The sequence below is a fragment of the Perna viridis genome, chromosome 14 (genome assembly GCF_037379345.1).
Source record: "Perna viridis isolate PV_CMFRI_1.1 ecotype Kerala chromosome 14, ASM3737934v1, whole genome shotgun sequence".
NCBI classification, from domain to species: domain Eukaryota; kingdom Metazoa; phylum Mollusca; class Bivalvia; order Mytilida; family Mytilidae; genus Perna; species Perna viridis.
Window position 1 is genome coordinate 27,955,737 of NC_142458.1, and position 121,896 is coordinate 28,077,632.

A 121,896-nucleotide genomic window follows, 5' to 3' on the forward strand; every position below is an offset into this window, starting at 1 on the left:
ATTTCAAAGAATACGTCAATATTGTACATGATATGACAGTGTAGTAAATAAACACAAGGAATCGGAAACAAGCCATTTGGCTTATGCTAATCCGCCTCCAAATATAGGACAAAATACATCTCAATACATTCAGAAGCATGCTCTTGAATTTTTACAAATACATGTACTATATGTGTGTATTTATATAATTGTTTTCAATTTAATAGATAACCACTCAGCCGTTAAATCATCGCGTAAATGTTTTAAAATGAGTGTTTTGTCTCGAAACGACAGCGAAAAAAAAAAGACAGAGCGCAGGTCCTAAAGATGGGGGTTTTACCGACGTATACTGTTTGACGATACGAAGACGTCATATTGGACACATACACAATCATTTCGAGTATAGTAAATGAAAACTTTTATTACTTTGTTATGAACAACTTGTGTGTTATAACAACACAGTTGATATCTTTATCCAATATTCATAGCTTAATGCCTCTACATTCAATAATGCATGACCTTATGCAAATCATTTTGATTCAAATACACCGACTTATCTTTTTTCTGACTTATCGGTTCACACTAAAATAATTATATTAAATTTTATGGACAGATTATCAATACAATGGAGAATAATCACTTTAATATTTTAATTATATAATTAAATGAAAAATGAACGTGTCTTCAATGCTACATACAGTTGCGATCACTTTTAACCTGTCTTAAATTCTGTCACAATCTGTCAGGATTTCTGTTCTACGACAGCAGATAGAACAGAAATCCTGACAGGGTCTGACAGAGGCTGTCCTGGATCAGGACACATGTTGCCCAATTCCATGACAGATCCTGTCCTGGGTTGTGACAGAAAATACGAAAAGCTGTTCTAAAATGTGATACCCCTGGACAGTTCCTGAAACCAAATCTATTCTGTGTGACGTAATTTAGAACAGGAAGTCCACGATTAATAAATGAAACGGTTTGACTGATGTGAATTAGCAAATCCGATTAGGAAACAAATCTTGATTTCAAAATTTACACAGAGAGCTCGTCGTGACCATCATCCCACAATCACTCGATCGTTGTTCATATTCCAATTTTCGTCGATCACGGTGCAGTCACTCATCGTTCAAAATTATCATTGTTCACATGTTTACTTTTTAACACTCTGTCATACACCTGTGATATTAATTAAATCAAATTCTTTAATTATAAAATTTAAGGTCTATGTTTCTGTTCTAAGAGTAAAAGTGGTAACCGATAACTTCCAAATGTTTGGTAATTCTCAGTATTTAAGTAAAATTTCTAAAAACTGCAAAATGTTTGAGTGCTACATTGTAGCAGTTCTATTTTTCATAATGGTCTAAAACTATTGACTAACTAAATGCTTATTTTTCAATGTAACTACCATGTGGGTAACTGTGACACATATATTTCTGTCAATTTTTTTTCAAAAAATGTCATATTCCAGCATATGTATGAGTGCCCACTCTTTTCATTTCCATGAGGGTCTAAAATTAATGACTAAAATGCTAATTTTTTCAATATAACTATCATATAGTGGCTCTGACACTTTAATTTGAGTCAAAATTCTTTAAAAATGTCATATTCTTGCAAAATGTATGAGTGCGATGACTTTTAATTTGTTTGTGGGTATAAAACTAATGACTGAAATGCTATTTTTTTTCAATATAAATATCATGTGGTGGCTGTGACACATTAATATGACTAGAAATTCTTTAAAAAATGTCATATTCTTACAAAACGTATGTGTTCGAGCACTGTTGATTTCCATGAGGGTTTAAGATTAATGACTTAAATGCTAATTGAGAGTCAAAATTCTTTTAAAAATGTCATATTCTTGCAAAATGTATGAGTGCAAGCACTTTTAGTTTTCATGAGGTTCTGAAATTAATGACTGAAATGCTTAATTTTTCAATATAAATATCATGTGATGGCTGTGACACCTTAATTTGAGTCAAAATTCCTTAAAAATATCATATTCTTGCAAAATGTACGAGTGCGCATACTTTTAATTTGTCTGAGAGTATAAAACTATTGACTAAAATGCCATTTGTTTTTCAATATAACTATCATATAGGGGCTGTGACACATTAATTTGAGTCAAAATTATTTAAAAATGGCATGTTCTTGCAAAATGTATGAGTGCGAGCACTTTTAATTTCCATGAGGGTCTAAAATCAATGACTGAAATGCTAAATTTGTCAATATAACTATCATGTGGGTGATTGGGACACATTTATTTGAGTCAAAATCTTTAAAAAATATCTTATTCTTGCAATATGTATGAGTGCCAGCACTTTTGATTTCCATGAGTGTCTGAAATTATTGACTAAAAAGCTATTTTTTGGTAATTTAACTACCATGTGGATGACTGCTACTTTTGTATTTCGGACAAACTTTTTCAAAGATGTATACTTACATCAGTCAAAATTCCTCAAAAATGTCATATTCTTTCAAAGTATACGAGTGTGAACATTTTAAAATTCCATAAGGTCTAAAATTTCTGTATAAACTGTTTAAAATTGTCAATATATTTATAGGTACTCTGTATCTGCCTCCAAAGAACGAATTCAGTCCAAATTCTTTAAAGTCTGGTGCGTAGCAAGTGCAGCAGGCAATATTTTTTGTTGGTACCGCATGCCATACATAAAAGTCGGGTAAAAAATGGGGAAAAATCAAGTTTAAACATAGCAAGGCGTCCTTCCCGTTGTACGAATCGGGATTCGGGTGCTACGACTTTTTATTTTTGAATCGCGTACATGTACTGTATGTAATTCAGTCAGAGAAGTATTCTCGAACACTTCTAGTCCACATATCTGTTTTACCTAGAACAGTTCCTGACAGGAGAGTGTCAGGACCCATGACAGATTATGACAGAGCTTGTCCAAAGTCCTGACAGGCCCTGACAAGGTGTGTCGCGGGTCAGAACAGTGTCTGACAGTTTCTAGTTCTGTGACAGCAAATCCTGACAGGATAGAAGAGAGGTTAGAAGTGATCGCAACTGTAACCACAATCATGTTTTTGATATGCTGATTGCTGGACACACTCTTTTAGGTCAGTTCCAAATGTGTCGATTGTTCCAACAATGACGAAGAAAGTACAGGCTGATAGCCATAGGTTACATCACTGCTAAGGACTGCCTCCTGAGCTAGGCTTTGATCGTCTTCAATAAGACCAACATGGTGACTGTACTGCTGCTCTTTCATTTCCATCCACCCCCAATGCTGCATAAAATGGAAAACATCCATGAATCTAAATAGTAAAATTATATGCTGCCAGACCGTTAATTATAAACGGATTTAACACATTCTTTCCAGCAAATATTCTGGTAACTAGCAGTATAGTGTTTAACCATTATATACATATTACAGTCATACATGTATAGATCTCCTGAAATATCTACATGTACATGTTTACAAAAGTTCTCTAGCTGTTTTTGGCCACTACAGGAAAACTTCTTAAATTATTTGTATTTTCTTAGACCTCTGTTTTGCTATAATGTAAATCACGAAAGCTTCATTGTAATGTTATACAAACTATGGGGAGGGGGTACTATTGTATCAATTTTGATCAATTAGAAAATTGGACGATAGGTATGGACAAATTTAGTAGCACACCAGCTAAGGATCAAACAAAATGTGATTCATGGGTAAAAAGCCTACATATTTTTATTTTTGATATTTTGTTTGAAATGTCATAGTAAGCAGAAATTAAAATATGGCTTTTCATATAACCCGTGCTCTTAGGAGATAAAAATTGTATAGAATGCACTGTAGATTTTAAAATTAAGGGAGATAACTCTGTAAATGACACTCAAATACAATAGAATTTATTAGATTTTCAATGTTAATTATCTTCTAAGAGCAGGAAGATTTGAATGAATAATTACACATTTCATAGTATAGACCCATAAAACAACTTAATTACAAAAATAAAAATATGTAGCCTTTTTAAGGGTGTATCACATTTTTCAGATTTTGCATGATTCTTACAAAGACAGTTACTTAAATTCTCAATGCAAACAAATAATATTTTTCTCGTATGAAAAAACGGAACAAAATGCATGTTGGTATTTTCTAAAAGTCGTCTTTAAACAAAGAAGTTCAAGTGTTGTATATATATTATTTCAAAATGTCTTTATCAGTGTAGAGATAAAAAATAGGAGTCTTCTTATCTTGTCGGCAATTACTTCTATGATCTGAAAATGAGAAGTAGTCTCCCTTGTTTCCTCGACATTATCCTATTAAGTCTCTTTATATTCACTGAAAAGACAATTTCCAGCTGATGATTTTTTAACTATTAACTTTAGTAGAATAGAAACTTCTGTTATATTTATTATTTTTATATTTTATTAAGTTAATTATAAATGCAGAATGAAATATCCATTAAATTATACTTACATGTTGACATTTCATCTTACAGTCTACATGTACATGTATTTCATTTCGCTAAAGAAATATCAATGTTCTCAATAATCTATGTAGTTACTAAGTAGCGGTACATGTGGTAACGACATCAGGGCGGATCAAGAAATTGACGAAGGAGAATTCCAATTAAAAAAAAACGATGTATCAGCTTTAATTAGCTCATTTTTGTCCATTTTCCCTCAAAATCAACAAAAGTACCCAACAAAAGAAGGAGGATGATCTAACCCCGATACACAAACTTCAACAATATCCAACCAACTCATCCAATATTTTAGATAGAAAAAGTTGTTAAGGGTGAGTGTCAACAAATCAGCAAATATTCCTCATGTCCTTTAACAGTTCGGTCCACTGTATTACATGTATGTATGATTCCTCGTGTCCTTTAACAGTTCGGTCCACTGTATTACATGTATGTATGATTCCTCTTGTCCTTTAACAGTTCGGTCCACTGTATTACATGTATGTATGATTCCTCTTGTCCTTTAACAGTTCGGTCCACTGTATTACATGTATGTATGATTCCTCGTTAAACTAATTGTACACTGTAGGAATTCTGTCAGGGGGAGTTTCTGATTGTCCCATCTGGGTGGTTACATTTCCAAAATTCTTGTTTTCATTTTAGTCATGAAAAATTAACTGGTATACAGCCGAGGTAAGAAAAAATAAAATGATACACAGCAGAGGTAAGAAAAAACCAAACTGTACACAGCAAAATGTTAAAAAAAAAGAAATGGTAAACAGCAGAGATAAGAAAAAAAAACTGAAATGGAGTAAACAGCAGAGGCAAGAACAATGAACAGGCATTGCAGAATTAAAGCGAATACATTTTTGCTAGGACAAATGACCACACAAAGCGATTGTTCTTAAGAGTTATATTTTGTTTGTTTAATTTTGTTATTTTGTTTTGGATTTTTTATTGGTAAGTATTTCTCCAGTAATGACGCAATACTCTTGCACATACAAATTTTCCTTTTTGTTCAGACAGAGCAATTCGCCAAAGAACAGCTGAATTATACATGTCTTGTTCGATGAATGTAAACTCAAAAATAATTATACATGCACACCTGGTACAATTCACGAAATAGTTTTAGTCTTGATATTCTAACATGAAGTCATTAGCAGAGACGGGGTGCGGAGAAATCGAAATTTTTTTATTTTATTTTATTTTATTTTTTTTTATTTATTTTTTTTTTATATAGTTTTCCTGTATAGGCCATGGTGCTAAACTTGCATAACCAGAGAAAAATAATGTCTCTAATTTTCTAATAAAAATGGCTGCGGCTTTACAAGGAAGTATGTTATTCTTTGTAAATGAATTATTTTTTTTCGTTTATTCCATCTGGAGAAGTTGTTAGTAATTTCTTCATCCAAAAGCTTTCCCGAGATAATCTTTTACATTTTGACCAGTTTTTATTATGTTCTATGATCGTAACAACAATGTTGTGGAGATCCTCCTGGGTGTGTCCAGCGGATCTAAGATGGCGATGACCATTGATACGCCTGTTGAAAGGTTGTTCTGTTTCGCCAACTTACTTCATACCACATCGGCACTGGAGAAGATATATGGTATTTTCGTTTTTGCAAGTCACGTCGCTAAAAGTGGCAAATTTCTTTCCAGTGCAGTAGCTTTTAAATTTGTTGGTGTGCAGTATCTGGGTGCAGGTCACATCTTTTATCTCAACATGGTCGACACTGGTCCGTTGTATTTTGTTTGGGCTGAAATGAAATCTCTGCTCTTACTAGGGCATCCCTTAGGCTCCTAGGTCTACGGAATGCCAGGACCGGGGCCCCAGGAAAGAGCTTGGAGAGCTTAGGATGTTTTTGAATGTCTTTCCAATTTGAATGCAGTAACTGCGAGAGTTTCCCAAAGGCTGGATGGTATGTAAGCGCAAAGGAATCCTTTTGTTCTTTTTCTTAGGTTTGGACTCGAGGAGATCTTTAAGGCTAATGTTGTTAGCATGTTCAAATCCGCGATCTAAATCTGTTGATTTACAACCACGCGATAACAAATATATCCCTGGACGGCCCATAGTTTCTGCTAATAGTCACCCAACCGAAACCTACACAAAGTGGTCTAGGGCGCTGGACTTAGTGCAGGCGGTGTTGCCATAGATATCTCAGCGGTACGAGTTCGAGTCCCGCGGGGGGAACGACCAAAAATTTGCATCGCAAATTTGACAGTTCTAACATCGTTGGGAATTTTTCAGACCTTAACAAAGCCAATATATCAAAAGCGAGGTCAAAATAATAGTCCTTGCGTAGCTAATAAAATTTATAAATAAATAAAAGGTTAAAATTACCTCCTTTTGGCACCCCTCCTTTTCAATGGTCTGGACCCGGCCCCGCATTTACGCTTAACAGTGAATTTGACTGAATGTTTTCTATGAATCATGGAATTATTATTCTTAACGTTTATACAATTGATTTTACTAACTAAAGGATTTTATTTTATGGTATTTATTTTTAACTGACACGACATACATTTTCAACCGGGCGCATTAATCAGCTCAGTTTTTAACGTCAATCATTCATGTTTTTTTAGTTTATTCAAACGAAAGAAATAGATACTTATACTCGTGAATAGTGAAGACCTAGGATATCTTCCACTCGTGGGAGAAATTCTACGTCTTTCTCTCATTCTGCTAAGCTGCACTCGGGAAAAGACAAAATTTCTCACACTTGTGGTAGATATCCCAGATCTTCACTACTCTTTAATAACCAACAAAATGTTTTCCTGTTAGGTAGTGGACATACACCTTATTTTCTCGGTACTAGAGACGACTCGTGTAAAAGTGAATTCTTCTTTGTCTGGGAGAAAAAGTACGTTAGTTTGTAATTAGTAACGGATCCGGCGAATGGCGATTTTTTTAAGCACCCGGATCTGCCTCTGGTTATGTTACAGGAAGTTTATTTGCGTTGTGTAAAGATTAAAATGCATGGTATTTCATAACCCATTATCAAGATCAAATTGCATTTATTCATCATTTTTTAAATTCAAATGACCCCATCACCTTATTAGATCCAAATTTCATAAAAGAAATACATGTAGCAGAAAGAAATCACATCAAAAGGAAAGTAATTATTGTCTGTTTTTTTTTTCAGTGGATCTGGTGGACAGGGTGGCCAAGCCGCTATTCCAATTATAGGATAATTAAATGCTTTTATTATTGTACCTTTATTTCTCATCATCACCATATCACATAGGTACAGAGATATTATCCATAGTAGGTACAATATTTACAGTATTTACAACATAGTGTATGTGTTTAACCAGGAGGGCACACATTCTTAACAATAACAAGTATAAATTTATATATTTGGACCAATTGATTTTTGTAATGTGAAAACATCAATTCATTAAGCAACAAAACATTTGGTCTAGTATAACATTTTCTATGAAAAAACTTTTTTCGATACTCTAGAAAAAAAAAACATGTCATCATATAATGAAATTCATCACCTCCATCATTAGCATCACATAGTGCACATGACCTGTTTTCTCTTAAAATATTGTTGTTCCATCGACCTTGTTCTATTGGCAGTCTGTGATTAGTGGTCCGAAATTTGCAAAATAAAAAATAATCTTTATCTTCCAAAATATCAAAGTATTTCTAAAATACAAGATTTCTCTTAAATATTCTATAATTTATAGCTTTAGCACTTTTATGAACCATATCATTCCACTCTTGTTTAAATTGATCTGATTACATGTACAATGTTTTATCCACCGCATTAGATCAAGTATCACTAAGAAACGTCTGAGCTAACCATACATACGAAAGACCACACTCATCAAGTACCGTTTTAACATAAAGAAGCCTGAATACCACGGTTTGATTGTATCTTGTACAATAATTTATACATTACATACGAATAGTTTGTTTGCGTTCCAAGTTTTGTCCAGTATGGATGACGACCCAATTCACCATAAACCATAACACTTAGAGTTGGTTGAAGACTTTGCAAAATTATAGTGGAACCTTTTCTATTGGTTCAGTATATTTGAAGCCCACATTTCTGAACCATATAGTATTATAGTTTTTACAACCTTATCAAACAGATCTAGTTGACAAGAAATCGATAGGTTATGGTATCGACCTCTCTTGAGTATCTCATACATAGCCTTCAGTTCCTTTTTTGTCTGTGATTGTATTGCTCTCACAAATTTTCCACTCTTTGAAAGGAGAACACCTAAGTAATTGAAATTTTTGACAATATCGATATTTTGGTTATTGAAATTAAATGTTAGATTGTTGGGAAATCTACCATTACAAAAACAAAGAATCTTAGTCTTGTTAACATTAACTTAAAGTCTCCAAGTGTCACACTACTGGTGAAAAATATCGAATTGAGTTTGTAGGTCCTATGGCGTATCAGCCATCAGAGCTGAGTCATCTGCATATAATAAAATAATTTTTTTAATATAAATTTAGCTAATTTTCTATCTCATCATATATCGTTGACAACCCCGGTGCACCATATCTACCAATAAAATCCTTTACATCACTGAGAAAAAGAGCAAGCAAAAAAAATCATAATGAGATAGATTTTCACCCTGTCTGACTCGCATTTCAGACGGGAAATATTCAGATGCACATTTGTTACAAATATTATTGGATTTATATTCTTATACAATGTACATATTTTGAATAACATCTTATATTTTACCATTTACACTATTAAGAATACATTTATACCTAAGACCTTTTCTCCAAACTTTATCGATCGCCTTCAGTGTTCAGTCGTTCGCTTAGTATAGCCGTAAAAAGTTTACCCAAGCTGCATACAATCGTAATGAGTCTTAAGTTTTTAGGGCCATTGCTATCTCCCTTATTCTTATATATTGGTATAATATAACCAATTAACCACGTCTCTGGCATAGTACCTGTATAAAAAATCAGGTTAAATAACTTTTCTTCATTTCGACCATTTGCAAACAAGAGAGAGGAATCCTCATTATTTTCAGAGTATCACTATTTAAATCTTTAAAATATTCATAGAGGGATTCAATACTGATATTTGGTTGTCTCTTTCTCCTTCCCTGAATAATTAATATTCAATATTCCTTAGGTTTTCTGGTCATGTCAGCTCTACATGTATATTGCTTCTGACAGGTATCAAGAGACTTTTCGACATTTCTTTAACTGTTCCTTGTTTGCCAATGATCTTGACGTTTTAAATCTACGTCTAAATGTTCTATAAATTGTTCTTGCAAATTTGCTGTCTATATTGAACGAATGCTTATCATTCACGATACATCTATGGTTTGTCCTTTTAGTATGTCGAGGTATACAAGTTCCAAAAGTGTGCTCTGCACTGCTTATAAATACATAGCATATTTTTCCTACAAGATCATTTATAATATTCGAGTTAATATTCACTCTCGGTAATTCTAAAATTTGGATGATTTCATTCAGCTTGGCCTGCATATTACATATGAAATAATTTTCTTTATTTTCATTCCTTTTCTTAGCTTTCTCTGTTCCATGTGACAGATCTTGTACATTTGTAACATTCACTACGTTAACGTTCTTACTATTATACATACACATCGAAGTACTCAAAGGGCAATGTAATTTGAAAATAGTTTCGAAAATTCTAGAACTTTTCAACTATTTTTTTTTATTTATTAACCAAATCTAAAAATTCAGGACAGTACAACCGTTTTATTTTACCCGCACGAATTCAACATTAGAATATTTAATTTGTTATTAGAAGTTTGATCATGTGGACTGGAAATTGATATATTTACATCAGTATCACTGTTGCTATCATTTTCGAAATCAATCTTGTAAGCCATAATTACAATCGACATTATCATTCAAGCTACATGTAACCTTTTGTTTATCTGCGACCATTTTTCTATTCCTACAAATATTAGAAGTTATCTCCCTTTTACTATTCAAAGTTACATTTGTACATAGAACCAATATTTACAAATGTTAGTTATAACATTTTCTAGAGTTGAGAATTTCCTTATTACAATTTAGAATCCTAATCTTATCAATACCGAAGTTTGGAAACTTATTACATGTTATTAGTTCCGAGAAATGATTTTGCTTCCTTCTGTTTCATTACATATACATTTTCCACAAATTGTTCTGGGATTTGTATTTTTTAGTTTTATGAATATGACAATGTTTTCAATTTAGTGATTTCTCCATGGCAGGATATTTTCCATACTAAAATGGGGCGTCATTTCGAAAAGATCGTAAACTTTTAATGTTTAAGAAAATGTGTCGTGATAACATGTACATGGATGTGTAAATGACTCGTATTTACAAGAAATCATTATTAAATTTCAAATTTCAAATATTTTTAACATAATAATGTTTGTGACAAACAAAAGGCTACAACAAAATTAATTTTAAAACGCTCACAAAATTCATTCGCCAAATCGTAAAGATCCGTAAGCTAGAAATCGTTAAAAAAATCCCTATACGTGCAGTGCACATAAAGAGGCAACCACTTGACTTAAAGGGCCGGATTTCGATTTGGAAATAAAAATTCCACGCCTAGACAATTGGTCAAACTGCAAAAAGGACGGTTTCTACATGATAACTTGAGAACGGATCAAGCGGGATATTTTTTGAAACTTAATTTGCACAGTTGTTAAGTACCATAAAATGCAGGTTAAGCTCGATTTTCAGGAAAATCCAAAATGTCATTTTTGGAATACTTCATTTTGAACATTTTGCCATCCCCTTTTTCACTATTACATGGCAGCTAGGGTACCACTTATTGTTCCATTAATGCCCTAGTTTTGTTTTTTTATTATGCGTCTGCGCGCTTCTTATCTTTTCGTTGTTTATATAATATACCAGTACTTTCTCTTTATAACATAGTCAGTCATTGGTTCTATCTCACGAAACCTTCTTATCTAGGATAACTTTACATTAATGTACATGTGTACATAAAAACTTCATTGCGGCCATAGTATACAAAGAACATTTTAGAATGGAAAATAAGGTCAGCCAACTGTTTAAATTATATATTTTCATTGGTAAGTAATGTAAGTCTTATAGTTTAGAAGTGAAAGGTCTATGAAATATAACTAATAAATCAATTGTGTAACACTAAAATTTTGTCATATCTTTTAGGACTCTTTTCCGGAATTACTGCTGAATGTCCAGTTGGATGGTTTCATTACGGAAATTCCTGCTTCTTCTTTAGTCATGAAAAACTTAATTGGTACCTTGCAGAGGTAATACGTATGAATACAAAGGACTCATCAAGGGATACAGCCAATGATGTTCACGACTCGAAATACACGAATAAACAAAAATGATAATTGAAATAACCTCTTGGATTGTCCTCGAGTTATATTGAACGTCTAGAGTATATCAGTCCTTGTATAATTTATGATTACATGTGTATCAGGGTTAATGTAGCAATTGAATATCAGAATCATTCGGACATAATTTCAGCAGTCCTGAAGATCATATTAATCTTGTTAATGCAATGTAGGTGGCATTGCTTAGGATACACTGCTTCAATGTAGGTGGCATTGCTTAGGATACACTGCTTCAATGTAGGTGGCGTTGCTTAGGATACACTGCTTCAATGTAGGTGGCATTGCTTAATAATAACTACAAAACTACATCGTACATTGATTTTGCTCAATTATGATTCATAACAAGTCGAACATTGCGTTGCTTTACCTTTATGTTTTGTGACGAACATACTTTAAAGCGTGGTCTAAAACATGTTTATTTGTCACGAAATGAGTTTTTTTTATATTCAACCTCTTTGTGTACGATCCGCTGCGCTCTTGACACTCTGAAAGACGTGATTTAAAAAAAATCGAAGCTCTTTCTAGAACCTATTGAAGTAATTCAAACGAGACTTATTCATTTCAAGGAATCGTTTTAACATTTTGTATACATTAATATTGATAAGTAACGTAGAAATGTGGTTTTATAGAGCTCATGCAGGGGTCATAACGCCAGACTAGCAGAACCGGAGTCAAAAGATGTATCAGATTTTCTAATTAGCACGGTAAAGACTATACAGGGAAGTGAGTATGCTGCAAATGAAATATATATTCAAAGTAAATAATAAAAAAAACAACTACAATAATGATATGTTCTCTTTAAAATAAAGATAGGTGACAGTTTTCGAACGCTATTAAGTTATCAGTATTTGGACAATCGGGATACAGAATTGCGATCAGGTGACTTGCGTTTCCATAAAAGGGCATCCGTCAGGTCAAATGGTAAAAAAGCGAAACTATATTTGAAGATATTGTAGAAAAACAAATAATATAGAAAAATATAAGAAAACAAAATAAAAAAACTAGAATTGCTCTCAAATCTTCCAATTTAAAATAAAATACAACAAGGGATATCTGTCATCCTTAAACATTACATATCACATAATTCATTTCGAAGTAAAAGTAACGCTATTTAACAGCAAAAATTTAAGAACCTCTCTGAAAACTGAAATTAACTCAAATGTGCTTAGGAAATATGGGAAGGTTTTGGAAGGTTTCTACTTCTTACATAACTTCCATCCTGCTTCGCTTGGATGGTCCAATTATGTGAAGGAGAATTATTAGAAATTAAACAAAACTTTGGACAACTCTTACGCTGTTTTCTTTTAATAGATTCTGGTAGCACTCCCTACTACCTTGGAGGTAGGGATGATGTCATAGAGGGTACATGGGTTTGGGCATCCACAGATAATATAATGAAATACACTGCATGGGGTCCAGGAGAACCCAATGGACAAACAGGATCTAACTGCCTTACAATGTATCACACATTACAATGGAAATGGAGCGATGATCCATGTAAAGCTGAATTCTTTTTTGTTTGTGAGAAAATGTTAGTTATTTTATTATTTAACATTCTTAAAATCTGGAATTTCTAAATTTGTATTGAAATCTTGTATCTCAGTATGTCATTAAGTCTAAAACTTATGTTTATTGATATTTACCGATGTGATTGGTGCCAACAACAATGAAAACAACAATGCAAACAGTGACAACATCAACAACTTGACAACAAAAATAATGAAAACCATGACAACATCTTCAACACAACAACAACTTGACAACAACAATAATGAAAACCGCGACAAAATCATCAACACAACAACAACTTGACAACAAAAAATAATGAAAACCATGACAACATCTTCAACACAACAACAACTTGACAACAACAATAATGAAAACCATGACAACATCAACGACACAACAACTTGACAACAACAATAATGAAAACCATGACAAAATCATCAACACAACAACAACTTGACAACAAAAATAATGAAAACCATGACATCATCATCAAAACAACATCTTGATCAGTATCTGCTATGTTGCATTAATGCTTGAAAAGTACAAGACTTCAAAGTCAATTTCGGAATGCATCGTTGAGACTATTGAAAATACAAGGGTGTATTCAGCTGTCATTTATTAAAATGAATAAGCAAATATTAATTGATACACTATAAAGTAATAAACCTACGACCAAAGTTACAAAGACGATAGTATACTCTATCATAGGATAAAATACTTGGTCAATTGAACAGGTCTTAATATACAAAAAAAATCCATTAATATAAAAAATAATTCGAATCATATATATTGCAAATTTCGATATGTTTACATGTGTTTCGTGGAGTAAGCTCTCATTAGCAACATTAAAATCACATATACAGGACGATCTTAATCCAAAATTTTGTTGAAAAAAATATTTGTATTTCTGTTTTTTTATAATAGTTACTTCGATGAAATTTATTTCAGATTTCATGAGCCTGGAACTGGTACTGAGATCATAGGATAAATACAAATTAAATTCTATTTCGATGTTGTTTGTCACTTTGAATTAATTTCCAAAGGCAGAAATCTGCATTTTTTGACAAATTAAATTGATAAATATAGTTTTAACGTGTATATGTTGAGCTGTCCCGTACTACAATACATATTAAAGTAAGGTAACGGCACTATATTAATGCTACGAAGAGGAATGACCCGGCCAATGAAAGCTATATTTTTATATAGCCTAGCTGGCCGAGTGGTCTAGGGCGCTGGACTTTGTGCTGGCGGCCTTGCCATAGATGTCATAGCGGTACGAGTACGAGTCCTGCGGAGGGAACAACACAAAAATGTTCTTTGCAAATTTTGACAGTTCCAACATCGTCGGGAATTTTTCAGACCCTTCCATCATTGTTGACAATTAAAATCATTTGTAACCAAAAGGAAGACAAAGAAGTTTAAAGTTATATAGAGGCCTTATTGGTATATATATATATATATCGTAGTAGACTCGGAACAACTTGTCTACAGCCATGTTTTTCCATGATAACAATCTTAATGAGTATTTTGTGTAGGATATCCTAAGGAACAATCATATCAACTGTCATTGAATTCTTTTCAGTAGTTTCTGAGCAGAAGATTTTTTAAATAATAACTTTAAAAAATAACAACAAAATCCAAAAAAGGCAATAACTCCAATATGGGTCAACAGATTTTCATGAAACTTTTAGCTCCAACAGACAGATCTTACCATTATGAACACTTTTACCAATGTAGAGATATTTGCGAAAAACTGTTTTCTGAAACCTATGTTCTATTTAAAGGCCATTTTAAGGCCATGTTTTTCAACGGTTCAAAAATCGAAGCATAAACGTTGTAGAGAATATTCTTAGAAAGAATTATACCAACTTTCATTGAGTTCTGTTCAGTAGTTTCAGATAAGAAGATGTTTGAAGAAAATGTTAACGACGACGACGGACGCCAAGTTATGGCAATAGCTATGACCAGATGAACTACAAAAAGGAATAGACTTACGACTTCCTTTGTTCTAAATAATATATATTAGCAGAGTAACTTTCTCCACGAAAACAAGAAGGCCTTACTTCTGGATTGATTGGCTTTAAAAGTATATCAAATGTAATAGACTGGTATATAAAGTTTCCAGCTTTTATTACACATTTTATATTATTTCACTTATTCAATAGTAAAAAAGTTCGAACACAGTGATAAAAGAAATTCCTATTGTGTGTATCACTAAAAGCAAATTTTGTTTATGGTTTATTCACTTGTATGATTATCAAAAGAAAACGGTGTTTAAGACCATAAAATCAAACTAAATTTTATTTGATTTTTGTGGGACAAAATGAAAATAGTCTAAAAAATATTTAAATCATGTAGTGCAGTGCTGGATCCGACCCTAAGATTTCCACTTATGTTGGAAAATGCTGCTAATCTTGTGCATAACTTTGACAAAAAATGCGGAAATGATTTATTGGAACCCCTCTGGACCCTCCTCTAAAAATTTTACGATCATATTTCATTAAGATGTATTTAAAAAAATCGTAATAAAATATTAATGCAAGTAAAATTGTGATTTTTCTTTATTTTACTGAAGAAAAATTAATCTTCAAAACGCATTAACTAATAGGTGTAAACCAGAAGTTGGAATGTGTCCAATTTGAAAAATATGGAGTGAGTTGTATTAAAAGTATTGAACAAGAATGTGTGTTCAATATGTTATCATATTCTTTGATTCTTGTCCCGTCTTTTCCGTAGAATATTTTGAATTTGCCTCTTTTTTTTCGTACTGAGATCGAACCCGGTACAAAACTATACCTGAACATAGAAAAATGCATTTAGCACCAACATCAGAGAATGGAATGAGACAAAACATTATTATTGTATAATAATTTTTGTTCAATTCAATACAAATCTAATGCGCACTTTGCGTCGACATTTTACTCCTTTCTCGCTTCTTTTTTTAATATATATATATATATTCCAGGAAAATACTAGTATGGAGACGCTCCGAATGTTGATTTTAATATTGCACACTTATCGTCCGGTAAACAAAAAACCACATTGTCTATCTTTTTGAGCAGAGGAGAACTAGTCGAACCTCTAGAAAAAGAGAAGTCCATTTTATATGTGATAACAATTTATAGATCAGCAGAAAAAGAAAACAACCGTCAACTGTAAAAATGGACTTTGAACATGGTATACAAATGATGGTATTACATCAACCTTTGTCGATGGATCCGTATTAAATATCTGTACATTTGATATAACTAGGACATTGATTTATAGAACGTTCAAATTTATAGTAAATGTACAGATATTAAATACGGATCCATCTACAAAGGTTGATACACTACCATCATTTGTATACAATGTTCAAAATCCATTTTTACCAACTGAGAAAGTATATGGAATTTTGCCAATCAACTCAGCTAATAGTTTACACTGAAAATCAAAGTATTAATCATGTTTCAGTTAAAAGAATAGAATTAAATGATAAAACATTTGTTCATAAATATTTATTGAAAATTAACAGTGTTAAGGGAAGGTTACAGTCATATTGGGTCTAGCCCAGTGTGTAAAACCAAACCTCAGCTAAAAAATTATACTTCAGGAACACTAGAAAAGTATTACCATGTAATATAAAAAATATTTCAAAAGTGCTCTCAAAGCTAATTTTGTTAATTCATATCAAAACCCGCCATCATATTATTTTTGGGAAATCGTTTTTTGAACATAATTCACACAAGTCTTCGACATCGATTAAGTTCTTTAAATGCAGATCTGTTCCGACTTAATTTCGTTAATGACCATTGTTGTGCTTGGTGGTAGGTAAATGCAGATCTGTTCCGACTTAATTTCGTTAATGACCATTGTTGTGCTTGGTAGTGGGTAAATGCAGATCTGTTCCGAGTTAATTTCGTTAATGACCATTGTTGTGCTTGGTGGTGGGTAAATGAAAAACACCCTTCATTATTTGTTCGATTGCTGTAGAAACAGCGAGACCAGGAATAGATTAAAAATACTCTTAACTTTCTAAATGATCTAAATATTGAAGCATTTTTAGCTGAAGACGCTTCCTAACCCGATGATCAAAAGGTAAAGAAAATAATTATCTCCATATCATATTTTTTATCTTTCTTACACTTGCCCCCATCTCTTCTACATCTTTCTTACACTTTTCCCCCATTTCTTCTTTATCTCTCTCACATTTATCCCCTATCTCTTCTTTATCTCTCTCACACTTATCCCCTATCTCTTCTTTATCTCTCTCACACTTATTCCATATCTCTTCTTTATCTTTCTTTTCCCTTCTTTATTACTGTGTCTTTGATTTACTTTGTTTAACGTCTAAAATGTCCACGTCCGATATGTTCATATAGCGCATATTAACTTTATATTGTAAACAATGTATTTTTTTGTATTTATGTTATATCTTCATTAGTTTTATAGTAAATCATATTGTATGTGCATATTCATATTGCAGGTGTATGTAAATTGTATTTCATAATGTAATTTTTGAAGACGACCGTTGTAAGTTTTGATACAATTCAACTGCTGAATTTTAGCAATAAAATATGTTTATTCTATTCTAAAGATTTCATTTCTCAAAAAAAAAAAAAAAATGTGAAATGAGAAGACTTAAGTCTATTACGATTGTCTCCCTTATATCAATATTGCAAAATTTACCTTGTGTTTCATTTATAAGATTTAATCGTAAAATATGACAAAAGAATCGTATCGCCAAGCATATTTACACTCTCTGACAAATCATGGCCGGTTAAAATATGATAACGGTTTGCGTAATCTTAATTCAAACAAATGATAATTGTGATTTTGATAACAATTGGCGTGTCTTAACCCCCGAGGTATATAAGTTTCAGATTGTTATCACCCATAATCACAATGACTCACACTTATAAATGTTAATTATAATTCCTAAGATATGTTTTTGATACGGTATCAGTTTTTATAATTTAAGGTCAATTTAGCGAAATATCGGACAACCCAGTGTTATGTTTTGTTGTAGACTTTTCGTATGTAATCAGTATCTTTAATTGCATATTAGTAAAAATATAGTTCACAAGCAAACTGTTAATTTGTAGCTTTTTTGCGTTTTAACTGAGATGTAAAATGAGTCTGTTTTGTTTTTGTAAATATAATTAAGTAAAGATTGAGAGGCGAGAAAGATGAATGTGAAAAGAATAACAATAAAAGGCAAACAGAATGAACGCATACATTAACACACCAAACGATCAAATCATACAAAATAAAATAAGACAAAAACTCTCACAAGCAAATAAAACTAAACACAAAACAGCAAGAAAACAAAACACACAAAATAAAAAAAAAACAACAAAAAAACAAAACAACAAAAAACAAAGAACAAAAAACAAAAACAAAAACAAACAAAAAAAAACAAACAAAAACAAAAAAACAAAAACATCGTGGCATTAATTATCAAAACCACATTATTTCTTTTTTATTTTTAGACGAAAATCAGCAAATATATACCGAAGCGTCAGATGAAAAAGATAAAATGGAATAAATCAATAAATAAAACATATATAAAAATAATGATAATATAAATGTTCACCTCTTATAGTGATACGATGGAATACTCATTTTAATTCCACTTTCTTAAAAATATATTTTCTTATCTGTTTCCATATATGGCGTTTACATTAAGAATCACATGGTATTTCACACGCTTACATGTATCAATCGAAATCACGACCAGCAGTCATATTTCACTCCATTGAATAAACTTTTATAACCAGCAGCATGAATTTGTATTTGTGACGTAATAGGTCCGCACAGTTGCTGATGGATTCCGATTCATGTATTTAACTTTTCCATGAACATCCTTGAACGACCCTTTTAGTCGTTGTCTCCATAATATATTCTTCATGGTTTGAATTATTGAACTTACTGTTGTTTTTTTTTAATTCACACTGTCGTTATTTTTCGATCAAATAAATCACGTACGTATTGATTTTACCCGAATATATGTACCCATATTAGTTTTATATTTCTTCATTTAAGGTCAGATACGCTTTATTCCCTCGATTGCATTTTTATAACGGCAAAAACTCTTTGTTAGCAGGTATTGTTCTTGAACTGGAAAGCAGATGTACGGACGACGTCCATGCACGCGCTGCGTTCAACTTCAAATTTCTAATTTCATATTGTTCCCCGGTTATCGAAATCTTTGACCAATCCCATCCTTCTATGCTTTCAATCTCAGTTGATATCAATTATGTTAACTAATATTTGACCATTATTCTGTTTCCTAGACGCACCGAAAAAGATCAGACATAGCACGTGCATGTTTGCGATATGCACGCGACAGTTCGTCATCATAATTCGTGTCCTACATTAAGACGCTGAAGACAATCATTCTCAAAACTGACATTAAAGGTTTTTCTACAAAAATCTAAAAATCAGAAACAATTAATAACTTTAAATTCACAGAAAATTATAATTAGTTATAGTGTTAATGTGTACGTCTCTTAAGACACGTGACCAACACGCGACTGACGTCATGTCGTCCGACAATTGCCTTCTAACGGGACAATTAGTTCTTTCTTTGTAACAATCAACGACGTATTTGATAAAACTCCATTTCGCTGTTTCATTGTTTGAGGGGACATCTGGGATTTTAAATTATTTTTGTGATCATGTCTTATATTTCTATTTATTTTCTCTAATATTTCTTTAGATCACCGTTCAGTGTCGTAAAATACGTAAACACACTTTACGGGATGCAACAAAGCGTTATATCATTTTCATCCTTTTATTTAATCAATTTCACTTTTATTTATGACAGTTTACAATAGAAAACTTCGTCATTTTGCAAAACACATGAATTGCATAAACACACAAAAAGAGCGAAATGGTGCAAAGATAAAACTGGTCACTAAAATAAAATAATCAGCGTAGATGAAAAATACTAAATTATTCATATCGTATTTCAAATTCATCTCATTAATTAAAGCACGTATAGTTACAAAAGCGTAACATATCCTCTTTTATTTAAATTTTAAAATGACTTATTTTAAATTATGGAAATGTTTGTTTAAAGATATGAATCCAAATTGCACGAAGATCATAATGAGATACTTTTGAATTCATGATAACAAAATTGAGATGTTTTAGACTAATTATGATTTAAAATATCTGAAATCCGGTGTTTATTTTGAGAATTCTAATCATATGAGCACAAAACCATGCATTTTATGCCATTACTACATTCACGATGAAATGTTTTCAATTGTATGAACGTTACATGATGCCAATAAAAAGCGAATAATATCAATGTTACAGCAGTCTGTACCTTTGTTATACAGAATTCAGAATATGTTAACAAATTAACAGTGATAAGAACACCGCAGATTAACTTGTTTTCATTTGATCTGAAATAATTTTTGTATTGTATTCGGTGGTTAAGCTCCACAAACAATATGGTTAAAGTGCTAAAATTCATTCACAGTGAAACATGCCTGAACAAAACCATGAACAACCAGAACAATCGTCTAAACAGGCACATTATACTGGCAGGTTCCAGTGATTTTCTCTATAATTAACATACATAATCGATCATAAGAAGTATGGTAGACCCCTTAGATCCTTATTTGACGTATGATCAACGCTAGGAGAACCAAACAGGGAAAAAGACTAATGTTGTCTGTGTATTACTTCGACTTTTGTATGGTTGTAGTTTATTCGATCTTCGTTTTTTTACTTTGGTTCTTTAAATTTCAGTTAAAAATATCGCTAAAATCATTATTAAACACGCATTTACGCACAATAATAAGCTGATTATATTGTTTTAATCTCTGATTCTAATCCTAATCTAAACCCACAAAAAAAATTAAAAAATCAAATCAAACAAATATAAAAACAAACAACAAAAACAACAAACAAATGCAAAAAAAAATCAATTATTTATCATATGAGAATCATATATACTCGATTTTTATTGGAAGGTGGCTAACATTACTGGTTCGGGTGGATATCTTTCAATAAAATATTGCAATATTGTTTAATTCCTTTCTTGCCATAAAAATGTCCGTCATTGGAAATTGAGAAAAAAAACTTTAAATACATATATTAATCTTAGCTTAGACTAAAGACATTAACGTTCATAATGGTGTTACAAAAGAAAATACAAATCCTTATGATTAATTTTAAACATCCGTTTATTTGAATATATATTTTTGTTCTTAAAAACCAAATAAGTTTTTTTTATCAATTCGTAATATATAAGTTCAATAAACAAATCACATAGTAGACTTTTTTTATGTGCATACGCAGCCAAATGTGTCACATATGGTTTGGAAGAGTAATCAAGCGAACCAAGGTTATAGGGTAATCAAAAGAATGTAATCCAAAGACAAAAACCAGACATGGAAAAAGTAACTAAAATCATACATACAAAGTAACAAAATCAAATGAGCAACTCGGACTCCACTAAAAACTGGGGGCATGGACCAGGTGCACCGGTAGGGTAAGCGTCCTCTGTTTTTTTCTAGAAACACCCGCCGAATTGCACATAAAAAGTCAAGTAAGGGGTAGACAAACGAAGAAAGGAAAACTATGACCCGTTGAATAAATCAGTTTTCATGGTGCTGATGGATACACCATAACGATCCACGAGTTCATGATGACGACCATAAAACTTCTGTAGTGATGACTTCAATCTTGTAGCAACATAACCCTAATCCAGAAGCCTATTTGTTAGAGTTCTGCGTAGTTTCGGCAAGCTCTGGCATAACGTATGAGTTGTAATATGAACAGACCATACGCAGGTGTTGAAGGGATGTTGCCGAAGATAAAAGGAAAGTTGACAATTCTGAATGAAAAGCCATTACGTTTGTCGTAAAGTTTGGTCAACAATTTGTATGGGTGTGGGGAATAGAAGTATACAGTGTTGAAGAATCATACGTTTTAATGCTATTATATTCAGATAATAGTCTTGAATTGATAGTCTCCAAAAGAGCTTTCGACTTTTTCAGGATCCACAATGAATTAATACCACTACGGGAGTAACAAGTGTTGTGGTAGGACTGCAGACCCGCTTTGACAGGTGTGAGTATAGAAGTTAAAAGTTGTGAAAGAGGTTTGGTGGTACATTTTGCAGATCCAGCTATGAAACGTTGTTTGTATGGATTCTTGTGGAGTTTAGGAATCCAGTACATAGACGGTAAATCACAATCATCGTCCTTGGTAGAGAGACCAAAAGAGGATAGCACAGATTTATGGTTTTCCACAATCTCTTCTTTGGAGAGAGTGGTAGCAGTATAGGTCTTATCATCTGAAAATAAACATTGGATGTAAAACGTTTCGCAGACAAAAACAATGTTGTTTTGGGCTTTGTCTGCTAGAACGACAACATACTTTTCATGTAGAGTAGACAATTTTTTTTTCTACATCGGGGTCTTTGAAAACTGATGTACCCTTGGCACTCATGGACCTACTTAAAACTTTCCTTCGTTTCAAAATTAAAGACCACAAGGCCTTTAACCACTCTGACAGTGAATCAATGTCTTCTTGTTCTCGTTTTATCCATTTTCTTGCATAGTCCTCGACGGCATCCATAAGAACTTTAAAGTTATAATTCCAATTTATGGAACGTGGTTCACAGTACATGGGACTATTAGAAAGGATATTACACAGAGATTCGTTTTCGATGATGGTTAAATCTCCCGTAACGACCAGAAGGACCATATTTGAATGGAGAACTTTTGCAAGAACAGTCAGGTGGTTTAGCCTTGAAGTCCTCAATCTCGAGGTTTTGCACTAGTCTTTTATAATTGATAATTTTGGATGCAATGGGTGAAGTATAGGAATATGAAATAATTGGTATGGATTTGTCTTTGAAATGTGGGTGAATTTTGTTGGTAACGTTTTTGTGATGTAGGATGTTAGCCAAATTAATTGCATCTATGCCTTTGTTGACAAACGGTAGTGGAAGAAATGATCGTTTTTCTTCATCTTGACTTTTCGCTTGTCGTCTGATAACCAATCAAAGATGGTGGAACGAGACATCGCTTTTCTGAATCTGAAGCAAATGGATTTATCGTCAATAAAAACAAGGTGAAAGATTACATTGATCAACAAAGGAAACAGTCAACCATTATTTGCACAAAAAACGACTTGAACATTTTCTACAAGTGGCTCGTTGCAGAAAATGAATTGAGATCGACTGAAAATATACCAGTAAAAACGAATAACAACAAAAACAAAAACAAAAACAAAAACAAAAAAGTTTCCTCCGGAAATTTCCAAAAAAATATTGCACTAATTCAAATATGCAAATAATAGACCAAGTGCAATATTAGAAGAATACATAATACTTTATAATAAAAGGATTATTGTAGAATATTAGATTGAGCCGTGTATCTTATTGCAAAAACCCTAAAATATATGTTCCAATAACAGGTAGCTATTTATATTCAGTTATCAACCGAACGATCATTACTATTTTTGAGTTGCGCAGGATTCAAGGATCATCCTTGTTATATCCTTGTGTCCGTAGCAGAAGGAGCAGCATTTTGGATGAGACAAATTCTGATGACACAGAGGGAAGACGCTTAATATAAAAAGTAGGAACTTGGCCCATTTAAAGAAGATTAAATCGGTAAGTTCATTGAATGACAACATCTGTGTAATTTCTAGGTAGGTGCTGATTATCACATGAATTGAGTATCATATATACTGATCACATTTGGCTGTGTGACATCGGTAAAAGGCATAAAACTTCAGTCAATAGTATGACTCTTTTGAAAACCAAATGTTAATTCTTCTGTTAGTGCCCATATAAAACAGTCTCCCTTCCCCTCAATTGGTATTTTCACTCTCTAAAGTTCTACATTGCTACTGTTCTCCCCACAGAGCTCGAGGTTTTAAAAATTCGAAAATTGTAGAGAAAAAAATTCCAAAGAAGAAAAGGGTTTTATTTCTATTTTTGTTTCATTTTGTCTACATTATGCGCAATATTAATTCTATAATTCTATAAATATTACATAAAAAATAGCCAAAGAGAAACCAATAATCGTACTACTCCCGTCAATGATCTTCTGATCTTATACACCACATTATACCTAAAATAAACAGATAAAAGATACCGCTGTAACATGTGTCGTCGGGCAGCAAATGTTATTAGTATTTTAATTGTTTAAATGCCACTTTATCAAATAGCTGTAAAATGATTTACAATTAGATATATCAAAAACCACAAGTTAGTGATCAAAGACAAACAGGCGATTTTACGGATAATTTATTTCTTAGATACAATGTTAAGTGATCAAGCTTCACATACGCTTACACAAACATCGGTTTTCATGGAAGTTCGCATTTATTTAAGCAGGTGTGGTGCGCGTGCAGTACACGTGCATCGGATCGCGGGCTAATAGTACAGAATAGATGAAATACAAATAGTAATTCGTCTCTATGTTACTTGACACTCCATGTGGTGAGTGAGACAAGAGCTTAACTTTGAGATCGATATTTTATTACAAATCTAAAGGGAGATGTGGTCTGGTCTAACAAGTAATGAACAAAACAAATAACATTAACATTTGACGCGATAACGGGGTAACAAGTACGTATTTTACCATACACCAAATTCGATTTAAGTACACAATAATAAATTTCAGGTGATGCTGATTTCATTTATATTGATACATGTATTCATACAAGTCTCGGGATATGCTGTTGATTACCTTCATAGACTAACCAATATCTATTTAAATGGGTACTATGAAGAAGTGAGGAATTATAAGAGGTAATCCTAAATAGCCTGAAAAAAAAATAACTGTGAAAGAAGTAACGAAAGAGGTATGAAAAATTTTGCTATAAAGAATGCATCTAACTTATGTGTTCTCAATATTTACCGGTAAATATTGTAATTGGGTATAGAAGTGTCGTAAAAATTTTATCATTGTAAAAGCGCATTGAAAACATTTCAGTCATTAAATGTTCTGAAAAGTTGTTTTTATGCAAAAATAAAATGAAAAACTTGCATGATTCTTGAATAAATCTTAACCTTAAATATCAAATCATTTAGTAAAATATTATAGAATAAACAGCATATAAGGGTAAGTTTAAAAGAGTAATCAAGGGAATCAAGATAATAGCCGAAATCAGAAGAATGTAATCCAGTCGAGTGAAGACAAAAAGTTTCGAAGTATAACAACACACAGGAAATTTCCTAGTCTTTTGTAGTAAAAATCAGCAGTTGACTTAACATTAACCCGGGCTATCTTTTATGAAATATTAAAGAAGCATGACCAATCAAATGAATGAAAGTGGAAGTGCCACGTTATTAAGATTGGAACATAAATATGACGGGGTTAATTTTCGGTGACACTGTAGAACTAGTGGGAAAAGGAGGTTAAAGTGAATCATTGATCTAATCACATACCAATACCACCAATTAGATGACCCGTTGTAAAGGGATACAGCAAATTTGACGGTAAAATTATCTCCTTAAACTTACATTAATATGGTTATAAGGCGATTATTATTCGTAGCAAGATCATGGATCTGTCTTGTAAAAATCAATTCTGAAATATGTCTAACCGACAAAGATTGAAATCGGGTCGTAAATGGTTTGACGACTAAAACAAATTCAGTTTCAATGTTTTGGAATCTTATTTTAACAAAACGTCCACAGAAAGTGTGTAGCAAATGTGTTAACAGTAGTTAAACTTCAAAATGTTTAATAAGGATACTGTCGTCCAGAAGTTTAAATAGATATGTATTTTCATTTTAAAGTGGAACTTCCCATTACAGTAAATCGTACAAAATATAAGTACAATTATATTACATACAATATTAACCTGTCAGCATATTGAGGCTTATGATACACTATCAAATTGTTTATATTTAACAATGTATTGTAAATTTCATATCTTCTGTCCACAGTTGAATATTTTTACTTTCTGCTGATGACACCATTAAGAAAACATGTACTCCAATAAACACTAAACTTTAATTCCCGGTTTGTTCAGTTTGTCACATTTACTTGTTACCAAGATAGCCACATATTCCTAAAATAAAACAATTACGTTTGGAAACACTAAAGGTTATAACTACACAAGGTATATAACATTTTTACCGATAAGTGCATAAAGGTAAAGATCTCAGTCTTGTATTTTTTACCCAATTGAATTCTATAGTAAATATTAAATTTGTACGCTTAATGGACTATGAGTTTTAATCAAACTTTAAAACATGTTTTTTCATTAACAGGTCTAACTTAAGTATTTTTTTTAACTTTCACTTTCATATTGAGTTCATAATATAGGCCCTTTGCTGAAGCATTATTTAAAAAAATGTAGTGTCATAGCTAGATATTTCCCATGTACTTTGGATACAAAAAGATGATCATTTGCAAAACAAAGACAAAAACAAAAAAAAGACAAAAAGGATCCACACTATACTTCTAGTCTCCTCTCATGCATGCAATGCAAGACTGCAGCCCTTTTCACAAAAAATCATAAGTATAAAATTAGTCGTAATTTATGATGTCATAATAGAGTTAAGTATTGTGACGTCACAACTTACGACTTTTTACTCTTACGTTTTTTTGTGAAAAGGGCTGCTGGAACCTATATCTCGCTACCGACGTTATCCTTTATACTAACAGAATGATTATGATCACCATGGGACATTGACACGAACATCAATTTAAAAGTATGTTCATATATGTAGTACTTTGAATCATTATATATTAAAATATTTCATTTGGCATATCAACAAGCAAACAAAGAAATAAATAAAACAGTTTCACAAAAAATATTGTCATACATTCTTACATTTCATTATAACAATAATTCCAAAATAGTAATCAAGTGTAAGTATTTGTGAGAATCAGGCAAAATGAAAAGAAAAGAGAAACATGCATGTCAAACCCACCTATCTGACAGTAAAATATCACTCAAGGACGCTTTCTCTATTTTAAAAGACCATTATTTGATCATTGCATCAGTGGATTTTGCTAAAAAATTTTCCAATATAATTTTAGAAAAAATGAGATTTTTTTATAGAGTTATGTGCCCTTGAAATGTTCATTTTCAGTGCATTTCGATGAAATTGTAATGGTCCAGCATATGAAAAATTTTCTGTTTTCCTTGATTGGTTGTGCAAATAGTCAAATTACACTATCAAAATGATGTTTTTTTTTCAGACCATGTTTTACCTAATGCCTGATTCTTATAGGGACTGACACTTAATATACAAATCCCCTCATCAATTAAAAATGTACATGTTTCAAAACTATAATCCACAACATCAAACAAAATGTTAAATTACAATAATGATTTAGTTATTATCTATCATTTTGTATTATGATTTCAACACTGATATGGTACAAAGATAGCACGTGTTAAAGTTAACGAATTTAACAATATATTTTGTATGTGTGATTCAATTTGAATTTATTCTAGATAATATTATTGCATCATGAGGTTTCCTGTCAAATGGGCGTATAAGCAGCATTATTCTACAGAGAAGGGGTTTTATTTCTTCTTAAATATTTTTGTTGTGAAAGTTTTAAAGTTACAGTTTTACTTCACACAGAGAGTAATTTAAGACGCGCATATAAATATTCGTACTGAAAATTAACTTTACAAAGACGATACCAATTAGAACTTGGACAATATATCGCAAAACAACTATAAGTAGTTGTATAAGTGGTAGTGGAAGTTATCAAGCTCCGAACAGCGTCTGACGTTCGGAATTCACTTTAGACGCTGCAGCCAGACCTCTTCAGAAAATGCAAGAATTTTGCAAAGTCGGGAGAAATTGAATGATTTTACACGACTTTATTTGATGGTCAAACGACGTTTGATTTGTATAATGTCCGAGAATTTCGAAAGGCTTATCTGTAGCGGTTAGTTAGAGAGGGAACTAACGTGTGCGGTTGTGTAAAGCTTGGGTAGTTATTACAATGAAATTTGTTTAAACCGAACCCTGGATAATCCGAAAAAAGGTCAAAACCAAACGTCCCGTTATATCAATTTAAATGTATTTTGAACCTTTGTAAATCGAACGACTGTCTAAATCGAACCAATTTTAATGTCCAAATGGGTTCTGTTAAACTAGTTTAACTGTTTCATAATGAGTGAAAGAAAAAAATGTCAACTTAAATTATTCAATATCAATATCAAATTTCCACTACGATATTTGACCTTGAGACATTCGGCATTCACCTTGACAGAAAGATGATCGCTACCAGTTCTAGTGAACAACGTACTAACGACCATTCAATGAGGTTTTATAGATAACGCTACAAAATGACACAACCAACCAATTACAACAGATAATTTTTAATATCATATCATCAATGTTGTGATATCACATACATCTAGCCGTATGGTAATGGAATAATAAAAATAATGATAATAATAATCATTATTGAATATCAGTAATAAATAATAACATTCTATTGATTTAACGTTGATCGGATGATGTGTATACATCCGTAGTCCAATTATCTGGTACTGATGGTCAATACCAAATTTCGGACCGCTACTTACTTGCGAGTTATTCCTCTTATAAAACGAATTTGATTCGTTTATGTCTAACCTCTCTTTATATAAAGGATGTTATTGATGCTTCGTACTTTTTATTTCATTAAGCTAAGAAATGAAAACAAGATCAGACATAAATCGCGGAAACTCAATTTTATCATTGTTTTACCATGGGCTGTCCATTTATGTCGCATTAAGATGGAGTTTCCATGGTTTATTTCATTCTAATAGGACTATTTTTTCATTTTTTAATAGACGCAGGCTACGTGTTGCACACACCATTGGTCATGAGTTTATCACTTTTTTTACCATGGCTATGGTCTAAACAGCTTTAAAGCACGTCATAAGAGAATAAATAAATACAATTACTGCATTGTATATAAATCATAATAAAAAGATAATATGTCTGAGATAGTCAAAATGAAGTTAAAAGGTTAGCTATTTAAAAGCTGTGGACAGAAGCCTAAACAACATCGTTATATCAATATCATTCATGGCATCACTATGCAGAGAAAATTACATATTCCGTGTCAGAAATATGTCATGATTACAACGTTAACTCATAGAAAAGATCATTTTTCTAACCCTAAGGCGTTTGCATACGATAAGAGGACAATTACTATTCACACCTTTATTGTTGGGTAACTTGACCTTCGACCCAGCCTCCCTGTTTAACATACTGCACAATTGTTATTATTATTATTTTAAAAACTACAAAAGCAAGTTTGCATTCCAAATTATACATCGTTTTCTCTGTTATTATAAACAATTCATACTTAAAGAGTGCCAATGAGAAAGTAATTACATGTACTGCAAAAGTTTGGCGATTTAAATTAAAAAAAAGGTGAAATATTTTACGCAATATGTTTGTTAAATGCAATGAACACCATTGATTGAATAAAAGCTTTATAACAATATTAAAATCAGTAATAAAATAGTACTCATTTTCAAAAGATTCAGCAGCTGTCCAAGAGAGACGGGCTATCAAAATGGGCTATTCTGTATGATATTCAACTCCAGAACAAATGGTCCAAAATAGGTTTTGCATGAGAAATGGATATGGAAAATGAGAGCAAAACGAAGTAGCAAATTATTATTTAATTGCAAGTTTGATCACTTTGATGACTAAACACATCACTTGTTTTGAAGAAATTTTAGCAAAGAGCCAAATAAGGCTGTCTGATTTACTACTTTTGGGACGTTTATTGCTTTTATATTAAACTTAATTATTGTTTCAAATTCAAAAAATGATATTTGACGGTAATGAAGATGATGTCAACTCGTCTTTTGTAAAGTTTTATAATCCTTTTTGAAGAACAAACCTATGAAATGTGATCAAAGATATAAAAGACAACTATTACACTTTTAACGCGGGAAAATTTGTTAAAGAAGAAGAAAGACTCCTCTTAAATGATTGATTCATAATCATAATTAATTTGTAATAAAGAATAAAGAATAATCTCTTTTTATATTATACTTATTAGTAAAAGTTGCTAAATAGGGTTTCCTTGGAGCATATTATTATTTTACGATGTAGAAAAGCATATGTCAGGAAAAGGTTACAAATGTATACGATCTGGCAATTAAAGCGGCCTTTGCCTCCCATTTAAAACCTGTATTGTTTTAGGTATTCGCACGATTCTGTATTTCTGATGTGTGTTATTGACTTAGTTGATGTCCCTTACAATTTGAAGGAGGAAGGAAGGGAAAGTGTTTAGAGCGCTGGACTAACATCACGATGTTGCGAAAACGATGGACGGGACCAACATTTTTCAAAGTTTTAGGGTCTCCTATCGCAAATTATTGGTATTCAAAGATTATCAAATATAGGGTTTTAGGCGTCCTTCCTATTCAAACTTTCGAGGTCTTGGGGAAATTGGACAAAACAATCTATGTCGTTAACCAATTCCTTTGTTTTTTTGTAAAATCAAGACGTTATGTATTTGTATATCTCGATACAAATTTTCGAAAATTATACGTACGAAAAAAAAATTGAATGAAATTCGTGTTAATTTGTCCACACAAAAAGTTTGCACGAATTTAATAACGAAACATGTTAATTTCAGAAGAAATTCTCTTAATATTAATTTACGTATATATTTCACATGACTTTCTCGTGAAGTCGGTCACAAATATAAATATATATATTTTTTAATTTAGATGAAAATTCATGTGAAAATATTTTGTCTGTATTACTAATATATGAAGCCATGTTCGACGACAATTCTATGTGATGATGGGATATTTGTTAAACAAGATCGCGTGCTTTATTGTTCATTCGATACAGTGATAAAATTAAGTTATGTGAAATGGAGACAAATTCAATTTCCTTAAATTGAAGCAGATACAATTTGCTTTCAGATAATTATGGGAATATTTGGTACACAAGATTTCCCATGCAACCCTTACTGTGATAATCGGTCATCAAATTCAATTAACAAAGTTCTTTGGCACCTCTTAGAGTTGACCCTTGCAAATTTGAACATTGTAACAAGTTGAACAACAAAATTACTACTACATAACATTGTATATGGTAAAATGAACCATTATGAAGGTACTCTGTCGCGTTCACTAAATTATTCATTTCTAGATTTAAACATATAACTTAAATGGGAAATGGCGCAATGTAGAAAAACAGATTTTGATAAGTTTGAAATTACTTATTAATTGATTCTATTATATGTTGAAGCAAATGCTGCCAATGCACGTGAGTTGGGATATTTTGACGTCGGGTTATTTTGGTGGTTTTCTCCCAAATTACGAGTGTTTTATATTGATATGTTTACATTTGGTTGCAAAACATAGCAAAATTATAGCAGTCGCTATTTTAGGATGTTTAAATTTGGCGCTTTTGAGATAGGCGCAAAATAGCCAATATACATATACATCCAAAATTTCTCAATGTACGATACTATAATATTATACCAAAGTACCTATTATATTATTATAGTAAATTGAGTCAACAAACAAGAAGACAAAAGATAACGATAACGATAACAAAGCAAGAGAAGACCAAATTTTATACGAATGTTTGCATTATTCAGAATTGACATGTTTACATTTAGTGAAGCAGTTATAGTGTAGTATACATGTGACATGAAGCTAACACAGCAAATCATTTTTTTTTTCCAAATGTTCGAAAGAAGTCAAAACAAATAATTAAAATTCGTAAAATACTGTACTTCATATCAAATAATGTGTCACTCACTACCTTCATTTGTATTCATTTTTAAAGCGTTGAATACAGGTCAACATAGTAGTACATAATACAAATGTCGAATTTTGCTAGATTATTTAGAATTTGTCATACTGAGTTGACACCGAGTGATTAAGCAAGTTACACTGAATTAATGAATAAGTGTTCGAATAAATTATATCTTTTAAAATTTCTGAGTGGACGGACACATTAGAAAAGCCATATGCATTGTATAAACAATGTAGTTTATTAACTTCATTATATATCTCCTTTCCAAAAACAACATAGAAAAAGTATTGAGACTCGGGAAATAAGACAAATTGACGTATCAGGGACTAAATAAGAAATGCTAGTAGAGAAAGTTTTATTCTTATCTAATCATAACGGGGTTCTTATGGAAACTCGTATCTGCGGTTAAAATATTAGACTTTTTCAGTTCTGACAACGATGTGCATTAATACAACCAATCATTTTCATATTAAAAAAGTAAAAAAAATCATTAGATTTGAAAGATTAAATACAATAACATATTTTTCTTATAAAGAGGGTATTACGACTGGTTGTAACGAACCAGCAGGTTTTATACACTGTGCAATATGTCATTGATCTCATCTTTATATTTGATTCTATATTTAATATAATTGAAAAGCACATTTCTATTTAAAACGACTAAATTGACAGCTAGGTAAAAGACAGCCGTATTTAAGCCGCTTAGAAAATAAATGCATTTCAAATTATGTTACGGGTATTTCTGATTACACGTTGCTGGAATTAAAAGAACAATTAATTGAAAGTTCCAACAAGCATATAGTTTTTATTTTATAATTGTATTAAATCGGAAGAATACTGCGCTTATGTTGTTTATCTCCACTTTCAATCAAAAATAATTACCACAAAGATTAATTTCTAAATGTGGCTGTACTGTTTTTATGCATAGAAAGACAATATGGGTAAGGATTGGAGTCACGTTTTTTCATAAAATCCAACAGTCTAACCGACTTTACTTATAAATGTATTTTTAATTCTATTAAAACCTAAGTCTGCATAAAAATATAGCATTTTACACATCGGCAGATAAAACGTTATCAGTGGACAAAGGAATACATTTTTCTACAAATTGAAATGGATACGGAAAAATGAAATTCTTATAAAATACAGGAAACACAAGCACCACTTCACATGTTCAACTGAAATATATTTTAATCTTGGAGAAAATAATCTGAAAAGGCATACTGTAAACCTGAAATTTATACGTCGTTATCGTATTATTTAAAGCATTACGACAAAAAAAAAAGATACATACGTGTGCAAAATTACGCATGTACAAATTTATCTGACATTAGCATACATATGTAGAAGTAAATTTTGCTTAGCGTTCACATGTCCATTAGAAACGCGTGCATCAACTGATTAAGTATTAAATGTTTGAATATTTCGGGTGGTTATTTTAGTAATAATTTATGAAAGAGTAATCAAGGGAACCAAGGTTATAGCGGTAATCAAAAGAATGTAATCCAGGGACAAAGACCAGACATGGAAAACAGACATTCACAACAAAGAACATAAAGTAACTAAAGTCATACATACAAAGTAACAAAAGTAAATGAGCAACTCGAACTCCACTGAAATATGCTATGAAAGGTAATAACAAATTACCGAACTGGTCTCGTCTCGTCATGTGACTATGTGACTACGTGAATTCGTGAGAATAGTACCTTATCTACAATTCAAATGGGTTGATATTTTAGAGAGAGATTAGTTTAATATTCGAAGTAAAATATCTTTTTGTTTCAAGATATTGATAAAAAAAAATTGACAAATATTTGTTTAATATCGATAATATCGTTACGAAAAGCATCACACAGAAAAACAATGTATTGTTTTGAAGTAAACAATAAAATGCATATCAATTATACAATTTTAAATGGATCTTCATATGGATACCTAAAAATTCTCCAAATGTCTCATAAAAGTGTAACAGTTTACAGATATATATACTCTGCTCTATGCCCGACACAGTTCGGGGAGTCCTCGCTGTGATAACTCGGAATGGCGTGGGGGGAAATTCCCTTGTATTGTCCCTAGCTTAACTCAGGCAGCCATCTGAAGTGGTAACATATTAAACTACCATATTTAAAAAAATATCTGGCATGAGAAAGAACATATAAGATATTTGAAACAAAAATGGTTTTAAATTAAAAAAAAATACGAAATTGGTAACCTTGAGCACATCGTATAATCTATAAAAGTGAAAGTTGGACTTGTCAATGAGTTATTCAACACATCATCTGTGGTTCTTGTCACAAGGTAAATTTATGACGTCACAATAATTAATAGGATTGTTTGATTTTATAGGCGCTCAATTTATTTGTCGAAAAACAGGGTTGTAGAAATCTATCTATGTACATATTAATTAATTTAGAAAAATACTCACCCAATTACATATTCACATATTCAGAATTAAGTTTGCTTTTGGTCCCGCCAAATGCATATTTACATATGGTTCAAATATACACGTGGGTTAATATACAAATTTGCTCCGTTGTGAAGATTTTCATATATTCAAATTTAGTCATGTAAACATCTTGCCTTTTGTTAACATTCAATTTCTGAATTTCGTTTTTGGTACACACAAATTCATGACTTTTTTGTTCACTCAATCCAATTACTTTATATTTACATAAATTCAACACATTTAATCGGTTATTAGTATTTGTAATTCTTTCATCGAATCAAAACAAAGGAAAAATTTTCATGATCACATTATTTACCCCGATCATTCAATATTTAGGTTTTTTTAGTACCATAAATGAAAAACAAAAAGTAGGAAGACATTTTTTGACTGTCTTTCACTATGACAAATGCATGTTAAACCGTTATCCAATTTCTATTTACCGTTTTTGAGTCATTATTGACATGAATTAAGATTTTAGATATAACACATTGGCAGTGTCTGAGTTCTATATTGACCAGTACTTAAATTAATCCTTGTAGTAAGTATATGTGTATTCCATTATTCTAATATTGACATTTCCATTTTTCTTACATTATATGCAGAATATTTAGGTGAACCCCATTCTCCTTATTCTAAACTGAACACCGAAAGAAATATATAATAAAAATTTTATAGCAAGCATACATTGTTTCATGTTCTTTTTATAGAGTAATCAAGGGAACCAAGGTTATAGCGGTAATCAAAAGAATGTAATACAGGGACAAAGACCAGACATGGAAAACAGACATACACAACAAAGAACATAAAGTAACTAAAATCATACATACAAAGTAACAAAAATAAATGAGCAACTCGGACTCCACTAAAAACTGGGAGCATGGACCAGGTGCACCGGTAGGGTGAGCGTCCTCTGCTTTTCTAGAAACACCCGCCGAGTTGCTGATAAAAAGTCAAGTCTGGGGTAGACAAACGAGGAAAGGCAAACTATAACCCGTTGAATAAATCAGTTTTCATGGTGCTGATGGATACACCATAACGATCTTCGAGTTCATGATGACGACCATAAAACTTCTGTAGTGATGACTTCAATCTTGTAGCCACATATATTATACACCGCCCAAAACAGATATTTCCATAAAAAACAAACAAACAAAAAACAAAAACGCACAAATCAAGCAAAGCATAATAAACAAAACTATAAACAAAACTTTTCATTAATTATTTCATACTATTGAGCTATAAATAAATTAGATGATATGAAATCCAGAAGATAATAGTACATATCGATATGCATTTTCCCTTATACTTGGAAAGAGTTAAAGAGACTGAGAAGCTGTTAAAATCAATTCATGTTTTTTTAATTGTAAAGTTGTAAAAACTTGTTCTGATATATCTATACACACACACACACACACACACACACACACACATATATATATATATATATATATATATGTCTCAGAATGTGACGACTCTATTCGCTACACTGCTCCATCGGGTCAAATTGATACAGGGAAGATATTTAAACGTATAGAAAAGTCTGCAAACTTCACAACAATGATAGAACTGTCAAATATTTGGTCGTTCCCTCCGCGGGACTCGAACTCGTACTGCTGTGACATTTATGGCAACACCGCCTTCACAAAGTCCAGCGCACTCGACCACTCGGCCATGTAGGATATATATATAAAACACTTCAAATTTAATCGATCAACCTAATCATTCTATTTTCATCAACGGGTATTTTTGAACATTTTGAAACAAATTACCCTACCGGTGCACTTGTTCCATGCGCCCAGTTTTTAGTCGCGTCCTGTCCTGATGGCTCTTTTTCATTTGTTTCTTTGAATGAGTTATTTTGGTTATTTCATGTGTTTAGTTTTGTGTGTTTATTTACCCTGTCTATTATTTATCCATGAATTATATTATGAGGTTCTTTTCTAATACTGGTTCACTTGATATCCCTTAGACAGAAAATTTTTTATGAAAATCTGACTATTTAAGATCTGTTCGATTACGCGCAAATATAGTGAAATAGTATATTAAGATTTGGGAGTTTTGCCTAACATGAACTTTTCGTATAACATTTCTTCATTCTTTTTTTAAAAGTGTTTCAATTTAATATATTCTTATACTTTATACTAATATGTATATTAAATCTGAAAGAGTGTTATTTAGAGTGATATCTTAGTCTCAAATACCCTCTCCACTTTCCAAATTAGAAAGAGGGAATGGCAGCGAAATAGGAAATAACGTTGAATTAGCTTTACAAGTTATTACAGTAATATTCTGGTAAGCGATCTATAAAAGCCACTTTTGAAGATATTCAGAAGATTAATTGATAACCCGCCAGTGTCACTTGCCAAAAAAACAGAATAAATATTAACAATTTATAACAATCCTTAATATTAGATCCAGAAACATAAAAATGTGCGTCCGAACACCACAAGTGACACTTACCGTTTGTGTAGTGACACGCTGTTGACATCCTATATTTTTAAACAGGTGACGTCACAAAGAGCAGGTGCGAGTTGTATTTCAATAATACCCATGAATGGAGAATCAATGAAGCGACATATCATTTAAGCGATACAGAGCATTGAAGTATGCATTGATCGATAAACCTCCCATTGAAAGGTTATAGGTAACTTGTCGCGTGCCACACAGTGGCGCGTGACACGAGGGCATATTTATAAAATAAATAGAAATTGACATCTCGCTGTCACTAGTCGGCCAGATGTTTAAATGACAGAAATTGACCGTTAGATGTTGTCACATGACTTTAATATAACGGTACAGCACATCCGATACACACTAGTAAGCCGTGTCAATCGATAATGAAGACACTTCCTAATTAGAAAATGCAGGTGATATTCGTATTGACACTTTTATAGATAATTAATATGGTCATATTCATTTGCTTGATTCGTTCAATTTTTACAAATAAGGATTTAGTCGAAATATTTCCTATCATTTTAGGAAAAAGAAATTAAACAGCTTTCTTAAACTCTTATCAATCAAATACATTCTTGATTTGAACGTAGTAAGATAACATTTGGTCCAAACAAAAATTAAGTTAATGAGTATTCATCATTGAATGAAGTATAATTCAATTTTACTTTTTACTTTTTACATTTGATATTTTTACTACATTTAAGACCACTTATTTTGTATTTTACAAAAAAAAAAAAACCCCAAAAAAAAAACCAAAAAAACATGACGACGACGTAAAAAGGCAACAACAAAAGCTCGATCGCTACCCGCTTTCATGCAATAATAATTCTAAGCCACAAATACTTCTAAGTTCATGTTTAAAACATACACTAAAGATGTGTTCTCCTTTAATTCAACTTACTGTTTTGCACGTTAATGACTTAACTGATGTCTTTTTTCTTGAGTCTTAAACGGTGTATATAAAATAGCAACACACTGAAAATTTTGCAAAATATATTTATAATTTCTTTGCACTGAATTCCATTATTATAAAAAAATCTGAACACTTTTAGGACATTTTTAGTCAATAGTCGTATTATCTCGTAACACTTCTATTTGCCAAACCTATTGTAACTTTCTTCTTGTAAATTCGTTCGAAGTCTTAATGAATAATAGGCGCAGGGACTTTCTTTAGACGTTTACATATTTGATAACATTTACTTTCTTGTTAACCATAGAAACGTTATATTAAACTAGCCTTTCTCGTGTACTTATCAGACAAAAATTACCATAGAACGCTCTAAACTAGATACAAATAAGGACTAAATTAAACTTAAGTTTGTTTCCACTTACACTACCTACCCATAAAAATTGGCCATATCATAATTTCATTGCCATTCTCTAAAAAGATTTTTTTTTTAATTTTCAATGCAACATTGTCCATTTCTGTGATGATGATGGATTTTATAGAACAGGATGAACTTTCGGGAGCCAAATATTTACCCCACCTACCTACCTACCCAAATCAAGGAGGTAGGGTCGGGTAAGAGGAAATACAGTGTGGCGTAAGTGTTTGGTGAAAGTTTAAGAAAAAAATGTTTTACAGTTACTGTATACTTCATGACAACGGTTGGTATTTCTAATAATAATACATATAGTGATTTGTCAAAATTACAATTTATAAAAATAATAATTAGCAAAACACACATTTCCTACATATACTGTCTCGATATTCATTTCTGTCATTTAGTGGCGTTTGTACTACTCGTCTGTCTGTCGGTTTATGGGTTCTCGGATGTGTTTCACCTCTATATACTCTCTTTATACTGACACGTCTTCGGTAGTTTCTACTTTTAAAGATTGTTTTAATTGCAGTACTTTGATTTGTTGTTACTTTTACTTGACAAACAAACTTCAACCTGTTCTGTTACTTTTAGGGTTTCCTCTTGGTTGTATGTTTTAGATAAAGTTTGAGCCAAACATAATTTTAGTAGTTTTAAATATTTTGAGCCAAACCTCGTTAGCGTTATTCATGTAGGAGGGTAGTTTTCTTACCAAATGTGAGTTTGAATAACAAACAAACATATGAACTAGATCAAATCTTACAAGAAGGTATATTTTTTTAAATACCCTTAAACTGAGCTATACATTTTGTTATTCTCGTGAAAAGAAGAGGCAGAACATACGCTCAATTGAGTCTGAAACGAATATACAAACAGTTTCGCGATTGTTGATAAATATGTAGATTTCCTACTAATACATATTTTATTGTACATTGCAATTTGATAACACCTTAGAAAGAAATGATTTGATAAATACCTTAAAGGTGAACATCAAAGGAGATAGTTTACCTGTGGCACGCGCAGGTACGGTGTCAATCGATACACAGCACAACAGGTGATCACATTATTTGACACCTTCACAGCTTATTATAAGTGATTTAAAAGTTTTACAAATAACAGTTTTAGTATCTTTTATTGTATCAGATCTTAAAATTGTGAAAACAATGCCTTAAGCAAACTATATTGTCATTTTTATATGGTGAATGTTATAACACAGTTACGGCTGTCGTAAACAAAGTAACACATTGTTTAAGTGTTTTTATTTTTAACAATGACATTTGCATTTTTTTTTAAAATTTATTACCAAATGTACATGTATTAATTAACTTGTTATTTTTGATCAGAAATCAATTATTGCATAAAGTGCTGTTTTGTTTCCATTGCTACAAACAAATAACTGCAGATAACTACTCGTAGTATTCAATGTAATATTTTGTTAGCGTATCATCCCGGAGAAAAAAAAATATCTATACGTGTCTGAGAATGGGAAAGTGAAATAATTTCCTACTTGAAATTGCAACGATTTGTTTTATTAGGATAAAGTTTACATGAACTTTTATCTAATAAGTATAGTCGAACTCATGCCTAGTGTTGTATATGATTGTATGGGAAATCTAACAAATTTCAACTTAAATGAGTTTTTATTTCTATTTATTAATTTATATTGTATTTCAGATTTATGAACTCAGCAGTGTTCTAGTTACAGTTTGTCTTTTTTTTGTTGAACCGGCATTATACATAATTTCATAACTATTCTCCAAGGATAAAACTTGGCCATCAATTGTGTAAAGTTATCAACAATTCTCAATGGTATACGATTTTCCGTAGCCAAGATTTTGTGATTTTATTTAGTAATGTAAAAAGGAATTTGAAGCACTTAAACGGTTTCATAAGTTTGAATAAAATAAGTTGTGGAGGTGAAATAAATGTGACTTATCTCCTTTGGTATTTTGTAATATTCCAAATAAAATTAGTAAATTGAGTACTTGACTTTTTTGCATTTTCATGTTTTTTTATTTGTTTGTTTTCTATTTGTTTTGGTTATTTTTTTGCAATGATCCATTTTATCGAAAATGAAATTATGTTGAAAATTGGTACCCGCAATGTTTTTTAATTAGCACTAAACAGATCAGAATAAAATTTAAAGTGTGGTTGCTGTTTTGTACGTGTGTGCTCTTGTTTCTATGTCAGATTGTTAAAGAATTTAAAAAGTGTTAAAAACATTTTAATATCACTATGTCTCTTTCAAAGGAATGTGAAAGTAACCTCGACAATTTGAATTTGAATTTACAACACATGCACAAACCGGTTGAATTCATAAGAAAACTATAAGTATAAACTTTATTCTCTAAAACCAAATAGGTAGAGAGAAACAAAAACAGTAAATATAATGATACAATATTACACGAATGTACTGTACAGAGGTAAATTATATTTTACCAGACGGTGCCCCATGAAGTTCATTAGTGTTCTGATTTAATCATACGTTAATCCATAATTCTACATATACAATCCCGGAACAGTTATGTGCTCAACACAAATATACACAAGCAGATATTCTATGTGTTATCATATCATGCCTTTAGAATATTTTCCAAGCTTTATGCCTTGTATTCAAAATGTATTCTTTACATATACAAACCAAACACTACACAGGCAAAATTATTTCACATGATTTTCACACGAATTTCACATGATTTTCAGCTGAAATGAGCAAATAAACTAAGTGACAGAGTTCACGTGAAATTCGGGTGAATAGAGCCTTCACGTGAAATTCACACGAAATGTTCACATGAAATTCGTATTTATCGAATTTCACATGAAAATCATGTTAATTTCATGTGAATTTCACATGAATTTCGTGTGAAGCTCGATTAACATTAATTTCACGTGAAAAATATTTGCCTGTGTATTGATTGACTATTTCATTTTTACATACGGTTCTTTCCTTAAAGGTTTGTGAATATTAAAACTTCTTTTTCAAAGTTAAGTTTGGTATGCATTCGATCAGTTTTAGTCAATTTGAATTTAGTAATTTGAACTCAAGTAAGAAGTATTTTAAAGTGCTCATAAGTGGAGACATTATAGCTTAATTAGGGTTACTCCTGTGTTACAACTTGGACAGTTACCAATAATATAACTGAAATATAAATAAAGGTCATCAATAAAATTTATGAATGAAAAGTACTGGTATATTCTTAGTTACTTCATTTCCAAAATAAATTGTTTTTGCCCCCAATCTCGTCGGCTACTTGAGTAGTTTCGTTCCTATGTTCGAGATTGCAGCAATGCATTGCATTTAGAATGGAAATACTGGTATAATTTTAATTAACTTCATTTGTTATTGAGTAATGGCGTCTATACATGTATTTATTGTTGCAATACCTGAATAAAATAAATAATTGTTTGTTAATGTAACACAATTCTTATGTTTCACTTAAAATCAATTTCATTTTGATTGCACATAATAATAGTTAATAAGATATTATGCGCATGACCTTTGAAATATGTATTTTTTTCTCTGTGAGATTAATGCTGACAAACTACACCAAAGTATCAGGCGATATGGTATGATACCGATATAGTTATCTATTTATCATATTTTCCAAACCATAAACGTCACATTGATGAAGGTATCCGTTATATTGGCCGATTTCGATTTCAAGGTTGTTGTAATAAATTTGTTTTAAATTGTCCGATTTTTACACCTATATATAAAAGCAAAATATAATCCACGTTAAAAATTTGCACGAATAGGGTATTAGAACTAAAAAAGCAATCTATTTCTTGTAAGGAATAAAACTGAAGCGATAAAACACTAACAACTTCATTATACTACATAATGTAAATTCTCTGTACGTTTGTTTTTAATCATTCCGTCAAATATTTTGAATACACCTATGTATAAAGGATATTAGGTTTCGTGATCTTTACAGAAATGTAATACTTCTTCACTTATATCTAAAACAGAAGCTATACTTGTATGGTTTTTAACACTTTCTAATATGACTTTTACATTATATTACAAATTACATGTATGTAGAAAAAGGAAACACATCTAGGGGTCGTAAAACATACATACATTGATTTTTTTTCAGATGTGATTACCAAAAACCTTTTCCTGTTTTTTAGACTGACATTGTTGGCAATAACGCCCCAAAATCCTTCCAAAATACGTCCATGGTAACTCCAATCTAAGTCTTTTATATACGGCAATTATTTTTTGTTTTAATTGCATTTTTTTCTTTATATATATATATATATATATATATATATATATATATATATATATATATATATATATATATATATATATTTATATATATATATATATATTTCTTTATTAATGATTTGTTTGTCTGTTTTGTATTGTATTGTTGTTTTTGTTTAGTTATACATTTATTTTACTGAACTAGACTCCTGTCGGGGTCCTTATGACGTGTACAAACTCTAATTTGTTTTACTGAACTAGACTCCTGTCGGGGTCCTTATAACATGTAAAAACTCTAATTTGTTTTACTGAACTAGACCCCTGTCGGGGTCCTTACGACGTGTAAAAACTCTAATTCGTTTTACTGAACTAGACTTCTGTCGGGGTCCTTATAACGTGTAAAAACTCTAATTTGTTTTACTGAACTAGACTCCTGTCGGGGTCTCTATGACGTGTAAAAACTCCAATTAAAATCTGTAGGTGGTATATGAGTTAATATCATTATGTTTTCTCTTTTAAGTTCATAAAGGTCAAAAGGTTCTCTCAGTTAAACATTGCAAAAATGAAAATACATGTACTATCATATATTATTATAACTTCATGGAGGGACTACATAATACTATCAGTAATAGTAAGTCCTTGCTTTATGTAGTTCGATATATAGTACTAGATTTGATTTAATGTAAGACCCAACCACGATGGTACATAAGGATTGTGCTATGAGATGATCTTTCGCATTGAAGCATTTTGTTTGCAGAAAGCAATCACTATCCTTTAATATTATTACAACTTATATGTCACGACCTTCAGATATATATTTGGTAAATGTGTCGAAAAAATTGATCTATATGAATGTAATAAACGTCTTAATGGTTTATTAAAAATATTGTTTCAATGTTTTGCTCACATTATACGAATATTGCTTCTTTGGTTTGAAACTAAACTTTTTTTATATATGTAGGAAAGAGTACAAATGTTCTTCTGTCATGTTGTTTTTTTTTAATAAATCCACTCATAGAAATAAATTTTCAATGAAAATATCTCGTGTACGTAGGATTGTAATTAAAACTTCAGATAATAAAAAAGTAAATAAAAACATCATGTAACAGTAATTATTAAATAACAAATAAACCAAATTCTAGTATTTACTTAAAATTCCTTTAAACATATTTTCCAATAAGAACTAACAAATTGTTTAAACACTTGCCCACTCTTTACTAATTCAAACAAAATACATAATAGGCATTTTAAAGTACTTGAAGTAATTTTATACTAACTTAAAACATTTTCACACGGGACTAACGGGCATCAGTCAATTAGAAAGTAATAGTTATTAACGATGGAGGGACTGTTAGGGTTATCACACTGCTCTCTGATACGCGTTCCTCGCCGCTGCAGGTCAACCATTTCTAAAAAAAATATCAAAAGATATTACTTGAATTCTCTGCTAGTGATTGTTAAGGTTATAAGTTACTATAAACATTGTTTAAATTGATCATTAATTTACTATTTCTCCTTCCCTGTAGCCTCTTTTCTTCAAATTTTCGTTAATCTGGAAGCTTGGTGCCGGTGATTTTCTCACGACCTGCGCGTGTGTGCCGTATGTCGCTTTAAAATGTTGTTATTGAGGGCCGTGCCATGGATATTTTGAAAATTTTGCATAAACGTGGTATTGTTTTGAAAATTAAAAAGAACCGTTATTCTACAAAATAAGCTTGTAACATCGTTCATACTATTCTTATTGTGATACAGGTTTAAATCCTCACCTGGCGATTTACTTTGATCAATAATTTTGACTCGTGGCACTAATCGCATCTATATTGGCAAACACATTAACGGTGTCAAAGCACATGTCATACTTGTTTACGAATTAAATATGCATGACACGGGGCCTCACATCTGACGAATGCATGACAGACGACAGCCAATCGTAACGCGTGTGAGCGGTGGAGAAGCTGAATCTACGCATGTCCGACGGGTGTTTTTCTGTCAATCAATAGTCCCAAACAAACGATGGGCGTTGTGCAAATATATCTCAGGACGAAGTTTTAATGAGATCAGTCGTGGGAAACACGAGTTCAGTTGTGTCCGACCAGCGTTCAGGAAGGACCTACATCCGATTGCTTCTGAAGTTTTTTTATATTAAGTTTTCCGTTTGAGCATAATGAAAAGGAGTTTAAGTGACAGCGAGAGCGAGGATATTTATGATGACATCAAAGCGAGGTAAGTTGTGTATTGCAGTAAATTGAAGTAAATTTCAGATATTTTACCGTTAATTTGGTACACGTGACTGCGATAGGTCGACACGGGTGCATACTTTCTGACAACTGTCTTGACGTGGTGCTTCTTCGTATGCAAATTGTCTTTAGAACAATTGGACCCATTAACTTATAATTTTCTTATCGAATTAAAATATTTATGATATGTATATTTGACTGACGAATCGGAAATTAGAAAATTGGCGGGTTACGACCTTCTGTCACGGAGGAGCTATCCATACTGATTTTATCTTGGACAAGATTTAATTGTATTGTTTTAAAATCATAGAAACAAAGAAGGGATTATTTGATGGGCCTATGATAAACCATTCTGTGCTGTAGATTTATTTAAATTGAGATTTTCCCATACGATTTTATAAATGTATTTTATTTTAATTTTCGTCATACTGACGAAGCAATTATAATTTGACAAAATAAACAAATGAATTGTAATTAGTTTGGTAAGCGTAGATCCCTGAGAATTTTTATGATAAAGAACTTAATTTGTTTGATGCAAAAAATATATTTTATCTGGTTAAAATTCCCATCAATTAAATAAAACAAATTAAATAATCTAAAACAGATGCAGATATTGCTTCAGTAAACACATTTTTCTCATGCATTTCGACTTGTTGACTTAACAAGCTATCATTTATGTATGGTCAATGCCCATAAAAATTACTTCTTCAATTGTAATTCATTATATTAATTTCACTTTTGAAGAAATCACTTTAAAAGGTGCACCGTCAAAAATGACAATTGTGCCATTCATCTAAATTACAAGATGTAATACAAATAAAATTAAAAGGGGTTAGCCTGTAATGTGTGTAATTCATTTCACTTAATTCCTTGTCTCTTTTAAAGACGGAGAAATTTCCCACGATAATTTTGTAATGAGAAACATGAAGAATTTTTTCGCGCTTGATTTCACAGATGTTAAAATTAGTTGCACATTCTGCATAGTTTCACACGGTCCGTTTACAGGATCGTGACTCGGGTCTTATCACACTATACAGTCAGAGAACACATCCTTCTTTTTTATTCGTTTCTATTTTTTTTCATTTCAATTTTATTTGGTTATCAATATGTAATCGATCATTTCGGAAAGCAAACGAAGAAACTTAAGCATCACGGCCACATCCTGCTCTTGAAAAAACAGTTAAATATGAAATCAATACTTTTAAGTGCAATTTTCTAATTATGTCTTTGTACATGCAAAGTATGTTTTGTATGAATTTGATATTCATTCAATATATTGTGTAATTTCTACCATAATCTACATGTATCTTCATTTTATTGGTTTCTTTACTATACTTTCGTTTTATTTTAAGAATAAGAAAATTCTTTCTGTTTCTTACGTCTTTGTTTTTTTTGTAATTCACAGCTCTCCGTCACAGAGCTGTCAGATCACAGACAGGAAGAAAAGACGTGGAGTAAGTAGCCATTATTTGACTGAATTCCGTTTTCAATTATTATAATGGAGTTTCAGAATTAAGTAAAAGTGATAGAAAAGTACAGTTTTCTTTCGTCGATCATACACTTACGCTTGGTTGGTAAAATAAAGTTTTACTTGTATGTTCGGAGAGGTAGTTGAAATACAAATGTACCACTGAATAACCTAATTCAGGACGTCAAACGTGTCAGTTTATTCAGGTATCTAGAGTAGAAGAAATCGCTAGACAACTGATGTGTCCTTAATGCATTAGTCCCCTGTTAATGTCTTTTCATAATGGTCATTTTGTCTATTTTACAGGTTATCGAGAAAAGGAGAAGAGATAGAATTAATAACAGTCTATCGGAGCTGAGAAGACTGGTTCCTTCAGCTTTTGAAAAACAGGTACATATGTAATACATTTCTGTAGTTCACCGACTACTGTACTTCTAGCAGTCATGTCAGTGAATCTACTAGTATGTGGTTTGTATCTTTCTATCGATAGGGGACACTTTTATTGGATACAAAGAGTAATCAAGGGAACCAAGGTTATAGCGGTAATCAAGAGAATGTAATGCAGGGACAAAGACCAGACATGGAAAACAGACATACACAACAAAGAACATAAAGTAACTAAAATCATACGTACAAAGTAACAAAAGCAAATGAGCAACTCGGACTCCACTAGAAACTGGGAGCATGGACCAGGTGTACCGGTAGGGTAAGCGTCCTCTGCTAACAAACTAATAAACGAAAAGCTATACGACAAATTTCACCTTATATAATGTTTTTACACAAACAAGTAAACAACAAACAATGTACGTCTGATACCGGCAGGTAAAAAGCTCTACCTCAATTCTATCCCGAAATCGGAACAGACCCCGATGTATAGAGTTCGGAAAAATAGAGAATAATAGTCATCAAGGAAAATCTGTTCGTATAGTGTGGTGACAGTTATCAATTTGCCTGCATACACAGTTTACTTGAACGTTTGAAGAAACCATTAATTTGGTAGGAAAAGAGAATAATGCAACCAAATAATGCCAAAACAAAGCAGGTTTTTCAAATATAAATCTCCACTTGTGTTAATTAAACGTGTTTACTGTGTTGTTAAAATATGCTAAACTCCTGTTTAAACTTCTTAGAAACAACAATCCTTTGAACAATCAACATTATACGTAAGTCTTGTTTGTAGGGTTCTGCTAAATTAGAAAAGGCTGAGATTTTACAGATGACAGTAGATCACTTGAAAATGCTCCACCAGAAAGGTAAGATATGGAAGTTTTATATTTTAAAAAAATGTTTTCCTTTCGAGTTTGATCTTTTGGTCAATGCAAAGATAGGGAAGATATGGAAGTTTTATATTTAAAAAAAAAATGTTTTCCTTGCGAGTTTGATTTTTTGGTCAATGCAAAGATACAAAAATAAACCTTCAAGTACTTTCTAGAAGTTTTTCATTAAATTATATTTGTAGTCTGCAAACTGGGATTTTATTTTTTATCATTAGTACCGTCAATGCAAGATACATTTGTCTTTGAAGCTTAAAATGTTGAAAAGGTAAAACGATCGTAAAACCTTTTCTGATTGATTTGTAGTTGTCAATTAACATTTTGTCTTTGTTGCTCACTATTTTTCTCTTTTTCTATTTAGGTTTGAATAGCTATAACTATCCAGACCCTCATTCATTTGCAACAGACTACAGGTCCGTGGGGTTCCGAGAATGTGCAGCCGAAGTCGCGCGTTATCTTGTTGCTGTTGAGGGCATGGATTTGCAAGATCCCTTAAGGTTGCGTTTATTAGGACATTTACAGTGTTACTCAACGCAAAGAGAAATCGTTACTAAATCAACATTCCAGAATTCTTGGAACCCCGTCTCGCCACACCCATCAATAAATTCCCAATACAGTAGCAGCACGGTGTCGGCGATGGGGTCAATGGTGGGATCAACTCAGCAAAACAACCAATCAGAATTGGCGATGACACCACAAACGTCACATCACGGACTTTCAAATAGTGCCTTTACAGACTCGAGACTTTCACATAGTGAAATTCAATCAACATCGATTCAAGGAAACATGACGAGGTTATCCGGAAGTGGAAATATCCCATCGCATCACCAGATGACCTCAATGAACTCTACCAATCAGCAATCGTCATCATCACTTATTCCCTCCATTCCGCAGTTACATCGACAGTTGCCTATGACCTTCAATATGAATCCAATGCAGTCTATGATGTCACAAAATGGCGGTAGTGGATATGATCCAAATTCATCCAAACCATATAGACCCTGGGGTAGTGAACTTGCCTACTAGATCGTTCCATGTACTAGACATTTTAATTCAACGATTGATATATTTATATTATATTACCGGACACTATGTTTTTTCTTTTTGGTTCCATGTTGAACATTGCAATTTTTTACCGAACTCAAGGATATTTTCTTGCTTAACAACGAGGTCTTCCATTTTCTAAAGTTATATTTTATCCATTAAGTCACAGACCTGTTGATGGGGTGCTATTACATGTAAGTCATTGTTATGGGTTAATTTCGACTACAAAAAGCGTTAAGGCCACCCTAATACGCAAACGGGTCTGTGTTACATATTTGTATTCTTTTATTTAATCAAAGTGCCATTCGGGATATATGCAATATTTTTTTTTATACATGATCAATGATTTTATACATATCTTGTATATATTTGATGTTGTTATTTTTTTACATTTTTATACTGTGCTGGGTATTATTAAGTGCTATGCAACATTAACTGTGAACAGTTTGACGGACTATGCATATTGATGTTGTGAATTGACATTTTTATGGAGCTCAAGTGACCATTTTACTTCTAAAGTGTTTTGAAATTTGTTTCTTTTGTTGAAATATTTTTTTCAGACGATACATTTTTATGCACTTCGTCGTAATATACAGAGAAATGATCGTAAATTGGATGTAGTAATTTGGTCACTTGCGCTTTTCAGATATTTTGCTTGAGTTTTACCAATGAGTAGATTTTAGTCAGTTTTTTTTTCAATTTATATTTATTTGTTATGTTATATTAATTTTGAATTGCCATTTTTTAATGACCATTTTGTTTTTATTTTAAGTTTTCCACATCTAGAATTCCTCCATTCTGAATTCGGCCTTAATTTTGCCCGTTACTGTAGTGCAAATTCGGGTTACTGAACACCAATACTAATATGGATCCCATTTCTGTTGGTGTGACATGTTCAAGATGCAGCCAAGATAAAAGAATGTGCGTTGAATTATTTATGCATCAATTTGTGCTTATTTTTTCTGTTTTACATTTTAATTTATGGTGTGGACAATTTGTTTTTATTTGTTAATTACAGGGCTTGGCTTTCCTTTAACTGTTTGACCAGAAGTGCATAATAAAAATGTTACAAGTTTATAAAGTGTGTCTCTGTATGTCTTATAGGATTTAATTCCTGATTGCGAAATGTTTACTGAAGTTATAAGGTTAACCGGAACCTGGAGAATGATGAACTGAATCACAAACAAATAAGTTGAAACACTAAATGACATTTGTGAAAGTTCGTCTGCTCAGATTCATGATCTAATAAATAAGTCCAAATTTCCTCTGATCCAGAAACTCTCCTCTATCTTATTTAGATATAGACATGTCGAGTTCCACGTAAAAAAAGAGGAGAGTTACTGGGTCAAGGGATCTTCGGACTACCCCTACTTCATGATCTACGTGAAGAAAAGCGAAGCATTAAACTATTGAAACACACGGACGGACAAGACATTACAATGGAGAGAATCATCAACATACATGTTTATAGATACACAAAATATATCTTTCCAGAACGCCCATGATAATACTACTAGCTATATAACCATCAACTACAGTGTCAAATATTTTTGTTCCTAAAACAGAAAGACGGAAACGCATGCACTTGCACTCCTCTGAATATAAAACAAAATATGTTCTATCACAGACCGACAGGCTCCTCTTCCTCACAGTTTCTCTCTGAGAGATGTTTTTCTTCTGTGATTTACCATACAGTCATTTTATATTGATGGCTTTTAACGCATCTTTGATAGGTACATTGTAGGCAAGTGGGGTCACATGTACTTGCAATTCTCTATCCCTATATATGTACTATATCACAGGCCCTTGAGACCAGGATTTTTTTTTAATCACAAAAAAATAATAAATCATTTTGTTTCCATATTTGAGTTATTATTATTTAATGTTTATACTATGCCCAGTTTTTCGTCTCTCTAGATAGATGAAAAACTGGGCATAGTATAAACAACATTAAATAGCAAGTGGATATATCTGAGAAAACACATAATAACTCAAATATAGAACCAAAATGATTTAATATTTTTTTGTGTTTAAAAAAAACCTGGCCCCAAGGGGCTGTGTACTACATACATATATATATCCAGGACATGGAACAAGATGTGTCAATTCTTATAAATATATTGCCTGATGTATAAAACCTCCTTACACAGTGGTGTGACCTACGAATGCTGCTTAATCAGAGCTCTCAAGTCTTCTGTCATTGATATGCCCCAGGGATTACTCCTATAATGTAAGTGGCAGTGGCAGATACGCTCTTTCGTTGGAAAATTGTGTTACTCTCCTGCAGAATTTGGACAAAAATGAGCAAAAATAGCCTGGAACCCCTTTGCAAAATTTCTTGATCAGTCCTGAACATTATGGCATTTAATGCTATTGATATAGGATAGTCAAGTCAAATACTTAGGAAGTTCCAGATTTAAAAGCAAATTGTCTACAAGTCACGAAAAATGTACAAATTTAGGTAAATGAAGAAATAAATACCCTCTTAACAGTGAAACCATCAAAACTGCCAATTCTACAAAAAATGACCCTTTCTCATTTTTCTCATTTAATACAGTGATCAAAGGGAAACAACAAAATTTTAAAGATAATTTCTGTAAATAGTCATATCATGTATATTTTCTGGATACAAGAGTGCCATTATTCACAATGCAATTTCCATATGGAGCGTCCTCACTTCCACTAAAATCTAAATATAGATCCAGTGAAATTTCTCTAATCTAACGCAAAGTTGCTGAAATACACCCACACAGTTTTTAAATTTTGAAATAAAAACCACTGTGTCATGCAGCGTTTCTGCTCGTAAATTAATGGGGATACTTTTTCAAACATCAATTTTTCAGTAGCCACCCTTAGCCTTAAGTGCTCCATAAAATAAACATATATGGGATGCTAGCATTCAAATTCGATACTGTTGGTTCCTTACTGTTCATACAATTTTTTCATGAAAATATCTTTTTTATTATCCACCAATTGTGCACATTTCTATATTTTTCACTGAGCTGCATGTTGAGGGTAAAGATCTGGCGGAACACCGAGGATACATAATTGCACTATTGTAACCTTCTATCATATTCTATTTCAAATTTGGCAATAAAAATTGACATCTTTCTTCTAAGACAGACAAATTTTCATCAAACAAAAATTAAAGAAGTGGTCCTAGTAGTATGAAAAAGGAATAAAAAGGAAAACTGAAACTTTCAAACCAATCGTTGTTCACTTCCTACAAAGGAAATATTTTGGATTGGATGTATGTTCAAAATATTGATGCAGCTATCAAATCTTACAACCAAGTATATATCCTTTCAATAAAAATTCTGATGAAGAGCTAATCTTTATTTCTGTATATAAATGGTTTTTCACCAGTTTTTTTAACTTGTTCTCCTTTGACATTTTTGACAATAAGTGGTGGTTCAATAGTCTCCTTGGTTGTTTTCTTATTCAGTTTCATCACTAGAGGTTTTTGTTGTGTCTTTAATTTATCCTTGGCTGAAAGTAAACCTAGGAGAACAGCATCTGCCTCCAACAAAGTGACATGTTTGTCTGAACCCAGAAAGGTTGAAGACATCTCTAAATCTTTCAGCATTATTTTAACTCTAGTTCCTCTGTGATATAGACTGCAAAATAAAATTTGTATGGTAAAAGGCAACTGATTGAGAAAAATAAAACTGGTTAAATTTTGTTTAACATTTTGTCACAACACACTACATGATTCAATCAGTATTGGAGCTAGTTAATGAATTTTTTACATCTGATAACTTAAAAAAAACAAACAAAATGATTCTCAACATGACATAAAAGTCAGCTACTTTCACTTTAAAATCCAAAGCTATTAATTAGGCATTTGATTTTGCCCACTCTTACCTGCCATATACTTTTTTACGTCTGTAAATTCTAGCAAAAATGATAATCTAGTAACTATATGAGTTATAGAATTTACATAAGGTTTTTGTGTCAAGTATCTAAATTGAAACATGTTGATTCTTTTGAAAAGGACTATAAGAGACTTAGCTACATGTATGTTTGCTCCATTATGAGGCATTACACATCATATTTATTGATTTTATTGTATTTTATCTATTACAATGGAATATGTCATAGAAACTATGTGTACATGCACATCATAATACCATATACCTACATGTACATGCATTTTGATTCTACAAAAGCAAAGACAAAATACTCCCTTCAAAGTACATTGATAGTACTACAAATTTCTGACAAATTGGGATCTTTAAGTCAAACCTGCACTAGAGACATTTAAATCAGGATCTGTCCAAACCAGCATATCTATTGCTTGTACCAGCACAAGTGTACAAACAAAGCAAAGTTCTATGTGGCACAAATTGCAATGCCTAAGGAAAGTTTTACGCACTTACATGTATGGTACATATATTAAGATTGATAAGAAGAATATTCTATGACTTACATGTATGATGTACCGTGATTCTCAACCCTGCAATGGCTAGTTTTTGAAGGTAGGGTTGTGATCACGCCGAAAAACTTTAACCCCACAACTTTTTTTGGTGTCTGTCCCATGTCAGGAATGTCTTGTTTTATTTTCACATTTAGTTCATTTTTATGTTACTTGAGTATACTGGGCAACTATTTCGCTGTACATGTGTATAATGATGTTTTGAGGCCAAGTGCTGCCTATCCTGTGGTACGAGTTACCTCATTTTTCATTGAAGACCAATAGGCGGCCTTGGGCTGACGTTTTCATTTGGGTGGGGTTGTTGTCTCTTTGACATATGTAACAAACCTATTCTCATTATATTTAGAAAAGCAAAGGTACTATGTAAAAATTTGTACATGTAGTGAAGTACATGAAGGTGCCAATTTGACTAAGTTTCAATTTGTTTGGGTCCAATTTAACCAAGATATGGTGCCTGTATGACTGGAATTCCGAGTGTAGATTAAATCAGGTACGGATTTAACTAGAACTCATGGAAAAAAAACATACTCTGGGTTTGACTTTGGTCTGGAACATACACAGTGAAACTTCCCTCCAAAGTCTATGTACAGGTCATCTTCAAACACTTCGAAAATGGTTCCACTAACTATTTTGCCCTGAGGATTCCCAATCTGCAAAAACTTTGAATGTCGTAACATTGAAGCAAAGCTTTCGTTTGGATTATCTTTGCCCTCCAGACAGTCCCGAGCGATCTGGTCTACTTTATCCAATGCCTCCACAATTTTGTGCACCTTAGGAACAGCATCTTGAGTTTGTCTATTGTTAGAGTGTGCTTTCGAAGAAAAATATTGCGTAGCGACGACAGATTTACATCGTGAAGACAATAAACGACAAAATGTCCCTCTCGTTAATATGGGCGCAGCCATTTTCTAGGTAATTAAAATCTAAACCAACCAGGTTTTCTCTTACGAAAATGTTTTGGCAAACGGACAATAAAGCTGATTACCATACGTTTTATCAATTACTAAATACAACAACGACGATCTAGAACGATCGTTATTTTAACTCATCAATGACTTTATAGCCTATATATAGACAATAGACAATTTTATTTGAACAAACAAATTTACAGTTAATGGTTATGGCATGAACAAAAACATGGAAACAAATGGAATATAAATTGCATATAAACTAAATTTATGACCATGGTGCGACAGTGGTGTAAATCTGATCAAAATAGATTAATCTCAAGGTATAACTCCTGGTTAATCTATAGTTTAAACTTTGACGTTATATATTATTATAATTTCTGTTAAATTAAATTGACCTTCGATTCCAACCTTCATTCATGAATTTGATAGTTATTTTTAGTATTTCTATAGAACTACTGTTTATATATGTGCTATATTTCTTAGTGTGAGGTGAGGTTTTGATGAAGAAATTAAATTATAATTGTCTAATTTGATTCTGTATTGATTTCTATGTGATGTGTAGTGGGCGCACACCGAGAAGAAATGATATTCATCCTCGGTGTCCCCACTATCACATGATTTACAAATACTGTTTTTGTTAAGGAAGTCTATTTATAGACTGAACTTGACTTAAAGATCATTGGCAACCAAATTACGTAACAAGGGTAGCCATTTCCACATATAACTACTGAAATAACACTCCGCAGGTTATTCTCCTTGAAAAGTTTGCGTAAAGATATCGCTCCACCGCCGATCATACTCCATGTCAAATATGTAATATTGACTATACGTACGACATGGGCGTATAACGATAAAAAAGCTATTCAATATGTGTAGAACTGCAATATTTCAATAATTGTATGATATTAACTATTTAAATTTTGACGCAGAGAGCTGAACATATCTCTTACTGTGTATCACACCCCTAGACCAATATTGCATACTGTATATCACACCCCTAGACCCATTTCAAGTACCGTAAATATCACACCCTTAGACCTATATCGCATACCTTAATGACACCTGTAAATATATATATCATACCCGATCTATATCGCATACTGTATAGCACACCCGATCTATGTCGCATTCTCTAAATCATACTCATAGACCTATATGGCATACTCTATATCACACCCCTAGACAGATATTGCATACCATGTATCACACCTCGCACAGAACACAATTGAAGTACATTTTGCATTGAAAAGATACAAAAAAGAATGAACATGACATGCAAAAATCTGTTTGATATGCAGAGTATCAACCCTCGACCTATATCACCCCACGGGCCAGTGGCCCTTGAATTGATATAGGAGTGTCTTGTTGATATTGCATGGGATACAGATTTAGGCATGTACTATTCAGTATGAAATTTAAAGAAATAGTAATACAATGTACATATGTATTATATCTATGTAAGTAATAACTGATAATCAATATGGTTCTTTTTCAGTACATTGTCAAGATATACCAGATACATTTATTTAGAATGCAGATCATAAAGTAAAAAACAGAATTTACATGACACAAGAAAGACACAGTCAAAAATGTTAGAAATTCTATGTCCATGAAAGTGCATTGAAAATGTGTTGGATATCAAAGCTACCAAAATTAGACTGTTTATGAGAGCTGATTTTCATGGACATTCTTACAAGTACAATGTACTAGGTAAGTGTTAAAGGTATACTTTGTATGTACACAATTATTTAAAATTTTCAAAACTGGTGATAGGTATACTGTTTTTATTGCTAGTGTAGAACAGTGTAGTCATATATCTTAGCACAATTTGCAGTTTACATTTGTATGACTGTGAAAAAGAAATTTACACTGAAAAATACATATGCATGTACTCTCACTATGGTTACTGGCATATGCAATGCAGTATCAATTAAAGATTTAATACATGAAATTATGGTATTTGTAGTATAGTAGTACATCTATCTAATTTGTTTTCCAACTTACAATGTGACATGAATTGCTCATAGATAGATCAACATTCAGGGATTGATCCAGAGATGTTTAAATGGGGATCCAAACATCACTATAAATCAGCAGGTAGCTAAATTCATACATGGAAGAAGTTCTAAAGCAATATTCTTAACAAGCTTTACATTTTCTGTATTTGGAAGGTTTTTGTTTGGTAAATGAAATGACTAATTTATTGTTTTAAATTCATCACTTCAAACCACTTTTTATGATCTATCTGGTTATGTTTTAACAATGACAGGTGAAAAGTAACCTGTTCTACTCTTACTTACATGTATGTTACCTGTTATTAATAGTTATTGAAACAAAGATGTTTATTTCAGATAAGTTTGAATTATTTTAGAGAATTTTTTTTTTATTTATTCTTAATTAATACAGCTGATACAGATATTTTATTAATAAAACCTATGAACACCGACATATAGTAGATATATATCTTTTAATGCAGGACAAAACTGTGAATAATGACAGAAATATTGTTTGCAAAATTTCAGTCCATCAGTATTGATCACTGTGGGAATATCGACCAGGTGGTTTGAAAACCAATAAAAACCTGGGACTGTTGTAACCACTCAACCTTTATTTTGCCTGATTTGCACGAAATTGTGTGGACATGAAACAATATTTCCCAACAAGGGGAGGTTTCTCCATATCATATGGTTAAAATACATATATATTTTCATGAATTTGCATTGTAACATTTTGCATATATCAGATACTGCTATGAGTTTTTTCCCTTGTTTTCTTTACAATGGTTATCACTTAGAAGTTTCACTACATGAAGTGAGAAGAAAGTAAAAGTAAAACAGATCATTTCTGTGCTGGGACACTATTTAAGTGTGAAACACAGTTCATGATTCTTAAGTGCTGGTACATGTATGTGTAGCATGAAGCAGCTATAAATGTATATGTCAACATTTCTTAATAAAAAAACTATAAAAACATTAAGCCTGATTTCTTAGCACTTATATATTTGTTAAACATAGAGTTACTTCTATTGTAATCTTATACATATTTGTGAAACAATCATGTAGAAAAAAATCTACTTCAAAGTGAGTACAAACAAGGAAAAGTTTTGGGCTCATTTCTTCTTGGGATTTAGCTTATGTTCAACTTCCTCTAGTCTAGAGGATTCATTTGTACTTCATGCATCTCCAAACCGAAATTTCAAAATGTGGATCCATTCTTACTTTGAGAATTCATCGAATGTTGATAGTCAGTGATTCTCAGTGGAATTCATATTAAGTAAGAAATGCTGATTTAATTGTTGGAAAATTTGAGGACATCAACATACGTGTACAGCCAGGAATACCAAAGGCAATTATGCAAACGAATGTCCAAAAATATATCGATAAATGGACTGTATGAATATACACTGCGTTAAAACAAATGGTTATTCTTTAAAGGACTATGTTTTGATCGGGTTATTTAGCTTACAATTTGGTTACATGAATATTTTTGATTACTTTGAGGTCTTCCTTGACTCGGTACCTCAGCACTTTAATTTCTCTCTGTATTACATCAAGGATTTATATATGGGATAATATTTAACTCTTTGATTTTGAGTAAATACGATATTAAACTGTTAAAAAATTGTATTTTTGAAAAGTTGGTATTTGATTAGAATTTTTTTTATGGCGGAATGTCGGTTCAAGGCTACATACCTATAAACTGTTTAAAAAAAAACTAGGAAACAGAACTTTATTTGATGAAAAATATTCCATATAAATATAGATGTGTGTTTGCAAAATTTCGTTGTGGTGTTGCCCCCTTGAGGATTGAAATGAAATATTGGCGATTGAGTGTGTTTATATGTAGTAATTCAATTGAAGACGAAAAACATGTATAATTATCGTTTCCATTGCGTGCAAACCTAATTTGTAAACAGTTTACTGAAGATTTGAAATATGTTGACAATTCTAACGTTTTACCTGATGATGAAAAAAATATTATTTCATTCAACAACTCCGAATTTTATGATATGGTTGCCAAGACCTGCTTTGATATACACCTTTTTATATTCTTAAATATAACTGTATTTTATTGAGATTAATGAGTATATATCCTTATATTTCTAAAGTCTCTCACTATTCTTAATAGAATGGCACTTGTAATTTTAATTGTCTTTATTATAATTGTATATTTGTCATGTTATACAGGTGAGACTGTATTATAAAATATTAAATCTGAATCTGAATCTGCAATAGAAATGATATCATATTATTAAAAAAGTTTCTGGAATCTTATAATTGGTAGTAAATTCAATAGGTAAAACAAGCAGGAAGACACAATGATTAACAGCTTACTGGAGTGTAGTTTTTGAAATTGAAAATTTTAATATTTCTTTCTCAAGATATAGGTACATTCACTTAGTCATCAATTTATTGTTATTCAAAACATAATTATTAAAAATAGCCATTGCCATTCAGCAAATTTTTTTCTTTCATTTGATATTAATTTTATTTTAATAGATGCAAAAGTTTTAAAAAACACTCAATCACAAATCTACCTTGAACCCTTTAAACAATTGATTTTTTTGGGGTATTTGTCTAAAAGGACCTAACTTTGAAATGAAAAAATATTTACATTCCTTTTATTTCAAATAAATAAAAAAAAAATACATGTTGCCTTTATCGAATCTTTTACCTATAATTTGGTACATCATTCAGTGCAAAATCCATCCAGTGGTTTATGCAAACACCCTTAGCAAAGTTTCCATACTTCCAACAGAAAAAAATGAGAAAATTGGCTAATAAACAGCCAAATAGCAACTTAATCAATATAGATTGTTTCAAGTGACTTCTACCTCTAATATACACTCCCTGATGCACATGTCTCTGGACTCTCCCTCCCCCCCAAAAAATAAATAAATAAAATACTCAACCTATGAGTAACCTAAATGTTCAATGGATTGAATCTTGAGTTAAATAAGTAGACCCCAATATAATAATCTGACTATGATACAACAGGGAGTGTATATTATATGTTATAAAAAATCCTGACTAAAGATTGTCTCGACCCCCAAAACTTCAAAAACTGTGATGCACTATTTTGGGAAAAAAAAACTAAAGAAAATAGTCCTGACCCACAGGCAAATCTTTTTTTCTAATATCACCCCAGGAAATTAGTTTATGTAATATGTTAATCTTTAAGTAACTATAGTAACATTCGTGTGTTTTCTTTTAACACAGGAAGTGTCATCTCAATCATTCAAAATAAAAACTGAAAAAATTCAACTTCAATAATCCAAGCAAGTGCTTATTTGACCGTTGTTGTATTCGTTATAAAAAAGAAACATACAGGTTCGTGTATATATCTTTTTGTTACACATCTTTTGATTGGGCTAATTGACAGCATTGCTCACACTTGTTTAATTTAGTTGAGCCAGATTGGGTACCAGTTTGTTATGATTTACTTAAGAAGCTGAAAGCATTATGGCTAAATCCAACGTTGGAAAATTGTTTGAGTTCATGTCGCTTATGGGACAACTTAAGGTTCAATACTGAAATAATTCTTATAACAAGTACTTTTTCCTCTCAGTTTGTTGTCATAAATTTCAGTATATTTTTCAGATTTTATTAATAATACATGTACATAAAAATTATGTGAAAGTAAGAATTTGTGAACGGAAGGCAGCTTGACAAAAACTAAGGCACATCTGTACAACAAAATATATCAAGGGTATCAAATGATTACAGAGAAAAACCTAATTACATATTATTGATACTGTAGACCTTCAAAAACAATGATTTTTTTTACAGTAAACACATGAAGTGTCACCTTAACTGAATTATGTCAATTGATGAATTTAAATTCACTCTTAATGTTGGTGAGAGTCAGTTATAATGGGTCACCCCTAATCCCTATATTAACCACCTCTGTGGTCTGAGGGTGGGTGATTGCATGCTGATGTCATGAGTAAGAGATATGGGTTAGATTGCCAGCAAAATCACACCAAAGATTAGGTTTTGCTTCTCTGCCAAACATATTTTATTTATTGGACAGAGTTAGGACTGGTTGGTAGGGAATTAGTATACATGTATATGTTCAAATGGGGTTACAATTTGTCTAACATTCTTGTACCGAAATACATGAAATGTGAGTCAGGATGTTAAAGCACTCACAAAAAATGAAAAATCTCTATTTAGATTCAGTTTAAAGCTATTTTCTGATTTGCCACCCACTAAATTCCAAATGCAAATCACACAAACTGCATATTTAAATTGGCTTGAACTTTTTTTTGGTTTTTGCCTATATGTAGGCATTTGTAGCATTAATATTTTCAACGAGGTTGTTCATTATATATATTTTTTAATTGAACACTATGGTCTCATTCATATGCTTGTCCTGTGATAGTATATGGGATTTATTTACATTGTAAGGATACATGTACATTGTGTATACAACTAATAAACAATCATGAAATATGCCACTGACAAATCAATGACAAATCACGAAGATACACATCTGACATTATAGTAAGATGAACTACATGTACAACAAACATTTACATGAAGTTCAGAAACAAGTTTCTTCATGATTAAGTTTTGATACAGACTTAGTAATGACTTTTTGTAATGTATAGGTAATTTTCTGCTTTTGATTTCAGAGGGTTAAGAGAACAGGTTGGGTGTTACGGAATGTTAATGAACCAGAAAGTGTTTCAGATCACATGTATAGGATGGCTACAATGTCTTTTCTTATTGATCCAAATAGTGGGTTAGACAGAGTTAAGTAAGTCAGTGTAAGAAATGTTCAGTTCATTTTGAATTGACATTTAAATAGGAGTGCATAAGACATTATAAAACTACTAGTTTTACCCCAACACATATTTTATTCACCTTGTTTACACTCAGAATAGGTTTACAATTAATGTATTTTTTTTGTGTCATTATAATTCTTTTTAGTAATTTTTAAGAATTGTCTTTGTTGTTTTACTGTAGATTTTATTACTTTTGTTGTTTCTGAGCTTAATAACTTCAATATGTACACACTGTCATAACACATAGGCCATTTAATGTTAATGTAATTTCTAACATAATGATCAATTAATGAATTTGAAAGAGTGAATAACAGAAATACATGTACATGTACCTCAAGAAGGCCAAAGAAAGCCAAGATTTTATGGTAATGTGGAAATTGTTCTGTTGACAGATTAAATTTCTGAGCGTCTTTTGGCACAAGTAATTATATTTTGGTTATATATGACAACCATTTGAAGTCCTCAATATGTTTTTGTTTTTTTTTTGTTCAAACAAATTTTAGATATGGTGATAATTTCAGGTTAGTGAATTGATATATCAAATCATGATATAAGTCAGTTACAACATTGATATTTGTACTTCTAACCACTATTCCTGCCAAGATTCATAATGTCAAATTTATATTGAGATATTTTTTTGTGAATACACACTAGATATTTCACACAAGAAGATACATTTTGTTTACTGAATTTCAAAAACAAAATATCTGTTACAAATTGTTTAAAGCAAATACATTGTAACTGTGAACATGTATATAGCAATTTTTTTCCAGTATACATGTACATGTATATATTATAACTTGTCCCTGTATATTTTTTTATTAAAAGTTTTTCCCTTTTTTTTTAGATGTATAAAGTTATCTTTAGTCCATGATATGGCAGAGAGTATTGTTGGAGACCTAACACCATCAGACAGAATAGATAAAACAGAAAAACGACAGAGAGAAGAGGTATAGATTTGATTATCTCCCCTTTTCCATAAATATAACACATGTCAAAATAAAATCACATCTTATGTATTTTGCTGCAAAGTTTTTAGATATAATGTGTCTGTTATACTGCAATTTTTATTTATTTTCATCAAGAATATTTTACATTAAATTATTGTCAATATGATGTTTAAATTTTAACATTAGATTAACATATGAACTGGAAATAGTTATTGCATATGCCTTCATTATTGTGATGTAAAATATTTTTTGTTGAGAACATTAAGCCTCAATTTAATGTTAAAAAATGTTAACGTCAGTTAAACATTAATTGCTTGATATTTGTTGCTTAATTAGCGTTAAAAAGTTAATGTGAATTTAGCATTAAATTCACAATAAATTAATGTTAATATTTGCCTGTGTACCAATGCTGTGCCATAATCTTTTAAAAACTGATTCATGCTTCTGGAAATTCAGTTAATTTATATATTCAGGATAGTAATTAACAAATAGACTAAGCTACATCAACCTGCTATGCACATCTTAAGGGCACACTTCAACATTTGATGTCTGTTTCTTGTGAAACATAAAAACTATACATATACAATGTAAATTTGTGTTTGTATACATGTATCTATATTTTCTACACTTTTTGTAGATGGCAATGAAGCATATATCAGACTTAGTTAGTGAAGAGGTTGGAAAAGAATTGTACTCACTCTGGGAGGTAAGTTAGTATAGAGATTGGAACAGAAATGTACTTACTCTGGGAGGTAAGTTAGTGTAGAGGTTGGAACAGAAGCATACTCACTCTGGGAGGTAAGGTAGTGTAGAGGTTGCAACAGAAATGTACTCCCTCTTGGAGGTAAGAAAGTTTGAGAAGAAATGTACTCACTGTGTTGGAGGTAAGTAAGTTAAAAGAGGTTTGAAAAGAACTTGTACTCCATGTTATGGGTTAGTTAGTGAAGAGGTTTGAAAAGAACGTGTACTCCATGTTACGGTTAGTTAGTGAAGAGGTTTGAAAAGAACTTGTACTCCATGTAATGAGTTAGTTAGTGAAAAGGTTTGAAAAGAACTTGTACTCCATGTTACGTGTTAGTTAGAGAAAAGGTTAGTAAATATCTTGTACTCCATGTTACAAGTTAGTTAGTGAAGAGGTTTGAAAAGAAATTGTACTCCATGTTATGGGTTAGTTAGTGAAGAGGTTTGAAAAGAACTTGTACTCCATGTTATGGGTTAGTTAGTGAAAAGGTTTGAAAAGAACTTGTTCTCCATTTTATGGGTTAGTTAGTGAAGAGGTTTGAAAAGAACGTGTACTCCATGTTACGGTTAGTTAGTGAAAAGGTTAGTAAAGATCTTGTACTCCATGTTACCAGTTAGTTAGGGAAGAGGTTTGAAAAGAAATTGTACTTCATGTTATTGGTTAGTTAGTGAAAAGGTTAATAAAGATCTTGTACTCCATGTTAAGAGTTAGTTAGTGAAGAGGTTTGAAAAGAACTTGTACTCCATGTTATGAATTAGTTAGTGAAAAGATTTGAAAAGAACTTGTACTCCATGTTATGGGTTAGTTAGTGAAAAGGTTAGTAAAGATCTTGTACTCCATGTTACGAGTTAGTTAGTGGAGAGGTTTGAAAAGAAATTGTACTCCATGTTATGAGTTAGTTAGTGAAAAGGTTTGAAAAGAACTTGTACTCCATGTTACGGGTTAGTTAGTGAAAAGATTTGAAAAGATCTTGTACTCCATGTTACAGGTTAGTTATACATGTATATAATTAGTGAAGAGGTTAAAAAAGAACTTGTACTCCCACTGGAAGATAAGGCAAGTTAGTGAAGAGGTTAAACATTACAATTAAAACTTGTGAATACATGTACCAGACACAATTTTTTCTGTTTTATAGTGGAGTTTCATTTCATCAAATCTGGATTTTACCATTTCTTTTCTTATTTTATTGTATGTTTACTTCAGCTTTTGTCAATTTCCTCTTTTTCGTTGGTTTTGTAAATCAGACAGGGCATTCCTAATTGTTGTCAGACACTGCCAGAAAATGCAAGAGTAGGAATGACAGACATCAGATAAAATTTAATGTTCCCTAACTCAGCTCATTTGAGAAATTTTCATTGGCATAATTATCACATAATTAATTTTAGGAGTCAGAAAATGATTCAAACTCTGCAAGAAAATATGACATCAGGAAATCTCAAACATGACAGAGCCTTGTTATGGAGAACTTTAAATCTTACCATTGGATGTCTACAATATCTCCTTTCTTCTTCTCTTAATAGCAGTGTTAGAGAAGATTTGTAATGTCTTGAAACTGAGAAACACTGTTCTGTACATATTTCCATGTATAGAATTATTATGTATTTTTCATAGGAATATGAACATCAGACATCAGAAGAAGCACTGTTTGTAAAAGACTTAGATAAATTTGAGATGATTTTCCAAGCCCATGAGTATGAACAGTTAGCCAAGAAACCTGGATCTTTACAGGAATTCTTTGATAGTACAAAAGGTATGTATTGACAAGACTTGACAAATTTTGTGATGCTGAGGATGATATTGGAATATATTGGATGATTGGTTGCCCTCACTGAAGGATAGCTGAAGACCATTTAATATTTTTGGGGGGACCAACCAGTCCATATATTGCAATTAAACTATTAGCTATATTATACTTTTTAAATGTAGTTTACTCTGGATCATTTGTGTGGAAGAAAAGAGAAAAAAACAAAAAACTTAATTTATGATGTAACATTCTTAATTTGAAAGTGATGCGGTCTTTACAATTTTCTACCTGTCCATATGACATTATATGGACCAGCAGATAAATCTAAGAAAGTAAACAAACAGAAATCTGAAAAGTATAGTGCAGTGGAGTCCTGCTAATCGCTTATTTGTCAGAAAAAAAATTGCAGTTAACAGGAATATGCAATTAACAGAAGCCTCAAGGGAAAACTTCTGATGTCTACACTGTTTTAGTGGAATATATTCCTTTCTTATGTCACTAGTTGATTTCTGCCTTAGTGTCTTATTAAAAGGAAGAAAAAATATTGTTGTAAAACAAATTTCTAAATAAAACTCAGGCATTTCACTAGTGATATATTGTTGTTTTACCCATTTAGGTACATATTTTAGTATTTTGAAAAATATTTATGCAGTGAAGAGGAATTTCCTGATATTTGTTTGTATTTTATGCAAATAAGAGGAATTTTTTTTTCAATGGACATGATGGGAAATGTTTCTGTTCTTTGAGTTTCTATGCAATTAACAGGAATATGCAATTAAGTGGAATAATTTTTAATTATATACAATAAGTGGGTAGTTCATTTATATTGGAATCATCTTGTCTGTCCATCATTCCATCCATTTTATTGCTCCAAAAAGTGATGAAGGAGCTTTACATCATTCATAGACTGAAAAATAAATATTGATCAGCAATAAAATGGTTAAAGAGATTCTGCAGTACCTAAAGGAGACAGGGGTTTGCTGTACCTAAAGGAGACAGGGGTCTGCAGTACCTAAAAGAGACAGGAGTTTGCTGTACCTAAAGGAGACAGGGGTCTGCAGTACCCAAAGGAGACAGGGGTCTGCAGTACAGGGGTCTGCTGTACCTAAAGGAGACAGGGGTCTGCAGTACCTAAAGGAGATAGGGGTCTGCTGTACCTAAAGGAGACAAGAGTCTGCAGTACCTAAAGGAGACAAGGGTCTGCTGTACCTACCGGAGACAGGAGTCTGCAGTACAGAAAGGAGACAGGGGTCTGCAGTACCTAAAGGAGACAGAGATCTGCAGTACCGAAAGGAGACATGGGTCTGCTGTAGTTATGAAATGCCTTTTCACCAACAGACTTTTTAGACAAAAAAAAAGTCATTTCTCGTCTCAAATAATTATATTTAAGACATTTTTTTTCTTGATAAAAGTCAACTCTATACAAACAATTTTCTCTCTCTCTCTTACGATCTCAGGTTTTTTTTCTAAAGTTCTAAAAGTTGTCAGTCTTTCAGTTTTTATGAATTTTTGGATCAACACCTGGTTTGTAATTTGGTTTAGATAATTTTCTTGACAATTAACACTTAATACTTCAAGTACCAATCTGTATAAAATTCAGACACTGCCTATGGTAGAAGAAACTCATGGTGCAGCAAAACTAAAAATTTATGATGTTTTTTCAATCTAGTAAGTGTATATCCGGAAATTTTCGATTAAGTTTTTTTCGCTGTTTGTGAGGGAAAATAGCAAATTCAATTTTCGCTGTGTTTAAATTTCACATTTTAATGAAAAAAATGCATAAAAAAATTCCCTTTTACAATGTACAAAAAAATACCAATTTAAATTTGAAAATTCCAGAGTAGAAAGTAACGTTACATTGATGATCAATGTACCATGACATGTAAAAATAAATGGTGTCTTTTGGGGCACTGAAAGGGGTATTTGTATTAATTGGGAAAATGATCAGTTGAATAAACAGCATGCTTTACATGTATGTATCATGAATATGCCCAATTCTAGATGTTATTCTGGTGAGGAACACAGTAGAGTCCTTTATGAATTTATTTATATGCATGATGCCACATATACATGCTTTCTTTCAATCAATTTTAATGATGAGCTCTGAAACTGACAGATTAAATACTGGCAATTCTTTCATTCATCAAATTAATTCCTAATAAGGGTATCAGAATGTTTTGCTAAGTAAGCAATCTTACCTGTAATTTGCCTTTTGAAGCATACAAATATATTTTACTAAGACAAAGACTAAGGGGAAGGCAGACATTATATTTAACACCAATTTCCTAATAGATTGTTTTTTTTACAGATCAAATACTCCTAACTTTTTGGGGAAATTTTTGCTCTGTCTAGTTTTCGTGTTCTTTAAAATTAGATTCATGAAAAAATAATTGACAAAGGCACTCCATGCGTTTTTACATACCAGTAACTATAGTCTTTTCGGCATACAGATCTGTTTGTTGGAGAAAACTATACATTCATTTTCCACATAATCAACCAAATCAAGAAGGATAACTCTTACCCAGTACCAATTTCATACACAAAGTTTATATCTCAAAAATTGCAATAACTGAATGAAAAACAAGACAGATTGTATGGACTGTAAGCAAAACTGATTGTATGGTCTGTAAACAAGACTGGTTGTATGGTCTGTAAACAAGTCGTATTGTATGGTCTGTAAACAAGTCGTATTGTATGGTTTGTAAACAAAACTGATTGTATGGTCTGTAAACAAGATTGGTTGTATGGTCTGTAAACAAGATTGGTTGTATGGTCTGTAAGCAAAACTGATTGTATGGTCTGTAAACAAGACTGGTTGTATGGTCTGTAAACAAGACGGATTGTATGGTTTGTAAACAAGACTGATTGTATGGTCTGTAAACAAGACTGGTTGTATGGTCTGTAAACAAAACTGATTGTATGGTCTGTAAACAAGACTGGTTGTATGGTCTGTAAACAAGATTGGTTGTATGGTCTGTTAACAAAACTGATTGTATGGTCTGTAAACAAGACGGATTGTATGGTTTGTAAACAAGACTGATTGTATGGTCTGTAAACAAGACTGGTTGTATGGTCTGTAAACAAGACGGATTGTATGGTCTGTAAACAAGACAGATTGTATGGTCTATAAACAAGACTGGTTGTATGGTCTGTAAACAAGACTGGTTGTATGGTCTGTAAACAAGTCATATTGTATGGTCTGTAAACAAGACTGATTGTATGGTCTGTAAACAAGACGGATTGTATGGTCTGTAAACAAGACTGATTGTATGGCCTGTAAACAAGACGGATTGTATGGTCTGTAAACAAGTCGTATTGTATGGTCTGTAAACAAGACTGATTGTATGGTCTGTAAACAAGACGTATTGTATGGTCTGTAAACAAGACGGATTGTATGGTCTGTAAACAAGTCGTTTTGTATGGTCTGTAAACAAGTCGTTTTGTATGGTCTGTAAACAAGACTGATTGTATGGTCTGTAAACAAGTCCTATTGCATGGTCTGTAAACAAGACTGATTGTATGATCTGTAAACAAGACGGATTGTATGGTCTGTAAACAAGACTGGTTGTATGGTCTGTAAACAAGACGGATTGTATGGTCTGTAAACAAGACTGATTGTATGGTCTGTAAGCAAAACTGATTGTATGGTCTGTAAACAAGACTGATTGTATGGTCTGTAAGCAAGACATATCGTATGGTCTGTAAACAATACTGATTGTATGATCTGTAAACAAGACTGGTTGTATGGTCTGTAAACAAGACTGGTTGTATGGTCTGTAAACAAGACGGATTGTATGGTCTGTAAACAAGACTGGTTGTATGGTTTGTAAACAAGACGGATTGTATGGTCTGTAAACAAGACGGATTGTATGGTCTGTAAACAAGACTGGTTGTATGGTCTGTAAACAAGACGGATTGTATGGTCTGTAAACAAGACGGATTGTATGGTTTGTAAACAAGACTGGTTGTATGGTCTGTAAACAAGACTGGTTGTATGGTCTGTAAGCAAAACTGATTGTATGGTCTGTAAACAAGACTGGTTGTATGGTCTGTAAACAAGACTGATTGTATGGTCTGTAAACAAGACTGATTGTATGGTCTGTAAACAAGACTGGTTGTATGGTCTGTAAACAAGACGGATTGTATGGTCTGTGAACAAGACTGGTTGTATGGTCTGTAAACAAGACTGCTTGTATGGTCTGTAAACAAGTTTGGTTGTATGGTCTGTAAACAAAACTGATTGTATGGTCTGTAAACAAGACGGATTGTATGGTTTGTAAACAAGACTGATTGTATGGTCTGTAAACAAGACTGGTTGTATGGTCTGTAAACAAGACGCATTGTATGGTCTGTAAACAAGTTGTATTGTATGGTCTGTAAACAAGACTGATTGTATGGTCTGTAAACAAGACGTATTGTATGGTCTGTAAACAAGACGGATTGTATGGTCTGTAAACAAGTCGTATTGTATGGTCTGTAAACAAGACGGATTGTATGGTCTGTAAACAAGTCGTATTGTATGGTCTGTAAACAAGACTGATTGTATGGTCTGTAAACAAGACGGATTGTATGGTCTGTAAACAAGTCGTATTGTATGGTCTGTAAACAAGACGGATTGTATGGTCTGTAAACAAGACGGATTGTATGGTCTGTAAACAAGTCGTATTGTATGGTCTGTAAACAAGACTGATTGTATGGTCTGTAAACAAGACTGGTTGTATGGTCTGTAAACAAGACTGGTTGTATGGTCTGTAAACAAGTCGTATTGTATGGTCTGTAAACAAAACTGATTGTATGGTCTGTAAACAAGACTGGTTGTATGGTCTGTAAACAAGTCGTATTGTATGGTATGTAAACAAGACTGGTTGTATGGTCTGTAAACAAAACTGATTGTATGGTCTGTAAACAAGACTGATTGTATGGTCTGTAAACAAGACTGGTTGTATGGTCTGTAAGCAAAACTGATTGTATGGTCTGTAAACAAGACTGATTGTATGGTCTGTAAACAAGATTGGTTGTATGGTCTGTAAACAAGTCGTATTGTATGGTCTGTAAACAAGACTGGTTGTATGGTCTGTAAACAAGTCGTATTGTATGGTCTGTAAGCAAAACTGATTGTATGGTCTGTAAACAAGACTGATTGTATGGTCTGTAAACAAGACTGATTGTATGGTCTGTAAACAAGACGGATTGTATGGTCTGTAAACAAGACTGATTGTATGGTCTGTAAACAAGACTGGTTGTATGGTTTGTAAACAAGACGGATTGTATGGTCTGTAAACAAGACGGATTGTATGGTCTGTAAACAAGACTGGTTGTATGGTCTGTAAACAAGACTGATTGTATGGTCTGTAAACAAGACTGGTTGTATGGTCTGTAAACAAGACGGATTGTATGGTTTGTAAACAAGACTGATTGTATGGTCTGTAAACAAGACTGGTTGTATGGTCTGTAAACAAGACGGATTGTATGGTTTGTAAACAAGACGGATTGTATGGTCTGTAAACAAGACTGGTTGTATGGTCTGTAAACAAGACGGATTGTATGGTTTGTAAACAAGACGGATTGTGTGGTCTGTAAACAAGACGGGTTGTATGGTCTGTAAACAAGACTGATTGTATGGTCTGTAAACAAGACGGATTGTATGGTCTGTAAACAAGACAGATTGTATGGTCTGTAAACAAGACTGATTGTATGGTCTGTAAACAAGACTGGTTGTATGGTCTGTAAGCAAGTCTGATTGTATGGTCTGTAAACAAGTCGTATTGTATGGTCTGTAAACAAGTTGTATTGTATGGTCTGTAAACAAAACTGATTGTATGGTCTGTAAACAAGACTGGTTGTATGGTCTGTAAACAAGTCGTATTGTATGGTCTGTAAACAAGTCGTATTGTATGGTCTGTAAACAAGACTGGTTGTATGGTCTGTAAGCAAAACTGATTGTATGGTCTGTAAACAAGACTGGTTGTATGGTCTGTAAACAAGTCGTATTGTATGGTCTGTAAACAAAACTGATTGTATGGTCTGTAAACAAGACTGGTTGTATGGTCTGTAAACAAAACTGATTGTATGGTCTGTAAACAAGACTGATTGTATGGTCTGTAAACAAGAGTGGTTGTATGGTCTGTAAGCAAAACTGATTGTATGGTCTGTAAACAAGACTGATTGTATGGTCTGTAAACAAGATTGGTTGTATGGTCTGTAAACAAGTCGTATTGTATGGTCTGTAAACAAGACTGGTTGTATGGTCTGTAAACAAGTCGTATTGTATGGTCTGTTAGCAAAACTGATTGTATGGTCTGTAAACAAGACTGATTGTATGGTCTGTAAACAAGACTGATTGTATGGTCTGTAAACAAGACGGATTGTATGGTCTGTAAACAGGACTGGTTGTATGGTCTGTAAACAAGACTGGTTGTATGGTTTGTAAACAAGACGGATTGTATGGTCTGTAAACAAGACTGATTGTATGGTCTGTAAACAAGACTGGTTGTATGGTTTGTAAACAAGACGGATTGTATGGTCTGTAAACAAGACGGATTGTATGGTCTGTAAACAAGATTGGTTGTATGGTCTGTAAACAAGACTGATTGTATGGTCTGTAAACAAGACTGGTTGTATGGTCTGTAAACAAGACGGATTGTATGGTTTGTAAACAAGACTGATTGTATGGTCTGTAAACAAGACTGGTTGTATGGTCTGTAAACAAGACAGATTGTATGGTTTGTAAACAAGATGGATTGTATGGTCTGTAAAGAAGACTGGTTGTATGGTCTGTAAACAAGACGGATTGTATGGTTTGTAAACAAGACGGATTGTGTGGTCTGTAAACAAGACTGGTTGTATGGTCTGTAAACAAGACTGATTGTATGGTCTGTAAACAAGACGGATTGTATGGTCTGTAAACAAGACGGATTGTATGGTCTGTAAACAAGACGGATTGTATGGTCTGTAAACAAGACAGATTGTATGGTCTGTAAACAAGACTGATTGTATGGTCTGTAAACAAGACTGGTTGTATGGTCTGTAAGCAAGTCTGATTGTATGGTCTGTAAACAAGTCGTATTGTATGGTCTGTAAACAAGTCGTATTGTATGGTCTGTAAACAAAACTGATTGTATGGTCTGTAAACAAGACTGGTTGTATGGTCTGTAAACAAGTCGTATTGTATGGTCTGTAAACAAGTCGTATTGTATGGTCTGTAAACAAGACTGGTTGTATGGTCTGTAAGCAAAACTGATTGTATGATCTGTAAACAAGACTGGTTGTATGGTCTGTAAACAAGTCGTATTGTATGGTCTGTAAACAAAACTGATTGTATGGTCTGTAAACAAGACTGGTTGTATGGTCTGTAAACAAGTCGTATTGTATGGTCTGTAAACAAGACTGGTTGTATGGTCTGTAAACAAAACTGATTGTATGGTCTGTAAACAAGACTGATTGTATGGTCTGTAAACAAGACTGGTTGTATGGTCTGTAAGCAAAACTGATTTTATGGTCTGTAAACAAGACTGATTGTATGGTCTGTAAACAAGATTGGTTGTATGGTCTGTAAACAAGTCGTATTGTATGGTCTGTAAGCAAAACTGATTGTATGGTCTGTAAACAAGACTGATTGTATGGTCTGTAAACAAGACTGATTGTATGGTCTGTAAACAAGACGGATTGTATGGTCTGTAAACAAGACTGGTTGTATGGTCTGTAAACAAGACTGGTTGTATGGTTTGTAAACAAGACGGATTGTATGGTCTGTAAACAAGACGGATTGTATGGTCTGTAAACAAGACTGGTTGTATGGTCTGTAAACAAGACTGATTGTATGGTCTCTAAACAAGACTGGTTGTATGGTCTGTAAACAAGACGGATTGTATGGTTTGTAAACAAGACTGATTGTATGGTCTGTAAACAAGACTGGTTGTATGGTCTGTAAGCAAGACAGATTGTATGGTTTGTAAACAAGACGGATTGTATGGTCTGTAAACAAGACTGGTTGTATGGTCTGTAAACAAGACTGGTTGTATGGTCTGTAAACAAGATTGGTTGTATGGTCTGTAAACAAAACTGATTGTATGGTCTGTAAACAAGATTGGTTGTATGGTCTGTAAACAAGACGGATTGTATGGTCTGTAAACAAGTCGTATTGTATGGTTTGTAAACAAGACTGGTTGTATGGTCTGTAAACAAGACGGATTGTATGGTCTGTAAACAAGACTGATTGTATGGTCTGTAAGCAAGACATATCGTATGGTCTGTAAATAAGACTGATTGTATGGTCTGTAAACAAGACTGGTTGTATGGTCTGTAAACAAGACGGATTGTATGGTCTGTAAACAAGACTGGTTGTATGGTCTGTAAACAAGAGGGATTGTATGGTTTGTAAACAAGACAGATTGTGTGGTCTGTAAACGAGACTGGTTGTATGGTCTGTAAACAAGACGGATTGTATGGTCTGTAAACAAGACGGATTGTATGGTCTGTAAACAAGACAGATTGTATGGTCTGTAAACAAGACTGATTGTATGGTCTGTAAACAAGACTGGTTGTATGGTCTGTAAGCAAAACTGATTGTATGGTCTGTAAACAAGACTGATTGTATGGTCTGTAAACAAGATTGGTTGTATGGTCTGTAAACAAGTCGTATTGTATGGTCTGTAAACAAGACTGGTTGTATGGTCTGTAAACAAGTCGTATTGTATGGTCTGTAAGCAAAACTGATTGTATGGTCTGTAAACAAGACTGATTGTATGGTCTGTAAACAAGACTGATTGTATGGTCTGTAAACAAGACGGATTGTATGGTCTGTAAACAAGACTGGTTGTATGGTCTGTAAACAAGACTGGTTGTATGGTCTGTAAACAAGACGGATTGTATGGTCTGTAAACAAGACTGGTTGTATGGTTTGTAAACAAGACGGATTGTATGGTCTGTAAACAAGACGGATTGTATGGTCTGTAAACAAGACTGGTTGTATGGTCTGTAAACAAGACTGATTGTATGGTCTGTAAACAAGACTGGTTGTATGGTCTGTAAACAAGACGGATTGTATGGTCTGTAAACAAGACTGGTTGTATGGTCTGTAAACAAGACTGATTGTATGGTCTGTAAACAAGACTGGTTGTATGGTCTGTAAACAAGACGGATTGTATGGTTTGTAAACAAGACTGATTGTATGGTCTGTAAACAAGACTGGTTGTATGGTCTGTAAACAAGACAGATTGTATGGTTTGTAAACAAGACGGATTGTATGGTTTGTAAACAAGACGGATTGTATGGTCTGTAAACAAGACTGATTGTATGGTCTGTAAGCAAGACATATCGTATGGTCTGTAAATAAGACTGATTGTATGGTCTGTAAACAAGACTGGTTGTATGGTCTGTAAACAAGACGGATTGTATGGTCTGTAAACAAGACTGGTTGTATGGTCTGTAAACAAGAGGGATTGTATGGTTTGTAAACAAGACGGATTGTGTGGTCTGTAAACAAGACTGGTTGTATGGTCTGTAAACAAGACGGATTGTATGGTCTGTAAACAAGACAGATTGTATGGTCTGTAAACAAGACTGATTGTATGGTCTGTAAACAAGACTGGTTGTATGGTCTGTAAGCAAGTCTGATTGTATGGTCTGTAAACAAGTCGTATTGTATGGTCTGTAAACAAGTCGTATTGTATGGTCTGTAAACAAAACTGATTGTATTGTCTGTAAACAAGACTGGTTGTATGGTCTGTAAACAAGTCGTATTGTATGGTCTGTAAACAAGTCGTATTGTATGGTCTGTAAACAAGACTGGTTGTATGGTCTGTAAGCAAAACTGATTGTATGGTCTGTAAACAAAACTGATTGTATGGTCTGTAAACAAGTCGTATTGTATGGTCTGTAAACAAAACTGATTGTATGGTCTGTAAACAAGACTGGTTGTATGGTCTGTAAACAAGTCGTATTGTATGGTCTGTAAACAAGACTGGTTGTATGGTCTGTAAACAAAACTGATTGTATGGTCTGTAAACAAGACTGATTGTATGGTCTGTAAACAAGACTGGTTGTATGGTCTGTAAGCAAAACTGATTGTATGGTCTGTAAACAAGACTGATTGTATGGTCTGTAAACAAGATTGGTTGTATGGTCTGTAAACAAGTCGTATTGTATGGTCTGTAAACAAGACTGGTTGTATGGTCTGTAAACAAGTCGTATTGTATGGTCTGTAAGCAAAACTGATTGTATGGTCTGTAAACAAGACTGATTGTATGGTCTGTAAACAAGACGGATTGTATGGTCTGTAAACAAGACTGGTTGTATGGTCTGTAAACAAGACTGGTTGTATGGTCTGTAAACAAGACGGATTGTATGGTCTGTAAACAAGACGGATTGTATGGTCTGTAAACAAGACTGGTTGTATGGTCTGTAAACAAGACGGATTGTATGGTTTGTAAACAAGACAGATTGTATGGTCTGTAAACAAGACTGGTTGTATGGTCTGTAAACAAGACGGATTGTATGGTTTGTAAACAAGACGGATTGTGTGGTCTGTAAACAAGACTGGTTGTATGGTTTGTAAGCAAGACTGGTTGTATGGTCTGTAAACAAGACGGATTGTATGGTCTGTAAACAAGACTGATTGTATGGTCTGTAAACAAGACTGATTGTATGGTCTGTAAACAAGACTGATTGTATGGTCTGTAAGCAAAACTGATTGTATGGTCTGTAAACAAGATTGGTTGTATGGTCTGTAAACAAGACGGATTGTATGGTCTGTAAACAAGTAGTATTGTAAGGTTTATGAACAAGACTGGTTGTATGGTCTGTAAACAAGACGGATTGTATGGTCTGTAAACAAGACTGATTGTATGGTCTGTAAGCAAGACATATCGTATGGTCTGTAAATAAGACTGATTGTATGGTCTGTAAACAAGACTGGTTGTATGGTCTGTAAACAAGACGGATTGTATGGTCTGTAAACAAGACTGATTGTATGGTCTGTAAACAAGAATGGTTGTATGGTCTGTAAACAAGTCGTATTGTATGGTCTGTAAACAAGACTGGTTGTATGGTCTGTAACTGTCTTTGAATTTGTTTTTGACATGCATGTATCACCTCCCATCTTACATTTATAATGACTTAAGGTGAATAAATCTATTATAGATATATCAGCATTTTGCCAAATGATAATTTGAAATCGCAATAAAAGAATGTCTTTAGAAGCTTGGAACTATTAACCAGTACAAAAATAAACACAAACTCTTTTGAAAATTCTTTTATTCTAATTTGTTCTTGTCAAAACCAAGTGGAAAACCGATGAATCATTAAAACTTCCACAAACATCAAACGTTATTGCTTGTGTAATAGGGATTAACAAATAGAACAGTCTAGGAATGCTTATATCAGTTCATTTCTCTCTCCATTAAATGTCAATGGTATGTTAAGAAAATTTGTTAGCATTTAAAATACTATTTTAAGTTAATGCAGATTTTCTATTATGCATTTGTTAACACCTCTTATCCAAATTGTTTGTCTTAAGCTAAAGTATTGTAAGTGGTCCACAAAGAGGATTTAAAGTAATGTGCAATTATATTCACATAAATTCAGAATTATTTGGACAAGTGGTTTACAAGTGTCATAAAGTTAAGTCAATTTTGGCTGTGTGTGAAATAAGGACTGGAGGTTGGACTGGTATCAATATTTTTTTTTATTATACAAAGGGGTAAATTCACTAACACTAGTTTCTGGCCTACAATTTTACCGAAGTTTCAACTAACTATTTGAAATTTTCAATTTGCCTATTTAAAGCTAAAATACTGTCTGAATACTAATATACAGAAAATACATGCTGTTGCATGATAATTTTGTCACAAGGTGGGCACAAAACTCTACTTCTACGTAGTTTTCAAAGAACTTTCACAAAAATCTGTGGATTATGGGTAGTTTTTTAATCCAAAAATACAGTGCAAGTTATGAACAACAAAATCTTTTGTTAGAAGTTGTGATGGTACAGAAGGCTATTTTTGTATAAATATCAAAGAGTTTGACATATGCACTCTATATTTTCTACATAAAGATGTCTCATGAAATAAGCTATTTTAGCACAATTGAGCTAGATTTTTAGATTTTGTGTTATTTTCATCAACAATTTTAGTTCAAGACATGCATTAACAGCAATGAAACTTTGTTTTTTCATGAAAGGCACATATTCAATTAGTAACTTATGCAATTTTCAAATTTATTTTAAACACTTAAGTTTTTTTGGCTGATTTTGATATTTTCTGAACCTACTCCTTTAGAATTGTTAATCAGCTTTAAACATGTTTTTTATAATACATGATTTGTAATGTACATACTGTGAAAGTACTATTGTTCGTGGGGTACAAATTTTCATGGTTTTCGTGGGTAGGCAAATTAAAGGAGAATCTCATTGATGTGTATAATGACCTCAAAACCACGAATTCAAAAATCCACAAAATTGTGTTTCTTCCCTAATCCATGAAAATTGATTTCCACGAATTTAAGTACTTTCACAGTATAACATTTTTTATTGAATATATTAAAATTCTTAGTCTTATAATATTCAATAAATGGTAACTCTGATTTTATCTGAATTCACTTATAAAAAGAATTGTAGAAATGTATCAAATCCAGTCTTTGTCCACATTTCAGAAACACGCTACTTGCACATTAAGTGGAAGATAGATAATTCCAGTGGCAATTTTCTTGGGTGTGGTGTGAGAAGTCAATGAAAACTTATGTCTGTAAAAAACCGAATGCATGTCACTTATAGGTATTAAATTTCTGACACATACTTACATTTTTGTTCTCATCAAACAAGTGTAAGGCAGATATAGAGTAGTAAGTTAGTGTGGTGTTGATACCATTACATTAAAAACAGACTAAACTGAACCCTTAATGAACCCAAAAGCCTGTCTAAACTGAACCTTTAATGATCCAAAAACCTGTCTAAACAGAACCATTAATGATCCAAAAATCTGTCTAAACTGAACCTTTAATGAACCCAAGAACCTTTAATGATCCAAAAACCTGTCTAAACTGAACCTTTAATGAACCCAAAACCTGTCTAAACTGAACCTTTAATGAACCCAAAAACCTGTCTAAACAGAACCTTAAATGAACCCAAAAACCTGTCTAAACTGAACCTTTAATGAACCCAAAACCTGTCTAAACTGAATTTTTAATGAACACAAAAACCTGTCTAAACTGACCCTTTAATGAACCCCAAAAACTGTCTTAACTGAACCTTTAATGAACTCAAAACCTGTCTAAACTGATCCTTTAATGAACTCCAAAACCTGTCTAAACCGATTCTTTAATCATCCAAAAACCTGTCTAAACTGAATCTTTAATGAACCTAAACCTGTCTAAACTGAACCTTTAATGAACCCAAAACCTGTCTAAACTGAACCTTTAATGAACTCAAAAACCTGTCTAAACTGAACCTTTAATGAACCCAAAACCTGTCTAAACTGATTTTTTAATGAACACAAAAACCTGTCTAAACTGAACCTTTAATGAACCCCAAAAACTGTCTAAACTGAACCTTTGATGAACCAAAAACCTGTCTAAACTGAACCTTTAATGAACCCAAAAACCAGTTAAAACCACAAGGGCTTCTTTATGGAAATTGACAGGTTATACTATAACACCATACTAGTGCTGCCCATTGATAGTAAAACCCTTCAAATCACCCTAAACAAGCCCCTATGTCTATACCAAACACCTTCTCAAGACCTTGTATAATCCGCATACTTACCTTAACTGAACAAAACTATCAATCTGAAGGAGATTTGGATCAAACAAAGTTCTTTCTGTACATGACTTCAACTCCATCTATTAACCAACTTATTTTTGCGAATACTTTGCACTTACGCCTTTCACGGTGACACTTTGAGTACTTTGAGAACGTGTCACAGCGCTCAACAAACAAATCATTACCGTTAATTTGTTCGTCGGGATATTTAGCCTCAACCAGGTGATCAAGCAAGGTGTGATCAAAGGTGATGCAATCAAAACATTGGTCATGATTGTTTATTGTAAAACCCTAATTGGCTTGGGAAAGGTAATAAAGTTGTCAATTATGGGGTCATTGGAACATCAGAGGCTTTTTTACCGATATTTTTTTTATGGGGGAGCAAAATATCAAGAAAATCATTCGTCAATGGTGAAAATGGCGAGCGCTAGCTAAATCACTGCAAGATTAGGCCTCCAAAAATTAATAGTCTTGTTTCATGCTACCAGCGAGAAAAAATAGGATAGATCATGTAGGTAGGAAAATTATTGAATTTAAAAAAAAAAAAATTTTACATTGAGTTAGTGGGGAAACAATCTGTTTTTATTGGTGCTTGAGTCAAAAAGACCATAAAATGTTTAGGATAGATACGAAAATTAGGGTAGTTTGGGTAGCCAGACAGAGACATATATTTTTTTGCCTCAGTTCTCTATTATTTGACTCTGGGTGTTACACTCTAACATATATATTCTTTAAAATGAAGGGATTTTATTGTGGTGATTCATTTTTTTGTTTTTTTTTGTTGCTTTACAAGCAAAAATAAGTTGGTTACCAGTACATGTATTTAAATAATTTTAAGCTTGTCTGATCAATATCATTTTTTGTAGTTTCTAAATTATGCATATACATTTATCCATGTACATGTGGACAATGTTACAATTACATTGAAGGGTTGCCATAACGATATAAAAATCACTCAAAACCCATTGGGAAAGACAACAACTAATTAAAAAAGAACCATATTAAAAACTTGTAAAATAAACAGAAATATGCTCAGTTTATATCAAATTTAGTCTAATCTGTTTCGATTTTGCAAAATATTTTAAAAAAAACCTGGCAAAACCTTTTTCGCAATTTGTTTAATTGGAAACCTTAGTACTAAATTGAGTCAAAATGTGAATATTTTGCATAATTAGGGAAAAACAGTTGAATTTTCTGTTTTCTTTGCATGAGATTTTGGCCACATGTTTTGACAACTTAAAATTCTGACCATTAAAGGCTATTGTATCATTATGTAAGAAATTATTAATAGTTGAAAAGAAACAATACTTTCAAGTTGTGTTATTATTTTGACATGTAAATATTATAGTTTGTTAATCATTTTTGTCTGGGTAAAGACATCTTTGTTTTTTACACAAAAATATTCCACTAAGTCTTTTTAGTGTGTAAGCTAAAATTTTCACTGTATCAGAGAGGGGGGGAGTTTTAAGAAATAAATATTCTAGCCCTAAATAAGTTTAAAGTAAAAAAATCTGACCTACACCTCCTAAAAATAAATAAATTTTCTGATCTCAGTCTGACCTCAGCCCTGATACTTCGTGAGGCTTGCCTAGCTATTCAAACTATAAAATTTATTTCACGAGATGTGAGAAATTCATAATCAACAAGCTTTGAATGTAGATTTTGTTTATCAAATGCCCTAAAAACGTCAGAAATACCCAAAAATGAAAAGCGTGCGAAATGTTATGATTTGAGTTCGTAGGAAACATTCCAAACAAAAGAAACCAGATGATTTCAAAGGTTTTTTCAATTCAAATCTTCATGAGTCCCATAATAATTCTTATTTAAGGTAAGAAAACACCAAAATTATCTCATTTAACTGAAATATAACTACAATGGCAATCGAGTTGATTCAAGATGGAGTCCAAGACAATTGATTTCTAAACCAATCTAACTCTGAGAACAAAAAAGTCACTAGTACGGTAATGAGAATATTTTTTTCCACACCGGTCAAGCAGTATGAAAATTGAAGCAAAATTAGAGAAGTTGTTTTTATTTTTATTGCAGGGAAATTCAAGACAAATCAAGTACAAGACTGGGTCAAAGAGTTGGAAGAAATTAGAGAAAAGTATGAAAAGGACGAAACCAAAGGGTCATGATGATACAGATAACTAGCAATTGGTTTAACTGGAACAATGCAATGTTTTTTATGCTGCAGAATGTGGCATTTGTATGTGTTCATATACAGTACTGATCATGTCAACTTTGCCATTTTCACTCAAACATGGTGGACTTTTTTTAGAAATTACCAAAATTTATAAGTCTTCATTCGTTACATTGGCTACAGAATGAACAAGATATAATTTATCAGCATTGCTATTCAATATAGTGTGGACTAAGAACATTTACAATATTATTTTCTCACTAGGTTCCAAGTTCCACCATTGAAACTTGGGCATAGCTAAAATCCAAAGAAGTTTCATGTATTCAGATCTGGTCATCTTTAAAGCACTCCATAATTTTTTTGCCATATAATTGTAATTGTTTATAAACTGTCAAATGTTGCTCATATATTTACATGTATATATAACATGCAAAGTGTTTAAAATCACTGCCTTTAATGTACATGTTGAGTTGCAGCCAATTTTTGCCTTGATGTATTAATGAAAATCAATGTTTGTTTTAATTTCTCATAAACACCTCATAAACATATTAAGTATGTTTCAATACTGTAAAGCAGGAACTTTTTGCAAGGTTCTTATTTTTCTATATTTGTGAAATTTTAGAAATGGCCTAATTTAACTCCAGATATTTTACATATAATTTTCATTCAATAATATTTGAAATGGTGAAAAATAAAGACAGCAAAAATACACATTGGAAAATTTGGAATCTGTGAAAATTACCCACAATACAACAGTGAAACCCTCCTAAACCCAACGTACAGTAAAACCCTCTTAAACCCAACTCCTTCAGGACTTAAATAACTTGTATGATTAAGGCAGGTGTTCAAATTACTAGGTTGTATAATACAACCTTAAAAGTGCCTGGTTTACACAGATTTCTAATTATACAGGGTTTGGTTTAGGCAGGTTTTACTGTACACTTACATTTCTATTATTTAAATTTTGAACTCTTTTGAGATGTCTTACCTGACTTTTATTTAGTCTTATATTGCCTTTTTATAACTATGCCTTATTTTTATCTAGTATCACATAAGTCTTTCGAGAATAATCACTGCCTTTTTAAAGTTCATTTAGTTTTGAATAATAAGCATTTTACAAATTTAATTACCTCATTGTATTTTTTCTATTTCCACATCTACATTTGTACATGTATATTTATTTTTTTAAAATTTCAATCAGTTTGTGCAATGCATTTAAAATTTTTAATGACTAAATATCGCTGAAATACATCTTATACCAGCAGGTAAATTGTAAACTCTTTGTCTTTTGGTGTGTTTTGATATGGCAGGAGGGTAGATCAGCTTAACATGGATGGTGACAATTGACCTTGAACTTTTACCTCAATGTCAAACAAATGATTTTTGCATGACTGTTTTGTGTCTTGGCTGTACTTTGTAATGAGTTTTGCATGATAAATTGAATGGGTTGTGCATAGCTTATGTACAGGATTTTACCACAGCGGGGCCCAACGAGATGTATTCCATTATAATGATATCTAATTTATGATGTTTTTTTCCTGTTAAACATATCATAGGACCAGTAAGCTTTACTCTGGACCAGTTCAGTTATGCCAAACTTCCCTGATGGACTAGTGGCTAATTTACATATTTCTTCCCCTGAAAAACACAAAAAAATGACCATTTACACATTAAATGTATATCATGTCTGTCTCTTTTTATAGCCATCTGTTGTTATTTATACTCTGTTATCTAATTGTATTTTTAATATCTTATTTCCAATTGGAAGTGTTTCACCCACAGTGAAGGGTGGGTATACATGGATGGAACCCTGTGAACCAGAGGGATGTTAGAACTTTTAACCCTGTTCCCCTCACAGTGAAGGGTGGAATACAGGGATGGAGCCCTGTGAACCAGAGGGGTGTTAGAACTTCTAACCCTGTTCGGCCTACAGTGAAGGGTGGAATACAGGGATGGAACCCTGTGAACCAGAGGGATGTTAGAACTTCTAACCCTGTTCGGCCTACAGTGAAGGGTGGGAATACAGGGATGGAACCCTGTGAACCAGAGGGATGTTAGAACTTCTACCCCTGTTCCTCTCACAGTGAAGGGGGGGTATACAGGGATGGAGCCCTGTGAACCAGAGGGATGTTAGAACTTTTAACCCTGTTCGGCCTACAGTGAAGGGTGGGTATACAGGGATGGAGCCCTGTGAACCAGAGGGGTGTTAGAACTTCTAACCCTGTTCGGCCTACAGTGAAGGGTGGGAATACAGGGATGGAACCCTGTGAACCAGAGGGATGTTAGAACTTCTAACCCTGTTCGGCCTACAGTGAAGGGTGGGAATACAGGGATGGAACCCTGTGAACCAGAGGGATGTTAGAACTTCTAACCCTGTTTGGCCTACAGTGAAGGGTGGGAATACAGGGATGGAACCCTGTGAACCAGAGGGATGTTAGAACTTCTACCCCTGTTCCCCTCACAGTGAAGGGTGGGTATACAGGGATGGAGCCCTGTGAACCAGAGGGGTGTTAGAACTTCTAATCCTGTTCAGCCTACAGTGAAGGGTGGGAATACAGGGATGGAACCCTGTGAATCAGAGGGATGTTAGAACTTTTAACCCTGTTCGGCCTACAGTGAAGGGTGGGTATACAGGGATTGAGCCCTCTGAACCAGAGGATGTTAGAACTTCTAACCCTGTTCAGCCTACAGTGAAGGGTGGGTATACAGGGGTGGAACCTTGTGAACCAAAGGGATGTTAGAACTTTTAACCCTGTTCGGCCTACAGTGAAGGGTGGGTATACAGGGATGGAACCCTGTGAACCAGAGGGATGTTAGAACTTTTAAACCTTTTCGGCCCACGGTTAAGGTGATTTTATTTCTTTTGATTATACAACTCAATTGTACAAGTTCCATTAATTTGCAGCTGTTGCCTTATGAATGTGTTCTTGGTCAACATGCATACATCTCTGTCATAGTATTTACACTTATAATACATGTAACTTATATAATTGTGGTGTTTTTTTTAACTTTACATTTAGCTACATGCACTTTGTATTTCCAAACCATCCATAGAACTAATTTCAACTTCCTCTGTCTCTGATTTTAGTTTTTATTTAAGTTATACCGTACTGTTTTGATTCGTTATATTATCTGTTTCCTGTTAGTTTTGATGATGAGTCCCATTCCTTATCATTATATTTTAGGATTCATCATAAATTTACTCTTAAAAATAACTCTTAATCTTTTGCAAAAAAAATGCTTTAAACTAAGGTCTGTGAGCAATTTTAAACTCACATTTAGAACTTCATAAGTTTTTTAGTACATGTGTTGAGGGTACTCCCTTCATTCTAGAGCATTACTGGCAAGGAGAAGGGTACTCCTTCCATTCTTGAGCATTACTGGCAAGGAGAAGGGTACTCCCTCCATTCTAGAGCATTACTGGCAAGCTATTTCCTAAATTGGTACCGTTCTAACTTAGAGAAGAACATAACCTCTGAGTTGTAGGAGAATATGAAGGGAACACAGTGGGAGATTGGTGAGATAAATAGGTAGTTCACACCCAGTTAATATTTTAGGCCTTAGGTTTAATTATCCTTTTCATTTCAAAAAGCACTTTTAAAGCAAGTAAGGCATAGGTTTTTCGTTTATATTGTTATTGTTTTCTGAGAAAAAAATACTACATAATTGACTTTTTACATTACAAATTTGCTCTTATGTAAAAATCTCTCTCATGAGACAGTGTCAATGGGGGGTAGCTCGTACATGAACTGTCCATAAATTCAGGGTACTCTGCCTGAAAAACTACAAGGAAGCAATTCTCTTCAAGGGAAAAAAATGCCAGTTATGTAAGCCTTTTTCATTGTTTTTTATTTTCAAAAGTGTTATTGAGAGATATTGTAAGTTGTATTTGTTTATTTGTTTGTTTATGCCATGAAATAAAAATTTGATTTTACATAAACCTGTATATGTGTCCGTTTTTATTTTTGAAATAACAATTTATTGATGCTTGTATAGCATCTTATCTTATTTGAAACAAACATTTGACCCAAGGCCTGATAAATTTCCAATACTTTATTTAAACCTTACAACTTTACTGAGCTTTCAACGAAAAATTTCATTTTTTTTTCAAAAAAAAAGTGAGGGTGTGATATATACACTTTCCCATAGTTTCATTGCAGAAGCAGGTTCTAGAAGTTAGATCATTCTAGCTGTCCGTCTGTCTGTTCGTAAAACACAATAAGATACCGTTTTGTCACTGCAACTTTTCTACAACTACTCGACAGCAATTACTGGAACTTGGTACGTAGCAAGAAAATCATATGCAGTTGTTCATATTGTCAGGGAATTTTGGTTCTTTAATTTTTATTGGAGTTATGCTATATGTTATATATACATAGTTGTGTTCCTCGTCAGGAAATTTTCAGGAAAAGTTGTGCCCTTTTAAATTTAGAAATTTTTTTTAAATAAACCGTAAATCAACATTTATCAGCTTGATTGTCATCGCAACTCCTATGAAACTATCCAACAGAATTTCATAAAACTTGACATGCAGTAAGAACACCATATGCAGTTGTGCATTTTATCAAGAAATTTTGATTCTTAAGTATTTATGGGAATTAGGTTCCATAGTTCCGTATATCCGTCCGAGAAACCATTTTTTTTCTCATTTTCCCTAGCAACTATAAATCACAGCTGCAGTGCAACGCATGTCCAGACATCGATTGCTCTATAGCTTGATAAGTTATTGTGCGAAAATTGGAAATCCACTTTTAGCTCACCTGGCCATAGACCATGTCGTCAACCGCATTGTCCAAATATTTTCTCCTCTGGAACAACTGAACAGTATTCAGTTGAAAGTTGGTATGACTGTTCCTTATGGTATCTTGCATATATAAAATTTATGCTTTTAGATCCATCAAAAAACATGGCCGCTTTTAGGGTCAGACAGCAGTTCGCACAAATCTCAAATTAAATCGTAAGATTTCGCCAATTTACCACCTAGCTTACATTTATCAGAGTACTTCACCATATAAGTTTTAGTTTGATTTCGTCAGTGATGAAAAGTACGATTTCGTCAGGAAAGACCAGAAATGGTATAAATAAAGACCAGAAGTAAAATATGATATTACATAACATTTGAATGCAACGATTTTTTAAATTTTTATTTAAATATGTAAACTTAATTCAGGGTATATCGCAAATAAATTTCGGTTTTGGGGTTCCAGAGACTAAAAGTACGATGGGCACCGGGAAAGACATACATTTGTGTTAGTTTACCATCCACGACCAGTCAATTAATTCCTGTGGAAAAGATGTCCCTAGTACTGTTAACGCAAAATGTTCACTTCAAACGAAAAATATATACAAAACGTTAAATTGAATTGTAGAATTTAAATTCCTTCACTTTTTTTAATTTGTTTTAAATGTACACAAATGTGTTATTCTGGTACCACCGAGAAAAGTCAGAAAATTAATAAAGGAATTGAATTTAATACCTGTGGCTTGTGCAATTTTGGCAAAGGTGACTAACGCCAAATATATATACAAAATAAATACTTAAACGTTAAATCATATTGTAGAATTATAATTCCTACCATTTTTGGTTTTAAATATATTCAAACAGGCGCGTAGCTGCAGTTAGGCAAAAAAGCTGTTGCCTGCATTTAATTTTGCCAATTTTTTTTTTTTTTTTGGACCCCAGACCCCCTGCCGTAATTTTGCCTTCAGTTCAATTTGGCCTCAGCCACGCGCCTATCAAATGGGTTATTATACCTGCAAAAGGACTAACACTTCATTTTAAATACTCTAAAAATAGTTTCAGAGGCGGATCGCTGGATTTTATTCGAAAATGAAAGTAGAAACATCCGGGTTCGTCTGTCATTGCACAATTCTGATTATGTATTTATATATTTATTCACCGTACTAGTAATGGATTTATAAGAGTCTAGCTATCAATTTCCAGGTCTTATTGATCTTTCTCTCCTGTTCAAAGATATGGAGAAACGACATTCTGTACTGTTTGTATGTTTAGGTAAGCCTTACGTAATATAGTTTTACAATTTATGTATGGTCGAAGGTAAATTATACCACTGCTGAATGAAAAAAAGAATTACTTCCTTATTCGTTATAAAGAATCTTCAGGGGCGGATCTATGATTTCAGGTTACAGTGGCGGATCCGAGGGAGTGCAGGAGGTCGGCACCTCTCCCTTTTTTATCGGAAAATTTGTCATTTTCGTGTGTAAAATTTCCAAATGCTAGCTCCCCATTTTCTGAGGAACCTCGTCTGGCACCCCTCTATTTCAATGTTTCTTGATCCGCTTCTGGGTTAGGGCGTAAATGAAAGTAAAGGCTGAGCGAAGCGAGGCCACACAAAAAATTTGTGAATGATATGTCGGAGAATTTCAAAAGGCCTGTCTGTCGCGCTTAGTAAGAGAGGAAACGAGTTGATCATGACTATCCAACGAAATGTACACAGTTCGTCCTCGAGTCAAATTAATATTCAATAAATAAATAAATATAATGAATCATTAATTCTCTCAAAAGACCTTATTTAGTTAAACAAACACGTATAATATTTATGAGACAAGTGCTGCTTCCATGTAGTATATATTTAATGCATTGTGCACGAAATTGCATACCGCATATATATTAGGCAAATAAAAATAATTCAGAGATAGACAGGCATTGTATTTGCATAGATTTTTTTTGGAATTTACGCCTGGAACAACCATTTGTATTGCAGTGATCTTTCTTGACCATTTCAGTGGGTTTTTATTTATAAGCTTGTAAGTTTGAATACTTACTCGTCTCTACTATGTTGAATCTTAGGCTTAATTTGGTTTTTTATTTTAAGATCGGTCTTCAAGTTGGGACAAACTAGGGTACAAAATCAAACTTTGATCGAACGCAGAATAACTATGGTCTTTTGATAAGTCGAATCTTGCCGACGTGTAACTAAGATTATATTCAAGATTTGGGTCTGTTTCCACTTCTGAGTTCTAAAAGTTTCAAACTTTGTTTGATTTTAAACCCGCCCTACATAAACAAAATATTTATTTCCATTGGTATATCAGCTTAGTTAACAATCTTGAGTGTCTGGTTCGATTTCCGCGGTCCTATAAACGAATCATTTTTCCTCGTTTCGGGTCGATGCTCTCACGAAAAGAAAACGTTTTTCTAACCTAAGAGGTGTCGTTGCAATCTTTTAGGGATTCTGTGCGAGAGATGTCAATATAAAAAAATATCTCCAGCGCCGAATCTCAGAAGGGATTAGTCATGTCAGGGGCGGGTCCAGGTAAGGGCGTAATGGGCGTACGCCCCCTCCTTTAAAAAAAAAAACTATCGTTATAATCTGCTAGTATTGTATTGAATGATGGCAGTTTATCATATTCATTAATTAAACACATACTCTGATTTCTTTTTATACTGATTCCCCAATTTGATGGGTCATCATCAACCGTAAAATTTCGTTTCTCGGAGTCCGGCGTGTTCGACTCTGCGATTAGTATCCATTGTTGTTGATGTGATAAAGAATTCGCAAAGATGTCGATGTCAAAAACAAAACGTCAAAAGACCTTAAAATCGTATCAAGGTGTCTTGGACACCTTTTTTAAACAACCAAAACGGTAAGTAAATCAGTATAATACATGAATTTTGGTTGTTTTGTGTGACACTAACTTCGATTCCCCATAGCCATTAATGGAGAAAACTCGGCATAAAAAATGTCACACCCTGACACTTTAACTATAAAATATACATGCTCCAAGTCAGGAACCGTTACATTAGTGCAATTTTCTATTATTTTATGTTTTTAAGCCAAAAAAGGTCCAAAAATTTTTTCGCCTCGCTTCGCTCGGCGAAATCTTTTATTCTACGCCCCCCTTTCAAATATCCTGGACACGCCCCTGCATGTGGCGTGCTTTATGTAACCTCGAATTAGATCCCCGGCCAAACACAATAAATTTGATATTCATTGCTTCTCCACCAAACACGCGGTATCTGGTGCAGTGATGACATTTGGGTTCGGTGTCAGAATAATTTGTCTGAGTCAGGTGACATAACTTCCTGTGAGCTGTTGGCATCTTTAGCACAATATAGAGTTAGCGTGTAGGACTAGATCAAAGCAGAGTCTGTTTAATTATTTGTACATGAAATATATGACTTAAAACCACAATCAATTAACTGATCTTTGAAGTCCCTCGTATTTACTTTATGATTTATACCGGTTTAACAAGGTATATCCAACTAGTTGTTCAGAAGACTATGCCAAGTGTTTTGCACTACTCGCGGTTTTCGTGTTAATTGGAAACTTCTGGTAATGTATGATAATTTTGAATATACAGGCTTTTTGTTTAATGGAGTTTACTTTTTCTTCGAGGAAATACATGTCGATCCACCATGGCCGAGGGGATATTTTGTCATTTGGTGAAACAGAAAGGACTACAAGAGAAAGTAAGTGTCATGAATCACATCTCTGATGATAGAATGTGATGGACGTTCGTGTTTATTTTAACACTAAATTCCTTATCACTGAAGCTAAAATAAAAAAGGAAATTAAATTTTATCCTGATTTAGTTTTGTGATCCCGAGTGAAGCTTAGAACACCCGTACCCAAATATGTCTACCTTGTCACATTGTGTCATTAATAAAAACCCTAATCATGATGATATATTTGCTAATTTTTTTTCAGAAAGATGGCAACAAATTTTTGTGTAGGGCCACTTTCTTGATTACTGTATAGGTCACGTGATATAGATAAAAAACCTAGGGAACATAATTTCCCTTTAAGCTGGTATTCACTCAGTGTCACCATTTATATTATTATCTCCTTCAGTGGCATATAGATAGTGCTGGTATAGCAGATTGGCAGAAAGGGAAATCCCCTGATATGTTTACCCAGGCGATGTTAAAACAAAACGGAATGCTGGACAGTTACAAACACACAGCTCGACAGGTATGTCATGTTGTTTGAAAACAACCTTTAGGTAAATAACAAAATGCCAAAATGCCAAAAATACAGAGTAAATTTAATGAAATATTAAGTGGCTCACTTTAGGTCAAAACTAGCATTTACATATTACTTCTAGCTCGTTTGACTATAAACCCATTGTGTATAAATAAACCTTGCTAACTTGTCTTGATGATCGTCTGTATATTTGTGATCTTTCACTTTATTCCTGTTGTTTCCTTTATGCTTATTTGTTTGCATGTCTATTGTATACATGTGTTTCTTCTTTTCCCGCGCTTTTCTTCTGCTAAATTTGGAACACTTTGCCTATTTGCCCTATTTTGTATTACATTGTATCTATGTTTTCGTTCACACCCTCATGTCTTCCTACGACGTCTCCTTTGTCTACTTAACAGATAATTAAGTTCATCAGCCGACATGATCCTGAATATATATTTTTAAGTATTACAAGAAATAAAGGCGGATTTCAGGCACCAATCTTGGTATATTTTAGAAGGGTTCCCTGCGTCAAACCCTGAAAGCAACACAATACTTTGATTATGTATTATTTCCATTCGTAGATTACAGAAGAAGATTTTATGACATTTAATTTTATTCTTGGAATGGATGACTATAACATGAAGTAAGTAAGCAGTTTTACTTACATGGGAACTATAAATACAAAATATACAGAATTGTTGATTGATGATACAAGCAATTTGGTACTCTAACAGGATACTATTATGTACATTTTATTCAATAGTCATATAAGGCTTACTTTAACCAAACCAACAACAGGGATCGGCTATAGATTATATATATATATATTTTACTAGATAATCCTTCATTCCATCTGTTCCCCTCAAAGAGATTGAAATTTAAAGAGACACTACAGACCCACTGCGATTCGTATCTCGTAAGGCACCGACCATTTTTATACCGAGGGGGGCCTGCTATTTTCAATGTTGCTAAGTAATTTTTTTCTGCTCTTCTTAAAATTATTTAATTTTTTTTCAATAGCAATTGCATTATAATTTTTTTGCAGGGATATGGCGTTTTTTTCTTCAACATTTCAAAATCAGGATTTTTTCACTTCAGTTTCTTGTATTTAGGCCCTATAATATACAAATCTTTCAATTCATGGTGACAAAAAATAATGTTTCTTCTCTGAAATTGATGTGGCTATGGATTTAGAACTTGTCTATACACTAAAAGATAAAATTAGGTCAGCAAATATCTGGTAAGGAGTGAAAAATAAAAAAAATAAAATTCACCCAACCATCCCATCTTTTTGGTGAGGGTTGGATGAAACAATACAGAGAACGAGAAAGTCTTGGACTCGTGCAGGCCGGGATTAGCTTCTCCTGCGATAGAACAAGAAAGTCTGATACTCGTGCAGGCCGGAAATTTTCCCCTGCGATAGCACCAGAAAGTATGGGATTTGTGCAGGGAAGCAGCCCACGTCACAATCAATTATGCATGGCCAATCTAGAGTCTATAGCCCTTTAGCATCCCAAAATATATCAATTACACAAGAAGCAATCTATGAGTAAATTCATGATTGTATATTATATCTAATTAAAATTCGTGCACACTTATATAGAAAATAAGGGATAACAGGAGACAACCTTGGAGTATTTCTTGTATGTTCATTGAAGGATGGCGAGAGTGTTGAATTGTGGATGACTTGGCATTTGGTGTTTTTATAGAGTCCTTCGATAATATTTACTATTTGACAGGAATTCCACAGTGTCTTAATACTTTCCAAAGTGCATTTCTGTTAACTATGCTAAGACCTTCTTGATGTCCACGAAGTTTATGTAGAGGACTGATTGCCATTCTATCTACTCCTCCATAATGACCCGTAATGTGGCAATTTGGTCAATACATGATCGACCGCATTGGAATCTGGAGAGAAGCTGAATTCCTCTCCAGTTTTTGACCGTTGCTCGGGTCGCCCTTCTTTGGAAGCATAATGATGTAGATTAAACTCCACTCTTCAGGGATTTCGACTGTTTCCCAGATGTTTTCAAACAGGTCATGCAAGGTGATGTAGGGGCCCGTGCAGGTCCGAGTGTCAACAGAACAGGTGAAATATTGCTGCTTGTGAGTTAAATCTTAACAATCAATCAATTAATCGAGATGTGCGTTTTTTCCAGGTTGATCTTCAAGACCTCAGGTGGAAATTTGGTTCTGTCCTGGGGCTTTTCCAGTCTTTATTCGCAGTGCTTGTATGATTTCACCCTTCGAGATTGGGCCAGTATAAACATCAAGGTCTTCTCCAGGAGGTAGATCAGGAGCATCTGATATATTTCTCCATTTAAAAGTGGTCGATCTAGGTTTGCTGTCACATTGCCATCTTGGTCTTTCACTGGTTTGGATGTTTTGGTCTTTCTATCTGTCAGTTGGCGTGTGATGTTGTACTCAGTTTTTGTGTCATTTCTGCCCATTGCATTCTTTGCTTTTGAAGCGAGCTCGTTGATGTAGGTTCTTTTATCCTGTCTATTCCTTTCTCTTTACTTCTTTCCTAATGTATATATGTTCGCTTGTCAATTATTCTTTCATCAATCTTAACAGAACTACGCTTCTCAGTTGTCTCGATTGTATCGTCAGATAACCACGGTTGCTTGTGTTCCTTCTTTGAGAATCCAAGTTCTTCTTGGCATGTAGTGTTATATGTGGATTTTACTCTTTCCAATTGTTTGTCTACTATGCCTCTTCCTTATGTTATACTTTCGTCTTCTAATCTGATCTTGTCTGGTTGCCATTGCCGTCTTGATCTTCAATTTAGCCATCACAAGTTGATGATCGGATGCTATATCAGCACCTCGATAAGCTCTAACGGATGTCATGTTCTTTCTTCATCTCCTGGCGACTGTAATATGGTCTATCTGGTTTCCAGTTTTCATCTCTGGAGACACCCGGGTTGTTTTGTGTATATCCTTGTGAGGGAGTTGGAATGTCGTACCTCCTATTACCAGATCGTTCTGGGAGCAAAAATCTGCATTCTGAGTTCCTCATTTTCGTTGATGTTACCAATTCATTCCTTCCCCGTGATGAGTTCGCCTCCCTGTGTTATTTTTTCAGACTTTGGCATTCATGTCACCCATTACACTCAAGATGCCCCAAGTGTTATTCAATCTTTGGTAGCGTGGAGCTGTTTGTAAAACTCTTCTTTGTCTTCCTCCTCTGCTACGTTGGTAGGAGCGTAGAATTGAATGACTGTTACGTTTTGTATCTTTTGACATACATCTTGCCACGATAAATCTATCACTCACAGGATTCCATTCGATGAATGATGTTGAGTGAGATTTCTACTCCATGTTGATGGTTGCCATCCTCGTTTTGTGGTCCAGAGTACTGTAGAGATTGCTCTGAAGGTAGTGTGACGACTCCAGACGATGTCCATCTAACTTCGTAAATATCAAGGTTGTAGCGCTTCATTTCTATTGCAACCTGGGCAGCTTTTCCGGTTTCGTATAATACCTCCGCGCTCCAGCTTGCAATCATTGAGGCAGTATTAAGGGAGAAAAGTTTCATCGGCGGATGAAAAATTATAGTTAAGAAAAATCGAATGTATTTTGTAATACATGTACACATATCACGAGTATACTTCAGGAATGTTGCATTGGCTTCAGATCATATAGTGAAAATATTAATTAGTTTTGTAATTAAATGTATTATGTAAAAGATGCATTTATAAAGAACGGTATATACTTGTGGTGATTTTATCTTCAACAGATAAAAAAGTGCTATGGAGAAATATTTATAGTTTAATTGTTCATTAAAGACGTGCATTATAAATATTTGACCAGGGTCTGCTTTAGTGGTGGTTCTAATAGTTGAGAGCATTCAGGGTCATTGATTATACAAGACCAGTGTTTTCGTAACAGATACGATATAGTGTGTAATGTTGGATATATTTTGTTCCAAATGTTAATAACTTTTTATTATTTTTTATTGACTTTAAGTCTGAGAGCACACGTTCTGCTAGTGGGCAGCACAAGCTGTATATTTTGCAGTCCAGTAACTTTTTCATGAATTAAAACTTTTGAGATTGTGCATTAGGCACATTGGACTACTATTACGTCCTAAGTGTCGTAAGGTTTCACCTTATTCCATTTGGATTTAATTGCACTTTCTCTAAGAAATTCTTTGATAACGTACAAGTAAATTTGAGTATTTTGGGTTCTTATTAGCAATGTTAATAACATTTGAAGTTGATCAAAAGACCCATTAATGACAATAAAGCCATCATCTCGGAGCTAATTATGTTGTGCTTGTTTGGGAGCTTTTCAACCATAAAGTTAACAAGTTCTTAGGCTTGTATGTCGCATATGTCAGGACTAGGGACTGTCCTCATTGCACATCGCATTAAGAACTAATTCTAATAGAACAATTTATAATATTAGAGGTAAGTTCTCATTGCTTAATAGTATAGCATAGTCTTCTTTTTTCATTTCAAAGTGAATGTTTTCAGTCGCCTTTATTAGTTCATTACTGAACATGCTTGTATACATGCGTACATAAGTTCCTTGGTCTTTAACTATAGGTAGCAAAAAATAATCTAGAAGTCAACGCAATTTAAAAAATTGGGAAATAATCGGACGGCATCGTATTCTGATCTTTTCTCTATTGGAGATAAAATCTAAATGTGTTATAATGTTTAGTGGAAGCCCGTGTATTTTTTGCATCTTTCTAAGAGTTTGTTTAACGTACTGGATTAAGATAACACAAAATATCGCTGGATATTGATATCCATTTAGTTGCTCATTATAACATTATGAATTTTTCGACTATAAACCGTAAAATGTTGATATTGAAGACATTTATTACATACTTCTTCATACATAATTTAACATGTTGAATGGCAGTTTATGATACATTCACTATGTGTACATGAGATTCCTCTCCTCTCCTATCATTTTCTTTTTTTCTACCAACTTTTTTTTTATGAAAAACAGAATACAACATTAGTTTTTTTCACCTTTAAGCAACTTCATTTATTTTTCCTTGCCACAGCAAAAATATTTTTTTGGTTTTTTTTCAAAGTGAAATTAATATTTTTTTTCAAAAATATCCCCCCCCCTCAATATTAAAATGGTCGGTGCCTAACTAAATTGACACAAAAGAGGCCAATTTTCAAAACATCAGCCGGATTTGATTTCTTGTAGTCAACAATCCTTTTCTATGTCGGTATAGACTGGTTTTATATGCTTGATGGTTTGTTTTGGTGGTACCTTCATTTTTTACCTACTGGTTTCCCATAGTTTGTACCTGACGTCGGTATTACAACTTCGTTTTGGACGAAATATATTCTGTGGATGACAATATATATTGAAGTAGTCAAGATATGATATAAATGCATTTCTTTACATTTATATGCATGTTATAGATGGCAAGCCAAAGTGGACAAAATCTATATTTTGTAATATTAGAAAATGAATTTTTAATATTACAAAATAATTTTTTATAAGAAAAGATTTTTTAATATTAGAAATTCATTCATTCATTCATTCATTTCTTTATTTCCTCTTATAAGAGATTAATACAATGAATATTTAAACATTACGATATAAAGAGTATATAAGTATAAACAAGTATCGAGATTACACAATTGCAATATTTAAGTCATATAAAATAGTGTCAGTATGTACAATAGTTCGAGATGACGGCAAGAAAATGCATAATTAAATGAGAAGGTGTTGTATTAAAAAAGGTTGGGGGTCGGTGACAAAATAAGTAAATAAAATGAGAATGAATAAGTAGAGTTTGTCAAAGAAGACGACAACGCATGCGATTGTATTCAGCGGCGGATTGGGTTAAGTGCGTGTAACATAGTCCTTGTAATTTATCAAGGTCCTCTGCGTCTAGCAAACACGATACTGGTTTCCCTAGGAAAAAGTTATATAGACTGTCCGTTTCATATTCACTAATTTCTACATATACTTCCAGATTAAAGTTTTCAATGACCAGATCCATAAATATTTCACGCAGGTAGTTTGTTTCCATGCAGTCACATGAGGCGTGTGCAATAATGTCTGTAAATGTTTTATTACAAATAATACATGTGTGTTCATCAGAGCTGGGAACTGTGCTAATCAATTTGGCTATAAAAAATGTAGTTTTGAGTTCACGTGAAGATGATGGGTACTTCCAGATGTTAGAGCAGATAGAGTGTTGTTGAAGTAGTCTGAATCGACAGAAATCACTATCTGTATTCACACGCATTGTCAAAGTTCATCCTGTAGCGAGTTCAAAAAATTGCATACTATTTTTTTCCATTCTAATTTTGATTGAAAATGTCCGTTTGTTAAGAAATCGGTCAGAAAGTTCATAATATTATATTTTTCCAATATTTTGATAATGTCTGGGATGAAGCCGAAGCGATTCAAAAAATTTTCTGTGCAGGCGAAAAGACGACAAAGAAAGATTTTTTTCGGTAAAGTTTCTATATCCATATTGCACAATTTTCCAAGGAACAACAGCTTTCTTTTTTCAATCTCGCATTCGATTGGACGGAGGCCTACCATGGTTTCACACATATCAGATCTTGTCGTTTTTGGAAGTTTCTGTGCATGTTTTACGATAAGGTGTTGAAAACAGTTCAAAGTATTTAGGTCCTGCTTTTTTAAATTCCACCACATTTCGCTACCATATAAACACGACGGTAGCACTACTGATCTGTATAACTTTATTATAGATAAAGGATTAATGTCACCATTATGAATGTTTGAAAGAGAAAAATAAGCTTGTCTCCCTTTTTTGCACGCATTCTTGCTTCTTGGCAATGATTTTAAGTCACTTGAAATTTCTATTCCGAGATGTTTATAAGTGTTCATAATAGGAATGTCTTGACTGGATATCGTCCATGTGTTATTCGTGTTCAATGTCTTCTTCGAAAAGCACATAATACAAGATTTAGATGCATTAAATTGAAAACGCCATCGTTTTGCATAATTAGAACATATATCTAACATATCTTGTAATTTGGTAGGCGAAAGAGCGATGCATGCAATGTCATCAGCTAGACATGGAGCACAACTAGTTAAGTAGTCTACACCTAGTTTTTTATTGCATTTTGCTAGTTCAAGTAAAAGCTCATCAATAAATACAAGTTACAGAAAACCAGAGAGAACGCCACCTTGTCTGACCCCATCATATACATGGAAAGAATTTGATTTACATTGGTTAATTACAAACGAGCTTTCTGTATTAGTATATAAATCATCTATTATACTCCATATTTTACCCTTTACATTGAGTTTATGTAATTTACACAAAAGAGCCTTTCGCCAGACTGTGTCGAAGGCTTTACGACTATCAAGGAAGGACACATATACATTACTATTAAGTTCAATGTTATGATATATAGTTTCATTTAATATAAAAGATGCAGTTATACAGCCGAGAGCACTCTGAAACCCTTGTTGGAGAGGGCTGGGAAAAATTTCAGGGGAAAGTATATGACTCTGGAGTCTTTTCAGGACGATTTTTTCGAATACTTTCAGTATGCATGGAAGAAGACAAACCGGCCTGTAACTATCTGGTGATGTTTTGATCTTGTCACCTCCTTTGTAAATAGGCACAATAAGTCCTTTTCTCCACTGATTTGGTATTTGACCTTTATCTACAATTCGGTTTAAGAGTGCGGTGAGAGCTTGTGTAGCAGCAATACCGCCATGGATTAAATGTTCATTTTGCAGTTTGTCATGTCCACATGCTTTTCTACGTTTGAGTTCTTTAATGACGTTAGAAACTTCACATTGTGTTATAGAACCTCCAGGAAGAGTGCCAGTAGATTGATTATTGTTAAGTGTTTGTAGATCGCCATATTGTTTGCACGTTTCGTTGAAGGTTTTTTCGTCAAAGTTCGGGTTATCGACATGATCATATAATTGTTCAAAATACTGCTTAAAACCATTTGCCACTGTCTCAGGAGTACAAAACTTTGAGTTGTTAATTATAATTTCCGGAATAATTTTTGATTGTTGTGGTTTTTGTCTCTTAATCATTTTCCAAAATAATCTTAAATCGCACTCTGCTGCATTGTTTATGTCTTCGTAAGTTTGTTCAATATAATTGTCATGGGCTGCGCTTTGAATGTTTCTAAATTCTCTTTTAGCACTTTTGTAATTTACGTAAGATTGAATGAATGAATGAATGAATTATTTTATAATATTACAAAATGATTTTCTAATGTAAAAAAATCGTAATTGAATACGACAAATCGATTTTCTAATATTAGAAAATCAATTTCTAATATTAAAAAATAGTTTTTTATTATTAGAAATTCAATTTAAGTTTTAGTATTAGAAAATGCTTTTTAATAGTAAAAAAGTGTTTTGTGATATAACAAATATAATTTGTAATATTAGAAAATGAATTTGTAATATTAAAAAAATCATTTTTTAGTATTAGAAAATGCTCATTTTTGTCCACTTTGGCTTGCCATAGTTATAACTATAAATGCCAAACTGCTCATATTGTTACTATCATATCTAATTTTCAGGTGCCTACGAGAACTTAAACCTACGCAGAGTTCAGCAAGAGTTCAATTATTAGGACAATATGATATTGAAGGAGAGAGTCATGAGATATACGACCCTTTCATGGTAAATACTCAGGTTTGGTTTAAAGGAACAACCATTCATAGTTATGTGTGTGTGGATGACATGAAAAGTCAGATCTAGAATCCATCATGTAAAATATTCTCACTAAACATAACAGATCAGAAATATCAGAACAAATATTATCATTTGAAATCAAGGTGAAAATTAAAACGACATCACTATCCCCAAAGTATATTAAAAAATAATTACAATGTTAGCTCTTTACAGGATTTATAATGTTCTTTGTGGGAAGTGGGAATGATTATATGCTTTAAATGTTTTTAATTTGTATGCAATTAAATATCTATATATTCTTGCATTTTTACAAACTTTGTATTTGATGAGAAGATAAAAAGAAATCGAAAAATATAGAAAATTTATCGTAAAACTTACGCAGAAAGTGGTAAGTGGGCATCTAGGTATAACCCTTCATTTTTTAATGGAGGTCCATAATATCTGTATTGTCCATCTGTCCATCCAACTTCTTTTCTGTCTACCATTTATTTAATACTTAGTTCTGTAAACTGAAGTAAAATATAACATGGTTCATTGATCAGTCTTTTATAACCCAAACTTCTACTTACTAATAAATAAAACTGTTTTGGTTCTCAGGCACAGATAGAAGTCTTTGAAGAAGTCTACACAAAGTGTCTCAGGTGTTGTCAAAGATTCCTGGATACACAAGTCAATGCAGACCCCAAAACAGATCTCAAGAACTGAGCATTTATTCTTTTTACTTTATACAGCCAACCTCGGCAGATAAAGATTTGTCGATTCAGAGCAAACTGCCCTGAACAGTAACATTAATTTTGTACTTTTGGTGTGTGACCATTTAAGAGGACAACCACATAAAAAAACAGGCTGTGGGTGGCACATGACAAATTTTGTTTTCCAAAAATTTTCATCTATTTCATATCGTAAATGTATCATTTCTCAATGCTGAATGTTGTTTTTTTGATTTACTGCAAGAGTTAAAGAGAAATAAATTACATTTAAAGCATTGAACAAGGGAGATGACGCTCATTTTATGTTAAATTTGAATGCTTTCTTAAGAAACTCTAAAATCGTTTTCTGAGCCATCAATTGTCGATTAAAAAAAAATATTTGTATTATTGGGCATACATATGATATAAACATTACATTGGAACAAAAAAAATTTCGTGAGATAAAATTTACCATATGCCATCCATGAACAGTCTCTTAAAAGGTAAATTCATGATTTAATCAACTAATACTGATTTTATATACATGTATACAGGTGTTATTATGTAGGATAGAGGATCAAATTAATGATGCATGTCAATCAATATTATACAACGTCTCAGAATGTGACGACTCTATTAGCTACACTGCTCCATGGGATCAAATTGATACAGGGAAGATATATAAACGCATAGAAAGGTCTGAGAAATTCCTAACGATGTTAGAACTGTCAACTTTGCCATGGAAATTTTTGGTCGTTCCCTCCGCGGGACTCGAACTCGTACCGCTGTGACATCTATGGCAACACCGCCTGCACTAAGTCCAGCGCCCTAGACCATTAGAGGAGGAATGAGCCGGCCAGCGAAAGCTATATTTTTAATTATATTTGACAATTCTAACATCGTTGGGAATTTTTCAGACCAGAATCTTGTAGTCCTATACATGCAAAATTGCAACATATGTTTTCACATGCTTTAAAACATATGGAAAACATGTTTAAGAACAGTATAATAAATGTACATGTATGTTTTTGTGTATTTGAAAATACTTGAAATCATTTGTTATGGAAAATCTGTTAAAAACCTACTCTTCAAGTATGAAGTTCTATTGGAAACAGGAATTCATTATCATATATGATTTTTATTTACTTTGTTTTCATTATATGTAATTAATTTCATCGTCAATAACATGTTTTTCATATGTTTTTTCATGGTGGTCCTAAACATATGACAAACATACATGGAAGTTGCAATTTTTCCTGTGTATTTCATGACCAAAACAAATATTTAATTTAGAGCAACTAGCATCATATTTTTAATGGTCACTCGTGTTGTTAAGGATACAAAGCTCCCTGATATTACTTACTTATTCTACCAATATAGGATATTTACTCAGTTAATATCTCAGGAAATAATGATATACATGTACATGTACAAGTTTTTTTGACATGTTTTAGAACTTATTTCATTGTTCGTTTTGCAATAAATTGTTGTTTACTTCTGAATGTACATTGTATATTTTATACCACTTGTTTGTAAGAGAGGCCGGGTCAGAAACCGAATTGTACAAGTCGCATATTTTGTATCTAAATTCTCGATTCAGAGAAACTTACCCCGTGGTTGTTATATTTATAGGGATCAACCAGATTATGTCATTTAGAAGAAGTCTTCTCGGTGTTGAATGCTCGACGACCGGCTCCCTCTAATTCTTTGGATTGTTGTCTCCTGGACATTTCCCCTACAACATTGTTTCATAACTTATCCTTAATTGCTTTTGAGAAGAAACCTTGAATGATAACAATCTTGTTTCGATTTGAACAATAAATTTAATTGATGATAGTAAAACCCATCTTTAGCAGTATTTAAAAAAACACTGGACGGATGAAAAAAGGAAATGATAAACGGAACATTCCGTTCTTAAGATTAGAAACAACGATGTCAACAATTAATGGTGGTTGCAGTTGAACTTGATTTTTTTTAAATTTTTACTTGTATTTTAAAATAAGCTTTAAATGCGTATGCCAGTTCATTCATCCATGTGGCTGATGTATGTGTCTTTCGGTCTGGAAGTGGTTCCACAAAAAGCGTTGACGTTGGCGGTGAATGATGTTATATCAGGTATGTTTGTTTACCTTCAAGTGTATACGCTGAGTCACACGGTTTCGACAAGGTGTAAATATAAGTGGTAGAACTGCTGCTCTTCCTACAGGCTTCTTGGTGTCGGTCTCCATGTAGTACGTCTTGCGTCCGCATTTCGTGGTCATTCGCCAAGTATACTGTGTAAAGCAGTCATTGGTGGTCATCCCAAGTAACACAGTGCGTGCTACGTTGTTGGTTTCTGTATTGTAGTCTATTAAGTATGTATAGGTGTAGTTAATATTGGACCCCAATGTTTATTTACACCTTCAATTAAAGGTGGACGAGCCAAGGCGACACCGTCATCAAACAATCTTATCTTCAATTCACGTTGTGAATCGACGAAAAAATAAGTCTTTCTGATTGGTCAATATGACGGCAGGTGGTTGTACCTGCCAGCAGCGCAGTGTCATACTGTCATGTGGCACGTGCCATTAATTGAAATGGTGTACTTATCACAATTTTATGTAGTTTTAAACTGTTTTTATGTTAAACGTCTCAAGGTTCATTGAAATTATGAATTTAAATATAATATATTTGGTGATATTCGATGTTTGACACTGGGCTTGTCAAGTAGATAGACAGTAAAGAACACAGCGCACATGGCATTAAATGAAAAAAAAAAAGAAGTGTTGATATAACTATTATAGACATCGTCCATTTTAGCCTAATAGGTTTTATTCAGCCAAGGACAGGAAAAGTTACGTGTCAATTATGTAACATGTTATGTATTTTCAAATAAAATATTAAATCCCGTCCCTTCTAGAAAAAATGTACGGCATAATTCCTCTCAACAAAATCCATTTACGAGCCCGCCCCTCGAGGAAAAAAGGTACTGGTCTGCATGTGTTAAACTTAGCATAGTTCCGCACCATGACCGAAAGAAGTCCCGATTTGAGAAATTCGAAATCCTAATCTGGGTACATTTCAATGATATATCTCAACCTTCGAGAAATCGTTGCCAAATATTTAGGCTTCAAATTGGTTTAGCCAATTGTGTAAAGATCCGGTGTTTTTGGTAGTATTACGCTCATTCCTTCATATAAGTATCTGAACATTTGTATACTTGAAATAAATCTACATGAACCAGGGAGACATTATCAAAATACAATTAAAACAGTTGGTTTGCATGTACATGTACAGAAATGAAATCTATGTTGATGTTTTTCAGTTAAGGACTTCTAACGAGATGCTATTTGTGCATAATTTTTATTCTTTCAGTTCGAAATATACTGTAAAAGTTCTATTAGATTAAAATGAAATTGAATTTCCTGCTCTCACAGTAGACAACATGGCCAAAAATAGTGAAGAAACATGACCATTTATGTTAAAATGGTATGATGACCCTCCGACTTTCAATACAACTGTTTAATAAAACTTTAAGTTTATAGTCATCTTCGGTTAAATATAAAAATGTCATCTTATCCATTCAAACAAAATTGAGAGTGTCAAAAGTATATGCCAAGGATTTCACTTTCTTGTCACATCTGCCAGTAAGGCTTGCCAAACCTGTCATCAAATGCACATATTGGACCATTCCATTCTAGTATCTCATTTTTCCTATGTAGAATTTTGTTATATGGAATCGACCATGAAAGGTGACAATTTTGACAGTTTTAAAGCTTATCAAATACATTTTAAGTGACACTTAAATTTTTAGGAGGTATTTACAGGTGGTTGTTTAAACCAGTCACCCATGTATCCATGAAAGAAGTTAGGAATGAGGAATGAAAACCTGTACGTGCACATGTACTCGCGATCATGTATTACCAGCATTGTTACATTCATTACAGGATTTAACAAACCTCTATTGATACTGATATACATGTACTTGTACAATTCCTGTAAAATCTAACACTTTTCTCAAAAGTCTCAAATATAAGATGTTTTAAGTAGCACTCCAGCTAAGGATCATGCAAAATGTGATTCATGGGTAAAAAGCCTACATATTTTTATTTTTGATATTTTGTTTGAAATGTCATAGTAAACAGAAATAAACATGTGGTTTTTGATATAACCCGTCCTCTTATGTGATAAAAATTATATAGAATGCACTGTAGATTTCAAAATTAAGTGAGATAACTCTGTAAATGGCGCTCAAATACAATAGAATCTACTGTATTTTCAATGCCGATTATCTCCTAAGAGCAGGCAGATTTGAATGAATAATTACACATTTCATAGTATAGACCCATAAAACAACTTAATTACAAAAATAAAAATATGTAGCCTTTTTTGGGGTGTATCACATTTTTAAGATTTTGCATGATTGTTACAAAGACAGCTACTTAAGAAGTTGTCCCAATACTAATTACTTCATCAATTATTGATTGAGTAGTAATTCATCGCAGTTGTGTAGCAGAATAATAATTAAAAAAAACTAAAACAAAGCTTAACTATGTTTTAATACTCTGTGATTTTATGTGTTATACCATTGTTGACCCTTGATTAAAATAAAATATTGAACGCACAAACCCGTTAAGATCACGGCCACGACAGATTTCCGCGTGGAACGATATAATAGTTCAGTAGTGAAACGATATTTGACGGGTACTGAATTTATGTTTCTAAATGTCGGGCCCTTTATCGAGCCGACAACCACGACCTATGCACTTACAAATCCACCGGAAACGAAGATGTGACCACCTGGGCCCTGTTGTTCAAAAGGATAACTTTAATTTGTGTAGAGGACTAATTTTTTGAACAACTGGGCCCTGCAATCCTGAAGCGTGTGTCTTTTGATTACGGCTATAACCTTGGTTCCCTTGATTACCCTCTCACATGATCAGGATGGCAAAGTCTCTGTTACAAAGATTTTAACAGTACACTGTAGTAAATATAATACCAATATCTTTATATGCCGTAATACCGCGTGTTTTAACTGTTAAATTCCAAGTATACTAATTACATGTAATAAAAATTTATTTTAGGTTCGTGATATTAACATCAAAGATCTGAACCTAGATTATATATCGGCATTCAAAATGTAAAGCGTAATAATAATGATTGCTACAAGCTGAATGTTCTAAAATTATGGTTCATCATCCTTTATGCTTAATCAGTAAAAAGTGGAGATAATATTAAAGATAATATTTATATATCATTGCATCAGTATGTCACTCAGAAAATAACAATTGGGTGGTTCCGTCAGAGTCTGACTCATATAAACATATTCTCCAGATTGCATTACATGTACCAATTTCCATAACTATTATAAACTACAAATCACTTCTAACAATCAGGTGGACATTTGGATAATGGGGAAAATACAGGGTTATCGTAGTTACCGGGTTTAAAGCTACGACTTTAACGTAACGCAAGGTTGAGAATGTATTTCAACATATTAAACTCCCATGAGCCAGGATTTCCGTTTGAAACGCGAGCTTGTCTGACCACGAACTACATGTATGTATATGTACATCATATAACATTCCAATAGATTTGCCGTAGCACAGAATTTGAAACCCCTCTACTTATTTCGATAGATTTGCCGTAGCACAGAATTCGAAACCGCTCTCTTCCTATTTCGATATATTTGCCGTAGCACAGAATTTGAAGCCCTTCTCTTCCTATTTCGATATATTTGCCGTAGCACAGAATTTGAAACCCATCTCTTCCTATTTCAATATATTTGCCGTAGCACAGAATTTGAAGCCCTTCTCTTCCTATTTCGATATATTTGCCGTAGCACAGAATTTGAAACCTATCTCTTCATATTTCAATAGATTTGCCATAGCACAGAATTTGAAACCTTTCTCTTCCTATTTCGACATATTTGCCGTAGCACAGAATTCGAAACCTCTCTCTTCCTATTTCGATATACTTGCCGTAGCACAGAATTCAAAACCCCTCTCTTCCTATTTCGATAGATTTCCTGTAGTACAGAATTTAAAACCCCTCCTTCCTATTTAGATAGATTTAACGTAGCACAGATTAATTCGAAACTGCTCACTTCCTATTTCGATAGATTTGCCGTAGCACAGAATTCGAAACCCCCTCTCTTCCTATTTCGATATATTTTGGTTTGAGTATACTTATTGTTTACTTTTTGTTTTTGAATCTTGACTTTTTTAAGTACTAGGTTATAATTCTGATGATGAGAGTCACTCCTTGAAACACATTTACTACACGAAATTTGCAATATTCATGTGATTGTTTTTTTTTAATTTGTCCTAGTTCTTGTATGTATGCGCTTACTGTATCAACTTGATATTGCAGAAGAAAGGTGTGTTGAATGATAATTCCACACCCAGCATCCAGCGCCCTCTGTACCACAGTGTCCTATCGAATGAAGAAATCTGAGAGAGCAGAACAGACATTTCCAGTAAGATATGCTTGATTCAATTTGTTTTCTTTTAAAACGGTTTTTAAATGCTACTTATGATGAAATCAAACAACTCCTCAATCAGAACATACAAATAGCATTACGTACAACAGTAAACGAAGACAATTCACTGTTACTGAATTAAGTTCCCCCATTGAACACAAATAGCACATTTTTAAGTTAGATCATAAACCTATAGACCACTAGGTGTAGACAATAATACCTTAACCTCTTTAAGTTTGATTATTCTTTATCTCCTGTACATAGTTTTAACCACAACTATCTACTACTACCGTTCTTCGCACAATTTTTCTATGTAAATAAATTTAATTGTTAACATCATGTATATAGGTCACACATGCACCAGTAAGTAATCACCTAAATTAGATGGTTTACTGGAAAATTTGAAGGAGAAGTGGTTTTCAGCCTACCTTTTTCTTGTTACGATCTGTAACCTATTATTATACCTATGTATATTTTTTTTGACTGATCTTTTTACCATGCCTATTTTAACATTGATTAAGAAGATGTTCACTTTGGCAAGAGACCGCACACGCATCATTATAGGCAGAGAACGAATTCATAGCTGTGATCACAGGCAACCTATGATTTGTAAAACGAAGCAACTGTGCATTAGAATTATAGTCTGACTGTTCTCTTTTGTTTAACATTTGTGATTTAAAGCAGATTAAAATACTTTGAATGCATGGCGAGAAATCGAATCAGACAAGTTTTAATGATATAGGCATGTTAACAAAGAAGTTGAAAGTTATACACTTCTCGTGAAATGCTTAAATTGATGAGTGCAAACTTCCTTTGAGATTAATATAAAGTCATGCTACTCTTTGAGAGAATATCCATAGGCAGATCCTACGATGGGAACACGGTGAATTTTATCCCACCGATTCTAACCAAAAATAACGTTAACATCATTTGGGTGTGAAAGAGGACAGGGATCTCTGTACATTACAAACCAAAGTTCAATGTTTAGAAACGATGAGTTTGTTATCTATGATGGATGAAAATATTTTGAAAACAAAATTTAGCATGTACCATCCACTGCCTAGGTCATCTATGGACACCCTGTTTTTTATTTGCATCTACGAGTAACTGAATCGATTAGGTGTTTCGTTTAAATGGTTGTTTCGATTATCTCCTGATCAGTTAACTCATTCTTAACAGCTTAGCAGGATTATACAACGTAAATTAGAACGTTTTCATACGTAATATTCATTTTAAGATAAACTTAAATTCTGGAGATATCCGTTTGCGCCATTTATTGCGTTCTTTTGCACCACAACTTCTTTGCGCCAATGTATCATTAAAAAACAAAAAACAAAACACAAAATCCCCAAAAAATAAAAAAAAACACAAAAAATAATTAAAAAAAAAAAAAAAACAAACAAACCAAAGAAAAGAAAAAAAAATACAACAAAAAACGTGAACTCATTTGTATTGCCAGTAATTATTGTACTTGATTGCACAACTTGCATAATGAAATATGGTAATATGGTAAAATTTCGAACATTTAGAAAAAGGGTACCTCTCAAGACATGTAATTGGTGCAAAAGGACGCTACCCCTTAATTAGTACATAAAATATAATAAAACAACAAATTTACTTATAGTTCTATAAAAAAATATTCCGCTTACTTAGTATGCTAAAGCAGAAGTTGCACGATAAAAAGCACAAAAAGTACATTCACGAATATGAATTCTCAATACTTCAACTCTTCTCTTAGTTACGGATCCAGAAGTGGACTCCAACACGCTTTTCTTGAAAATTTGTTTATATTGGATTTATTGAAATCGTCATTTAATTAGCAATTATATGTTTCCTACAAGCAATCTCAAATTGATTATTAATTTTCCTAAGATTTAAAAAAAACTACGGCTTAATCTTTTTTTTTGTAAACTTTTTTTGTAACTATGTGAAACATGAGGTAAAATGTATATAACTGTAATAATTCCTACATGACAGAAAGGACAGACAACAATTAATACAAATCCTTAAATAATTGACGTCTTTCTTATAAAAACATCAATATGACAGTAAGTAAGTAATTTTGTAAATTTATCCATTCCTGGATACTGTATGTAATAGTTGGGATTAAGTTTGCTCATAGATTCTTTTACTACACCATGACTGCATATAAATAAATTATGATATTCATCTCCTTTTCCATTCTTTCAAAAAGTACACTATCTTTTTTTTTTGGCACATTAATCCAACTTCCAGTTCCTATTGGGAAATACAGATTCGAGGTACGCAATTAAGCTATCCAAAGTCCTTGTAGTTACTGGAAGTTTTACAAGATAATTTTAACTTAAATAAACCATAAAATTGAACTCTTGAAGAATTATTTATGTAACTAAATTCTAGTGACATGATTCAAGTCAAACTGACCATTCTTGATTTAAGAACACGTATCTCCAGTCAGTTTTATTAAATATAGTTACGTTCAGTATGATTCATCCATTTGAAACTCACGGTTCCATTTCACTTATAGTTCATACAATCATGAATACAAGAAACTGAAGTGATCTATGATTTGTCATAATTTGAGTTTAGGAAGGAAGTGAGTGAAATCTTATTAAGTAGCACTCCAGCTAAGGATCATGCAAAATGTGATTCATTGGTAAAAAGCCTACATATTTTTATTTTTGATATTTTGTTTGAAATGTCATTGTAAACAGAAATTAACATGTGATTTTTCATATAATCCGTGCTCTTTGGAGATAAAAATTGTATAGAATGCACTGTAGATTTCAAAATTAAGGGAGATAACTCTGTAAATGACACTCAAATACAATAGAATCTATTGGATTTTCAATGTTAATTATCTTCTAAGAGCAGGAAGATTTGAATGAATAATTACACATTTCATAGTATAGTTCCATAAAACAACTTAATTACAAAAATAAAAATATGTAGCCTTTTTTTGGGGTGTATCACATTTTTCAGATTTTGCATGATTCTTACAAAGACAGCTACTTAATAATATGATTTATGAAACCGGGTCCTTTTAATTCATCATTAAGAGATTTAAATACGTAATGCCATGTACTTGTGAATTGAATGAATTTTTTTACGACTCCAATATTAAAACATAAAGAAAAACACTTTTGGAGAAACCAAGACAGTTGATTGAAGTGCTTGCTATTATGGAGTGTAATGAGTATGAACTTTGGTAAATGTATTACATCATAGTTGTATATCTAGTACAAGTGTTTATAGTATATGGCATCGGATGCATTACACAGTATAAATAGACTATTTCTAATAGTATAACGTTTATTTTACTATCACATTCACAAAGGAACAAGGTACTAATTATTCATACCAGACATTACCATTGTTAAGTGGGAGAAAAAATTACATACATCTATAATTTTATATTTACATCTATAACTCGTATATTTTGGTATATATGTAAAGCAACGAAACCGACTCGTATTAGAACTTGTATGATGAATATGTCTTCTTGGTGGAGTTGTTCACTCAGTTCATGATGAGGTCAATACAGCTTTAAGTAATGAGTTTAATCTTTGGGTAAAATAAATGTGGTCCAAAAAGGTGGTATGCAAGAAAAAAAAATTCCACAAGACCTGGGTAGTTTTATATAAGATAACATTGTCACTCCGTTCTTCCTGATCCGGGATTATATAACTCCTAACCTTCATGGTCAGTATTGTTTGTAATTTCGAAAACATGTCTTTCAATATTGTTTTTTGACCTATGGCAGCGGATGCTATTTTAAATTATGATAAATTCATTGCACACCTCACAGTCACAGGCAACATTTGTCAATTCGCCTCTTCTGAGTTTAAGCTTGGTCTTACACAGAAATTTGAATTAGAAAAAAAAAACAGTAAAATATACTTCATACGACATACTAATGTATTTACTTTAGACTTCTGCAGATAGGGACGTCTATAAAAACAAACAAAATCTAAAACAAAAACGAAATGTGTAGGAGTTAACGGTATGATAAGCACGATATTGTTTTTGTTTTTGTTTTTTTTTATTGTCAGTGACTACTCGTACAAATATCACACGGACCGCGAGATAAACTACTTGCATATTAATATGTATACATTATTATTATTATTATTCAAGGTACTAAAAGGTAATAATAATTCATCTTGTGTTGCTTGAAAAACAGATGCTTACCACTAACTACATGTATAGCTTGTATTTGGCGTCTGCTGTTTTTTAAGCTAAGCTATGCGAGTTATTATCGCACCTTTGTTACCATTGTCTAGTACATTGCAATAAAGGGGAATGAAATGACAAAGTAAGCTTGTTTTATGCTAACTACAGTAACTATTAAAGTTAGTACGTATTCGTGACCTGTTTATTGTAATAATATATTACTTTTTAAGTCTACCATGTAATTTCATCGCGTTGTATGACGTAAGCACCTACTAATAAGCATGGTTTTATAGAAAGAAAATTTATTAAGATTACAGTTGAAAAAGTGTTGCAAAACTTTGTATCAATTATTGGTATGGTCAGTAACTGCGCATGTAAATAATAAACTGTATTCGTACATGTACTGTTCCACTCCATTCCAAATTGACAACCCTCAACTTTAGTAATTGTCAGGTTTATGATAGATAAATTCATTTTTATTGTTCCTCATTGATAGATTTGTTGATTAAATAATCCCCGTAGACTTACGAAAATTTTGATGATTTTTCACTGCCAAAACTGATCTGTATATTATTCTACAATGTGTGATTCAAGTATCTCAATTTCCATGCCAACTTCCAGAAATACTACTATATTACAACCGTATTGGCCAGTGACAAATGAATTGGAGTACCTGTCCTTGAGACGCTATCATCCCAAATGGCTACAATAGAATAATATTCTAAAATATAAGTTCAGGTGAAAGGGATTTAACGATTATCTCACTGCACCTACTGACCTCACCACTAAACAGTTGTGTAGCATCGCGCAGTTGGTACTGTGTCCAATCTTGTAACTGATTTTCTGTATCAGTTAAATTAAATATCATATCTTAATACCACACATATCTTGAACTAAATATGTAATAAAAAAATAAATGAAAAAAGAGGAAAAAACCTACATATTTAAACAGTGGGCAAATTCTGTGGACATTGCTAACACAAGCTTATCTTCATTTTCATGCAGTACAATGACAACCTTAACATCAAAGTGTCATGTATCATCTTTCCAAATGATGGCGTTTTGTTGACAGTGATAAATTTGGCGTGCGAATATCTTATCGTCATGAAAGCATGGCTGACATAACACGGCTCAACACAATCACTTAAATACACATACTCTTCCAGATTAATTGGTATGATTCGTTTAAAAACCCATTCAGAATACTTTTGTGTATTTACTATGCTCGATTAACCTTTGAAGATTTGGGAGCATGCCATCAACAGTTGTAATTGTTGATTTTGTAGTGATATTTTTGGAATATGTGAAATTTGCTAAAATCATCAAAGTCTAGGGTTAGTGTAACTTTAACAAACTGTAGTAATTACAACACAATGCGTTCCTTTCAGACTTAATCATTGTCCCTTTGCCAGCGCTGTCTGCATTGTGAGACTCGAATAATGTGTTTCCTTATATCGAAATGGTAAACAAGGAGGCGTTGTCATTCTTCAGAAATGAAAAGTAAAGTTTTCTTATTTCGTTGATACAATCAACTGAGTGGTACCGCGAATGTCTGCACCGGGCTTATACGATACAAAAGTCAATGAAAAAAACGTCACCGTGTTTTTCTCTAATCACTTGATAACCTATGACCAATTTCTTACGATTCTTTTGTTAAATTGACAACTATATATCAAAAACGTCATGACCAGTAGCAATATCAGTGTATAGCATTTGGAATAGTGGTCAATTTCACAAAATAATTCGTTGGGGTAAACATGCTATCATTAGATAAAGGAACGAAGACTTTTATAAATCAGTATATGACCGGACTTGTTCATGTACAACGAAACCTGTTAAACCAAACACTTAATAAAAAAATCTATAAATTCATGTATCTGTATTTTAGTTGCAATGCATGATTCAACTTATATAGACCCCATCACCGCCCAGAATTATCTCCAGTTTTAAAGGGGGGTAGTTAAGACATGTTTTAGTATGTAATTATGTACCAGTGTTTTAGACTGCATGTTTATCGAAATGTAACAATTCTATATTACTACCTCTAATAGAATATTGAGAGAAGAATATACATGTAGTAGCGCACACAAAACATATTTAAAAGTTGTTAATATATATATATAAAGGTCTGAAAAATTCCCAACGATGTTAGAGCTGTCAAATTTGCGATGCAAATTTTTGGTCGTTCCCTCCGCGTGACTCGAACTCGTACTGCTGTGACATCTATGGCAACAACGCCTGCACAAAGTCCAGCGCCCTAGACCGCTCGGCCAGCTAGGCTATATAAAAAATATAGCTTTCGCTGGCCGGGTCATTCCTCCTCGTAGGATTAATCTAGCGCTGTAACTTAGTACACGATGTATGGTAGTACGAGACAGTTCATTTAGATGTTAATATGTAGGAAAGAGGATTAAATTAATGATGCATGTCACAACAAATCAATATTATAACATCGTTGGGAATTTTTCAGACCTTTCTATACGTTTGTATATCTTCCCTGTATCAATTTGATCCGATGGAGCAGTGCAGCAAATAGAGTCGTCACATTCTGAGACGTTTGTATCTCTATATATATATATTAGTTTCTTTTGTTGCTTCTTTATCGCTTTATTTGAAATTACCCAATAAAATAGGATATAGGTATTACTGACACAGAACCCTTTATGAAAATAAGATTGACGGAACTTTAAAAGTACTCTGATCTTTGATTAATTCCACCCACTAAAAATAAATTAAGTAATTTTAAATAGGTGGATTGGTAACCACATTCTAAAGAGTATGATAAATTAATCTCAATTTATTCATTTATGACATTGAAACAAGTTTGTACAGAACGTTTCTTATCGATATATAATATTAAACAACTGGTATGGGTCAAACGATAGATCTATAAGTCTTACAGTTTCTACAAAACAAACAAACAAACAAAAACAACGACAACAAGTTACAACAAAACAAAACACAACAAAATAAAAACGATTGTGTCCACAGATTTAGGAAGCTATTTATTTACGGGGATACCTCAGATGGTTTATTGTTTTGTATAACGTTTGTTTCCCTGGCTTTAAATGTTTCATCAGGTACACCGTACAGGTCCGGTTGTCAAAAGAATAGGCCTGCAGCAGCCTAAGCTTGTCGTAAAAGGCGACTAAATAGTGTTCAGAAACCTAGCCGTGGGCTGGGACGCTAAATGCCCACAGAGCAACTGAGTTGTGTGCCCTAGGTGGTGCAATGGGGTACCCTTGGCGTGTTACATGCTTGGGTTGTCAGGCTATAAAACGGAAAACCTGACCGCAAACCATAGTGGTGCATTGTGTTGGGAAAGATGCCACGTTCCTCGCACGTTAAAGAACCATACTGTGGTATTCTCCCGGAGTAGGAACCATAGGGCTCCGCCACAGGAGGCTCAATTGCCTGACCCTACCCACCTCTCCCTATTTCCAGTGGCAAGCAAAATTTGTTGACCCCATTTTCCTTGTGTCCCATCCCATTTTTCATTTCATCATCATTTCATGTTAATTTTATCATCCCATTTCATGTTCATCACCTGAATATAGCTGAAATATTGCTGCTCGGGCGTTAAACCCCAACAATCAATCAATCAGTCATTATTGATATAAGTGTACGTGAATAAATGGCTGCAAAATAACGGAACTAAAAAGTGAATCATAAGTGATGGAACTTACATTAGCTTTTATGACAATTACCTAGAACATAAATTATAGTAAGTTGTCGGAGGTTTGCCTTGCGAGACCCAAGGCTTGTGGTACTACTAGACATTATTTTTATTGAAAAGAGTCGAGATCTGACACTTGAATTGTTACAGTATATTTTAATTCAAAACATTCATACCCTATTTTGTCTTTTGAATTAAGCAGTGGTAGATTTAGAAGTGGCAGAGGGGACGTTCACGCTCCCGTTTTATGAAAAAAGTATATTCTAGCACGAAATCTTTATTCCCCCTCCCCCAAATCGTGTGCCTTACTCCGCTCTGTATAAAGATCATCTAACCCGAATTATTGGCCACACCCTTGTTAAATCTGTTGAAAATAAACAATTTCATTAAAAACAATCTGATATTTGGTCAGTTCCCCCTGGTGACCAAGGTCTGGATCCGTCATGGAATTTTATTCAGTGTGTTTCGGGTCAAAATTACAACTGTCTAGCAATGCTACAATTTACTTTAAAAAGTTTGTATGCATTGAAATAATATAAAAAATTATTTTACGTTTGTTTTTCAACATATAAATAGTAAATAAAACACTTAAACTTGAAACCTGAACATCAATAACTTCTTAACCAATTAATTATAATACATACAACAGAAGACCTGTATACATACATACATGTACTTGTGCTTGACTAGCGTGTTATTTTAACGCGTAAATGATTCAATTTGTTCCGTTTTATTTCTGCATTCTTATTGGTACTATGTAGTCTATGATGTAAATCCCCTCTGTCCTTAAAATTAGTGATGATTTTGGTATATAAGGCACAGACGATGCTATAATATACGAAATTTTATTGCCGAACGAGATAGAAAAATGAAGTTTTTCAACACAATCATCGTAGTGCTTCTTGTTACAACATTTAGTGACATCAGAAACTATCTGGATACTCAGCTGAAGGGGAGTGGAACCATCAATTCAGTGGTTTTTCTGCATGGAGCGGATGCTCTTCCGATAATCATTGCTGCACCGGCTATTACTACCGGAGTTAAGGCGGCTTTGACGGCTATAACGTTTGTAGCTGGGAGAAATATAGGGAAGAAACTTTCGGAGCATACAAAAAATAAACGACCCAGCACTTTGGGAAAACACCAGAACGGGGCTGCAAGAAAACTGAGAGACCAAAAGCGGAAGGAAGAATACGAAAATAGAAAGAAGAAAGGTTAATATCATTTCATCCCCTATAATACAGGCACAGATTTACGTATTCTTTAGACATAATTAACAGCAATATTCAATTGTTTTATAATTGAAATATATTGTGTTTAACATTTGAAAGTATATGCGTACATGTACGGACTCTGTGATCAATTTGTCATTCAAGAAACGGCAAACCCAACATGCTTAAAGAACGGCTTTGATGTAATGATCTAAACTCTACTTAGTAGACAGTACCACGGTACTACTTGATACCTGTATTATGTTAATATGACACTTTTATTCCGATTTCGTTTTCTTGGATAATTTATATGCTCAATTTTGTAGAAATTCTTCCTGCATGACAGCCCCTGTCCAAGAATTGCTATCAATAAATTCTGTTTTCAATCAATTATTTTTCCTAGTAAATCATTTTGTTTCGACTGACATTCCAGTTATAAAGGAAATCCGTTTCAACTAAATATTCCGAATCCTATCCTAACGGGTATCAATGTTTTGCATTATTATTATATACTAATGTCTTTTTGAAATATACAACATTAGTCTTAGTTACTACATACTGTACAGACAACAACAACACTTGCTCGAATCAGTCACAGAAAATTATGAATTACAGAAAATTTATAAAACATGGTCGGATGATAAATTCCATACGCAGGTGCTGAAGGGATGTTGCCACAGGTGAAAGGAAAGTTGACAATTATGAATGAAAAGTCATCACGTTTCTCGTAAAGTTTGGTCAATAGCTTTCCCTTACCATCGATTTCTAAGTGTAGCTCTAGATATGAGGCTGACTTCACAGTGTCTGTAGTATCCTTTATCTCAAGTTCTTTGGGGGTTTGTTTGTTTGTTGGAGTTCAACGCCCGAGCAGCAATATTTCAGCTATATTTAGGCGATAACATGAAGTCGATGATAAAATGAACATGAAATGATGATGAAATGAAAAATGGGATGGGACACAAGGATAATGGGGTCGAGAAATTTTGCTTGCCACTGGAAATAGGGAGAGGTGGGTAGGGTCAGGCAATTGAGCCTCCTGTGGCGGAGCCCTATGGTTCCTACTCCGGGAGAATACCACAGTATGGTTCTTTAATGTGCGAGGAACGTGGCATCTTTCCCATCACGGTGCACTACTATGGTTTGTGGTCAGGTTTTCCGTATTATAACCTGACAACCCCAGCATGTAACACGCCAGGGGTACCCCATTGCACCATCTGGGGCACACTACCCAGTTGCTCTGTGGGCAAAGCGCCTGAGCCCCCGGCTAGGGTTCTGAACACTATTTAGTCGCCTTTTACGACAAGCTTAGTGCTGCTGCAGGCCTACTTTTTTTAAACACCCGGACATGCACGGGTCTCTATGGGGGTAGATGCGTGTCTCTTTGGCAACGGTGGTGTCTTAAGAAGTCAGAATAGCTGCTTCTAGCTCTAATATACATGTAATGGGGTTTAAATTTTGATTAAACAGAGGTTGTTTCAATACATTTTTGTTGTATTTATTAATAGTCTCACCACATACAAAAAAAATACATATTTAAAATTGACATAGAATGAATAAAACATTGGCATGGTATTCACCAATCTAAAAAAGATTTATGAGAGACTGTTGGAAAAAAAACATAAGGAAGTTCTATATACAAATCATTCATTCAGTAGATATGCTCTGTTGATCTTGATAAATGTTTTGTATACTGTCGGAACTCAGTCATTGTTGATTCCGTCATGCTATTCCGGTGATTACATTATATACCACAGAATTCAAATCGTTTTTATTTATGAATTGATCATCTGAGATAATAAAAATAATAATAAAATTAAATAATAAATTAATAATAATTGAAAATTCTTATATGAATCCATAATGGCTTCGTTAATTGTCAAATAAATATAAAAAAAGGCCTCTTCACAAAGTAGTTTGTGTAAGACAGGTTCTCTCCATTTTACACATATTTTTTAAGGAAACATAAGTTTTCTTTTATCAATTACTGACTCTATACTTTGGCAGATGTCAGATCTAGTGAACATCGGTAAGCCAAGAATTCGTTTTACAACAAAGTGTTGATCTCTGTTTAATATACACAAATCCCCGTTATGATATTTGTTCACATCCATAAAGTAGTGAAGGTAGTGTTACAGATTTATATATTTTGAAAGAGTATTCAAGGGAACCAAGGTTATAGCGGTAATCGAAAGAATGTAATCCAGGGACAAAGACCAGACATGGAAAACAGACACACACAACAAAGAACATAAAGTAACTAAAATCATACATACAAAGTAACAATAGTAAATGAGCAACTCGGACTCCACTAAGAACTGGGAGCATGGACCAGGTGCACCGGTAGGGTAAGCGTCCTCTGTTTTTCTAGAAACACCCGCCGAGTTGCTCATAAAAAGTCAAGTCCGGGGTAGACAAACGAGGAAAGGCAAACTATGACCCGTTGAATAAATCAGTTTTCATGGTGCTCATGGATACATCATAACGATCCACCAGTTCATGATGACGACCATAAAACTTCTGTAGTGATGACTTCAATCTTGTAGCAACATAAACCTGTTCCAGAAGCCTATTTGTTAGACTTCTAGCGCGATACAAAAAGTCTACGTAGTTTCGGCAAGCTCTGGCATAGCGTATGAGTTGTGATATGAACACTCCATACGCAGGAGCCGAAGGGATGTTGCCACAGATGAAAGGAAAGTTAATAATTCTGAATGAAAAGTCATCACGTTTGTCGTAAAGTTTGGTCAATAGTTTTCCTTTACCATCGATTTCAAAGTGTAGGTCAAGATATGAGGCTGACTTCACAGTATCTGTAGTATCCTTTATCTCAAGTTCATTTGGGTAGATGCGATGTATCAAATCCCAGAAATTAGGATTGTTTAAAGATAATACGTCATCTATATAGCGGAAACTGAGATTGAAGGATCTAGCCAAACGATATTCTTTCTTTCTGATCAAATCAGCTATAAAGTCAGCCTCATAAGAGTGAAGAAATAGGTCAGCAAGTAAAGGAGCACAATTTGTTCCCATTGGAATGCCGACCGTTTGTTGAAAAAACACATCCACCACACTGAACAAATATGTTGTCGATTAAAAATTCCAGCATTTTGTAAACATCTTCCTCCGTATATTTGGAAGATGATTTGGAATTATTTCTTACAAAGTATGAGGAATCTCTACCAAGAACTATACAATTGGATTGGTTGATCGTTAAGAAATTGCATTATTATATAGATAGCAGTGAAACCGGATGTTTTCAGTGTGAAAAAAAAAATCGATAATTCACACTGAAATAAATTCGGTGATTTCACTCTTGCACTTTCTCCCGCCTAAACGTCGCAACTCGAATAGCGATCCGCCGTTCACAAAATTTTTAATTTATGTTGAAAAAAACAATGAATAAAGGAAGAAATCTATGATATAAATATTATAATCAATTGGTTATCATGAATAACCAAAATATGATCACTCGTGCTAAGAACGCATAATGATTTAACTCGTGCGCGGAAGAAGTTCCGCACGCTCGTGAAACCTAGGCGTTCTTCGGCACTCGTGATCATAATTTAGTTATTCATTTATTAATTATCCTGATATTCATTGCAAAATACGAGTTCCTTCCCTTCTTACATGCATTTTGAGTTCTTTTAAGTGATTTTAATTTTGAGTTTATTTGTATTCCCAAGTGTGTATATATAACAGTCTTCAACTGATATATGTTCACTACTGAAACTTATTTTCCACGGAAACGTTAAGACTCAATATACAAACAATGTACATGACTTGTTCGTATTGATGAAAGCCAGCGTTTCGAGTATATAAAAATATCAAGCATACTCGGTAGTTGTAAGGGAGATATACTGATACATGGTATACCATCCGCGAGTTGTTATTCCGAATATACCAGTATTATGTTCAAGCTCTCAATATTACAGATAAGGTCGTTTATAAAATCTAAATACAATAACAAAATAAGACATCCCGCACGTGTATTCCTTCGTATACAGGATAATAATCAGATTTGCTTTGATTCACTGCAATTTTTGTTTCTATATAACAATCATTAATCAAACGCAATATTTGCCCTTTAGCACTTAACTTATGTAATTTAAACCATGCGGTCATGCCTCCACGCTGTGCCCAAAGCATTGCGGCCATCTGAAAAAAGCCACCATACTTGAAAACTCAGTGATGTGATATATTGTCTCATGTAAGCTAAAAGATGCCGATAACCTAGCTGTCCCAGCTGCTGTCTGTTGGAGAATTTTACAGGATCTAATACATGCAACAATAACCTAGGTATGATAACATGTTCAGAAAGTTTTACAATACAAGAAAATATACTACATTTGTAACTGGGCGATAACTGGCAGTTGACGTTTTTTTTATTTGATGTTTCCTTAATATAACGGAACGATTAGCCAATACTTTCTACTGATCAGTCCAACACTAACGACTTGATTAAAGAATTTCATAGACAGCTTACATGTATATTCCTACTATACAATACATGTTCATTAACTATTTTATCATGGTCACAAGCTTTACGTTTATTTCCAACTGTTTAGGAATTGACTGAAGCTCATCAAATGTTAATTCACCGCCAGGTAAGTATCTATCATTCTGAGGTAAGTTTCTTGAAATAACATTGTAAGTATCGTCAATAATTTCAATAGACACTTTTGTGGTAAGTTAACGAGCATGCTCAGTATACACTTCCGCGAGGTAGGGCTTGGGTAGAACAAAAGAATTTTCCTCGCGGAAGTGTGTCTTGAGCATGCTCTGCACATGCTCATCGGGTAGTCTACAGTCAGCACGAAATGGTCTATTCATCTTGCGTGAGTGCCGGATGTTTCAGGTACAAGTACTGGTATTATAAACTACTTCTAGACATACTCTAGATCTGGTTATGGATGGTTTAAATTTCTTAACAAGCTGCCAGAAAAGACGAAAGTCACATTCGGATGCCACTTTAATCACACCGTACAACCACTTTGTATCATTTCGATCAACAGCAGCATGATACGTTCAACATTGTTTGTTTACCTGTGACATGTGCATTATCGTTCACTTGGTAAATAAATCTTTATTATTTGCTTTTAATATGAAAGTTTTGAATTGGGTTTTGAGTTAGAATGATGATTTTATGTTGTTTTAGTAATGTATCGTTTAATTTTATTCATTATTGACCTTTTCGTTGTTTTTTGGTCTGTTTTCTTCCGAAAAATCCGTACAAAATTCTACTTGGTGACATCAATCGACCATAGTACAAAACGTGGTAGTTTTTTACTAGTCAATCAAGATTAATTTTAAAGCGTTATATATAAGCTTTATTTTGATGTATGAAACATCGCTCCACATCCAACTGTTTTTGTGCAGTTCACTCTTATTCTACCGCTCGTGTGAAATACATGATACGATCAACGTCCGATGCATGATACAATCAACAGCAGACATTCTTTTAGTGATGATACGATCAACTGCCGTTGAGGAAATATAATAAATACAAATGTTTATTGTGTACAGGAAACTATAATTATATTAGACAAATGTTCAGATGTCAAACAGTTATTAATATTCACTCTCATCGCATGCAGAACAATGTTTACACCCGGTGATCTGAAATAACTAAAATATAACGATTTTAGCAATTATAAATTAGTATCATAATCTTTCAAGAAAATTTAATACTCAAATTTATCGAACAAGTTCGGCGTGGCTTAATTTTCTCTGTCTTTTCTGTAAGTTTGCGGCAAATGATCCCGATACAAACGAACAAAACCGAAACAAATAGATATCTAAATGGTTGGCCAATTTTTCAACATACACAGAAGACTTTGGAAAGAAAGGTCAAAAAGTGCTCGTTGCTGATCATCACTATTACTGATTATGGGGAATTAGTTAATAAATTTGAGTAATAGATATAATAAATTAACTTTTACAAACACTTATTACGAATTGTCTTATTCGTTCCTTTCAGATCAAGGATGAGTCATGGAAAACTACATATGCTACTATTGTGAAAATGGTTATGATGAGTTTTCCTACCTAATTGAACATCATAATGAAAAAGAAATTTAGTATAGGAAAAGGGAATTGAATAGTTTGAAATGAATCTTGGGACCCGGAACAGAGTTGTCACTAATAGAGCTGTCTGAAAATTTACTACCTTTCATAACAACTTGATATTTAAGTACAATTATATTAAAAAATTATATGTTCCTAAGCCGTGAGTTTAAATAAAGTTTAACTGGACTTTGAATTTATGACTGTGGAATAAATTGTTTGAATCTCCACGGCGTCTAGGGTACATAGAACAAAATAAAGAAAATGCAGATGGGGGTATGCAATCACATCCTAAGCCAATGATAAAAAGAGTCGGTGTCCGACAGAAATTAGTTTCTTATCTATCCGAGGGACATATACGTGTTGTAAACAAGAGATGACAGTAAATTCTCACAATAACCAAACACACTAAGTAAAATACCACCCACCGAGTAAAACTCGCAAAAACACAAACACACAGTGAAAACAACAAACAGATATATATATATCTATATATATAACTACAGGAACTCGGCATAGCCAGACTTGGTACCGGCACTAGAAAAAGCCAGTGGTAGGGTTGAACCGGTTTATGCAGCCTTCCTAAGAAGTGTGAGTCCGAAGTTTTTTGCTGACAAAAATGATGCCTGACTGACACCATTTGCCACCATGTCAGTCCGAAGTCCAACAAAAAAATTGGGATTTTGTTGTATAAGTTATAGGAGGAACTGACAAAAAGTCCGAATGACTGACATAAAATTATTGTTTACCCAAACTCTGTTTATGGGTTCCGAAACCTCATTTTTTCTCTGGCTATCCCGTTTCCCTAAATATAGAAACAAACGAATAAAACCGAAACAAATAGACATCTAAATGGTTGGGACTGAGTTTTGTGCCCTTGAATGGCGGTTGTTTTTAAAAAGGCTCCGTAAGTGTTTTGACAATTGTACTCAATTATATAAAAAATATTATGGTCTGACAATTGGCATGGTGCTTCAAAACAAAGTTACACGGATAAGTATGTAATTTTATATCGTAATATTACAGAAAATGCGATTTCCTTTATACTGCCTGTTTTCTAAATCGAATGCTTGTGAATAGCACTAACTATGAGTGATCTAGAGGATTTAAATACTAGAGATAATCTAACGGTACAAGATACGGATCAATGATCTGTGACAGAACTCCCAATATGTTATTACTGATAGTCAATTTAATGACCATGATATGTGTAACTTAATAAAGTCTGAGTTTGGTCAACTTGACAGAAAATCCTTTAAATCTGAATTATTAAGTCACACTGATCTCAGTGACCTAAAACCGATCCGGTCATCGCTTTTTGACATCATTCGGAAAACTGACTCAACTTTATCTGAGGTCAAACTTATAGGACAGTCTAATAAGGATGATCAAGCTTTTGGTGAAAAAATTGCAGATGACTTTTACGTCATGTTTCAGTACATCGAGGGCGCGAACAACGGTTCTGAACTACGACAATGTATCTCCAAAAGTGCATGTAGGAGACCTACTACCGTGGCTGATGAAAACGATTCGATACTCGCTGATATATACAATAAACTATCCAATAAAGTAAGAAGTGTAGTAGCGTCTCACGATGACACGATTGTAGTTTCGATGCTAATAGAAGTGAAACAGCAAAATGCCAAAGAAGCTAAATCCTCTTATAGTCAAAAAGTATTGGAACAAATACCACAATCTATTCCCATGGTAATGTCATCATGCGTCGATGCACCAATCTGTCAGGGAGTTGGACAAGGTCGTGTTATGGCTGCCTGGCTCTTTTCGTTATTTATCGATGGATTAATTAAACTTCTTGTTGAATCGAAAAATGGGTTACTTATAAAAAAACTTACGCATTCCTTGTATATTATTAGCTGATGACACAACATTATTAAGCTCTTCTAAAAAGGGACTGCAAGACTCGCTTTACATTGTCTACAAGTATGCAAAAAATGGTGTTTGAAATACAATGCTTTGAAAGTAATGTATTACTGTTTACTTCTATGAGACATTTGCAGAAAAGTAATTTAGATTTTCAATTTGGTGATCAAACTATTAACAGGATAGACAAAGCCACATATACTGGAACTCTCATAGATTGTCATGCCCGAACGTTTGATAGAACTGATAATGCTTGTAAACAACTGAAACGTAACTTGCACTCACTGGTGTAAACTCGAATGGCATGTCACCAGTGGCAAATACCGTTGTA

At 33.1% G+C, this 121,896-nt stretch overlaps 5 protein-coding genes across 5 annotated transcripts; 4 read left to right on the top strand and 1 right to left on the bottom strand.

Annotated features, from left to right (window-relative positions):
• Positions 1-11,273: 11,273 nt before the first annotated feature.
• On the top strand, positions 11,274-14,246 carry LOC148598874 (C-type lectin mosGCTL-7-like). Its single transcript, XM_088561889.1, has 5 exons — positions 11,274-11,430; positions 11,528-11,631; positions 12,351-12,444; positions 13,033-13,252; positions 14,179-14,246. The coding sequence occupies exons 1-5, from the start codon at positions 11,385-11,387 to the stop codon at positions 14,216-14,218; spliced, it is 504 nt and encodes a 167-aa protein (XP_088418015.1). The 5' UTR covers positions 11,274-11,384; the 3' UTR covers positions 14,219-14,246.
• Positions 14,247-44,389: 30,143 nt separating this feature from the next.
• Positions 44,390-49,489, top strand: LOC148598875 (hairy/enhancer-of-split related with YRPW motif protein 1-like). Its single transcript, XM_088561949.1, has 5 exons — positions 44,390-44,608; positions 46,028-46,076; positions 46,397-46,480; positions 47,271-47,343; positions 47,726-49,489. Exons 1-5 carry the CDS (start codon positions 44,550-44,552, stop codon positions 48,388-48,390), a joined length of 930 nt encoding a protein of 309 aa, XP_088418075.1. The 5' UTR covers positions 44,390-44,549; the 3' UTR covers positions 48,391-49,489.
• A 2,242-nt stretch (positions 49,490-51,731) lies between these two features.
• Positions 51,732-53,785, bottom strand: LOC148598876 (small ribosomal subunit protein bS1m-like). The gene is made up of 2 exons (XM_088561807.1): positions 53,372-53,785; positions 51,732-52,025 (listed from the first exon to the last, which is right to left on the bottom strand). Exons 1-2 carry the CDS (start codon positions 53,746-53,748, stop codon positions 51,737-51,739), a joined length of 666 nt encoding a protein of 221 aa, XP_088417933.1. The 5' UTR covers positions 53,749-53,785; the 3' UTR covers positions 51,732-51,736.
• Positions 53,786-59,149: 5,364 nt separating this feature from the next.
• Positions 59,150-83,820, top strand: LOC148598877 (5'-deoxynucleotidase HDDC2-like). The gene is made up of 6 exons (XM_088560936.1): positions 59,150-59,276; positions 60,392-60,516; positions 61,392-61,494; positions 62,132-62,200; positions 63,848-63,986; positions 79,780-83,820. Exons 1-6 carry the CDS (start codon positions 59,217-59,219, stop codon positions 79,869-79,871), a joined length of 588 nt encoding a protein of 195 aa, XP_088417062.1. The 5' UTR covers positions 59,150-59,216; the 3' UTR covers positions 79,872-83,820.
• A 1,884-nt stretch (positions 83,821-85,704) lies between these two features.
• On the top strand, positions 85,705-99,624 carry LOC148598878 (low molecular weight phosphotyrosine protein phosphatase-like). The gene is made up of 6 exons (XM_088561204.1): positions 85,705-85,889; positions 88,237-88,310; positions 88,693-88,812; positions 89,388-89,449; positions 97,319-97,421; positions 98,031-99,624. Exons 1-6 carry the CDS (start codon positions 85,853-85,855, stop codon positions 98,136-98,138), a joined length of 504 nt encoding a protein of 167 aa, XP_088417330.1. The 5' UTR covers positions 85,705-85,852; the 3' UTR covers positions 98,139-99,624.
• The last annotated feature ends 22,272 nt before the right edge of the window (positions 99,625-121,896 follow it).

What these genes read in the sequence shown, in the direction of transcription:
- LOC148598874 (XM_088561889.1), top strand. Translation starts at nt 11,385, where the DNA reads ATGGAAAATAAGGTCAGCCAACTGTTTAAATTATATATTTTCATTG. An exon ending in TTAATTGGTACCTTGCAGAG is followed by an intron (nt 11,632 to 12,350) that starts GTAATACGTATG and finishes GTGGTTTTATAG; the next exon opens with AGCTCATGCAGGGGTCATAA. An exon ending in GGTAAAGACTATACAGGGAA is followed by an intron (nt 12,445 to 13,032) that starts GTGAGTATGCTG and finishes TTCTTTTAATAG; the next exon opens with ATTCTGGTAGCACTCCCTAC.
- LOC148598875 (XM_088561949.1), top strand. Translation starts at nt 44,550, where the DNA reads ATGAAAAGGAGTTTAAGTGACAGCGAGAGCGAGGATATTTATGATGAC. An exon ending in TATGATGACATCAAAGCGAG is followed by an intron (nt 44,609 to 46,027) that starts GTAAGTTGTGTA and finishes TGTAATTCACAG; the next exon opens with CTCTCCGTCACAGAGCTGTC. An exon ending in CTTCAGCTTTTGAAAAACAG is followed by an intron (nt 46,481 to 47,270) that starts GTACATATGTAA and finishes TCTTGTTTGTAG; the next exon opens with GGTTCTGCTAAATTAGAAAA.
- LOC148598876 (XM_088561807.1), bottom strand. Translation starts at nt 53,748, where the DNA reads ATGGCTGCGCCCATATTAACGAGAGGGACATTTTGTCGTTTATTGTCT. An exon ending in AGACCAAAGTCAAACCCAGA is followed by an intron (nt 52,026 to 53,371) that starts GTATGTTTTTTT and finishes TTTATTTTGCAG; the next exon opens with TCTATATCACAGAGGAACTA.
- LOC148598877 (XM_088560936.1), top strand. Translation starts at nt 59,217, where the DNA reads ATGGCTAAATCCAACGTTGGAAAATTGTTTGAGTTCATGTCGCTTATG. An exon ending in AGTGGGTTAGACAGAGTTAA is followed by an intron (nt 60,517 to 61,391) that starts GTAAGTCAGTGT and finishes CTTTTTTTTTAG; the next exon opens with ATGTATAAAGTTATCTTTAG. An exon ending in AAAAACGACAGAGAGAAGAG is followed by an intron (nt 61,495 to 62,131) that starts GTATAGATTTGA and finishes CACTTTTTGTAG; the next exon opens with ATGGCAATGAAGCATATATC.
- LOC148598878 (XM_088561204.1), top strand. Translation starts at nt 85,853, where the DNA reads ATGGAGAAACGACATTCTGTACTGTTTGTATGTTTAG. An exon ending in AGAAAGGACTACAAGAGAAA is followed by an intron (nt 88,311 to 88,692) that starts GTAAGTGTCATG and finishes TATCTCCTTCAG; the next exon opens with TGGCATATAGATAGTGCTGG. An exon ending in AGATATACGACCCTTTCATG is followed by an intron (nt 97,422 to 98,030) that starts GTAAATACTCAG and finishes TTTGGTTCTCAG; the next exon opens with GCACAGATAGAAGTCTTTGA.